The following is a 111,037-nucleotide window of genomic DNA, read 5'->3' on the forward strand; positions in this document are numbered from 1 at the left end:
GAATTGAGGACACCTGGCGGTTGGAGCTAGCCGGATAAAGGACTGGACCGGATCTCGCTCTCTCTCTCTCTCTGGCAGGAGGACGCAACGTGAACAGCAGTCATGACCAGCTGACCTTTTGTTTCGCCTGTTTGTGTACTTCAGCAGCAGCCAAATAAACTCTTTTTTTTCTATTCACGCTCTCGTTTCTGTCGTGCGTTTGTTGTGGCTGAGAGCCAAGCCATGACAGCCGATAATAAAGTTGATCTGTTTTCTTTATTCTTCTCTCTTCCCAGCTCCATCCATCACCATTCTCTGTTCCTGCAGGTCCTGCTTGCTAATCAATGCTCATATGTTTTTACACAATTACAAATAAAGTCAATGTATTGTATGACATGAAGTTGTGCTTCATTCGGAGTCAATAATAAATTAATTCTGCCTTCAACTGCACAATGACTGCACCGACATCCATGTAGCTGCCCCCCAGTAAGATGAACCAAGCAAAGAGGGTCACCATCATGCCCAAGGACATCCAGCTGGCCCGCCGCATCTGCGGAGAGAGGGCTTAGACTGACCTGAGACCAGCACACCCAAACACAACGGCTCTTTTAAGAGCCACCTACAGTTTCACAGAGTTGCAATCCTACGTTATTATAATGATTAAACTGGTTCATGTATCACTTAGTTTACTGAACCGTGATGAATGAAAGAAATTAGTGAGGTAGTGGTTTACTGAAGTTACAGATATATTAATATATGAGTAACAGGTCAGTGTAAACACAAGCTTCTGTCAATTATGGATCATTCAAACTATTTATATAAAAATATGTAATAAAGTTCTAAAACAAGTATTCGGTATATTCCATGATAGCTTTTGGAGAGGGTTGTTTTTAAGTTTACTAAAATCTATCGTTTCAACTGTTTCACTTTATAAAAAGGGAACAGGTGAGTAGAGCATCATTGAGTTTCTTATTCTGTCAGTAAATTATCCAAATGAATGTTTTTCATTATTTTAGTCAACCCTAAACAAATTGATTGTACCTTTTAATAATGACCTTACATGGTCGGCAAAGTTAAATTAACTTCATAAAATCAAATCTGTTCTGAGAAAAAACTAATAAATGTTTAAAGATAGGAACTTGCCATCCCACTGAAAAACAGTCCGTAGACATTTTAAGGCGTAGTTGTAGTTCAGTCCAACGTTTCATTTGGATTCATTTGACAACAGTCAACTATTTTCATAAAGAATATATATATTTTTCAAAGTCAACTTTGTCAATCTTACTCAGTTTGTATTTATAGACAGAGAGATCAAAAAGACGTTTAAATAAAATTATACAATTTACAGATATGTATACAAATATATATATCCTATATACACCATCATGTATAATGATGGTGTATGATGTAGAAGGAAGTGTAGATAACAAGTAAGGCCCAATCCCAAACCACTCCCTCGACCCTACCCCTCCGTGATGGAGTGAACTCCGTCTGTAGCCACACTCGCAGCTCAACGAGGTTGCCTCCTGTCAGATGGAGGGAGTAAACACAGCAGCAAGCTTTGGGACGGCCTCCCCTCTCTCCGGCAGAAACAGGAAATGCCGTAACTGTATGTAACAACGGTTTCAAATCAGCATCTCTTAGACAGAAAATGTAAATTAATAACTCAAATAAAACTCCAAACATCTTTCATTGTGTTATTTTTTGTAAAGCTCTTTTAGTTTTAAACCTGATGTTTATAAGCTTCTTAGTTTTTGAAACAGTCTGTAAATGTACACAACTTTATAATAAAATGCACACATTTACCTTTTTCTAGACTAAACACAGGTATGATCCTAAGTTAAAACATATGAGGTTATCATGAGGTTGTTAACATCGCAGTTTATCAGTGGATGTTTGCTGGAACTACTTGTAAACAGCGTGTTTCCTGACGGACACACACAGCGTTGAGACCGGTCAGGTAGAGACCGGTCTCCAGTCAGCACCGCTGCAGACTCGTTGTTTGAGAGCTTGATAGCCCACTCCCCCTCCACACCGCTCCACACTCGTTGGTTTGGAACAGCCCTCAATATGGCGGATCCTCCGCGTGAACGCGCAAACGGAGGGGTAGGGTGTAGGGGGCGGTTTGGGAATGGGCCTAAATATAGTTACATACAGATCCATGTTACAGCAAAAGATGGAATAACTAAGAAGCACGCAGTATAATAATAATTACATGCAACAATTAAATAACTGCTCAGCATCTCCCAATCTGCTATGTCCTGTTTTCCTCCCCTCTGCATAACACCCCATCACACATACGAAACACAACGCAGAGTCCGAGGGTGTTAAGAGTATTTTTATTTAAATGTCCTCCTCTCTACTGGCCAACACAGGGAGCATATGCTGGGTGTAGAATTTTTCCAGGAGGAGGAGATTTCCATGCCATGCAGGGTCTTTGGGGATGGGGATGATGATCGCCTCCTTCGTGGTCCACACAACAAAGTAGCAGAGACTCCGGTCTGTGATGTGCAGCTGACCTTGGACCTGGTGCCAGTATGGGTGATTCTCCTTGAGAATATATGACCCACCCTCCTCATGAAGACAGAAGGATTGAACTGGACTGAAGAACTGGACTGCCTCCGTGATGGTCATGTTCCTCTGGCTGTGTGGACACTTCACCTCCAGCAGGGCAGATGGCTGCACAAGTCCATCGGGTGATGCTCCCAAAACACCCGACTCACTCACAAAGAGACCAGACTCGATTTGAACACTGTCACTTGATAGGCCTCCACAAAAGCCTTCGGCCTCGTTTACAACCCCCCAGTTGACAGTTGGCGATGTCTCTGGCCAGTGGGTTGTATGTCTCCTCTCGCTGTTGGTAAAGTTGAGACACCGGCTGGACTACTTTTTAAGTGCCAGTCTTCCTCCACTGGCACTCAACATCTGTGGAGCTGATCTGCCACATGGCAAATATTGCCAATGCTGCAGCGTGGCTGCATTTGTACATCCCCCGTGCACAATCACAGACAGCGCTCTGCATCACGCCATCGTCTCCCATGCAGATCTGTAAAAATAAAGTAAGTACCATTTGTTAGCATGCTATAATAGATTGAATGAGCAATAATACAAGGATGGTCCGGATCTGGGGGTGGGAGGGTTTATTTTTCCATAGTTTTGTCCTCTTGTCTGATTGTTGTTATTGTTTGTTTTTTCTGTATTTTTTGTAATTTGTGCTGTATTGGTTGTGATTGTACATTGTATTTTTCTAAATGTGTATGAATACATTTTTGAAAAACATTTGATCAACAATAAAAAAAGGATTTGGTCAGGATCTAGACTCAGTGTGTAGTTTATTAATTAATCAATGCTCTCTACATTAGGAAAACACATACCAGTGTACCAGAGGGAGTCACACACAGCTGTGCCTAGATAACCAAAATACTTGAATCTACACACAGCAAATAAACTCAAATGACACAACGAGAAAAAGGAGATCACACATACAGTATAGTCGATATAAAACTGGCCGCTTCAATCTGAAGAGCAACTAAAACAAAACACGGGAGTGTACCTTGTTCTTGTGAACACTAATGTTATCCACAGCATACACAGAGACCACTAATTTCTTAAGGAGAAAACTAGTTACTAAAACAAAACACGTTAGTGTACCTTGTTAGCTAATGTTAGCTAGCTGACATTAACGTTACACATTGCACTCATATTACTCACCGAAACCTTGTAAAGCTGGTCCCGCTGCTCTTACAGAACCGACTAACTCCCCTTTCGTGTATGTACAGCTCTCAACATGCCCAGACTTGTAGTGATGTTCACCTCGTTTTATACTTTTCGCCTCATTCTGAAAGAAACAGGTGGAATTTGCTAACGTGACGGCCGTCTTTGTGATGGTGACGCGTGTTGTGCGAGACCAGAGACCTGTAGTTCACTGAGCGGTTTCACACAAAAAAATGTGTAACTTCACAGTTTTAGGACACATTTTATTTTTTTGACTTGTAAAATGTTCTTTTAAATTGACAAACATCATATGTGTCATTCGTGGCACAATTCAAACGGGATCAAAAGATAACCTTTCTCTCTCCATTGACTTCAATGTATAATTTTCCGCTTCCGGGGTCCCATGGAGGCTCCCGGAAGGGGAGGGACTTCGCCTCTCTATTAGGAGGGAATTCCGTCTCTTAGCGTTTGTGCACTGTTTTGAAATGCCGCTCCTAAATTACCCTTCTTCGATAAAGCCACGCTCGCATTGCAGATCAGACAGATGGACTTTGAATTGGAATAGATACACAAATAATCATCCTCCCACTCGGAGTGAAAATTATATATTTTGGGCTTTTTTGCTTCTGCCATAATTGCGGTCTTGTGTGTGTGCGGACTGTCACTCCTGTTGACACGGACAACGTCAACGAAATGGAGAGGCGAAGTCACGCCCATCTACTTCCGGACCATGGGTCCCCGGAAGCGAAATATTTACAATGAATTCAATGGAGAGAGAACACGTATCTTTTGATCCCGTTTGAATTGTGCCACGAACTACACATATGATGTTTGTCAATCTTAAACAATCATTTCCATGTCAAAAAAGTCACATTTTGTCGTAAAACTGCTGAAATATAAGACTATGAAAAATACGCTACTACAAAGACTACAAATCCCAAATCCCATTCTGGGTCGCGTAAGTGATGTCACAGGCATGCTCGGTGATTTATAATAAGACTCGTAATTAAAGCGAAGAAGAAGAAGATCTCATAACTGATTTATTCCCTCCAATAAATTATAGATCGCTAAAATAAATTCACTTTTACAAGATGCCTGTGTGCTTTGTACCAGGTTGTAGTCATAAAAGTGATCATACCACTTGCTCCTTCTATCGATTCCCGTCTGATGAAAGGACCAGCAGTCGCTGGATCAGACATATCAGGTAATATCATAGGTAATATACATGTTGTGCATGGAACATAGTCAAGTTAGCTACCTAGCTAGTAGCGACGAGTAGCGAGCACATTAGTTAGCATTACATTACTTAGCCTTGTCATTTTTAGTAGCCTTACCATGAAGTTATTATTTTATTACATGAAGTAAACCAAAATGTTAAACAGTAACCAAACATGATGGTAAGTATTTCGTGAAACTTTTGAAGAGTAGCCTACTGCGCCCTCCACCGGGTGCTAAGGAAGCAGTTCAGGGAGAGTCGAAGGCAGGCATGGAGCTTTGCATGTCATTCTTCTGGACGTGTTTCATTGTGATGACAATCTGTTTGTTGGAAAGACAGTCGTTGTGTGCTTATTGAGAGAAAATTGTTAGAAGAGATAATTATTCAAAGTGTTGTTACTGACCTTTTTCTCTTTTATTTTCTTTACCTCACCTGTAACTGCTGAGACGTTGAGGAACATGCACACTGGACTGACCTGCTCTGGCAACCTGATTTCCACTGTATGTAATAGTATTTGGTTATGGTATATTATTTATATATATCAAAGGCACAATGCACCCCCAGAGACACACATGTATTGAGTGTGATATTTTGCATAGGTCATGTGAAATCATCTTTACATACTAGAAAACTGTAGGAGCGGCAACTTGTTTTGAAATTGAATTTTTAATATCCGATAATAAAGTTGATCTGTTTTCTTTATTCTTCTCTCTTCCCAGCTCCATCCATCACCATTCTCTGTTCCTGCAGGTCCTGCTTGCTAATCAATGCTCATATTTTTTTACACAATTACAAATAAAGTCATTGTATTGTATGACATGAAGTTGTGCTTCATTCGGAGTCAATAATAAATTAATTCTGCCTTCAACTGCGCAATGATTGTGGACTGCACCGACATCCATGTAGCTGCCCCCCAGTAAGATGAACCAAGCAAAGAGGGTCCCCATCATGCCCAAGGACATCCAGCTGGCCCGCCGCATCCGCGGAGAGAGGGCTTAGACTGACCTGAGACCAGCACACCCAAACACAACAGCTCTTTTAAGAGCCACCTACAGTTTCAAAGAGTTGCAATCCTACGTTATTATAATGATTAAACTGGTTCATGTATCACTTAATTTACTGAACCGTGATGAATGAAAGAAATTAGTGAGGTAGTGGTTTACTGAAGTTACAAAGACATTAATATATGAGTAACAGGTCAGTGTAAACACAAGCTTCTGTCAATTATGGATCATTCAAACTATATAAAAATATGTAATAAAGTTCTAAAACAAGTATTCGGTATATTCCTTGATGGCTTTTGGAGAACGTTGTTTTTAAGTTTACTAAAATCTATTGTTTCAACTGTTTCACTTTATAAAAAGGGAACAGGTGAGTAGAGCATCATTGAGTTTCTTATTCTGTCAGTAAATTATCCAAATGAATGTTTTTCATTATTTTAGTCAACCCTAAATAAATTGATTGTACCTTTTAATGATGACCTTACATGGTCGGCAAAGTTAAATTAACTTCAGAAAATCAAATCTGTTCTGAGAAAAAACTAATAAATGTTTAAAGATAGGAACTTGCCATCCCACTGAAAAACAGTCCGTAGAGATTTAAAGACGTAGTTGTAGTTCAGTCCAACGTTTCATTTGGATTCATTTGACAACAGTCAACTATTTTCATAAAGAATATATATATTTTTCAAAGTCAACTTTATTGTCAATCTTACTCAGTTTGAGAGATCAAAAAGACGTTTAAATAAAATTATACAATTTACAGATATGTATACAAATATATATATCCTATATACACCATCATGTATAATGATGGTGTAGAAGGAATGTAGAAGGAAGTGTGGTAGATAACAAGTAAATATAGAGTTACATACAGATCCATGTTGCAGCAAAAGATGGAATAACTAAGAAGCACGCAGTATAATAATAATTACATGCAACAATTAAATAACTGCTCAGCATCTCCACCACAATCCCAATCTGCTGTGTCCTGTTTTCCTCTCCTCTGCATAACACCCCATCACACATACGAAACACAACGCAGAGTCCGAGGGTGTTAAGAGTATGTTTATTGAAATGTCCTCCTCTCTACTGGCCAACACAGGGAGCATATGCTGGGTGTAGAATTGTTCCAGGAGGAGGAGATTTCCATGCCATGCAGGGTCTTTGGAGATGGGGATGATGATCGCCTCCTTCGTGGTCCACACAACAAAGTAGCAGAGACTCCGGTCTGTGATGTGCAGCTGCCCTTGGACCTGGTGCCAGTATGGGTGATTCTCCTTGAGAATATATGACCCACCCTCCTCATGAAGACAGAAGGATTGAACTGGACTGAAGAACTGGACTGCCTCCGTGATGGTCATGTTCCTCTGGCTGTGTGGACACTTCACCTCCAGCAGGGCAGATGGCTGCACAAGTCCATCGGGTGATGCTCCCAAAACACCCGACTCACTCACAAAGAGACCAGACTCGATTCGAACACTGTCACTTGATAGGCCTCCACAAAAGCCTTCGGCCTCGTTTACAACCCCCCAGTTGACAGTTGGCGATGTCTCTGGCCAGTGGGTTGTATGTCTCCTCTCGCTGTTGGTAAAGTTGAGACACTGGCTGGACTACTTTGGAAGTGCCAGGCTTCCTCCACTGGCACTCAACATCTGTGGAGCTGATCTGCCACATGGCAAATATTGCCAATGCTGCAGCGTGGCTGCATTTGTACATCTCCTGTGCACAATCACAGACAGCGCTCTGCATCGCGCCATCGTCTCCCATGCAGATCTGTAAAAATAAAGTAAGTACCATTTGTTAGCATGCTATAATAGATTGAATGAGCAATAATGCAAGGATGGTCCGGATCTGGGGGTAGGAGGGTTTATTTTTCCATAGTTTTGTCCTCTTGTCTGTTGTTATTGTTTGTTTTTTCTGTATTTTTTGTAATTTGTGTTGTATTGGTTGTGATTGTACATTGTATTTTTCTAAATGTGTATGAATACATTTTTGAAAAACATTTGATCAACAATAAAAAAGGATTTGGTCAGGATCTAGACTCAGTGTGTAGTTTATTAATTAATCAATGCTCTCTACATTAGGAAAACACATACCGGTGTACCAGAGGGAGTCACACACAGCTGTGACTAGATAACCAAAATCCTTGAATCGACACACAGCAAATAAACTCAAATGACACAACGAGAAAAAGGAGATAACACATACAGTATAGTCGATATAAAACGAAGTTAGATAAAACGAAGTTCTTAAGGAGAAAACTAGTTGCTAAAACAAAACACGTTAGTGTACCTTGTTAGCTAATGTTAGCTAGCTGACATTAACGTTACACATTGCACTCATATTACTCACCGAAACCTTGTAAAGCCGGTCCCGCATGCTGGCTCTTACAGAACCGACTAACTCCCCTTTCATATAGGTACAGCTCTCAACGTGCCCAGACTTGTAGTGATTTTCACCTCGTAAAATACTTTTATTCTCATTCTGAAAGAATGTGGTGAAATGTGCTAACGTGACGGCCATCTTTATGTTGGTGACGCGTATTGTGCGAGACGAGAGACCTGTAGTTCACTGAGCGGTTTCACACAAAAAAATGTGTAACTTCACAGTTTTACGACACATTTTTTTTTTTTTTGACTTGCAAAATGTTCTTTTAAATTGACAAACATCATATGTGTCATTCGTGGCACAATTCAAACGGGATCAAAAGATAACCTTTCTCTCTCCATTGACTTCAATGTATAATTTCCGCTTCCGGGGTCCCATGGAGGCTTTCGGAAGGGGAGGGACTTCTCTCTAGTGCCCACTGCTCACCAGCCACGCCCCGACACATGGGGTCACGCTGGCCAATCACAAAGCTTTGATGCGTTCAAGTGCATTATTCTGGCACGGGAAGATTATGTTATAGGACATTAACGATAAAACAGAATGTTGTTGTTCTATTTTTAGACACATCTCGCGATCGACTGGGAATCTCCTCGCGATCGACCTGGTTGGGCACCCCTGAGTAAGGCATAGTAATCATAGATAACACCGCAGGGTCCGTTACAGTTTGTTTTCATCTGATTTCAAATAAACAAAGTCTTGGATTTCAGAATATTAAACTTGTTTCGGCAAAATCAGATGATAAATACAGCTTTGAAGCTTTTAACGGCATAATTACAAGCGGAGAACGGAATAACTTGACGTCACAGCAAGCATAACAACAGCCGTTGTTTCTCCTGAGAGTTTTCCCCGGGAAACAAACGCAAAAATACACACACACACTTGCGAGCTTCCCCCAGACCAGTAATCCAAACGAAAGAATCTTCCCTCCGTACTACTTTGATCATTTGCTCCGCTAATTATCAATCAGATCGATCCAGAGAAGAGGAAACTTTAAAGGCCTTTTTCTCAAAATGATGACTCGGTGACAGTCATTATATAATGTGACATATTTTGCTTAATATAGTACAAAAACAATCCTGATATCATTAGAAAGCTAGGAATCTCATCTTTCCAACAGTGTATACAATTCAAAATGTGTCTTCGGATCAATGCGACTGATTTCGATGGAGCAGGTCACTTTGCATTAGATAAAATACAGCAGGCAGACATAACAGGAAGAATATGTACATTTTAATCCAATCAAATAGGACATTGTCACACCATTCAAATGTATCCATGTACATTATAACCAATAACAAAGCTTAGATGTGTTTATTTGTTACGTTGTTTATGTTATGTGTTACGTTGTTCAGTGTGTGTCAGCCGTTAACGATAAACTTGCAAACATGTCAGAAGAACCGGCGCATAAGAAAACAAAATACAGTCAATCAATCTAAGCTGAAATTCAACAACTTGAATGTCACATCCCTGACATCAACAACTCCGGAGCCTGGTCCTTCAACCATAGAACCAGCGCAGCCAGATGAACCCCAGCAGCAGCTCTGCGGCCGCAGAGGCTGTCAAAACCGCCGCCGCCGGCATCGTTGAACCGAAACAGGCTGGTTCCGACTGCATGGAGGTTTGTTGTCAGGACATTGTGACGGGCAAATAAAAGCTTATTTGGGCAAAGAGAAAGGTACTTCAATGCAGAATGGTACAAAAACAGAGAGTGGTTAATTATTTGCAAAACCACTAAACGAGCCTTCTGTGAAATATGCAGATGTGCTGCTGTCAAACGGCTTGTAACTTTCTCCAAATGTGGAGATGACAGCTTTGTAAATACCGAGTTAATAACTGGAACTTTTCACAGAGCTTATTTCAGTCAAACACCAGTCAACATTCAGCTTGTCAAACAAGAGCGTAGCAGGAAAAAAGAAGAGATGGAATGAGCAACTGCGCTGTCATATGTGTGGGCTGGTCTGTATAGTTTAATATACAGGAAAGGAGTGAGCAGATGGTTGAGTTGTCCATTCTTGTTCTGTTTTCTCTGACTATCTTCCTCCTGAAGACCCTCTAGACTTTCATTTGCTCGCGCTACTAAAGAGACACGTTACCATGGAAACAAAACAATGGTGTAGCTGTATTGAAGTCCGAGTGGAAACAGTAACATTTGGTGCGTTATGTTAGAATGAAACAAATCAGATTTAGTCAGAAATCGGAAGAAATATGACCCCGGGAGGAAAACGGGAGTCTCCCGCGAAAATCGGGAGGGTTGGCAAGTAGGCTATGTCACATACACACGCACTTTTGCCCCCCCCCACTTCTGAAATGAATCCGGTGCCGCTGCCTCATATCTGTTCAGAAACTAGACAAAAGTTAAACAAGTACAAACCACAGACTATCTGTGTCATGGTGAATACAGTCGCTGGTTTATTTATGTCTGTATAGGCCGTTGTTGTGTGGACGGTCGGAGCATATACAGCGTTAGCTTAAAACACGCATTTTAAAAGGTTTTTCGCCTACTGTCTGTCTGCAGACTTGTCAAAGCATTACATCATGATTTTTACTAACCGGTATCAGTATGTTGTTACTTCGGCATCATTTTGAAACGTGTATAACAATTAAATCACGGTCAAATATGTTCATCTTGTTGTAGCCCCCTTGCCAGCAATTCTCTCTCTAGTTTAGCATACTCAGCCCGACTCAACCTGGTTGTTGGCCCGGAATGAACCTCGATTTTATGGGGCCTGTTGCGACCTGGCTCAAAAGGCCACAACAAAAAGGAGACACAACATGTCAACGGGTAGAAAAATATGTTTATTAAAGAAAGTAATTCAAATTAGCCAAATTCATGCAACAAAGTGGAGCAACTGAGAAAACCCGTACTTCATACTCAACCAAAACCCAGGTGTCTGCAGGGGAAAGCAGAGCGAGAACAGAGAGGAGCAGAAAGGCTTTAAATAGCTGCAGGACTGAGTTACTGTAATCAATGCAATCACTGGAGGAGCCAATGCAGCACAGACAGAACAGCCACACCCTCTCTACTGATGGACCCACAGGGGCATCACAGCCCCCCTTAAGACGGGGCCCCAAAGGGGTCCACGACAACCCAATATCCTCCTTCTTAACTCCAGCTTTTTTACTTTCCTTCTTAGGACTGGAGGACGCTCCTCCTCCGCCGCTGTCTTCGAACTCTTGCCTTGCGATTTATTTCGTACTGCTTCTTCACCTCCACTGCCTTTATGTCCCACTCCTCCTTTGGCTGGCGTTGAGCCACAGCATAGGCGCTCATCGGCCTCTTGGGCGCGCCGACCTCTATAAATACTATGACTTTTTCATGACATACCATATTATGTTTTCTTGTGACAAACTATACTTTGACTTCTGTGACCTTATGCTTTCACGTGTTAGTTTCCACAATATGACATGTTTATGACTTTCATGACATTCTATATATATATTATGTTTTTTTATGACATTCTACAGGTTGAAGAACAACCTCTATCTTTAAAAGCACGAAGTGTGTGTCGTTTATTTATCAGCTTAAAGCTCACCAAGAAAGCTGTTGGAATACATTCCTCCAACACTCTGTTTCCATAGTAACACACTGACACTGTCTTACTGCTAATGTGTTAGTGTGAAAGCAAAAATAAGTTGATTGGTTGTGTTTAACCAGAGACAACGCTGTATTATGTCCTTAGGGCCAACATATTAACTCTTTTGGCATTTTGTATGCTCATCCTGACTGGTGAATTGAATTTAATGTGAGTTTAACTACTCCTAATGTTGTCAGTTACCTCCTGGATCCCCCTCCAGGGTCCCTCCTAGGGGTCCCTGGGTTACGCTTTGGGAACCGTTCCTCTACCTGTGCAACAACACTTCTACCCCCTTTTTTCAGCTCTTATGCGACACTCAGTCATTAATATTTGTAGCTGATTAAGACCTGAGGTTTTAAATAGCAGTTTGTCTTGATAACAGCTCCCACGAGGTTGTGAAGATGTTGCTCCCTTTTTCTCTCAGTTTGGATATTCACACCTGGCTGCCGAGGTGAGGGAGCTGGCAAAATCGCCAAATAATGATGTGTGGGAGTGACAATGTGTCCATCCCTGGCTGCTGTTCCTTCGACTAATGGTGGCCATGTCCAGCCTCTGATTAATTACTCATCCCTTGGGGTCAGGGAGTCATAGAAGACGATGTAATGTATCATCTGGCTCATGCGTAATGGAGCGTGACCTACTGCGGAGTCTCTCATTAAGAGTGATAAACTCAGACGCTGCATCCAAGGCCTCTTCCCAATTCAGCGAGGCCGGGTATGACACAGGGACGTGTCTACTCAAATAACTGCTGCTTTTTGCCCCCGGTAACCAATTGAGTGTAATCATAATTGCCAGCCTTCACATTGAAATGGATGCAACAATACCAGCTTTCTACATTCTCAAGGACAACAGTCTTATGGCGCTTTTCCACTGCAGCACGTAGCACGGTTTAAGCGTGCTTTTCCACCAGGGGTAGTTCCGGCTCAGGGCTACTTTTTCACCTTTTTTCTGGCACTCCTTAATCGAGGTTCTTACCGGGCCAACAACCGGGCTGAATATGCTAAACTAGTGATGTAAACACTCTCGACTGCTGAATGGTCAGAGAGAATCGCTGGCAATGAGGGCTACAACAATTGGGTGTCGTATTGTCATACTGATATTCAACACGTTCTCACTCCCAACCCGTCACAGGTTGACGGTCGTCAGGGCCCCCCCGTCACCCTATTACGCACAGGGTACCCCTTGAGCGTCAGTTTTCAACGGGCAGGGCATCCCATTGACTTGCATAGAGCTCCCTGAACGTTGGTAATAGACGAGTTGGGATTGCGGCTAAATGCTCTCCGCAGATCCATTCTCACAGCATTTATCAACCTTTTTCTTACTCAATATCAAGCCACACTTATTGTTTTTACTTCTTTATTTTAATTGAATAATGTAGGACTTTTTTGCCCTCAGTTATGGGGAGAGTAGGGGCTCAGAAAACTGAAATCTGTATTGTTTCATCGTTTTTTCCTTCTAATTTTGTATTATTTTCTAAACCACACACTGTTATTTACTCAACAATACCACATCATTATCCTTGTGTTTATTTATTTGTTTGATTAATAAACACAAGGACTGAGGGTCGGAGCAGCTCATAGTAGCCTAGTTGCTTTAGAGAATTTTACACCCGGAAGTAAGAATTCTCTCCGCTTCGCTTGACAAACCCCGTGATAGTCCTCAAGCTCTATGATTGGAGAATGTGCTCCGAGGGTTACGCCGAGCGTCGAACAGCACTTGAAATGGGATGGAACCACGGCAGACTGTCCAAAACTGGATTTGAACGGGTCCACCCCGTTACAATGCTGTTATGTGATGACCTTCAAAGAGAAAAGCAAGCAAACTCGGAATAAAGTATTATTTTATTTTAAAAAAATGTTTTCAGATTTCACATCAACAGGAAGTCCGGTTAACTAAAATGTACGTGCGGAACAATAGGCGCATTCACACCGCAGTACTTTTCCCACAAAGGTTCATGAGAACTTAGTTCATGAGAACTCTTTTGTCGCGTTCACACCAAAAAGAGCCGGTACTAAAATTAGTTCATGAGAACCTTTTTACCCCCTTTTCAGTCCCTGCTAGAGAGCAGGGACTTTCGTGGGAGAAAAAGATTCCTATTTCTGATTGGCTGGGCGGATTGCAAACCACGCCCCGTAAAACTCCCAAAAAGTTTTGTGAAGCCGCCATTTTATTATCCTCGCATTAGCATTATTAGCATTAGCCCAGCGCAGAAACGCAGAGAGACTAATTTATGGCAACACAAAATAAAACATGGGAGCGGTGGAGATGAGGAGGTGTCGGCGTTCTGGCGATTTACTCGGAAGGCTTCAGCTTCTACTGAAGCCAGTCCCCAACTCCGGGGACTTCCGGCCGGGGACTTTGGGCGGCAGTATACGCCGTGAAGTGGTTTGCGGCCTGCCAGTAAACCCAAAGCAGAAGAAGAAGAAGAAGAAGTGACGTCAGCGGCTTCATTTGCCTAATCCACCCCCAGGGACTTATTCCGGTGTGAACGCGATCTGTACTTAGTTCATGAGAACTAAAGAGTTCTCATGAACTAAGTTCTCATGAACCTTTGTGGGAAAAGTACTGCGGTGTGAATACGCCTAATACCCCAACCCATAGATCCGTGGGTGAATAATGTCAATCAACACATTACACACATCCAGGGGCGACGTAAGGGGGTGAAAATTTAGGACGATTCTAAGGGCCCGTGACTGACAGGGGCCCCAATATTTTTAGAACATTAAGGAAAAAAATGTAAGTAACCTTTCATCAATCATCAATAATTAACATTAAAATAATGTCATATTGATAATGTACTCACTAAACTTACGATTCATTTAACTTATTTTCTTCCAAAAGTTAATTATCCAAAGCATCGAACACCCCCCTCTATTTACATGTAATGGTTTGGTCCTGCCTCCAAACGTTGTGCGGGGCCCTTTCTAGCAGAGTGAGAGCATGTGAGCAGGGATGCTAGTACTTACGTGTGTACGATGTCTCAACGACTAACAAAGTCAGGCTTTCAAGAAAGAAAAGAAAGGAGAGAAAGACAAGAGAGAGGGACTAAAGGGCGACAATATGTCACCCAGTCTTTCAAAAGAAAAGGTGGAAAAGGTGAAAAGCTAAACTTAGTCCATTGTAAATAATAATTGTAATGTTTTGCTGACATTAAGTACTGTTAATATCTTCACAGAAAATTCAGAGGTTTTTCATTTCACTCCTCTTTTAGCCGACATTTAATAAATGCAGGTACATTTTTAGCAGCTATTCATACTAAATCAGTTGTCCCTCCCCCTGGTGCCAGGACCAACAGATCCATCTTTAGGCTCCTCAGCACTGACCCCCATAAGGCTTTGCAGTCTTGCCATGCTGTCCATTGAAAGCCAGTTGGCTAGAAAGCTGGACTTCAAGGACTTGATCAGTGACTTTGCCTGTAAGAAGGCTAGGCGCTGGGCTCTTGGTGAGTAAGGCTGAGCCAGGGCTCGTAATAACTGTTAAAGGGCAAGGCTATGGTAACGATATTGGATCACAAGATGCATGATGAGAAAAATACTTTTCATTTCCATTTCCGTTTAGTTGTCCGTTTACACTTTAATACCCGCTTATTTTTTGTAGTTGGTATGTATATTTAATTAAAAAATCTGCTGCTTAGTTATTTTTCTTGTTATAGCATTTTATAAATTATAATATTGGTGTTAATGTTCACTTTATTTTAATTTAAGAGGTCATGTATATTTAAGTTATAGTTATTTTGATGTTTGAATGTTCCATTCGAAAATGTTATTAAAAGGCATGTACACCATAAAAGATTACTATTGAGGTCTATTGTCAGGAATGTTGTTATATCAAATAGTGAATTCTACTGCAGCAGAATGTTGCAGTCTGCACAGTGTTATATTTTCACCGCTCAGTGTCAGTAAATATTGTGCAGTTAGTATTGGACTACAAGATAGATGCAAGCCTCTACAGGTAGAGTTATTTAAAGCATAAATGAGTGGGTTGGGTTCTGGAGGTGTGGTTACAGCATTGTGCTTGGTTGGCGTGGCCTGGGCCTGGTGGTGGGGCCCAATGTGATATCTTTCCATGGGGCCCAAAATCCCTGGCGGCGCCCCTGACCATGGCACACGCATAACTACAGCTGGTCAGCGCATTGATATGTGATGCGGTCACACAGGTGTGCCACAGTCGATCTATATCTGAATTTCCCCAAAAATAAATAGGATTCTCTTAAGAGTTTTTTTTATCTTCTGCTCTTACTGTACTGTATTTTATTTTCGTTTGTTAACCTGCACTATTTGTATTCTTCTGTAACTATAGCCTATGTCTGGTGGTGGGGCCCAATGTGATATCTTTTCATGGGGCCCAAAATCCCTGGTGCCGCCCCTGCACACATCCCTTCACATTTACATTTGAATTTACATTAAAGTATTTCGTGAGGCCTTCTAAAATGTTTTTAAATATAATTAGGGTTGTAGTTGAAGAGTTTGTAAATTATTGCGTTGCCTGGCGATTTAATACATTAATGTAGCCTTTGTTTCTGCTAAAAGAGGTGTCAACCAGCTGGGGCAACAAGAAAATCGGCGAAATCGAGTGTGACTATTAAAAAATAAATAATTATTATATCAATATTGACAATAATAACCGACCGTCGGGGAGCGTTCTCATGGCATCTATTACCAACGCTATGGGAGGTCTATGAAGGTCTATGGGACGCCCTGCCCGTTGAAAACTGACTCTCAAGGGGTACCCTGTGCGTAATACAGTGACGGGGAGGGGCCCTGACCGACCGTCAACATGTGACGGGTTGGGAGTGAGAACATGTTGTGATATTTTGTACAAACTGTGAAGTCCACTGAGACAAATGTAACATTTGTGATATTGGGCTATATAAATAAACATTGATTGATTGATCAACACACTCTCACTCCCTAAGCGTCCAATAACGACGTTTGGTCAGTGTCCGTGGCGTCCAGTTGTGACGCTCCTAGGCTCCTTCAGTGTCATAAAGGGACGCAAATAGCGTTCAACTGATTGCAATGTATTCCCATCTGCGGCGGTATTTGACGCTCAGGGAAGCACGGCATTCGTTTGTGTCGGCTGCCCTTAAAGGCAATGTGAGCGTCCATTCCCATTGGATAACGGAGAATTGTACACCCGGAAGTAAGTATTCCTCTTACTGTCGATTGATTTTACAGTGATATCTGCACTACTCATCGACTAAAAAACACCAGATTATCCTTGTTAATTACACAACATTGATTGGTTTAAATTGTGTGCAATGCTTTTGTATTTTTCCCCTTCGATTCGGAGAAACAAATATTTTTTCTGAGTAAAGGATGGCAGAAAACACTACACTACCCAGAATCCCCAGCTATCGTTTGGACTACACCATGTGCTCTGTTTGACAAACCCCGTGATAGTCCTCAAGCTCTGTGATTGGTGAGTGTGCTCCGAGGGTTACGCCGATTCTCGTACAGCACTTGAAATGGGATGGAACCACGTCAGACTGTCCAAAACTGGATTTCAACGGGTCCACCGCGTCCCCCCCTCCCCCACCCCGTCCCCAGAACTACACATGCTGGCTATTCTGTTTCGCAACATGCTCTCTATCTATGGCACGTCTCTACTGGGAGTTGTAGTTTTAAAAGACGTTTTCGTATTTCCCATAATAAGAAGTTGCCAGTATTAAACTGTGTACATCCCTGGAGGTTTAGGGGATAGGAAACACTCAAATGTAAAACATATAATTAATAAATGGGTGAAAATTGCTTGTGCCCATAAGGGCAGCATTAATATATATATATACACACATGCCAGCTAAGGTCAGAAGAGCTTTATTTAACAGCTGGTCTTATGTTTTTGACCCCTCCTGTTGTTAATAGATAACATTACATTACATTACATTAATTGATAAGCCTGAAACATGCACTTGTCAAGGTTCAGAGGCAAATTTTGCAAATATGGCAGTAGCCATCGATCAGCTTAAGATAAGATATAATTTATTGATCCCAGGTTGGAAACATTTGCGTTACATCAGCATGTGTTACAGTTGTACAGTATGCAGTGGTGTTTATTTGTAAATCATTTAGTATAATCACAGAAATTCTGTGTTTTATATTTAACAATTCTGTGTTCTTTATGTATTGATTGTTCAATACCTGACAAGGCCGGAGATTAAATATCTACATACATCTTATAAGAGTATAATACATGATGTATAATATCAGTTAAAATAAGTGCTTCAACATAGTTAACATTGCTGGAGGTATGCACAAATATTGATAGATGTCTTGTAATGCGCTATTGAGGAACCTGCGACCCAAGTTTTTCATTCAATGCATAACTACACCATAGTTGTGTAGGCCTATATGATATGTCAATAAACCTTAGAAAATCTTGAAATCTTGAAAGGGATGTGCAAAATAGTAATTATATACAGTCTTTAGTGAACTATTAGTAGAGAATAACGAGTAATGAATATACTTTATAGGGATCCTATTAATATCTAATAATAAAAATAATGAAATTCAATAACATGCTTTAACCACTAGGTGTCCCTTTATATCAGCTGTGCACCCGTATGGTGTAAATACAGCCTATCTACCAATTGGATCACATATAAAAGTCAGCCGAATTAGTGTTGATACTGCAAGGAGACGTATTGTGTGAAAAGAAATGTAAGATGTTGTTTAATTGCTGATATATTTATGACCACGTCACGTTTTCAGTTCCTCATGTTTGTCTAGAAGTCTTCTCATCAGGGCTCTATAAATAGAGAACTACGGCAGATATGTAATATTTAATGCAGCCGAACCGTGTATTACAATGGCGTTATGTGATGACTTTCAAAGAGAAAATCAAGCACACTCGGAATAAAGTATTATTGTTTTTTTTTAAATGTTTTCGGTCTGTTTCCGGTATTTGTTAATGACGATGTGCTGTGAGATGTGAGACTGGAATTGCACAGGGGGAAATAACGTATCTTTAGATGCAGATTTTGTTAAACTAATATGTTTGCGCTGTGGATCAACACTATACATTGACGGGGAAGGGGGTAGCAATAAAGATAACCATTAAACCATTAAACAGTTACACAACATAACAGAAATAATATCGATAGCAGCGTCCCTAGCAACCACCTTGGTAACAATGAAAACGTCGCGATTTCCTGAAGTAATCTTCGTAATAATTAGCAAACTAAAGATCATGTACATCCACTGCACACATCATCTGAAATAACAACTCATATTTCTCGCATCAAATGACATCAAAACGCATTTTAATGGCCAAACTAACTTTAAAATAGGCATTTTCCACCGAGAATAAAACGAAGTTCGGCCATGTTTTATTTTTCTGCAGGGAGAAATTTGAAGATCACGTGACATAGACGCCAGCCATTGGAATGAATGGTGAAAAAAAACGGGTTTGTCAAACAGAGCACATGGTGTAGTCCAAACGATAGCTGGGGATTCTGGGTAGTGTAGTGTCTTCTGCCATCCTTTACTCCGAAAAATATTTGTTTCTCCGAATCGAAGGGGAAAAATACAAAAGCATTGCACACAATTTAAACCAATCAATGTTGTGTAATTAACAAGGATAATCTGGTGTTTTTTAGTCGATGAGTAGTGCAGATATCACTGTAAAATCAATCGACAGTAAGGGGAATACTTACTTCCGGGTGTACAATTCTCCGTTATCCAATGGGAATGGACGCTCACATTGCCTTTAAGGGCAGCCGACACAAACGAATGCCGTGCTTCCATGAGCGTCAAATCCCGCCGCAGATGGGAATACATTGCAATCAGTTGAAAGCTATTTGCGTGACTTTATGACGCTGAAGGAGCCTAGGAGCGTCACAACTGGACTCCACGGACACTGACCAAACGTCGTTATTGGACGCTTAGGGAGTGAGAGTGTGTTGGATTGATTGATTGATTGACAACTACAACAAAATGAACATATTTTACCGTGATTTAATTGTAATACACGTTTCAAAATGATGCCGAAGTAACAACATATACAACTGATACCGGTCTACAGACAAGACGGCAGGCAAAAAACCTTTTAAAATGCGTGTTTTCTGAATGGAGATCGGATCGCTCAGGCTAAGCTAACGTTGTATATGCTCCATCCACACTCACAACAACGGCCTACAGACATATAAACCAGCGACTGTATTCGCCATGACACAGACAGTCTGTGTCATGGCGAATACATTGTACTTGTTTAACTTTTGTCTAGTTTCTGAACAGATATGAGGAGCTGTGAGCTCTGAACGGCAGATGTTTTGGTTTTGTGGTTCGCATTGAAGATGACGTCACGGCAGTTTTACGCAGCGTCACTCCGCCCGCCGAATAGCCGATCGCCCCGCCTACACTGCGTTACTATAGTAACTCGCTCGGATCAGTCATTAGCCCGCATGGTTTTTCATACCACTGCTACGCTGACGACACCCAATTAATTCTGTCCTTTCCCCGCTCAGAGACCCAGGTCGTCGCACGCATCTCTGCTTGTCTAGCTGACATCTCTCAGTGGATGTCTGATCATCACCTCAAGCTCAACCTTGACAAGACTGAACTGCTTTTCCTTCCGGGAAAAGATTGTCCCACTCTTGACCTAACAATCAACATTGGCACCTCTGTTGTTTCCCCGACTCAGACTGCAACGAATCTGGGTGTGACCCTAGATAACACTGCAAACATCGCTGCTACAACCCGCTGCTGCAGATACACGCTTTACAACATCAGGAGGATGCGTCCCCAGCTGACCCAGAAAGCGACGCAGGTTCTGGTCCAGGCTCTCGTCATCTCACGCTTAGACTACTGTAACTCCCTCCTGGCTGGTCTACCTGCATGTGCCATCCGACCTCTGCAGCTCATCCAGAATGCAGCGGCTCGCCTGGTCTTCAACCTTCCTAAATTCTCCCACACCACACCGCTCCTCCGCTGCCTTCACTGGCTTCCGATAACTGCTAGAATCCACTTCAAGACAATGGTACTTGCGCACCATGCTGCGAATGGATCTGGCCCTTCCTACATCCAGGACATGGTTAAACCGTACACCCCAGCACGTGCACTCCGCTCTGCATCAACCAAACACGTGGGTTTGCTATCCTGGCTCCAAAATGGTGGAATGAGCTCCCCATTGACATCAGGACAGCAGATAGCTTACACACCTTCCGGCGCAGACTGAAAACTCATCTCTTTCGACTCCACTTCGAGCGATATAACTATTAACAAAGCACTTATATACTAATAAAGGGCTGGCTTATCTAAAGCGAGTTGAGTAGCACTTGAAATGTTTTTGCTCTATGAAGCCTGATGTACTTATATGATTCTGTTTTCTTCAAGTTTGTATTTTGTTGGTCGAACGCACTTATTGTAAGTCGCTTTGGATAAAAGCGTCAGCTAAATGCAATGTAATGTAATGTAACTACCCCAGTTACTAAACTGTAATGGAAACGCAGCTTAAAGTGAGCCTGGCCTGCCAAGACCAAACTAAGCTGTGCTAAGCCGTGCTAGGTCCTGCAGTGGAAAAGTGCCTTTAGAACAGACTGTTTTTGTCTCCAGTGGCCAATTTCCAAATGACAGAAAAATTATGTCAGCACTATATTTGAAGCAACTAAATCACCTGTAGAAACACTGGTACAAATGCTGTATGTGTTGTTTGGTTGGAAGCCAATTATAGCAACGTTTGTCTGTTGAATCACATTACATGTATTGAGTTATTATAGGTCTATATCGTATTTTCATTTGTTTTTGCCATCGATAAACAAATCTGTTTTGTAATAGAAAAACATTATGCGTATTTACTTACTTTAAGAATATCACTGTGTGATTCGTACTTGCTAATGTTTATCTCTATTTACTGGCTTTCACGTCTTTGCTAAGCTTGGGAAAATTCTTTATTAAGATTTGTTGCAATGTTGTTAGTTACACTCTCTGTGCACCAACACTAGACCTTCAACTACTGCTGAACTGAGAACATCCTGATACTGCCTCCCTAAACTTCCAGAATGCTATTTTCATTATCGTCAAGCTTAACCCCACCTTTTTCCTCTCTCTGTGTTTAAATAGGCAACCCAAACCCTATTCTTCGTCTTTCACTCTGCAGACAGTGCTCTCTCTATGACTGACTGAACTTCTTGCAAGAATAAAATACAACAAAGAAAATTGAATGATTCATTCTTTATTCACGTTTGATAAATACATTCCCACAACATTTCATATTTGTACAGTGCTTCAAATGTTCCATTTTATTTCCATGTGTGAAAAGAGGTGGAATCATGTTTAGAGATGAATATTTGTAATACTGTGATATAGCACCAAACAATACTCAAAGATACTGTGATAAATTGTACATTTTATATAATATCACCAATCCCTAGGTTGACATGACAAACTAGCTTTTGCCTATGTATACATCCAGCAGGTACTGGAGCACCATCAGTATTCATTTGGAGTGTTGTTTCTGGCCACCTGGCAGAATTCCAGTATTCCCCAGCTCCTGAGGGAAGTTTCTGGCTCTTTAGCTAAATCCTCCATTATGCTATTCTGCAGTTGCTGTGCTGCTGTGCAGGTAGGGTGAGGAGGGTTTTTACTAGAGGGTTTTCACTGAAAATATAGCTGCCTGCCACACCCAATAATACAATGGTGGACCAAAACAAACGAAAAAAGAGCTGAAAGTCAGCTCATACATCTCCATGGCTTCATCTTTAAAGTGACCTCTTAACATTACCCAGTCATTGGATCCAATTGTATTATGAAAATATTGAAATGGCCGCTTTAAACTTGCTATGGCTATAATTCAATAAAGAAATTTGCCAACAATCGAACAATGCAAACAGGTTATTTATTGTAACTATTTAAAACTATTTTATCCCATTGATTATCTTGAACTGCAATATTATTCGTGACATCACTATGTAACACTCACACTTCTATTAGGCTCCAACACGTGCTAGGCTAGGGACTGGATACGAACATTAAAAAAGAGCATAACAGGGCTGCTTTAAAGATATTCTTATTATGAAACATACCTTTTTATCGCTAACAAATGATATTGACATCCAATACAACCACGCTTTTGTGCCAGTTAATTAGCATATTCTTTTAAGAAAATGGTAACTCTTTCTATGACTCATGGTCTGCCTAGCAGCTGTAAACAAGTCTATAACCGTCATTAGTCATCTTCCTCGGAGACAGAGATTTTAAAAGCTGTCTAAAGTGCTTATTGACACCACATTCTGAAGCTATTTTAGTGGAATTAAATAAGGATCAATTATCTAACACTAGTCATGGTCACAGTTATATTCATTTTTTTGCAATGGTATCTCTATTAATGGAAATGTGTCTTGATACTTCAGAAGATACAAAGGGAACCGGGGGCTATCTCAGCGAAAGACACTGAAATATCTTTCATCTCAGTGTAATGATGTGAGAAAATCTCAGTTTTCCAAAACCTCACTGAAAATGTTCGTTCTTAAGCAATGACAGACTCAACCGTTGGATTACTAAATTCCAGCGAGGGCAAATTATTAATCAAATATCTCTTTCATGTAATCTGAATATCAGCCCCCTCCTATGAAGCTGATTACTATATTTCAGTTTTGTAAAGGCCTGTAAGGGTTTGCATCTGTTTGAACACCAACTCCCTGACACTGTACATTTGTATCGTCTGCGATCAAATTCCTCTTGCCGTCGTCGTTAATCGCAGCGATCTGACCCCAGGAGCACACCACTGCTCATCGCCTGCCATGCCTCCGCTTCTCCCCGCTGAGCTGCGTAGGCGTGACTCAACCGAACTTCCCCCCGCTGGGCAGGGAACAGCCACGAAGCCCCACAGCTACACCCCTGCTGGAATATCATGCATCTGCCCCCCCCTGCGGCTCGCCTCAGCACTAGCACATTTTTCAAAGGCAGAGCCAACACTTGGGGAATATATTACCATCTCATCTCAAGCCCATCTGGAGAAGCAACACCTGGGAAGGCGTTTTCATTGATTCTTTATCTCACGCCGGGGACGGGACGGGACTCCTGCCCTGCAAGACTAATACAGAGTCCCTCCATCATTACGCGTTGTTAATCATCAAAATAAATGTTCCTTCAGCTCCTTTTTGCTGACTCTAGAGGTGAAGGTGACATCCGATATCTTTTTCTATCTTATTTCTTTTATCAGTGTTCTAAAAGCAATGCACAGATTACAAAGGCGCATTAATGAACAACATGCTGCATGGGTTAGTAGGCCTATATGTAAAGACCAAGTGCATTTTCATTATAAATTGATAGCAATCACGGGCAATAAAAGCTGTGAAGCTCCAGCATTTCCTTAAAACTGAAAAGCCCCTTTCTCTCCTCCTGAAGGGTGTTTTGGCAGGACTTTGCTGAGTACATGGTTCACATCGCTTTGACAAAAGAGGAAATTGGTTTCTTCATTATTCTGTTCCACCGAGACACAACAGGTCTCCAACGGACACATATGGTCTTGACTTGACCTTCATAGATATTCAGATGTTGTGCATTCCTAATGAGGGACATGAAACAAAGGGAGAGGGACAGAAATCACCTCCCTTTGTTTTCTTCCTGGAGAGGGAATACATTATCTTCATCAAATACAGATTCCTTTGTAAAGCGTGATGTTAATTACAGGAAAATACATCCACTTGTCACAAAAACTGAAATTAGTTCATTTATTAACCACATGAACTCTGATTGTGTATTGATTACTGCAAATGGAATAAAAAATCCTTGTAATGCATTGTTTTATTTCTCTTCCAGTTATAAAAACGATAGGGAACGATCATGCTGCTCTGTGTGGAGGTAAGATCAAGATTGTTGGAATACTAAATCAGGTGGTAGATGTCAAATTTAGAACATTTTCACTGACGATAAAAGTTGTTCTACATATTTATTCAATTTTCACAACTTCTTTGCCGTCTTGTCTCTTGGTGTTTGTTTATTCACTGTGAACCCATGAGATTTTTTGCGAAGTCTATGTTCAACAAACCCTGTTTCTGATTTAAAAAAAAACATCTTTCTTTGCGGTATTCATCACCAGTTGGAGTGGGACAGAGCTCCAGGAGGTGCTGCTCAGTATGTTTGTCAGGAAGCCGGTCTCCAGGTACCTCTTTTAGATGAAGCTCCACACTGGGAGGAGGTCTTCGTCACAGCCGGGTCATCGCTGTATTCTCGGTTCCCACAACCCACTCATCCAACAGAATGGTACATTTGGGAGATTCTGCACACTCGTATTATATTCTTTAAATGCTTTTTGCAGAAATGTTTTTAAATGATTAATAGCTCAACATGCATTGTTCAGGTACAGTAAATACAAAAGACTGATTTTGGATTTTGAGAGGGCTGGTTGCACAAGAACAAAAAAAAACCCCGATAAATAGTTTAGATTTCTACACACTCATTCCTACATCTTGCAGGGGATGTAGACACTAAATGATTTTATTGTAATTTGAGACAGCAGGGAAGGTTTTTTGGATTGCATCTTTCATAATGAGTAGTTTTTATAGATGCAGGTCATGCAGAGCACAATGGGAATTTAGAGGCGTCAGAAAAACGTTTTATGTTTCTGGAAACATGAGGTTTTCCTAAAATATTGTGGCATATTTGACATCACTGTTTCTTTGAACATCCAAAAGGGCGCATTAGTAACAGTATGATTGTTAGCCTTTAGCCATTATGCTACACTACACATTAGCACCATACAAAATAAGATCTACCAAACTTGTGTTCATGTTTTTAATTGTGCAAATGCATCTTAACATGGAGATGTATAACAAATAAAGATAACCTTCGGGGAATCATCGAGTGGGTACACTCCCAGAAGCAATATGCTCAGTTGGTTCACCATCAATGAGTTGATTTCACTCTCCTTTCCAAATGTAGTTCTGTAAAATTGTAAATTCAACACAAATGTCACTCATTTCAAATCTGCAGAATCTGAATTCCCCATCAAAATATAAAAAGAGAACAATGTTGATCATCAAACATATTATTAAACTAGTGAGGACAAGTGTGAAGCTTATAGGTCGGATTATTTTCTTCTAACTACAAGTGAGAAATGCCATCTTCCCCTTATTACCTCTGCATTTATCACTGGTAGACAGACTGAATGAATATTGACTTTGCCTGGAATAATAGCTTACAGAGCACAAAGTCTGGCTTATTCAAATATTGCTCCCTTGCAAATTCAGACTCATGAGCTCCACTGAATCCTCCTCCCAATAATTGGATTTCCCTCCTCGTCTCCGACCCTCTCTCGTCTGTGGAGTGTTCTTTCCCCTCAGGATCTCCCACCATATGTCGCTCCATCCTCCCTACCTTCAGCATGCTACTTCCCTGCGATGAAATTAATATTTCACAGGCGGCTCCTCAGCCATTTTTCTTGCTGATGAGTTGGAGGAGAATAGAAAGTGTCCTGAGCAGCCACAGAACAATACATATTTGAACATTTCCCTTGGAAGTCCTCCAATCCGACGCTCCTTATGTACACTGTCAGACACGTGCTCTCGTGCCATTTCTCTCTTTCCCCCCGTCTTACTCTGACTCCTTCTCTATCCCTCCCGCCTCATCTGCCACACCATCTGTGCAGCTGTAATAAGTCGGGCTCCTCGTGTGCTCCCTTTCACTCCCTTGCTTCTCTCCCCTCCCGTTTCCCCTATACAGGCACGGCCTCCCTCTGCATGGCTGTTTGACTGACTTGTTTGTATCCCTCCACAACCCCGCAGTCAGGTTCCCTGTGTGCAGAAATGTCTCACACACGCTACAGCCTGCCATTACTCAGCAAGCCCGGTCGGTTAACACAACACTGCCTTCATCGTCGGGTGAAAGCGTGCCACAAGCGTGAATACAATAACCTTTACACGTGCTCTCTCCGGGGCATGTACAAGATGCGTGATCACTCTACTCTGACAAAACATCATCAACCTCTCACAGTGAAGAGTGCACAGCCCGAGATCTAACAATTCAAGTCCTCATCAGCAGCACACTATTGATCTGAGCCAGTCATCACACTGACATACCACTCAGCTGGATAATGGAAAAATCACTGTGAAATATGGTGTGTGATTCTCTTGGCTTTGGGATCAAAGTACAAAAGTGTATTCAAAGACAAACTCCTAGAATGTGATTTGTTTTTCTTCCACTGTGTTAAGCGTCTGGTAAAAACCAGCAGCAGGAGAGGACACTGTGCCACACTGCAAATGGTGATAGGCTTTTGTGGTGTTCTTATTGATTGTTTGCCCACAAGAACGAAATAGCATGACTGGGAGAACAAGGCGTATCATCCAATACAACAAAGAGCTCTGCCGCCTCGCAGTGGCACGTTTGGGTAACAGTTCCTTAATGTTTTGAACGGGAGGAGGGACATCAAATACTGTGCTCATCCTTCTGAGATCTCTGGAAATTATCCACAAAAGGGAACCAAGGGGAAGTTTTTTTCTTACAAGACACAGTTGGGAAAAGATCTGTTACAAATTGACTCAAAATGTGATGACGGATGTAGAGTTGCTTGTGCCCGCACTGTCGATTTGTGAGTATTAAAGGGATCAAATTATCCTCATTATCATTGAATGTTATGTCTCTACATGTGACATGTTTCTGTGCTTTAATGTTCAAAAGCTCTTTATTTTTCTCATACTGCCTGTGCTGCAGCACCTCTTTTCACCCTCTGTCTGAAACCAGAGCCCAGTCTGCTCTGGTTAGCTGGGCTTCTTTGTTGTGATTGGTCAACCGCTTAGAGATGTCCCGCTTCTTAGACTTATCAGGTACAATGATAAGTCATTATCCCCCCCCCCCCCCTTATCAATAGGAGTAAAAACGGAATTTCGGTTTTTGATGGTCATTTGATAAGAACATAAAATGTAAATGGTTGGTTTGTTATGATGGCAGTACACATTGCCTGGAGCTACGGACAAGCTGCCCGCTAGTTTGCTCTCTTGCTAATCCCGCCATGTTTTGATACTGCTAAAAACTCCTGCTCAAGAGTGTGTAGATATATGAACTTGTTAAATGTACTCTTTACTTAGACTATACTACTGCTCGTTTTAGTCGTTACTGTGAAACGATTTATCAGTGAGTCGGTCTACTTTATACCTAAGCTAGCCGCTAAAGGGGTAACATTACACATGGTCACTGACCATCCTTCTACATTGATTTCAATGGAATGTCCTTCTACGAAACTCAAGATACATACATTTATTAAAAAACAAAGCAATAACCTATCCATAGCTGCATTTAACAATATCATAGAAAATATAAGAGCCCACTACAAACCTTGCAAAGGGATACAAAACTTGTGAAATGAATAGGCAAGGTGCAATATTGTTGATACGTTATCTTTTTTTGAGAGATTCATCCTAGTCTAGAGTTCAAGGGTGCAGATACAGAGACATTATCACATTTTCTGTCACTGATCACTTTTCCTTCCATCAAATGGAATTATTAAAATCCCATCCAGAGCAGGAGAATTATATTGCCGCAAATTCTCAAGAGTTATTGATTAAAAAAAGGGCTGATATCTCCGGACTGTGCAGAATCAATATTACTAAGCTGTCTCATCTTTCCGGATAATCCCTCCAGTTTGCCAATCCTTCCAGTTTAGAGGTCAAGGAGTTGGCTCCAAACAATTTAGCTGCTAAACTACAGGCAAACTACGGTCATAATTAGGGAAATACATTACACAGGAACACCGGCATGATCCCTCGATGAGCTATCGATTAGAGCATATTGAGAGGGAGTCGGTGAGAGCGAAGGAAACTTCTCTGGCTCTCTGATTCAGATCAGAGGACAGACGGACAGCCTACCTGCACATCCCAATTGTGGAGTTTCACAGACTGCAGGAGTGTAGGTGGGTGGGGCAGGGATTATCCCGGCAGTGCAGAGCAGGGTTCCTGCAGCAGCGAGTGGGACTCAGGGCCAGCAGGAGGACTCAGTGGATAACGAGCAGTCTTTGTGATGTGTGCTGCAGGCGAGTGAAGACTGAGCCAGGGAACAGTAATGAAGGTCTGGCCTCGGTCTAAAGCTACACAGACATCCAGAGATACAATTAACCTACTTTTGTCCTATGCACCTACTTTTCATAGCTGTTTGATAAGATTTCCCACATTCTGGCAAACAATCCTGCATCCTATTGTCGTCATGGAAATCATGGTCTGCCATAGCCATTTTTTTCTAAGCCAGAGGTCTATCCAGAAAATAATACTTCTAGAGATACCAGTATTCATCATTACGTAACACTCACGCTTCTATTAGCTAGCACTCCAGCACATTGTACGTGATAGGCTAAGGGGTGTGACATCTCTAAGGAGTTGACCAATCACAGAAGAGACGCCTAGCTAACCAATCAGAGCAGACTGGGCTCTGGTTTCAGACAGAGGGTGAAACGAGGTGCTGCAGTACAGGCAGTATGAGAAAAATAAAGACTTGTTTGAACATTAAAGCATGGAGACATGTCACAGAGGCACTAAATACAAATACCAACCTGAAAATAAGCAGAATAAGGTCCCTTTAATAACAGAAAAAGCCTCTTTAGCAAATAGCAGCTATTTATTAACATATCTTAATGTAATCTCTGTAATCTCTTAAATACATTTTCCATAAAGCCTCGTAAATCTAGAATGTGATGCCCTTTCTGAAGAATAAGTTTTGTATGTGTAATCTAGTTTGTATGCAGCAGCAGTTACTGGATGACTGTTGAGGACACCCTGATCTTTACTTCCTCAACATGTTGTCACTGCTGCTCTACAATTCATGGACCGCCCATGGAACTCGCTGCTCAGAATGACATCCTCAGATTTGTGTAATTAAAAACAGGCACACACAGTAGCTTCACCTCGACTAATATTGTAGCTTCACCTCGACGTCACTTAACTGCCGGAGAATTTATGCCACCCTTTACAGCTCCATCTCATTAACTGAACACAACACATTTCTGTTAAAACGTTATGGTAATGTGAAAGTTATCAAAAGGAGCAGGTTCTACTTGGGTTACTGCCGTCAGCGAGGGCTGAACACATAATGACTGCTGCCTGCTGCTTAAACCTCTATAAAAACAGCATTATACACACGGCTGCCACTGTGTGGGTGTAACAGTTATGCATGGAGATACAAAATATAAGATGATAGGGCTTGTAGATGGAGAACTGAAATAGCACATTACTAGTGTGAGATATTTGGGGTTGCACGGACCACTGCACCTATTGGCCTTTTGCCCATTTAAGTTGCAGTCAATCTGTTGTGTGCACTCATGCTAAAGAGTGAGATGCAGTGAAATCCCTGCTTAGGCCTCATATCTTCGCAGCCAAGAGGGATACATTTTCTTCTTTAAGAAGCACATTTCTCATGACTTTTTTTGGAAAACCATTTGAATATCTATATGGACTTAATTTCATGCTTGACCTGCATTTCCCTATTGATGTAAGCAGAAATGCCAAAGACAGAATGATTTGCAGGGAACAATCAGGGATGGCATTAATGTTGACTTTTCTTTTTCTTATTTCAGTGCGTAGGGTTCAGTGCGTAGTGGGATCCAGCGATGAGGGTGAAGATTGCAACCAACTAGCCTTCAGGTGACGTTAAAGTGAGAAAGGCTCATATTAGAGCCAGCGTTTGGTTTGTCCCTTCTGGGCTACTGTAGAAATGTGACTGAAGATAATAAGTGCTAATTCTAAGCTAAAGATAATACAATGACTACGTTCCAGGTGATTATACACTCATATAAACAGTTGTAAATATTTTGTTCTTTTAAATTATTTCTTGTCCCTCTATGTTACAATAAAATATTTTCAGTTCCTTCATAACATTTCAAAATCTTTGACGTTTGAGCTTTGTCTTGAGGACCGGAGTTTAAGGAGAAATAACACGATTACCCACAATGCTCAAGTATACTCTTTAATTGTGGAAATGGGCAGACCAAACATCCTACTGCTAGCCACAGGAAATATATGTTTTATTGTGGTCAGAAGTGTTGTGTTTTGCATCAAACTATCATAAGAAAAACATGGTTCATTTTATGCAATGTTGTATCGAGTGTTGTCTAATAAGCTCTTGGTCGAGGGGTGCGTAGGAAGATACAATCCTGCCAAAGACAGTTATGAATTTGTACACACTGCCAACACTAGATTACCAGCATTGTACTCAGGAAATGCTTGGTTGATTTGTAAATATGTATTAAAAGTGTCTAAAGGAATCCAACATAATAAAGACTGTTGTAAACATCAATGTTTTCACTCTGCATTTTATTGCTCACATGATCTTGTTCACATTCCAACTCTAGTTTGCATGCAAATAAAAAGGCATCAGAGTGAGTTAAGCTGCAGCACAGCAATAAAGTTTATAATTGAATTAGGTGAATAACTGTTGGTAATGTCGGTTCAATATCTGGGACGAATTAATGTTGTAATCCGAGCAGCAGCGAGCAGTAACAGCCTGTCGGAGAGAAATGCCGACATGATCTGCATCTTCTGATGTTTCCAGGGATCATTTACCTCTGAGGATAAATAAAATATTCATCAAAGGAATTCTTAGTTTATGAAAGATCTTATCCAGTTTCCTCCTGATTATATATGATTTTGAAAAATATAAAATCTTGTGAAAGTAAAATATGCACAATTTAGTCTTTCTTTTTCTTTTGAATGTGTGTTTGAAGTTGTCAGTACACAGGAGTGATGTAGTGCAGTGAAATCAGAAATCATTCAAAGTATTCAGAGAGCAAAGAGCTTCGCAAAGGCCAATCTGCTCCAAATTGTAATGGTTGATCTTTGGTTGATCATGCCAAACCATTACACTGGGTTTTATAGAATTCAGGGCCAGTAGATTTTCTGTAATCCTGCTGACAAGCAAAGCAAAACGGAAAACATAACCTCCTTGTCGAGGGTAATACAATCCAACCTCCAGTCAGGTTTTTTTTTGTCACCTCTGATTCACTGGAGCATGACAGTGGCTGAGATGACCAGTGGCAGCAGGAGGCCAGACAACACTCGGCTGCCTCCTGAGGTGAGAGTGGCCCCGTACTGGTCCAGGAGCTGCAGGGCCACGCCATTGGTCCAACCGAAACCAAGCTACACACACAGCAACACAGTGAAGCATGAGCAACACATTCATTTTGTATTTAGACACTTAGAAATAAAACAAATGTTCAATTTGTCTGAAGGAAATGCTAATACAAAATGTAAAGTAGAAAACAACACCCAACAGAGTAGAAGATTGCACAGAAAGAAGATGATAATGACGAAGAAGTGAGGAGGAGTATACGCGTACATGAGCATGCAAATGTAGAAAGAATTAGCAGGGCTCTGCATGAAATGAGACAGACTATAAGCACATTAGTTCTACACCCTCAGCACATCAAAGAAAATACCTGAACTTCATATTCGCCTCCACCACCAGGTTTGCCGTCGCCATTCACATCATACTGTGTTGGGAGGAAGGAAACACATTCTGAGCCAGCTGTGTTATCACTGTGCTACATATCAATATCCACATGCTGTGACACATTTGGAGAAATCCGCCACATTTCACGTGGATGTACAATCAGGCTTGATGGATATTTCAATTGAAGCAATAGATTCCTCAGTGAGTGGTATTTTAACAAGGAAATCTAAAATCTGTTGTTTTATGCTGCATCCAGCAGTCATGTGACGTTACAGTGACATAGTTGGAAAAAGGGGAAAAACTACTCTGCTTTATTTTCTAGACAGGGGGCATGCTGTGGAAGCAGTTGAAAAATATAACCAATTCGTTTCCATTGTATTGCAAACACTTGAACAACCGAAAGGTTAGGCCAAAAAAGAGTGCAGAGGTATTTATTCGCCGAATAATTGCAGCGTAGCGAGCCCGAAGGTGCGGCTGCAGTTAGGAGGAATTGTCTGGCAGGGAGCCTCCTGTACCTGAGGTGCAGAGAGAGAACTTGGAATGGTGGTGCATTTGCTCAAATTGCGCTCCAAAGGCTAAAGAACAAAATCATTCTGCTTCAATGGATGTCAGCTTGGGCTGTTTTTGTTGGATGCTGTCGCCTACGGAGTGATTTGCTTCGAGTGAAAGTTTGACTTCTCACTTGGACAGAGGTGCTCCTGAATATAAACTGCAAAAAAACACCAACACCAGCAGGGTCGAGAGAGCATCATTATAAGTATGATGTACGTCGCCTATTGTGAGCAAGTCTTTTTTGTTGCCGCTGTTGAGATCTTCATATGAAGTGAATACTTAAAACGAAAGTTAATTGAGATCATGGTATGAAGTGAATACTTAAAAAACGAAAGTTAATTATAAATCATACATGATCAATCATATTCTTGTATAAACCCATAATGAGAATGCTTCTTGACGGTTTTTGAATATGAATCTATGCTTACAATTTTTTCTGTTGCTATTTGAGAACTTTGCGTTTTGAAAAGAGGGTGTTGTGAGTTTTCATAGTATGTTTAATACTTAAAAACGAAAGTTAGTTATAATCAAATATAATCAATTATATTCTTGTATAACCCACAATGAAAATGCTTCATATTTTAGGTTTTCTATAGTTACAGTATAAACAAAACAAAGTGGGTTGTTTAGGTTGAGTTTTCTTCCTCTCCTCTGGCAGCAGTCCACAGGGAGGGGCTTCACACTAAGGGGAGAAACATTAAGAGGCCAAAGAGAGTTCATGTCCTTTTCACCCTAACATGAGAGGAGGAGTTTTGTTTTTTTGGGTTTAGGATCCAGTTTTTTTAGCATAAAGAGACTGGTTTTTTGAGAGAGCGCGAGAGAGGGGGGGTGACCCCTGGTAGACTCTCTCCCGGTAGGCTGTGTGCTTCAGAGCTGGGTTAATAGCTCTCGGTAAGGTCTTTCTAGACGGGGTAAATATCTCTCGAATTTATTGGTTGTTGGCTGAGTGGAATGATTTGATGAGAGAAAGTGTGTGAACCTTTATAAATACCGCGACCTGTGGGGAAAACATCTGGTCCCCCGAATTTTGCGGACAGGAATGGGTTTTTGAGTGTTAATCCGCCGTCTGTGTCGGAAAAAGTGTATGAACCTTTATAAATACCGCGACCTGTGGGGAAAACATCTGGTCCCCCGAATTTTGCGGACAGGAATGGGTTTTTGAGTGTTAATCCGCCGTCTGTGTCGGAAAAAGTGTATGAAACTGATGTGAATAAATGGGTGAATGAAAAGTTGAATGCGCTTTTTATTGTCACCGGTCTTTTTACGAGAAAATACCTCTAAATTCTATCGGGAGAATTTTAAAATGTCACAACTGAAATGGGCAGTTGAAATTAAAACATTTTGGTAATAAATGTAAGACTGTGAATTAAAGTTTCATTTGAACATGATCACAGCACGGTTTTTTGTTAGGATGATTATAATGTTGTGAGAGAGAAGGTAAAAACCCTGTATTAGTTTGGACCTATTTTTCTTCAAATAAACTGAATCCCACCTGTTGGATTGGGATCCTTTAAAAGACACCTGTGCTCTCCTCTCCTGCGTCAAAGGTAAGATTGCACCCTGCCACACACACTTAGGTAGGAGCACACTCCATTTACTGATATCAAAATCCTTCGGGATCGCTTAAACAGATTAAAAGAGAGTTGTCTGAATTGAAACAGCAGTTAATTGAACCTGGTTCTTCGGGGGGGTTAGGAAGAGGTGAGATCTTGCTGACGTTGGTGGATCTGAGCCACGCAGCAAACTTACATAGACTCAATAATCTTCGGAAAGGTCAATTAGGAGGTCAGAATAATTTACCGGAATAAATTATCAGGACCTCTCATACTCTAAACACCGCTTAGCAAAATGCTAAGTGAATTTAAGTTGGCCTTTTGTTGTGAAAATAGTATGAGCGAAGCTGTAAAAAAGCTGTTGCCAGCTTGGTTCACACTAGTTAGAATTACTCCATGTTTTTTTCTTATTATGTTTCCTGGGCGTACACAGCTTTCTCAGTCAACATAGCACTTACCGAGGATATTCATTTACAAGACTCACCTTTTCAAACATGGCTTCATACTTCATGTATGCAAGCCAGTTTGTCTTGATCCAACGCTGGGCTAAATCAAATGCTAGCTGTTTAGCATCCTCTGAAGGCAGTTTGGATAAACCTGGAAATACAAGAAAGTTTCCATCATAACACAGACCCAACTAGCTAACTCTCAGCATTAAGGTTAGTTTTCTTGTCATGGCCCTTTTGGCTGGGATTGCATGGTAAACATTTTCATAAAAAGTTCTACAGGACAGTCATTCCGATACAGATTTAAGCAACTAAGAAGTTTTGAGCGCCAGAACTCAAGCTACTCTCTGATCATGCAGACGAGACCAAACTTTGGGATTTTAGCCTTTGCAGACCATTTACATGCACAAATAAATAACACTACAGGAAAGGGAGAACCAATACAAAAATGTATGAGGGCTCCTTTAACATTTCTAGAAAATAGACTTTTTCTCCAAGTGTTCAATGAGAGGGGAAAATGCATAAACCATGTTTGTTAGACTTCAAGAACACAAACAATGAGGCAACATTCACATAATTATAACTTTGGATTGATTAGATGTTTAAGGGAGTGGATGTAAGCAAATTAGACCTTAAACCGCTGTGCTTCTTTAGAAATTATTCTTCAAAAAAAACAGAACTAGTGGAACAATTGGATAAGATTTATTACACATTTCAAGAAGGTTAGCAGCAAATCAATTAACTGCTACCTACCCTCGATGAACATGTGTTGCAAAGGAGGCCATGCATTGGGATAGTCCCACTGCTGCCCAGACTCTCTCAGGGACGTCGGAACTCCATTGGGGAACTGGAGAGCACCGCTGCTCTGTACACACATTGAGAACAACAGCAACCATGAGAGCATGCATAGATTAAACCAGTGCAGTGTGTGCGCCATCTGCTGGAGGACATGAGCAGTTTATAAAGGCATGTGTAATGTCCTACGAGGTGGGCTTCTTAGTAGTCAGGATTCATGGCTGAAAAAACTAAAATGGAAATAAAAAAATAACAAATGTACATAAGTAATTCAGAAAGGTATATTAGGAAATATGAAATCACATTTATTGTTCTTTGAGGGAAACGATCACACCACCATCTTACCATAGCAAAATTATGTTTGCAGTTTGATATGGGCTTATGTATAGTATGTACGGGTTAAAGGGTTGTTTCCCACAAATGGCATATATACATACCTAGAATAGATTTTGGATAACATTTCTACTTTTTGCATGGAAAAGGAAGACATTATTATTTGGTTTGCATGTGCCAAATCTCATATTACCTGATATTAAGAGTACATTCAAACACATCACATGCAGACAGGACACATTAAAATACATTTACATGAAAACACAATGAAGCTACATTAAAAAGGAGCCTCTAGATCTCATAAAATAATCCCTATCACAAACAATGCCATGTCTGGCCCTTGAATTTGAAAGAATGTTGCCTGTATAGTCCTTAAAGTCCTTGAATTTGATGTTTAAAAAGGTGTGAGAACACTTTGATGTAATTATACAGGACTTCTTATATTCAAGGGTTTTAAGTTTCTAACGTCCTGCACCCTTGTGTATTTAAATAGGGAGGACACACAACGAGAAGCACCTTTCAATATAATGAAGTCCATTACACACCATCTTTAATTATAACCTCAGTAAAAACTAAATTACCGCTGCACCTAATAAAGTGGTCCCATAATGTATTTTCCTACTAACACCAATTGGTATCTAGTCACAGTTTTGAATGCATTTGTCAAGATCCTGGATGATAAACCAATGCAAGGGTAGGATGGGAAAGGGTTGCGATGAAGACAACAAGAGAATTGTTCCTGATAAGTCAAAGTCAACTTTAATGTCAATCTTACTCAGTTTGTGTTTACAGACAGAGAGATCGAAATGACGTTACGTTTATCTCAATCGACATAGTCACATACAAAGTCACCGACACAGCGTTGGGTTTTGTTATTTTAGTTCAGGCATTTTTTCCAATGCCAACTTGGTTTTTAGGATTCAAAGTGACAAAAAGAGGGTAGAACAAAAACAAAATATTTTTAGTGGAGCAAAATGTCAAAATGTACTTTCATGAGCTGAAAACACGAACTACAACGTAATAGCAACATGAGAATCACAAGGTAGCCACAAGCTATTATTACCATTCTGCTTTACACTTACCTTGTTTTAAAAATGGGACCATCATTTCAAAATGAACGTCGACTTGAAACCAGTGCTTTAGACCATAAACTTTGTCAGGAAAATGTTTACCGATGTGAGAGAGAAGTGGATCATTTTCTCACAGACTTTTCTATACAATCTGACTTTTTCGGAACCAGTAGAGACTCCCCCCGCAGCGTTCAGTTATTATGCTCCAAATATCTGGAACAAACTCCCAGAAACCTGCAGGTCCGGTGCAACTCTGACTACTTTTAAATCCAGACTGAAGACTTTTCTTTTTGTCGCTGAAACTGAGCCGTTGTGTTCATCAGTAAAGTGGAACTTCTGTGTGAACTATTCATATCTTAAACTGCTCTGTAACTTTTTATTCATGTCTTTTTTCTTTTAATGTTTCTTTTATTATCTTTTACTGATTTTAAATGCCTTTGTCTGAATGTCTTTCATTTTTGTAAAGCACCTTGAATTGCCTTGTGTTGAAAGGTGCTATATAAATAAACTTGCCTTGCCGGCTATTGGCTTTACTTTTCCGAGGTGGATGTTGACGCTAAGGTGACAGCAAATATTTCAGAGACAAATTTCTCTAAATAAGTTAGAATGAAACTAAACATACAGTGGGCCATAGCTGCTGTAGATACCATATGAGATAAGTTGGAAAAAAGTGCATCTTTTGTAATTTGGATGAAACAACCCTTCAGATAAACACTTGGCCAATAACATTATTGATTGTTTATAATATATTTGTGAATATATTTGCGACCACAATGAAGCCAAGAATTACTACCAACCTTTAGATACTGTACTGCCTTCTCTCCCATCTGAGGCCCAGAATAGCACTGGGCCCAAACAGGTGCCAGGTTGGATGGGTAAAACTCAAAGTGTTTGGAGTGTGTCACCAGGTTGAAGTCAAACCAGGCTCCTCTCTCAGCATCCCACAGCAAAGACTCTATGGCCTCCAGTCTGCGGGCGGCTGCCTGGTCATACTGTGCGGCTGAGTCACCATCACCTGTCAGGAAACAGCACATCATTACGCAACAGCAGTTTGGGGCTAAAAGAACTACGCAGGCAAAGAAAAGTTAGTGCCAAGGTCAAATGATGCTCAAGTACTTGCCCAGTATCCTGTGAAATGAAGCAAGAGTCTTCTCAGTGAGGCACAGCAGGGCATTAAGGTCAGTTGGCAGGATTTGGCTGGTTCTGGTGTCCCCCAGGGTGCCGTTGTTCTGCCCATCACGATCTACATACCAGCGGGATGTGAAGTCCCAACCAGACTCTGCACCCGCTTTCAGTTCCATCCACAGCTGCTCCTTGCGGTCTGAAGGCAAGAAAAAAACAGTAGAGCCACAACCAATCAGCATCCAGTGTTGTACTTATTCTGTGTGTCATGTTTGTTAACTGGATGTGGAAAACACTAAATATGCACCTTCTGAAAAACATGTTTGTTTCAGTTTTGCCTTTTTATTTTTTACTACGAGCTTTAGAGAAAATAGAATCTCTTTCAAGACGGAGAAAATAACTAAATGACCATGACTATTTGTTATTATTAAATATATTCTTACATAAAAGGAAAACATTTTCAGGAATCTGTGCACCGCAAACACATTTCGGATGTGTTTTTCTTTAGCATCTTGGAAAACAACTGAGTATTACCCCTTTGAACAGCTTCTCTTAAAACAATGGTTCAGGGTCAATGTGAAATAATGAATGTTTATTCATTAAAACAGGGTACGGATTCATTTTCCGAGTGGATATGTTTGGCACAAATTATCCTTGAATAATTGTTCTGTTGGGGAGAGCTTATAATACTACAGTACACCCTTCAGCAATACCCTTAAGTCCATCTCTCATGGAATAAAACCAAGACCATAGCCCTTCTCGAAAAGATTCATTCAATCAGCAGAATATGAACGACAATAAAGCCTTTACCTTCAGTAAGTCCTTCAGCTAATTCCAGATCATCCGTGTACGATTCAGGCCTTGAAAGAAAACAAAAACAAAGTGAAGTGAAGGCCAACTCTGCATACCAAAGACATCTTACAATTGTTCATTATTTACTCTGGATTTATTCAGGTGTACCTGGGGGAGCCCACCTGCACATGATACCGGTTCAGTACATGCTGAGCCCCGTTCAGCGTCACAGCCACAGAGCGGTTCTGCATCCAGAAGCGGTACTCCTGCTCCAGAGTGGGCAAAGCTCCTCTAAAATAGTCAAATGTGAAGTGAGTACAGACAGGAGCGAAAAACATTTAATTAAACTACATTTCACAGTCTTTGAAGGGATCCAATTATGCTCATTTCCAGGTTTCATATTTGTATTCTGTGCCTCATCTGTGACATGTTTCCATGCTTTAATGTTCAAAAAGCTCTTTCATTTCTTTTTTTGCCTGTGCAGCACCTCTTTTCACCCTCCGTCTGAAACCAGAGCCCAGTCTGCTCTGATTGGTTAGCTGGACGGCTCTGTTGTGATTGGTCAACTGCTTAGTGATGTCCTGCGCCTTAGCAATGTAAGGGAGCGCTAGACAATAGATATCCGAGTGATATCTTGTGATGTCACTATGTTACAGGAGTAAACAAAGGAGTCCAATGGAGGAGGGGGGGATATATAACACTACAGGAAAGAGAAAACCTCAAACAGCATAATAGGACCCCTTTAATAGCATTACGTTGTGTGTGTCTTTCTAAATAAGCATGTTAGGAGAAACAAACTGTAGGCACAGAAAGATAGGAGCACTGAGGTTCTGATGTTTATTATGCCTTTTTCCTTCTGTTTTGGAGGAGATGCAGCTGAAAAATGATAATGTGTGGTGCAGGACATCAGCTCGGCCATATTATCACCTGAGAAACTCTTTATCCATGGTAGCTCGATAGTAGCTGTCCACCATTAGAGTGAGGAATGGAGGCTGGCTGCGCCTTTCATAGTAAATCCGACCACCATTTGGAATGAATCCATATCTGTGAAATTGTGAAATCTGATAATGCACAAATCACGAAATCCCCCCCTGGAGAGTTCCACATCCAAAGTGTACAACTTAGGATGTTATCTGCAGTGCGGTGGACTTCTAAGTGAGAGATGAAACTTGCTTTAAGGCTCACCTGTTGACAAGGTAGAGGAAGTTTTGAATCATCCCGTGTGCCGTGTCTGTCATCTCCGACAGCAGGAGGCCGTTGATGACCCAGTAGGAGTCCCTGTTGGGCACAGAGAGGTGAACATCACTGTCTGCACACGGCACCAAGCTGGGCTTTCAGCAGAGACCCCTGCCTGGGTCTGACCCAGAGAGTCTTTTCTCCCAGACAGCTGAGAGACAGCCTTCATCCTTCACTCACCAGTAGTAGAGCTCCCTGAAGCGCCCACCAGGCACAACAACAGGGTGCGGGGTGTATATCTGCGAGTAGAGCTCGGGGTGATCTTTGACACCTGTGCGGATCTGGAAGAGACATCATTCTTCAGCAGGCTTTAGACTCAAGTGTAAGTGGATGCTTTAACCTCAATATACATAAGGTAAGTCGTCAGGCATATACGCTTTATACGCTTGTGGACTTGCCTTTAAAATGATGGTACTTACCATGGCTGTGTATTGATTTGATGTGCGCTTTCCTCTTTATGTAAACTATTAAGCTACTAAGTATAGTTTTATCTGAACTTTATATAATAACTTGCTTTGTCCAACAAAGAACAAAACCCCCAAGGTATTAATTGTAATTACAGTCTAATAATTCACATCACAGAAACTGAACACGGTATCTAATTTAGTTTAATATATATATATATTAAATTAGTTAAGGTTAGACTTAATTAGGCCAATCAAATAATCGTTTCACTCATCTCACCTTTCTGCCGAGGGACTTCCACAGATTATGGATTTGTGCAGCCCAGTTACGTAGTTGTTGGTCTGCTATTCCTCCTAGAAACTTTGGCCTGTAAATAGAAAACATAAACAATGTCGACTAACCAAAGAAAAGCAATACTGATCTGATCGAGAATCCTCTAATAACTGGTTCTCACTCGGTATGCCAGTCCGGTGGGGTCCATGACTCAAACTCTGTCCCTGGTTTCTCAAAGTAATTACTGAGGAACTCCTGCAGTTTAGCAGGCGGGACGGTGTTGTTTGGAGATTCATTTGAAAGGTTGCGAAAAGCAGACAAAACAACGTCTAGAAAACAAAGTGGGCAACAAAAGGAGTCGCATGAAGAACAAAAATGTTTTCCCTTCTTTTTAAATTCTTTAAAACATCTTAAACTTACCTGGAGTTTCCCTCAGTTTCATGTCAACAAAGTATTTATCATCATCGAACAGTTTGGCGGTCTGCACCTGATGCAAGATGGGCCCGGTGCAGAATATTTCACTGAAATTCATTTATAGTGGGCAATTATTAAACAGACAAGTAAATGGTATATTGACATGCAGTCCTTCAGGGAAGCAATAAAGCCATATCCCTGTCACCTAAGTAAACGGGTGAGGGCAAAGGTCTGCTGATATCTGCTGCAGGGGAACAAGGCCAGATATATGAAAGGTGTGTTTGCTGTGCACGGTGGTTTGAACATTTAAACAATCTAAATAACCTCAGGTGCTCAGCAACAAAAGGCTGCTTTTATCCCACGAACTAAGCAAGTGAAGACAGCTCACTGCTAGTCTGCTTTCCACTGAGCGATTATTCTTTTAGGAAATTCCTACACGATAGACTTTTAAAAGGTATTAAAGTAGTTTCAAATAAGATCCATTACTTTTGGTGGGAAATGCACTTTAAAAAAGATGTAGGGTTGTAAAAATGTTTGAGACTCATTTCAGACGAATCGGATTTACAGCCATAAATCAACCAGATCTTTAGAATCATCAGAAGTTAAAGATCAGGAAGCTGTCTCAACAATCTCTTGAATACAAAAACCTTTCAAGGGAAAACAGCATTTTACCTGTCACATGGAGGCGGAAGAGCAGCATATACACAGGCATAAAGAGCCACAGTTGATAAACAGAGAAACAGCGACTTGTGCATTTTGAGTCACAAACCAAAGTGAAACTGCGCGAGCTGCGGTCTGAGAACTTTCTCCAGACAGTGACACCTGGCTGTGAGAGAGCGACAGGACACTGCAGAGCTCCAAGGAAAACACAACCACAAGATACCTTTCAGTGAGCTTTATTTTCAACATAACTTTCAATTGTTTCCAACAATATTGATAACATCCTTTTTAAACTCAAATCCATTTTAAAATGCTTCACTGAAAAGAAAATGTTCCAATTGAATAACGACCAAATTTCCATCAAATAAATGAAAAAAAGATTAACGCAGGCTTTAAATTCTTCACTTAAATTTGGAGATTTTTTGTTTTAAGTAAGGTTAACTCTACTTCTTGAACGTTTCAGTTGAAAGAAAATACAAAAATCCAAATTTAAGGGCAACTTTTTCAAAACGTTTTTAACCTATAACCGTAACTCTGGATCTTAAGATCATATCTCGTTTTTTGTACGGCCCAAAGCCCCTCCCTCCCCAATTTGTTTTACTGATGCATCAGTTTGAAAGCAGTCCTCTCATTTTCGCTAAAATAAGTGATGGGTTGGCCAAAATGTACACAAAAAGTGTGTTTTTTTGTAAATTTGTTGGGAATCTCAAAAGAGGATAAACCTGTGCATCAGGGCAGCAAGAGCTCGAATTTAAACCACCCCACAAATTTAAAACAATTCCTTAAAGAATGAGACAATTTAGTTACAGAAAACTATCAAATTGAGGCGCCCGATCTGGGGCGAGATGCTCTTGTCTCAGTCTTTAAGGTTCTCAGAGTGGCAGCCACTGGCAGTAATGCAGCATCCAATCAAAAAGTAGCAATACACTAAATCTTGAAGGATTACCAAGTTACGCCCTGGAGGCGTTTGCTTTGCCGTTACTGCCGGTGGGCCACAGAGACAGGCAGCTGCCAAACGCCTGTGCAGTTAGATCCCGGTTCTCTCAACGAATGCGTCATTTACATTTGAATATTGTTTTCAAACAGCCCTCCCCCTAACCCCAAACAGCCAAATTAGATGGGTATGTATTTAAGGGACGACAACGCTGAGAGAACAGGGATCAGTCCTAACCAATGAGAAATAAAAAGGGAATTTTAAACTGAACATCGTCACACTGGTACATTTTAAAAGAGCTTAAATTAAATGTGCAATACTACTTCTCATTGATTAGAACAGTTGGAAAGCATCTCACCATAACAAGGGGAACCCAGTTTGCAAACAGGTGTCCAGATGATCTTAATGCAAAGTAGGTTATGCTGCATAAAAACAAACTAACCAAAAGCCCAAATGTCAAAGCAATAGAGAAATAAGCCATAAACTCAGCAGTCTGAGGTGCTCAGGGTTTTCTTTCGTTCCGACTAACAGTAACATGTCATTCTTCTTGCCCATCCCCCTTTGTTCTGCACCAGTTCCCATTTGGGCATGATGGGCTTTAAAAGCGGTGCAGTCAGTGTATTTCCTGAACGTCTCTCTGTGCGCCAAGTGCAGCTCAACCTGCTCCGGTTGTTTAACGAGGCTTCTTTTCTTTTAGAAAGCCAGCTAACTTGCGATGCACAGAGATTACATTTCTGCTACATTTTAGTCAGATAGTTTGTTTTGATGCATTCGGCTAACATTCGTCAACAAGGGGAAATGAATCCACGGCTCCCTGCTCAACATGTGTGAAGCAATGTAGCCGTGCATGAAGAGCACATAGATCAACGTAACAGATAATACCTCCCCAGAAAACTTATTCTGTTCAAATTCAGCTGCCCTGCAGCGAGTAGTACTACTACTACTACATGATAGAATATGATGTTCTCTTCCAATAACAACTCTCTATAACTGCAGATCTTCAGAGTGTGCTTGAGAGTGTTTCACAAGTTAAGGCTGAGGACAAACAAATAATTCATTACTCGAATGCTCAACAAAGCCATCCGTCTAGACCAAACTCTTGTTAATACTGGTAGCAGGAGAAAAAGGGCGACAATTTAAACAATCTCATTTTAAGTGCTTTGAACAATTGCACTCTCCTTCAAATGTTGAGGCGCTACAAAGATTATCAGTGATGAACTCTGCCTCCTGAAACATTCCATGCACAAGGTCATTTCAATGTTTTAGATTCTAATAAATTCTGCACTTTCTAAAATGATAAATAAATTCACAGGCCAACATTGCAGATCAAACAAACCGGCAGTAAAAAGGAAACAGTCTCCAGTGCTAACAAGAGAGAAAGGGGAGGAAAAGAAAAAAGCTCTTCAGTTTGTAGCCAGCCTTTTGAACTCGTTTTAAAACAATCTTAAAATGAAGGTATATACACAAGGAGTAAAGTGCAGCCAACATGTCCGCTGCACGTCTCGTAGAATTAAGTATGGCCATCCATAGGAAGGTGAAACACAGGGCAAAGAAAAAACAAAAACCAAAAGCGTTCCCTACGATTAAACTCCGCCGAAACAGGAATCCTCATGACTCGTGGTGTTGAGAGGCTGCTCATTCATTTTTAGTGTTCTGACGCTGAAGACGGAGGAAAGGCTCTGGGTCTTTTAGAAGCACAAGCTCCTTCCAAGTGACCGGACAAGTCTGGCTGTCTCTTGGGAAACATCCAGCATCTCTGTCCATGGAACATCCAAGTGTGTCCTCATTTATCAGCCAGACTCAAGTGCAGCTAAGCCAGCTAAAAGATAAATCCGACCGGCTTCCCTCCCACATATCTCCATTCCTTGCAAACGTATGACCCAACCAAAAAACAGTTATGATTTCACCTATGTGTAAATTAGTGTAGCCATTTCTCAATTAGGTGACCGTGAGTGTGTGGCATGAAGTGATCAAGATGAAGGATAATGAGGGGTTATTACTTTAGAACGAGTTGAACTGCTTGTTAAGGCACTTGATACAAATTGGTTAAAACTTTCAAAATAAAACGTGGAGAATGGAGGGTGTCGTATAGCGGTCTGTTGGTGCTGGCTTTGTGTCATTGGTGGATATGAATCTTCACGATGTGCATTGATATTTTTTTTTCTCGACTTGGTCCCATGCTTTCCTCCAGGTGCTCGTGTCTTCAGGGTGTGGTGGAGCAGCTCTGAGCCCTATCAAAAAGGCAAATGAGTTCTTCCGAAACGCGTCCATCAAAATACACATTCCTTATGGTGGCATCCAGAAGAGGAACACAGACAGAAACTGTACATAAAAAAACTAAAACAAGAGAACTCCAAGACGGGGGGGGGGGGGGGGGTGAAAAAAAAGATACAAAAGGGGAATGGAGGATGGACTGATCTGAAAAGAAAGAAGAGTGAAAGAAGGTTAGTTACTTTAATATCTAAAACATGTTTAAATGATTCAGCATGCAGGAATGAAAAGATGGCGTTACAGTTATTCGCACAAAAGGGGGGCGTGGGGGAGAGAAACTCCCTCTGGAGGGAACAGGGATTTACAACACTCTACAGGAGAGGGGAAACCCACAAACTTATAATAGGGCCCCTTTTCACTATTATGTCTTGTGATCGTTCTTGACTTTTTTTTAACAGTTTGTGAATGAAGTGAAACCAAAATATGCCATTTCTAGATGAACTTGAACAGACTTCTTGAAAAGGACTATGTGCCTCCTGCAGCTGCTAGAGATGGAGTGACCGGCTGAAGCACACTTCAGCTCAGACGCCTTGTGTAACACGGGGCTTTAACAAAATAAAGTTCAATAAAGTGCAGCCATATCAGAGCACAGTAAGAACTGCTCATGTTCCTGCGTCTTCTCACAGCAGGAAACACCATCAGGGTAATAACCGTAATAATGCTTCATGTATCTTTAGTTGTGCCTTTGAGTTATAGAAATGACCCGGCATGCCCAGTAGCAGAACACCAGCACAGCAAATTGTAATGTGACCCATTTATCAGTCTAATAAGAAGATCTATTTTCTTGGCCGGTGTGTTCAAATGGATGCATTGCATCAATAATACAGAAAACGGGACCAGAAGAGCAGCTGAATGATCCTGGAAGAGTAGCTATGTGTTGTGTGTATTGTGTCTGTACTCACTGGCTCATGGCTTGATTTCTTCGCCACTCTCGCTGTGGTACTCTGCCACGTATAAGCTCTTGTCGATGATGCCGGGGATGGGCTTGATCTCTGTGCCGAGCTGCTCCTCGATCCCCTTCAGGTTGAAGCGGTCATCGTAGGTGATGAGGTTGATGGCCAGACCCAAGTGTCCAAATCGGCCTGGAGATTAAGAATGTGAAGGTTTCAGTCGTTATTCTCAGCTACAGCAATCATGATTTGTACAAGAGGGAAACACAACCCGTATTGGCTCTTACCAGATCTACCGATGCGATGAAGGTACGTTTCTCCCAGCTTGGGAAAGTCGAAATTGATCACAACATTCACAGCTTGAATGTCAATTCCTCTTGTGAAGAGGTCTGGAGGAAACAAAGAAAGCAGGCAAACCTATATGAACACCATCTGAAGCAATATGTTAAGAATGTGCATAACAGCCAGTTCAATGATATTTTAACCCGTATGACTCGGCTGGAATTCAAAACATGACAACAATAATGGTGTTCCGATTAGTACCAAAATAGCAACCGAAAAACGTGGACAAACCTGTGAAGCAAGTCATTTCAAGCCAACATGTCACAACAAAATAATATGTACGAATGTGTCACCACAATAACACAGTTTCCCTTTCGTTTCTTTTCAGTGTCGCTGTAGCAAAACCTCCCATTACCCAGGCTAACGGCACACTCCAAACTGTTCTTCCACAGGCACCTTGGGCTCCGTGTCAGCCTTAGCCGTGTTCATGCTGGAAACTCATCAAACTGGTTCCATTCTTTCATGATCAGGTGGATCATTCCAGAGCTTTTAAATCTGATGCATTGTTCTGCTATGGCTGTATAGGAATTTGGAACAGCAGCAGCTTGTTTTCAGTATGATACATCCTTCTGGTAAACCCTGTGAGCCAAACAGCTGTTCATGTGCACATTCACACATGCAAAACACTCATTCTGGATGACATGTTCTAAAAAGTACGTTTTTGCAAGGGAGGTTGTGCTCAGCTGTAGCTTGCTAGTTGGATTAGCCTGGTGTCTAGCTGTATGCAGATGTTTACCTGAAGTGCATGTCACAGTAAGCAATACAAATGACATTACATTTTAACTAAGCACTTCCCAAACCCTCCAGCCTTTTTTTGTACAAAGATGCTTTAAAGCTGCTTGTTGAAAGTAAACCGCTTCATTATTTGTACAGTTCTACTTGAACATTTGTAGCACATGGCTCTCCCACTTACCAGTGCAGACAAGATTCCGGCAGAGGCCGTTTCTGAAGTCGTGGAACACACGGTTGCGATGCTCCTGGAGAGCAGAAAAGACATGTCCAGTAAGCCTCACATGTGGTGGGTCTGCAGTGCAACACTTTCATGTTTTTGTGGCGTATTAGCGCCACGTTAGCTCTGTTGTGAACGTCTGTAAACCTTTTCTAAAGTACAAGCTGCCAAACTAGGATGTTATGTGAATCCATTCAAATGTAATAAAAGTCAACCTGAAAGAGTAGAAGACAAATAACAAGGCAGCACAGTCGAAACGCTGTGGTTTGTAGTGCATGTTGTTCAGTTACCCAGTTGTGAACAGGACTGTTTCTCAGAGCTAGCAGTGGCAGCAACGCTCCAAAAATAGAACATTCACATCAAGTCGAGGGACATGCATGTCAACACGATGCGCCACTTTATTGCATGCCAAAAGTTAAAGCAGCAGCTGTCCTGGCATGCACCCATCGCCACCTGTGTGTATTTTGGTCTTAAAGCTGGTCGTGCTGGTATTTCTGAGGCAGTGCTTTGAGCTGACCTGTCTCATCTTGGCATGAATGTAGAAACATGAATAACCGAGCTGGGAGATCTTCTTGGCAAGGAGCTCTACTCGCTGAGAGGAGTTGCAGAAGATTATAGACTGGTTGATCTGGAGCTGCACATTCAAAGAAACAACAGCGGTGAATCCAGGTGTAGTCAATGTTGAAATCAATATGTGTATGAAATGAAAATCAAAAACATGTCCAAATGATGCGTTATTTATGACCGGACAGTTTTTATTACAAGCCTGCAGTCAAGATGGCCTTTAACATCTGTTTTAATAACAGCTTGAGTTTATACAAAGAAAAAGGACACTTACCCTGGAGAACAAGGTGTTAAGGCAATGGACCTTTTGCCTTTCAGTTACATAAGCATAATACTGAGTCACACCCTTCAGTGTAAGCTCCTCCATCAGGTTGATCTCATAGGGTTTCTGCAAGTGTGCGTTCTACAAAGCAGGGGGAGACAGGAGCCGTTATAATCAGGTTGTGCCGCAGATTATGAAGGCTGATTTGCGCTGAGCAATAAGAAATGATAAAGACAAGTTCTCGGATCAAACCGGAGAAATATGTACCATAAACTTCTGCACGCTGAGAGGAAAGGTAGCAGAGTAAAGCAGGATCTGCCTCCGTTTGGCCAGGAAGCCCAGCATCTCCTCCATCATGGACACAAAGTCCTGAGACAGGAGTTTGTCAGCCTGTAGAGCAGAGGAGCATGGGAGATGGAGAAGGGCACGTTGATATCAGTCTATCGGTGCAGAATGCACCGGAAAGTCACCGGTAAATGTAGAACAATAAAAGAACCATAAATAAACACTTCAACTCACTTCATCCAGAACGACCATGTGCACTTGATTGACTTTGGCCACTCCTTTCTTGATGAGGTCCAAAATCCTCCCAGGAGTAGCAATGACCACATGTACTGTAAAATAAATAGAACATTTGGAAAACAAATTAAATAAATATAGCAGACACACGGGGCTTAAACTAAAGACAGACAGAGATGAGTTGGCTCAGGATTTTAAATAAGTATAGCTAAAAAACTAATTGATACGTCATGTTAATCGCACTGGCAATATTCAGCCGTGATGCAGTTTAGAAAGCTGTATCTAATTCTGAGGAATATCTACAAATATTTGGCAATATTCACTCTTGATTGGCTGCAAAAGTTCAATCGTCTTCCAATCAAACATCAACAATATAAAAAAACCACACCACAGTGAAACACGTCCTGACAACAGGGTTTATCTGCATCTGTTTATGTGGCGAGTAAGTACAAAGATGATTGCCTTTAGAGAAACTCAGATTGAAAACATCCAACCAAAGAGGATCGGGACTCTTTACTATCTGCGGGAGATACTGACAGAATCAGATCAGACTTTCCAGACTCAAGACTAAATACTTGAACAGGACTGGCATGCAACAACTTGAACTCAAAATATAAATCCACCTAAAGATATGCCCAATTTGATGTTGCCATTTTTATTTTCAACAGAACAGATTGGGGTTTCGATGTGCTTGTATTTAAATAGTATGTAACAAAACTTATTTGAGATATTAACACAGTAATTGGCATGAACCCAAACAAAGCAACAACATATGTAAACATCAATTGTGCTTACCCGTTTCATCAAGTCTCATGATGTCGTCGCGGAGGTTGGTTCCACCTGTGGTCGCCATTACCTTCACTCCACCCATGTGTTTGCTGACCTGGATACTTATTTGGCTAACTTGCAGAGCCAGTTCTCTGGTGGGTACTATGACCATAGCTGGAATAAAAGCAGAAAACAATCTTGTGAGAAAAGCACTCACACATATTTTAATCATGAAAAAAGCTTTAAAACCATTGAGCTTCACAAAAACCTTGATTATAGTCTTTATTAAAGTTTGACAGAGGTTGATCATTTAATTATTATTTTTGAATATAATCATACAACTAGGTCAGACACTTTTCTTAATTATTGATACATCTTGAACAAATTCAATTTACTCATCAATCAAGTCAGAGAAGACTATTAAATATTCCCAATTGATAGAATAGAACTTCAGATTTTTGCTTGAACAATTAAGAAAGACTTCGGCGAGAATCAAGAGTTTACTTTTTGACTTTAACTGTGGCAGAACATGAGCTGTGTCACCTTGTATGCAGTCCCTCTTCAGGTCAATGCGTTCAAGTAAGGGAATGAGGTAGGCTCCACTCTTCCCTGTGCCGTTCTTGGCTCTGGCCAAGATATCTCTTCCTGACAGTGCGATGGGAATGCTTTCCTCCTGAACAACAAGCAGAAATGACAGATTCATACACAGTTCTACATGTGTTGGTTGGTACAGTCATTGCATTGCCTGTTCTAACTAAATATATTCAATTCAAACTGGATGGAAAGTAAAATAGTAACAGTACTGAGTAACATACTCGTTTAATATTTAGGAGAGTGCATTTACGTAGTCCCGTTCTGCCTCTCTTCTCATACCCTTGTTTCTCTGAGAAGAGAAGAAATTATATTCTAAAAGGAGCTGACACATGGCGTCTCTTCACTTGTACACTTGAGGGGTCAGAGTTTATATGGTGAGGGATTCCATGAGCGATATGCGCCAGCCTGTGCCTTTACCTTGGACTTCTAATAGAACTGCTCGGGTCTTGATAGATTGAGTGGGGAAGTTCATGAGATCTTTCTAGAGAATAACTTTTATCCAATGACCTTTTCCCTCTCTGTCTGTGTCTGTGTATTCTCTTGTTCCGATTAACCCAGCCAAATCTTTTATCGTTTTGTATCTATATCTACGCCGGGATCCGGAGTCGAGTCTGATCCTCTTGCTGTAGTCCTGTGTCTTGGATCCTCTATCCTGAGTTCTGGATAAAGTCGTGGACGTTTTGGTCGTGGCTGAACCTGTCTCTGCGGTCTATTGCACGTCTGTCCGTCCTGGGAGAGGGATCCCTCCTCTGTTGCTCTCCCTGAGGTTTCTCCCATTTTTTCCCCTTAAACTGTGGGTTTTCTCTGGAAGTGTTTCCTTGTACGATGTGAGGGTCTAAGGATAGAGGGTCTAAGGACAGAGGGTGTCGTTTTTTCTCATACTGATATTCTGAACAATCTGTGCTGTTGTATTAGCTGTAAAGTGTCTCTACTGTAGGCTATTTTTATTATATGTACAGCACTTTGGCTCGACCAAAAATCGTTTATAAATGTGCTATATAAATAAAACTTGATTTGATTTGATAACAGTACAGTACACCCTGGCCGGGGTGTAACAGTACACGTACCGAAATGATTCGGTACGGGCCCTTCGGTTCGGTACACGTGTGTACCGAAGTGTACCGAAGTTTACCGAACGAATATAACGTTAAAAATTGAGAACGTGAACAACTTCTTGGAAGTAATCTCAGGTGCTGCGTCGCAGCATTCAGAGTAATTTGCTCACATTGGGTTCAACGCGTCATAGAGCGAGCAAGTCATTTCATTGGACGAGAGGCATACTATGAGAGCTGGTCAGAGGGATGCGTTCAAATTTAGTCAGTAATTTGAGGAACTGTCGAAATGGCGAACGCAGATAAAGTTGAGCTCGAAAATCCTCCAGCATCATTGAAGTCTCCGGTTTGGGAACATTTTGGTTTCGCAGTTACGTTCAAGGATGACGGACAAAGACAGGTGGACCGAACCAAAGCTGTTTGTCGGCATTGTTCAACTAACATTGGTTACGCGGCTGGTTTGAGTGTGCAAGTTTGAGAACATCAAGCTTGCACACTTATTTGAAAAGGCATAGAAAAAAGACTGAAGTGCAAACCCAACTCCCGCTAGCATGTAAGCCTCCACCACTCGCAGAGAGTTCAGACTGAGCCAAAGCTATTACAAACGCCAAATATCCTTATGTTGCCATGTTAGCAAAGCGCTACCTGGCTGTATCTGCTACCTCTGTCCCTAGAGAGGGTGTTCTCCACATCAGGAGACATTGTTAGTGCCAGCAGATCTGCCCTTTCTGCAAGCAATGTGGACAAGTTCATCTTTCTTTAAAAAAACATGAAAATTCAATGACAAGCAAGTCATAATGTCAAGCTGGCTGCTTAGGTACTAGTACAGTACAGTTCAAATACAGATTATTTCAGTTCATCGAAATGCTGCACCTTAATGTTTATTTTGTATTTGAGTGAATACATTATTCACAGTTTAATAATAATAATAAAAACCCAAAAAATATTTTATGTTTTGTGATAATTTGTTCTGCTGTACCGAAAACGTACCGAACCGTGACCTAAAAACCAAACGTTTATGAACCGTTACACCCCTAGTACTGAGGTATTGGTCTATTAATACCCCATGCAGGCTGCTCAGCAACACAAGTTAAACCCTCTTAGTGGGTCTATCTGAATAGGTCAGACGAGGAGAACTCGGGGGATCAAACTCATTAGAATAAATGGTTTGGGAACCATGAAAATACAAAATGTAATGTCATTTCAGCCATCACGATTTTAGTCTGGACCTAAGCAGTGGACTGAGAATTAATGCCATGCCAAGCGTTTGCCTAAAAAAAGGCTTAACTCTTTGAATAAAGGCTTACTTTCTTATGTGCTGCTTCACCAGAGCCTGACTAAGCACCAAACCAAATTCTAAACCCACAGTATCCAGATTTTAAACAAATCCCCACCATTAGGATTACATTTGAAATTGAGACGCAGGAGTTATATCACATAAAAAAAAACTAAAAAGTGATTTACTGATAGACAATAATAAATAAAAGTATTTTGTATCCCTAATTAAGCAAAGGTATCAAAGAGAATATTTTGTCAATATACTAAAATGACTAAGATTTTAATGTGACAAAGCTTATAATAAAAAAGGCACGCCCTCCTTTAAAACACAAACGCACCTTCTTGATTACATCTGAGTCTTGTCTCAATGTACCTGGATTGGAGAGGGCTTTTCCCAGCCCATCTCAAAGATCCCCATTAGCAGCTCCCTCTTTAGGCAGTAATCTTCAAACTCGTTGCCTTTCGTTGCAGTCACATCCTGCCATCATAAAAACAAGCAATAATTAGCATTTGGTTGAAAAGATTTAAACAGAAAGTTACTAAACTAATCAATTATGACCAGCTGATAATGAAAGGAGGTTTTTACTTCCCTAAATAAGTGCACTAAAGTGTTAACCAATTACAGAAATTCCCAATAGAAAATGGCTCTTCAAATACAAATCTATCATGGAAGCACTTGTAAACAAAGAATGTATAGAAACAAACATTGTGAAATAGTTTGTTTTCTTAAATGTAACCAAGTGAAGCATGTTGTGAAGAAAAAAGAAAAAGAAAACACCACTTTCAGATCATAAAGCCCAGACAGGTGGATTCAAGTGAAACACTAAACACGTCAAACACCAACGCGAAAACGGCAACAACTTTAATAAGAGGAAGGCTTTAAGAATGAAAGTATGTTCAAATAAAAAAAGGACACAATATAAATATAAAGGCCCCCCAGATCTTAGTGGATAATGTCCGTTAAAGGTGGGGTAGGTAAGTTTGAGAAACCGGCTCCAGATACACTTTTTGTTATATTCCATGGAATGCTCTTAACATCCCGATAGCAAATAATATCTGAAGTGCTTTGACAAAAAATCCATAAAAAAAATGGAATCTGTGGAAGCCGTAATACTGTAAAAAGTACAACCAATCCGTTTAGCCGGCCCGGCTAAACGGATTGGATTGCCGCCCTGTCTGTCAGCCTTCCATCTCGTGCACGCACAAATGTATCTCGTGCCCTCATTGGACGTGCATTGCAGCAGTACTTCAATGACTCGCCAGCAACAGGCGGCCACTTTCACCAGTCTGCGGACGTCATGTGCGTGTTCATATGTGTTGGAGGAGGTGCTCTGTAAGGAAGTCTGAAGGAAGGGGCGGATTCTTTTCGGCTGTGTACTTTCAAATTTTAGTGCACTCGAGCCGGTTTCTGAAACTTACCTACCCCACCTTTAAGGTATTACAGCGTATTTATGGTTAACAGAAAGTCAATACATGTATTGCTTATTTTTTTCATGTGAAATGTTGTATCATTCGCACCAAAGTAATGGTATGTAAATAACATTCTTATTAAATTAACATAGCCAAGTTTAGCAGGGTTTTCTAGCATGGCTGGCAAAAAAACAAACAATTGCTGACATTTGAATGAAAAATGTATAAATGAGACCTAACTAGAAACATGTCAAAAGCAAAACAGAAGAACTATGTTGTACAAACCGATGTTCTCATCCTCGTGTCTTTTGGGGGCAATTTCAAATTTTTCTTCCAGTCATCTCCAAGCCTATGAAAGATAAAGTTAATTTTAGCATGCAACATAAGATTTGACAGCAATACCTTTGATAACATGCCATATATATATTTCATCACTCACTTGGTTGTAGGGGCTGGTAGGGAATTGCCATTGTTGATTGTGCCTTTCATCTGATTGAGCTGCTGTTGAGGGCCTCCCACACCTCCACCTGGCGCTCCAGCAGTCTTCACTGAACCTCGGAGCTGTCCATTCTGGTTGGACAAGCCCAAAATCATTGGGTTCTCTGTCCTGGCGGTACTCATGTTTGCTATGCTTTCTTCTTCCAGTAGCAATGAGGTATCTATCAGTCTCTAGATGCAGCGAGTCCGCTCTGCTGGGACCACTCAATACTTAAGATTGTCCTTCCCTCTCAAGACTTCAATAATTATCCAAATGTAAATTGTTCAAATCGTGTTTGTCTCAGCAGGTTCCTCAACAGTACAGCACTACTCAAGTGTAAAAAATAACAAATTCCTCTTCTTATTTTTTTTAATTAGGATTTAGCATAGATGGAATTATCTGCCATTGCCATATGGAAAACCATACACCAGAAGGGCTGATCTAGCTTTCAAGTACTGGCAGACTCTTCAGCTAGCCATCTTGTTTAGCTTCACAGAGCCGCTGCGTCCTTTATCAGGTTTCTCCAACCCTGAAACATACGGGACAGAGAGTGTTAGAAACATCTTATCCGACAAAACAATTCCATGATGATAAGCGGCAAATTACAATATGCTGTATTTGGAGGGTATGGAGACATATCAAATCTTTATTCAGCTGAATAACTGGCCGGCCTACATGTCAAAAGTTGACCGACACAGCGGTGATTCGTAATGTTATTTAGTTAACCTTTGCTTGCTTATATGAAAACAACATTGCATTTCGAGGTCAATCCCAACATTAGGTTAACTGTAAAGTAACCCCAACGCTGTCACCTGAAAGTCTTAAGAGGATACATATCTGAACACCGACGAGGAGCAGTTTGTCTGTTAAATACAACCAACTAGATGCTAACGTTAGCCTTCTGCTAGCCGTGGACTTCTGGCTAACTAGCAAACGAAGCAGTAGCTTTGTGCTAATGTTTTGCTAGTTCGGTTAACGACGTTACAATACTGGATTCAGAGTATTGTATGTAACGGTCAGATTATTATAACACCACTCGAAATAACACTTGACACTCTTTCCAAAGAGTACTATTTGACTAAATGAGATGCCCACCATTTACTAATCTCAGTCAGGTAGTTAGCTCAGCCGACTCGTTTTCCGTGCTAGGTCGGCTAGCACGCTAACAAACTGGTGAAACAACATTTACAGTAAACGCCAAATGTACAAGTCACCAAAACATAATGAGAAATAGGATAAAGAACCATGCAAAGTTAGAAATAGTTTAGACGTACATGCAGTTACCTTGGTTAGCTGAAATTACCGGTTCTCTATGCGGTGTTTGTAAGGTGTTCTCAATTTTTTAGCTGACTACGAAATAGGCTTGTCAACTAACTGTCCAAGATGGCTTCCACTCGCTTTTGAACCCGCCCCCATCCACCTAATCAGCTGATTTCATTTATAATCAAGGATTTACCTATGGGGTGAGCTTCCATGATGATACTTTCAGACTAATTTATATTACTAATGTACAAACACTCCACTGCATCCATCGAGCCAGAGCTTTTCTTGGTATTGTGTGCATCCATGTTCTTTTTCCTTCAAATTAATGTCAGCTACATCTTCTGTGTCATGGTTGATGCCACTTTCTAAGAAAAAATCACTCAAAATGTAAAATTGTAATAATTGTTAACATTACCCAATCTTACTCTGATAACTTGCTTGGAGAGGGATTATGCCAAATACTTTCACTAACATTATAGTGTCAAATGCACTTCCACATTACCAAAGCTTTATTGTGCATAATGTACTCTATTTCATTTTTCAAGCTTAATAGGAGATTACATGTCAGGAGAAAAGGGCAAAATAATTGTGTGGCAACCCCACCTCAACCCAAGATGGGATGATGTTTGTACATGTAATTGACCATATTATTTTCATTTATATTGTTTATAGATAAATAACTTGCCGGTATTTTTTTTACAGCCTGGCCTATATTCCACATCATACCATACTAGTTTAAATAGGCCTCAATAAACATATTAACAACATTATTTTTTTCGACCAGGTAATTAGTTTTACATTCAAAAATGTCAATGTCAATAATTAGTTTATTTAGTGATTCACTTAATTACTAGTTGGTTTAGTTTTATAGTGGTTCTGCTGCTCTCAAAAAGTGGCAAGCTGTATTGAATTATGAATGGGACACATAAGAAACTGAGATCAGTATGGGACATTTACTCCATGTTCAGCACTTTAAAGCAATGTTTATTTAACTAGGGCTAACGGACTTCTCAAGAATGCCATGTTTACATTCACATACAGTACAGACTTATAATCTGACGTGTACACCCGGTCTGATCTACAGGCCATGGAGCAGTCGGGGGTTGAGGGCCTCCCTACAGGGTTCCAAAGTGGCTTTCTCCATCTGAATGTATAGCTACAGTAGTAAATAACACTTTCTGCTTTCAATCTAATCACTAATCTAATTATGGATAAATTGAGGCTATTATTTGAGATATAAGTAAAAAAAACATTTAACAACATTGATATCAAGGGCAAAGCTGAATGATGCATGTCTTCTCACACTTACTGCTAGGTTGGCTGGATGTTTATATATACACCATATGTGTTATAAGGTTATAGCCCAACATATGCAAATAAATCTGGTTCTGTATGATTGCCTCTTGTTGCTTGTTGAAAGCTAGGATATAGTGTAGGGTGTGGTTACTTGACATGCATTACTGCTCTTTCATGCTTACTATAGGAAGCCTCATATTTAAAGCGTGACTATTTTCAATCTTTGTTTTTTAACAATCCCACACCCAGCACTAAAAGACATAAAAGCTCATTTAACTACGACAGTGTACGAAATACATTAAGGTGACCAAAACTGACCAACATGGATGTAACAAACACCTTTGCTGTTTATGAGGTAAGAAATGATTTCACATTTTTAAAGTGAATGGTAATTGATATCAAAATGTAAAGTATCTTATCCGCATCGAAGGTCACAATCTTAAATCTAATATAAGATATTAAAATAAAGCATGTGTGTATAATTTCTATGCACTTAAAATAATGGGTGTCATCGTAAGCAACAGTCCATGTCTTAGCTAAATGCAATGTAATGTAATTATGTGATTTAGTCTATTGTTAAATGTCCTTTTAACTACAAATGGACAACTTTCAGTATCCAGAATAACCTTTAATTGTCTGCTGCAGCATCTGACATTTAAAACACTATATTTAAACAACAAACATGTAGCTGCTTGATAAGTTCTACATGTATTTTGAATTGTCTTAACTTTGAGAAGCATATTTTATACGCTACAGTGGCATGAATTACTGAACATTAGAACTGCACCTGAACAGGCGGGTCCGTTACTTTATGTGCATACTCCTTCTTTCCTGTTGATTCACTGCTCGAATAGACAAGGAAGAAATTCACTGTAATACATCATTTGGTATGTGTTTAACATAAAGGAGAGTGCCGGTGTACTTTTAAAAATGTTATGTTTTTTTTATAAAAGCACTCATGTAGGAGGAAAAAATGTTATGGTTAATCACACTAATGCAATTAAAAATAGAGATTATTTATGTTTTCAAATCAAAACCTGTGTGGTGATCCAAATGGCTTGTTATTTGAGTCAAATGTATAAGTCTAATTATTGTAGATTAAATTACATTATAACATTTTGGTAAAACATGTTATATAAGAGCAAACTGTAGTCACTGTGTATTTTAGGCTCAGTAATAACATTGACAGTCATGGCAGCACTGATTCCATTTAAAATTGTATAATTTTGAAATGTAATGTTTTGTTTCTTCTTTTATGAGAAGGAAAACAAATGTATAAGTAAAGAATTATTCCCCTTTTTCTTTAATTCTGAAGTTACAGTAGCACAAAGAACATCCTGCTACTTAATTTCCTGCTATTACATTGAAATACTATTACATTCAAGGTGATGTGTTCAGAGTTGTATGTCAAACTTTGAATGTGTTCGTACAATATCACATTTTATCCATATTTTTCAGAATTCAGAAATTTGAATATAATTGAATATGTTTTTGCTTTTATTTAATTTTATTAGCTGGGATTTGTTTACCAGATATATAACCCACATGGTTGTTACTTAAAGGGAACAAGTTATTGCATTTAATTTGTTAGTATACGTCCCAAATAATATGTCTTATGTCTTAAACATTGCATTACAATGAAGAGGAAGTGAAAAAACCTGGCCTATACTGTGTTTCCTGCCTAATCATTTGACTTAAAAACACGGAATGAAGAAAACCCAAATTAGCGCTATTAAAGCTTATGTAACGGTTCATTCACCCCAACCCAAATGAACGCAGTTACGTTATTCCACAGCACACAAGGTGATTCTCCACCTGTGAAGTTATTATTAAAATAGCATTTCCTCTTTGTATTTGACAGCTGGGAGACAATAAATATTCTGAAAATGACACAGACTACGTTTACGACAACACGCCCATGGTCTGTGATGATGATGATGGGATCGGCCTGCGGGTGTTTCATGCCGTTTTCCAACCCGTGCTGTACAGCCTGATCTTCCTGCTGGGTGTAGCAGGAAATGGCCTGATGATAACCATCCTCCTGCGACGTTGGCGCCGCCTGCGCATCACAGAGATCTACCTGCTGCACCTGGCCCTGTCTGACCTCATGCTCCTTCTCACAATCCCCTTTGTTATAGTTGAGAATGCTGCTGGCTGGCTGTTTGGGGAGTTTCTCTGCAGGCTGATGGGTCTGGTGCAACACCTAAACCTCTACTGTGGGAGTTTCCTTCTGGCTTGCATTGGCTTTGATCGCTATTTGGCCATTGTTCATGCTATTTCCAGCATGCAAAGTCGACGTCCGAGAACAGTGCACCTGACATGCTTTTCATTGTGGCTGCTCTGTTTGGGGTTATCGATACCCAATGCTGCTTTTCTTTCTGTGGGGGGAAACAACACAAACACACTCTCTTGTTCCCATCATCTTCACCTTATCCATGCCAACAACTGGGTTTTGACTAAAAGAGTGTTAGATCATGTTTGCTTTTTCCTTCCTCTCGCTGTCATGAGCTATTGTTACACAGCAGTGGCAGTTACTTTGTGCAACAGTCAGAAAAGCAACGCAAAGCAAAGAGCAATTCGACTGGCTTTACTCGTCACGCTCGTCTTTTTCTTCTGTTGGCTACCATACAATATCACCTTGCTGATCACAACTTTGGGCGACCTGGAGGTTATCAAGTATGAAAACTGTACTTCTTATGACCTAGTTCAGCCGGTGCTTGATGTGACAAAAAGCATCGGCCTCTTACACTGTTGCCTGAACCCGTTCTTGTATGCCTTTGTTGGGGTGCGGTTTCGCAATGAGCTGATAAAGTTACTGTGTCAGATGGGCTGCAGCTGGGTTTGTCTTCCTTTCATGAGAGCTCAGGGTCACAGCCGACCATCCATTTCTGATGGAGGATTAACTAGCAGCAACATCCTCATCTAATCAACTCTGTGTCAGCTGTTACTAAAACAACTTCTGTTCTGCAGAATTTCATTTGTCATTATGTAAAATATCATCACATGTTCTGACAATATAGTACCCACTTTGTTTGTAATAAAAATGTTTTTTTTTTACTCTGTAAAAAAAAAAGAAGAAGGTTATTGTTGTCCGGAATCGGTTTTAACTTTTACTACTGATATTTCCATTGAATAAAAATGTCATATATTATAAATAAACCTTGTCCTGTTGTCAAATGTATAAAGCATTAATAATTGACACAATAACAGAAACTAAAACCACCATATAGATCAGTATTATTCTATTTTTAGACTTCTATTAAAACACTGTTATACAGAACAACTGCAAACAATCACAAATTGCATCTTATATACAGCAAGTATATATATATTATATATATTTATATGTATATACATGTATACACTGTATATCTATACCGTATATACTGTATATGCATACACATATATAGTTCCTTTGCACAACAGTTTGGTAGTTGGAGAAAATAAATCAATGGTATTAAAACAAATAGAAATTTGAGGCACTCCTCTCCTGAAAGCCACTCTGTTCCAACAACAAATACACACATCTTTGAAATATACATATTTTACAGTATTTTAGAAAATGGCTTCAGATTTGTCGTTGAATCGTGTTACAGTGATTTTAAATATTTCATTTAATTTGTAATCCAAAATGATTTAACGTTTTTACAGATCCTCTTTTTGAAATAACTGCAAGAATAACATTAATGAAAATAATTCGACACAATGGGAAGGTGACCTAGTTGACGGCTGTTGTTTTTTTTGTTTTTTTTGTTGATTTTGATACAGTTTATTTGAACTGGATCAGAATGGCATATTGGCCATACCTCCAGGGCCATAGCCAAGGGGACCGTCCAGAGACATTCCCCGCTGTCTGAGAGACTGGGGGCCCATCATACCAGCCTGTGGGTGGTTTGGGGCCATCATGGGACCCTGAGGGGACATAAGAGGACCCTGGGGGCCAAAGGGATCCCCTGGAAGTGACATGCCGCGCTGCTTAGCCTGCATCATCATAATGTTTTGCTGTGCCATCAGATTGTGTGAGTGCTGCTGGGACGACATCATGCCAGGGTAAGGGTTGGATGGATGGTGGAGAAGGCTGTTCGCCATCATGGCTTGCTGATGCTGGAGATGCTGCTGGGGCCCGATGCCTGTCCTTCCCATCATATGTCCAGGAGGGCACATGGGGCCCATGCCACCCGCAGGAACCATCCCTCTAGATCCACCATGAGGAATACCCATGTTATGGCGTATTCCACCATGTGAGGGGTGAGGCGCCAGCTGCTGTTCGGCCATCATATTTTGCAGGTTGGCTAAATGGGGGTTGGATGAATGACCACCGCCATGTGGAGGGCCAGAAGACAGCTGTTTTAGGAGCTGCTGTGAAGTAGCTTGTGGCCCCTGATGTGGATTCTGATGTGGCTCGCTCTTAGGGAAATACTGAAGAGTGCTACTGGGCTTATCAGAAGGAATTATGCGGGAGAGATCAAACTCAGGGATACCCGTGTGACTGGTTCGCATAACATCACTTAGGTCAGCGCCGTCCCCCATGGGCAAAGAGGCGAATGAGTCAGAGGGATGTGAGGGCCGCTGGTGAGGATGACCTTTTCTAAGCAGGTGTAACTGCTGAGGTGACAGAATATCCTCATTAGACTGATGGAAATGATGTGACATTCCTCCGATGGGTGAGTGCATGGGCCCATGAGGTGGTTGGTGGATGCGAGAGAAACCGGCCATCTGGTTCTGAGATAAAGGTGAAACATTGCAGGGCCCCATTCCGTCAGGGGCCCCTCCTCCCATCATGGCCGAATTCATGGCAGGCATGCCCATTGGATTTGGTGAAGAAAGCATAGGTCCGGTGGCGTCATGGGACAGGTGTTGCTGACCTTGGCTTACAATACCCATGGGGCTTTGTGGATCACTGTGGGAGCCAATGGAGCACTGGGAGACAAGCATCTGGGAGGCCTGGCTGTTCCCCATGTTTCCTGGTGATAAAACAAGGCAAGAAATAAAATAAATAATAATATTTAGCAATACGCTGACATTATTTCAACCCATCATACTTAAAGGTGGGGTAGGTAATTTTGGAGAAACCAGCTGGAGTGCGCTAGAATTAGAAAATACACAACCGGAAAAAATCTGCCACTTCCTTCCTTCCAACACACACGAACGCGCACATGACCAATGAGGGCACGAGATAAGTTTGTGCACAGATGGAAGGCTGACAGGCAGGTAGGCCATCCAGTTATTTTAGCCGGGCCGGCTAAAATGATTGGTCGTGCTTTTTACAGTACTACGGCTTCCACAGATGACATTTTTTTATGGACTTTTTGTCAAAGCATTTAAGATATTCATTGCTATCGGGATGTTAAGAGCATTCCATGGAATATAACAAAAAGTGTATCTCGAGCCGGTTTCTCAAACTTACCTACCCCACCTTTAATATAATTAATATACAATTTATGAAATATGAATACGAAGTCTATTCATATTATAAAGTAGCTGTACCATCAAATGATCGTTTTGCAAGCAGATTTTTAAATAGAAAACCAACATCGATCTCAGAATTAACACAGTTATGTCTGAGTCTTTCATTGTTTCTTACCTCCAATGCTGACACCAGATAGAAGAGGTCGATCTGGAAGCATCTCATCATCGGAAGTGGAAATTGTTTTGATTGCATCGTGGTAAAGAGGAGTAGAACTGGGCATGGCATACTTGGACATCTGAGACATGATAAGAGATAAAGGATTCTGAGTTGGGGGGTTATCGGGAGAGGAAGTAAATGGTATGCTAGGATTCATAGAGCCTGGCTGGCTAATGGGTGTCGAGTTGGAACTCCTGGGGGGAAGTGATTGACCTGCAAGGAACATACAAAATAACTGATTAATGTCATAGTAATGCGAGAAACAGCATTAATGATGATTCCGTGTCATGCTGGATTTTAAATGTATACCTGTCTCAGTGGAACTACTTCCTCCATTGCCCACTACCTTCCCACTGGTTGGACCACCTGGACTTGGAAGAGCCGTTTTAGGGGAAGCCCACCCTGGAGAGCCCGCAGCCATAGCAGGGGATTTGAGATGTCCAGGAGAGGCAGATGGAGAGTGCAATCCAAGGTTGGAAGACCCCATTATCTGGGGAGACTTCATGGAAGAAGAGGAAGGAGTCCCAGCGCCAGAGGCAGGGGGAAGATTTGGATGATGCCCCACAGAGGAGATCTGCGAGGGGGACTTCAGTCCTGGAGCGGAGGGGGAGGGTAGGAGAGGAGATGGCTCTTGGTGGAGAGATGGAGACTTGAGCTGATGAGGACGAGGCACTGAAGGAGAGGTCAGGGGGTTAACATTGATTGATAGGTCAGAAGGGTGCCTAGGACCGAGGTCTACCCCCCTGAGGCCTCCACTCATGGGCATATGACTTAGCCGCGATGTACCTCCCATTTGATTATGACCTTGCGGGTCAGGCCCAAACATCTCATGGCCAGGTTGTTGAAGATAAGGCCCATCCCCATGACCTCCGGAGAAGGGACTGTGATTCGGAAACTGAAAGTGGCCGTCAGGTCCTGGAATCATTCCCTTATTTCCCCCTCTTCCGTTCTGTGAAGCCCTGATTCGTGAAAGCTCTCCGGGGATGAACATCTCACTTAAAGGCCCCCGACCTGCAGGACCCCCTCTGAGCTTCTGAGAGAGCATCATCTGCTGTTGCTGCTGAACATTCATCTGTTGGTTCATGTTCATTGGGTGGTTGCCCCCCAGAGGAGAATCCACAAGGTCTCTCATCTGCGGACCCCCTCCAGGAGAGACCATAATCTCCCGTGATCCAGGAAAGTCCATGGGATCACCTCGAGATGAGGGGGGACCCCGGCCCATTCCCAAATTGTGAAATTCTGGGCCCCCAGGATTATCCATTAATCTTTGGGCCAGGGTGCCCTGTTGCTGCTGTTTGATTAATCTTTCAAGTTCAAACCTGGGAAGCCCCTGCATCTGACGTTTCTCCATCAGGCGAAACATTTCCTCGTGCGTTAACAGATGTTCTGTGTCACCTTGCAAGTGTTGAGGAGGCCCCCCAGGGTAGCAGCCCTGAAATGGACCTCCTCCACCACCTATGTTGTTGGGCATATCTTCGAGCCAAATCATCCCTGGCCTAGTGGGCCTTTGAGGTCCTAGACCTTCTACTGACAAAACTCCCCCTTTACTACCAGGAAAACCACCTCCCCCAGGGGGCCCTCTCTGCATCTGTCCCAGGAACCTTGGACCACGGGGTCCTTCTTGGTGCATGTCTATCATTCGTGCATTTCCTCCTCCCATCATGTTGCCAGGACCCCACTGCTGGTCTCCAGGCTTGCTGTGGTAGGGAGGAGGGGGTCCTCTCATCATCACGGGACCTCCATGCATGCCGATCTCATTCACCATTCTAAAGTGCTGTGGATGTGTAGGGGGTTGTACTTCCTGTTGACGTCTCTTCTCATGGTAGTATTCTTCTTGAAGTTTCCTCCACGCTATTTGCTCTGGGGTCAGCCCATCTGGTCCGAGTAAGGGACCCATGTCGAGCCCAGGTGAAGACAGCTGGTGATGGGGGTGTTGCTGTAGGTTGTGATGAGAGTCCATTTGAGGGCTGTCAAGGATTGGTCCAGCAAGGGTCTGTGTTTGGGAAATGATGGACTGGAGGGGTTCTTCATATTTCTTCATCCCTCCCATCGGACCCAAAGCTGATGCTAGCATATTACCACTACTGCAGTTTCCAGAACTATTAGTACCACTGTCACGGCCGTCGAGAATACCACTCCTATCAGTATTGTTGTTATTATTTAGGTTGGAAGAGTTATTACCAGTATTGTTGTTGGGGCCTCCTGGGCCTCCTGGGCCTCCTGGGTCTCCGGGGCATCCACTTGCCCCACTGCGCAGAAGCAGCCTCTCTATGTCTCTCAGCGTCTGCAAAGAGCGCTCCCTGTGTTCCAGCTGTTCTTTTGAAAGACCATCCATGTTCACTGGGCCAATCCTCTGGCCTATATCTCCCAGTAGGTGTGCAGAAAGGATGGAGGGACTTCCGGAGGGGGAAACAGTAGCAAGTGGAAGAGACATACCCCCTGCACCCTCCCCATTGCCGGTTCCTGGGACTGGGCCTGAGGGTGTGGCTGTGACCCCGCCCTCTGACCTTTGGACAACAATGCTGTTATTGCCTGAGCCTTCGCCAGGTCTGGTTTGAGAAGATTCATTGTCGGAGTGACCTGCTGATGTCGGTGTCCCTGCAGGATGCATTGGGCCTCCAATCCCTGCGGAGGCTGGCCGTGGAGTTCCACCTTGGGATTTAGGGGTGCCTGTGGGTGGAGAGCTGCTGGAGTGCACCTTCTCAGATAGGTTAGGAAGCGTCCCTGATGGGTGGCCCTGAGGCAAACAAGGGCAAAAAGAAATAATTACATAATTGCTATGTCTAAAACAGAAGTAATTACAGTTTATAGTACATTATCTAATTGTTAACATGCTTAAACAACACATAGTGAACTTCACTTTCTTAGTACAAGAAGTCACAAGCACTGCTAATAGAAACAGGAACAAAGAGGTATCGGAGACTAAAATAGTCTAACATATTAACTTCCCCACATGCTTTGCATCTGTGGTCTTGAAAAACACTTTTTCTCCCCCATGGTTTAACACAAACATAACATTGTTTCTAATTTGCTACTGACCTGCTCCAACTTGGTGCGTGAAACATTTTGCTGGTGAAACAGAAGGATGGAATCGCTCTGTCCTTTGAATACTGCCTCTGCAGCACTGCAAACACATACAGCAATATTACAAATTAATTTAGCAGATATATATTTTAAAAAATCCATACATGCAGCTTATGATTTGAAATCACCTGCATGTGAGGCCTGCAAATAGTTCTCACCTGTTGGCTAGGTTTGTTGTGAAAACATACACCACTTGCTGCGAAGGTTGAGGCTGCTCTGTCTTCAGCCCGGGTCCCACTCCACATCCCATGACAGGCCGTGCAGCTTCAGCTACGGGCCCTGCGGATAGGCGGTCAGGAAGCCCTGGAACAGGACCTGCCAGTCCACGCTCTCCTGAGAGAAATCAGTAACACAGTGGCTTCAATCAAAGTTTATTTATATAGCCCAATATCACACATTTGACATCTGTCTCAGAGGGCTTTACAGTTTACACAGAACAAGACGCCGTCTGTGCTTACACCCACACATCGGACAAAGGGAGAGCAACAGGGCAGGGATCCCTCTAGGTTTAAATGGCCTACATTGGTATTATGGTTTATATGTAATACCAGTATCACTTTGGCTTCAACATCTTAACACTAGATGGAGCTAAAACACATGTAAAGTCAAATCAGTGGAAATGAGCAGTATGGCAGATGCTGACACTATCTCCCTTTTGAGTTTATGTACAGGAGCTGAAAACAGTTGTGGATAGCTAACGGTTTTCAGAAAAAATGAAAAGAAGAAAGGCATGGGGATTTCTACATGTAATGTTTACATTGACACTATTACTATTGATGACTGTTCTTCAATTTCATTTCAAACCTTTATTTAACCAGGTGAATCCCATTGAGATCATCGTTCTAAATTAAGACAACAGCTATTGGCAATGTGTTTCCTCCTCTGTACAGATGGCTGGACTCACGGTGGGTCGCAGTGTGTGGCTTGTCTTCATCTTCTTCTGTGTCGGGGCCAGAGCACCATTCATCTCCACTATATGGCTGCTTCTTCTCCAGAACACAGCGCCGCTTACTGCGCATCACACCCTCTAGAGGATAAGACACCCACGTCAACAACAACTGTCACAGTATTGACCCTTTAAAAAGGGTATAATCTATATTATTATTATTCACCACTGATGGCCTAAACTCAACCACCACTGTATTATCCAGAGCCCTACTATTATCTCTAATGCAGTTTGCCTTACTCTATGGAAGTTATAGGATCCTGGCTTACAGCTGCATTTCAATCTTTAACCTCTGCTCGTCTCTGTAAACATTTTAATTGTATTTTCGCAACAAATGTCTATACATGCTAATCCCATCTGCACATGCAATGTATTGAGAAGCATGAGCCGAGCGTGCTCACATGGTGTAATTAGGATGTTGTGGATGCACAAGGTGCTGTTGGCCAGAGAGTGCAAACAGCTGCAGGAAATATGTGGCAGCTTTAACATTTCCAGAAGGTAACCTGCAGTAAAGAGGCAACGCCAACTTCTGACAGATAATACAACGTTGAGTTTAAACTCCTATGGGGACTGGAGAGAAAAGCTACTTTGGTAACATCCATATACTGTCACATATTAAGAACATCTCTATAAACAGGACAGTGAAAACCTTTCAGGTTCATTACTCAACATCTTACTGACTGTGGCAGAAAAAGTACCTTCCAATAAACACATCAGATGAGCTTGGGTAACCACAGGCCTAGTAGACGCGTATGAATGTACATTAAGGAAGGAAGGAAGTGTGCAGTGACAATAACAAGGACAGCAGAAGGAAAGCTGCTGCCTTGACACAGAAAGGCAGAGTAAAAAGAGCTGACTTCGTCTTCTGTTGACATTTTTGTTACCAGCGGTTACCGGTTTAAAAGGAAAACTTCACCTTAAAATGACTATTTGAATAACTCCTGTGTAAGGCAGAATTGTTACAGAAAATTGTTTTTTTTCACTTGCCTACAAGGATGAACAATGAAATTCGATAAATAGTGTAAATCCTTGATAAATCTTGATGATTTGAAGTGAACACTTACAGGTTCATGCACAGACTCGAAGAGCATCAGCGAAATCTTGAGACACGTAGTGCACAATAGTAAATGTGTTTCAGATTTTGTGAGCACAAGATTCGATGTGTATCTGGCGTTTAACTGGGCCCCAATATTGTGCTTAATTGTAGGTTCATAATTGTATTTTGTGCCTATACTGTGACATGTTTAAAGGTCCCATGTCATTATTTTCCGGTTATTACCCGTCCCCTTGTGTGTTATGTAGCTTTGTATGCATGTAAACGGTCTGCAGAGTCTGCAAAACGGAGCTCCAACAAGGCGTGTAGGACAGAGAGTGAATACACAGAGATGCTGTATGAGAAACCAATGTGAGTTTGGAACATTGAACAATGTAAATCTATTCTAGTAGACCTCAATGATGGAATTATGATCAGTAGAAATGGCCATGACATGGGACCTTTAAATGCTTTAATGGTCCATAAGCTCTTTATTTTTCTCATACTGCCTGTGTTGCAGCACCTCTTTTCCCCCCCTGTCTGAAACCAAAGCCCAGTCTGATCTGATTGGTTAGCTGGTCGGCTCTGTTGTGATTGGTCAACCGCTTAGAGATGCCTTTAGCCTATCACGTACAATGTGTTGGAGCACTAGCCAATAGAAGCGCAATTGTTACATAGTGATGTCAATGTGTCAAAGGACTTCAATCGAGGCGTTTCAGGCAGGGGGGGGAGTGGGTGGGGGGCCTTTGCAGACCATTACATGCACAAAAACCCATATAATACACTACAGGAAAAGTACCCAAAATAGCAGAGTAGGGCCCCTTTAAGTTTTTTTCTTTTTCTGCTTTCTAGATTCTCCGCTCACTGTGGAGGCATGCGAGAAAAACAACATTTTTATCAAGGATTCAAGGTAGCACAGGGTGAGTAAGGGTTAGGCATTTCTTTCAAGGAGAAACTTATCAGTGTGCTAAGACTATTCATCACTATACAAGTTTCCAGGTTTGGTGGCGTAGTGATTTCAAGGAGAGAGGAAAGAGGCTTACGTTTCATTTAAATGCATTTTGTGTAAAATGTAATAAAAGGGAATGAGAACAAAAGCGGTGTGTGTCTTTGTGTGTGTATGGAGGTCACATGGAGTCCTATTTTCTCACAATTTTTCCCTCTGTCCCTCTTTGTATTAGAACCACACCTGAGTGTGTGTGCACGTCGGTGTGTGTTTAAAGAGATTCCAGTCATGTACAGGAAGCCTTAAAGAGTTTTACAAAAATCTAATTTCCCTCTGCATCAATCACTTACAGAAACACTTAAATAAGCAACACCAATCAAAGATTGTGTGCTGAACCACATGATCAATCATATTTACCAAGACACTCACACAACAAAGCCTCCCCCACCCACTCATTCAATGCTTCTGCTTTATAAACAACCTCTGTAGGCTTACTAAGTTTTGGTGACCTCATGACCCGTCTGAGCACTACAGGAGGCCCAGATGCCTTTTCATTTGGGACACGTCACTGCAGCGCAGGCAGGGCACAAGGTATCAAAAGCCAGGGGGAAATTCTGACGCTTCACTGAAAGGTCGGGGCATTTCAGCAAAACAAGTTACTCTCTCAGTCCTTACATTCACTTCCTGCTGTGGAGGAGGTGAATGCTCGTAATCTGGTATTTCGGGTAAAGATTTAGCTGATAGGAAGGTAGAGGAAGTGAACTGCTGCATACTTAGAACACAGACGCACTGTCTATATGTCCGGGACTCTGACACAGTTGTATGTGCGCATGCCTTACCTCCTTTGGCATCCGTCTCAAGGGCTGGAGGAACTGCACTTCGGGAATCACCAGAGTCCATGGAGACACTCCGCTCCCGCTTGGATTTGGTTTTCAACATCCCTCCGACGCTGCTTACTGATTGGCTGACTGCTTTCAGCCCAGGGTTGCCGGGGGATATCTGGTTGGTTTTGACTCCATGGCTCCCGGCACCAACGCCCTTTGGACCCAAGTGGCCCGCGGCTCCCTGCTGCTGCTGGGCCTGCTGGTTTACACTGGGTATTCGGGATTGGTTGTCACTGGTGACCTGCTTGCCATGATTGGCCAGTTTATTGTCCGGGTGCATTTGATTGGCTGGTGATTGCGGTTGAGGTCTGGTGTGGAGAAAGTGGTTTGTCAGTGGAGCTCACATGGTGAACAGGCGACACTGATGGAGAGAAGAAAAAAAACATCAGTATTTCAGACAAAAAATCTAAAGTTAAGAGAAATTTGAAAAAAATAATTGTGAAAATGTAGCATATCCCATATTTCAAAGGTCCAAGTCAAGGATTACTAACATTTCACTTATTTGACTTGAATCATACATTGTACTCCTTTACTAATCTGGATTGCTACCATTTTTTTTTAACCACAACCTCCTTTTGTGATACAATTTCTCTTCAATGACTAATTTGGGAGCAATACAAAATATGACAACTGTATACGTTTTGTTTTTTTGAATCCCCATATCACGCCCACAGTAAGTGGGTGGGTGACACTCTGGTTCCAGGTTAGGCCTGTTCACTCACCTCATCTCAACCAGGCGCTCAACTGACACTTTTCCATGCTGCTCTCCAGGCTTCACTGACCACACATGGACCTGGAGGACAGGAGGGTAATATCATCAGTGGAGCCAGATAGCAATCTCTACAGTCAGCACTATCTGTCAGTGTGTGTCCTCAGCCCGGGTCAACATCAACTTCATCAGCAGAGACGAGAAGCCAAAAGATTGATAAGACAGCAGGGCCGCTGTGAGGTAACTATTCCTTTAAGGGAACAGAGCACAGACTGAGCTGGTGGAGGGGGGGAGGGACCTGCAGCTCAGAAGTAGCTCAGCAGCGTGTCAGGTCCCTCCCCCTGCCAAACACTTTGCAAACCACAAAAACTCCACCACACATTCCACAACACAGTCTGTAGCAATACCTGTCTCTCCCTCCTCACGCAGACAGACACACACTTTGAGTGTAAGCACTAACAGGCAAAAACTAACAACCTGTTTATTACAGATTTGAGTTTAGACTTCCACCAAAACTTATGAGTTTTTCAACATTTGTTTTTATGTACTTGACTGAGTTTGAATAGCCCAGACGACGAGGCCTTAGATCTTACATATCTACTTGAAGCTGTACTGGTCATTTTGGGGAGTAAAAAACAAAACTAAGCAGGATTCAAGCTCAACATTAACACTTTCCACCACACAAGGCTTCATTCTGGGTTCAAGTCCATAGCTTGCAAGCTGACGCCCTCTCGACACCACCACCTGCCTGTGTCGGTAACCCCAAGCTTCTGATTTTAACCTTTGCAACTTGGGTGTGCTTCTCGGTGCGTCGGAGAATTTGTGTGCAGTCTGCAAACTAGCCGTACACAAGTGTTCTTGCTGCGTCTCCCACTGAAGCTGTCTGTGCACAGAGCGTTAAAACAGCAGGTCTCAACAAGACCATTCCACACCTGTTGCTAGTGAACAATAGTTTGTCCAAACAGCCATCACAGCCTGTTCGAAGATATTTGACTGACATGATGCAGATCTCTTGTAAACATTTCCACTGGTTTCCATTCTTGAACGATGACACGGGGCGTTGTCATCGGTCAGGTGAACTGTGGCTCTCTTACGGCACCATCCGTACCACTCACTCACCTTGACAGGTAATGGTAAACACAATGCTGTAATTAGTCATTAACTAACAGCGGCTCATGTCAGCACAGAAAGGTGCCTTGTTCGTTGGCTTAGGCCTTCATCACTCATTAACTCAAACAGGGACAGTCAGACGTCGCTGCTGTTGACAAAGTGTGACTCACTTGCTTTGTGTAACACAAAGTGGAGGCAGACTAATCACATGGTGAGGCGCTGACCTTCGAGTGGACAGTTTAAAAAAGATAGGCCCGTTTAAAGTGAATACCACTCCTTGCCACGTGAATGGAGCCTATATTTAAGCAATCAGGCACAATGAACATTACAGTGATTTAAAGCAAAAGCCTTTTTCCTTGTTTTGAGTGTTTTCCAGGTTTACATTTTAACAAACCAATCTGGTTTTAATGAATAATTTAACATGTATTAAAGGTTTTGCAGTGACCTTTTGAAATAGTGGCTAGATAAGATGCTGGTGTGACTAGCAATTTTTGGTTAGAGCATTAATGTTAACTGAACCGTTATGCAGCCACAGGTCTCAAACAAAGCAGGTGTCTCTGTTTGTTTGGAGCTGTTTACGCGATTCAAATATCCTTTTCTTTGGAAGAATCTCAAGACCCAATTTGAGTTGCAACATCTGGACATTTCAGCGCATTTCAGATAGCAGAATACTATACAGAATGTTTTACTAGAGTTTATTTTAGATTATGCGGGTAATTTGGAATCACTGACATTTCATTATTATTAGAATATTAATCCAGGGTATAAATGAAGAACTTTAATAAACAAATGAAGGAATCTAAAGGGTACATCTTTCCATTATGATGAATATTTTTCCAACAAAGGTTTGTCACACCTTGACGATACACAGATCAACACCTTGCAAAGTATTATGGAACTCTTCCAAACAACTGGTTGCACCGGTGATGACTTGCGTCTGAACTACTTGTTGTATCGTACATGTTGTATTTTTCTAAATATAGATCTATTTGTGATGATTTGTTGTTCTCTTTGTATATCAGCCTAAGAAAATGATTGCACCTTGATTCAATGCGGTAAAATTAAAATAAATAAATGACAAGGGGGTTTATAGTTGTTATAGGTGTTGGTGAACAGCAGCTATATATGTTTAGCTCTAATTTATTTTTGTATTATAAAGGAGACTTTGACTATTCATACACGTATAAAGAACCAACTCTAAACTTAATCGGTGTCATCCCTATTCATCACATCCTCACCACTTAAGCAAGTCTGAAAAAGATATTTAGCCCTGAAGCTTTAGAAATGATCCGTACTTAATGACGGTGACATTTGAATGATGAATTAAATCAAATCAACTGCTATGCAATTATTCCGAAATGTAATAGAGGTTGGAAAATTGATTAAATTAATGTAATGTCCCTTAAGGGCGAAATTCTCACATTCCTCCCCCCCCACATTTTTCACCAAACCAGTTTGAATAAAAGAAAAAGAAGAATCTTAAATACAATTGATCAGATGAATGTAAAGTGCTGCCAGAAAACAATATTTCTGTTTGTTAAAAACGGTATAATTACTCAAAAAATACGAAAATGCATTTGCATTGCGTTGTTGTTTACGTCTGCTGCTGTTTACGTAATAAATCCTTTAACACGATTGATGGTACATGATTTGACAACTTTCGCTGTTTCTAAACTGTATTATACAGAGGCATGTGTGCACCTAATAGAAAAGATCCAAAAGAATGGGCAAAGTAGCATCAGGAGAAATAGTGTCTCAAGGGGGCAAAGCCTAATATAGTAATTGAAATATAGTATAGAAATAATACTTAAAATAAAATCAGGTTAATTGCTCCACTTAAACATAGCTTGTCGCTAACACAATCCTATTAAAGTCTGCCTAGATGACCACACAACAAGCTGTAATGTAATCAACCTGATGGTAATTTTGGAGCCAGCAAAAGGTGATGCTGTGCTCAATACTCAATCACAAACCCCTAAAACTAGAGATAAAGAAGATTGTTAGCTATTATGCCCAAAATGAAATAAACAGACTTTAAAATGTAGAGTTCATGTCTACAGAAGAGGATTAGGGCCACATGAATTTTTTTTTGGGAGGATTTGAAAAAATACAAAAAATAATTCATGTGGCCCTAATCCTCTTCCGTAGATGTAAGATCAAATTGCTCATATTTAAAAAGCTGCTGCTGAAGAAAATGGGTTTTCAGGCCCTATAAAGTAGCCTCTGTATGCTCCATAGGAGTCTGTATTGTGCAGCAGTTTTACATGACACAGCCTTAATATAGAAACTAGATACCAGCTTATTGACATTTCTAGAAAGACTTACACCAACAGTGAATTGAATATTTCAAAACCCTAGAGATATTTAATCAATCACTATCAAATAGGCAGAAAACCAGTTATCGACTTACTAAAACAGAAGCATCATGCATGCCACAGGAAGTGTTTTCATGACAATGTATTACTGCCAATGTTCCTGACATGGCACAATGTCACAATCAAGTCCAACTGACACCTCTTGATGATGTGGAGGAATTCTTCTAGATCAACAAGTCAGCCTGAGTCCATGAGACGTGGAGCCAGCTGAGAAACTGGAAACAAAACTATGAGGCCTGGAATTATAATGTTCATGCCCTGATGAACATTTAATTGTTTTACTTTGTGAGATACTTATCAATCATTTAATGCTACATGTCCCAAGTCTAACAAGCAGAGACCAGCGGGGCACACGTTAACACAAAGGTTAGCCGTTATCCAATAAACAAATGTGTTTCTGCATAAAATGTTCTCCTTTCTCTTTTGACATTTTCAAAAGTTGTTTGGGAAACAAATTCAATTTAACAGTTGGACTTTGTCCAGTTGCATCCAATCGCTGCCCCAAACAAATTAGGGGAATAATTGAATGATGTTTCAAATCCATAGCACATGGTTTTTACCTATAGAGCCAAGTCATTAGGGCCATGATGATTAGTAAATATCCACACAAAAGCAGGCAAACAAACACTGCTACAACCCTTTAACATCAGCAGAAACAAACTTCCCTGTTCTCAGTCGGGCTTGAAGGTTTGATTAACTATATCTTGCCAAAACTAATGTGTTTAATGTGGAACTTACATATATTTGTTAATTCAATGACTATCCAGGAATTTAAAGAAAGTTCATGGGGGATTTGATTTCCAGGTTTCAGTGTGAATACCAGGAAAACATCGCAGCAACTACAATACAGGTCAGAATGTATAACCGCTGTGTGTGTATGTCAGTGTGCCTACGGTAAGAGGTCGAGCTCCTGTTTAGTCCCAGTGGGTCACACAGTGCTCTGTATTTTTAGAGCAAGCTGGTATTAATAGACCCTGAGATCCTAGGGAAGTGGGGGGCCAACAGCGAGAACAAAATACGAAGCCAGGTCCAAAACACAGATGCCACAGTGCTGCTCGGTGGGCCGACCCACCAGTAAACACTAAGACCAAAGTACTGCTGAATGAATAATGTGGATGACTCTGCGGCACGCTGTTACACAGAGAAACACAGATGAGATGTTTGTTGCCATCGGCTCGTTAACAAACCACATTTGCACAGGGCGCCAGCCCAATAGCCTGAGAGAAGGAAAATAAGTTAGATGTTCTAGCTTGGGAAAAGGCCACGGATAACACAACATGGATGACTGTTAACGAAATAAATGCTCTGTGAAGGACTATTTTGCAGATAGAATGTGTCCTTGCAGAGTCAACCAAGTCCTTCAGTTTTCAACGATACAGTACCTTCTTTGCTGAGACAGCAAGGTTTTTCTGTAGCCTGCCAAAACTTAACATTACCAGTGGAAACAATATGCTGGTGTTTCCAGACTTACTTTTAAAAACTTCATAGACACAGCAGCACTGTCATCTTTCTTAATTAAAGGAAGCCATGCTCTGGACCATTTGACCCCGTCAGCCATGACTCCAGCCTGTTGCGAGTTTGCAGTGTTGCGCAACTGTCTTCCAGTAATAACACACGCTGGTAAGGCCAGGAAACACATGTACATCAATATTCAATCAATATCGTGATATGAGACTAGATATCGCATTCGATTTCAGACACCGTATTATGGTACAACTGTTGACTTTTCTTGATTTTAAAAAGGACCCATTTCAGTAAAAGGTTATAGAGTCATGTGCTGAATTTACAAGACTGTTTAAACTGTTTTATTATTTGCCAAAAGCAGATTTATTATTATATCCACATTAATGATGATTATTTATCAAAACATTTTACTATATATATTTGTTGAAAACACCAATGATCAACCCTACAATATTTCTGTAATAGCGGTATTTGGTTCAAAATATTGTGATATTTGATTTTCTCCATATCTCCATGCCCTGCAGCTACCCTGAACCCATCCCTAAAACAGGCACCAGAACATAGAGATTAAAACATATATTATATATGTTCAAAGCATTGTATTATAACCTGAGGCAGATCACATTATTGATAAGTGTAACTATGTAACAAAATGATTTTAAAGTGAAGCCCTATAATAACAAAGCATTTTCAGAATACAATTTGTTTTTCAATATTTCAACAAGATTCTCATTTAAAATATTCAAACAATTATTGTATTAAAATCCAATAAAATCCCCCCCCCCCCAAATGTAGAAATAATTGATTGAAGTCACATGAAATTGAAGCTATTGAAAAAATGCATGGCTCTTTTCCCAAAAAACACTACAATTGTATTAAAATGTTTAAATGATTTAGTCCAAAATCACATCAAAAAGAGTCGTGTCCTACTTGTCCAGTGTAGATATACAATGCTGCATTAATTTAAAGTCACTGAGTGACGTGAAATAGAAACTACTGAAAATAAACAAGACTTTTCAATAAAGAAACCGCTGAATTTGTATTTGTTGTGTGTACCACAAAACATTCAATCTTCTTTACTCAAGTGCTGCCTCAAAATATCAGTATACAGCTCTGGTTTTTCACAACATGTTAAAAAAGAGCACACAACACACCTCTGATGGGGGTTTTCCTCGCCTGCTTTTATGTTACAAACATGTAATGTGGGTTATGTGGCGGATGTAATGGCTCCCTTCATGTCCACACAAAGGTTTCAAACAAGCCTACAATTGTAATCCCTATCACCACTTACCACTGAGTGAGACATGCTGTTTATTTCAGTGTCAGCTTCTGCTGGGAAAGCGACCTGCATACATTCTTTTAAACGTCAATTAACCTTTAGTGGGCCGTTACAAATTCCATGAAATGTGATGCGACACGGATGTAGAGAATTTAGAATTAACCACGCTGCAGCATGACAACGTTAAAGCGAGATTACAGTTTGGTTGGGATGCACCGTGATAGATAGCATTCAAATAAGAGGTACAATCAACAAATGGTGTCATTTTTCAAGACTGACTTAACAATTAATTTTAGTAACTGGTTTGGATGCTTATACTTTAGAAATGACAAGAACTACAGTTTGCCGCACTAGTGTAGCTTCACATAGATCAACCAATTGAACCCACAATTCTTGATCAAGGCTAAGGTAGCTCAAGAACATGACTACAACTGAGAAAAGGACTCTTTCTCTAAAGAAACAAAACAAAGCTACATCTAGAGTACTGTCACTATCTACTCACCTGCCTATAAAAAAGAAAATTGGTCCTTAAAAATAAATAATACAATAACAAAGAAAAGTGAGAATTGTCTGAATATAGAGAAAAGTCAGCTAATAAACTTCAAGCACCACAACTACCACTTTTACCACACATCTATAGTGATCTGCTGAATTTGCTGCACTACTTTTATGAGGAAAAACACAAAATGGTTCCGTCAGCTAGCGTTCTCTTGTAAGAGCCCACAGCTGCTTTGCAAGCCATGCGATTTTAGAAAAATCAACAAGGATGCTGACAGCGAGCTCTGCTAGGTTTTAAGATGTTGAATCAGCCAGCAAACACCCTGCCAACTTTCACTCATGGAAAATCAACTGACACCAATAATGTGTAACAGATTCCAAGTGGCAGCCATCAGTACATTTTGAGTGATTATTGGTGCCAGTGGCCAATACATTACAAGCTTCAGACTCTGTTTGATGAATGCAGATTGTACATGCTTCGGTTAGTTACAAAACAAAGGGTGAAAAGAAATATTTCCTTCATGGGTTTGACGCTATGTGACTACAGTAAGGTCACGTTATGGAAAGCACCAAACTAGCATATATGATAACATAGCAATGGATTGCAGATCATTACATTCGGAGACTAGACACCATCTTGAGGAAATGATTGGATGTTGATGGGAATATCTCTAACACAGGCAATAGTTTAAAAACTCAATGTTGAAGTACAGTAGAGAGAGAACTATGCTTGTATGCCGTCAGAGAATGTACGCAAGGAGAGGACCCGACTGGAACTTGTTCAAAAGTCTTGCAGAAGAGAAAAAAACTGCAGTACTGCATATTTGGCATTTTTTGGGCAGAGCACTGTAGCGCTGTGAAGAGTTTAACAAGCAGGGAAACCCTGTTCATAGATAATTGACCGCATTCGACCCTATAGCCATATCTATTTCTCGGTTTTTATAGTCCTCCTTGCTATAACTTTTTTTCCCCTCTTCACTCCCCCGTTCCTTCAATCACACGCTTGTTCTCGTCTCCCAACATGCACTTTGTTTTTCAGCAGCGTGGTGCTGTAGGAATGTATCAGTCTACGAGCATAACAAGGGGTTACTGCAGGTCAACATCCATTTAAATGAACTTCTGAACGATTCAGTTGTGACCTTTCATCTTAAACCTTTAATAAAAGAGAGTTAATCCACACACTATGTACAAGTCTGCACTCACTATTATCAATCTCACAGTACTTGTTGGACTGCAGTGCATTGTGGGACAGTGCACAGGTGACAGCCAGCAAGAAAAAAAATGCAGCACACTAGGGGGGTTGTGGCAGGTTGCTGTGGCAACAAAACATGTCACAGGGCTGAGTAAATATAGGCTAACCAGAAGGCGCCGTGCAGAGAGAAGGGCCTGCAACAGAGGAAAGGCTGCAGCAACAAAAAAAAGGAAAAGTGTGACATTTGTAAAGATCTCAAAGCATCGCTGTCTTTTGATGTAACGGGCCTCACTGAACAGTCATGACAAAAGAGATGACCTCAGATATACCTTCTTTTACTACACCAAGAAAAGAACATTACAAAAATGTAAGACAAGCACAAAAAGAGAGAGAAGATATGAACTGATTCAACAAAATAACCTCTGATTTGTATATGCTATCATCTGGGTGGATATTGGAAAGCTTTGTAACTGTGTTCAGGACTAGCTGAAGTAGGGAACGCATGGAAGTGTGGGCCATTTACACAGGATTTGTTAGCCTTTCCAGACAAACACAGATAAAGACTTCCTTGATAGGCTGGAAATGAAGTGGTAAGAAGACTCTAGGCACTTAGTCCTTGCTTTTGCCTCAGCTCGGGAACAGGGAAGTACTGGGCTCGTTTTGTACAGAGGGTCAAGGGTTGTATCCTTTCCAACACATTCTGGGAAAAAAGCCAACTAGAGCAAGGAAAAAGACCAAACTGCAGCCTCAGAACAGACAGAAAGAAGGCATTACGGCACAGAAGCAGTGGGCTGATGGACAGAAGCCATTCGCTGTCAAAATGAACACACACCTACCAGTCTGCTCAAGAGAGGACGCCAAGTCTGTGAAATCTAGTACAATGTCTTGGTCTTTCACTTAGGCCAAACATCATCATCATTAAAAATGTGTGTAGGAATGCACTCCTCCACCATACAATATGTAGGTTTGGGGGAAATGTTTCCAACTGAGCCTTATTCAGATTTGGCCAAACATATTTAAAAGAGTATCTGTTGTTTCCCCAAGGCAGCATTAGGGGTATACAACATCCTCTTCCCAAAGCAACATTCAACTTCATTTAAAAACAGCGGCCAAAATGTGAGCCTAAACATGATCTGACCATAACTAAAATAAGTTTCCCGAACATTTAACAAATTGGGCGGGAAACATCAACGTTGACACAAGTTGCATCTAGCTTGAAAGGCCCTACTATGAGTTATAACTGAATAAAAAGTGGTGAAGATAATATAATAATTGTAAGTGTCCAGCGCTGAAGCAAGCACGCATGCTGTGAGATATTTGAGATCGAGAAGAGATGAAAGGAAGCTAAGGAAAGAGGAAAAGTCACCTGGATTAAAAATAAGTATACTTACTGCAAATGATGAAAACAAGGTTGAAAATGACCTTCAGATAGTCAAAGTGTTAGCACATGTTTGGCCTTTGCTGGCTAATGTACAGTATGTCCTTACAGTCACCTTGTAAAGTAATCAACTGTAATTGGAAAGTGGTGTCCTTTTCTTAAAACGTTTTTTGTTGGTTATAATATTGAGTGGGTTTAAGAATATGAAATGTTCGATGTCAAGATTAAGTAATGGTCTGATCGTTAAACCACAGGACAGGAAAGCTAAAGAAAGTAAAGGTGGTGATAGGCACAGCATACGGATGTAGAATCCCAGTCATAGTTTGATAGTGCATTCCTCTGTAATGATTTTAATACAAACTGCCTAGGGGAAATAATGGTATCCACTGTTAAATGGGCTTTATTATGCTCATTTCCAGGTTCACATATGTATGTTGTGCCTCTACTGTGACATCAAAAAGGTACTCTTTTCACCCTCTGTCTGAAACCAGAGATCAGTCCGCTCTGATTGGTTAGCTGGCTCTGTTGCGATTGGTCAAGCGCTTAGATATGTCCCGCCCCTTAGCCTATCACATACAATGTGTTGGGGCGCTATCTAGCCAGTGTTATGTAGTGATGTCATTATGTTAAGGAAGTAAACAAAATATTCCAATCAAGGCTTTCAGTCAGGGGGACTCTCTGGAGGGGAACTATGGGATTTTAGCCTTTGCAGACCATTTACAGTACATTCATAAAGTCCTATGTAACAGACTACAGGAAAGGGAAAACCCAAAAAGCATTATAAGGCCCCTTAAAAGAAAACACAGAGCTCCATGAGACCCACACAAAGATATAATTCCATGTGCTTTTAAAGAACAGGCAGTACCTGTGAAGAGTTAAGCATTCGCAAACAAGGAAGTAACTGAACAACAACAGAACGTGTCAGTTCCTTTGTTACAAGCATTAAACCTGCTAAAGGCAATATGCTTTGGCAAAGGGTTACATTCAGGAGGGTTGCACAATATAGTGTGTTTTTATTGTCATAGCTGTTGGGGAATAATTTGCCCTGCATGTCCTCCTTCGCCCTCTGACCAACCTTGAGCAGCCATTGTCTCTCATAAGGAGACACACACACACGATAAGTATTCACCTTATCCACATTTTAATTTTAATTGTTGCCTTCTTTAAAGTTATTAATAATTCAAGATTAATAATTAAATCGAATGGGGTACATAAGATAAAATAACTTTGACTTGATGATTGTGTTCACAACATTAAACCTGTCCTCTAATCTCTACTAGAATAAGATAAGTGTGCATGTTTGGGTGTTTTATCACTCCTGTAGTGTACCTAATCTTGTTATCCTTTTCATGACAGAGCTGGGAAAATGGTGTATTGATTAGATTCTGATCCGTGCCAGTCCAATTTTGACTGACTTTAGTTCTAATGTTAAGTTGAATTTGACTTCAACCTATAAAGTAATTATTTAAATTAACTCTTTTAAATAATTTCATTTCTCATGATGATGGATTAGTGTTCCACATTTTTTCTTCACTTAAAGTTCTGCCCTGCTACGGTCCGGCTGAGTGCAGTCACAGAGATGCTAAAGGCTGCTCTACATGCAATGACATTAATGGTCTGATCTGAATGGACACCATTTCCTGCTCCCAGAGAGAATGACACTCCTCAAACTGCCTCCCCTCCTCCAAAGACTCAGGAGGCACATGAACATTAAGGCCCGGACACACCAATCTGACAACAAAGAACTGACACAGACGGACCCCGACTGTTGCGTCGCCTCGCATCTCTGCGTTTTGGCCATGTTTCGCACTGGAACACACCGCAAAGACTTCAGCCAAGAACCACGTACGAACTGCGCATGCGTGAGTGGCAATAACTCTCCTTACCAGCAGGCGGCGGTAGTGTGTATTCGTCATTCAAAAGAGGCAACAACCGGAAGACAGACTGCGTGATAACCGAGAGAAGAAGAACAGACTGCATAACATAAACAAACAACAAATAGCGTGTGCGTTCCATTTTCACTCTACAACGAGAAGCTCATGGGGCTTTCCCGAACCTGTGTCGAGAGCTGGAGTTAAATTAAACAGTTTGTTTGGGTCCCTCACTTCCGTTTCGCTTCTCATGCACTGATTCGCTAGCTGAACAGCCAATCAGAGTGATTTCTTTTGCCGACTGCCTTTGGCCGACTGCCCACCGATTAATCGGCGGGTTTTCGGCCGAAAAGGCGTTGGCCCGGCTGAAAAGACCCGACGGTGCGGGACACACCAATCTGAGTAGGGCGTCGAGGGGGAAACGGACACGGAGGGGGCCGCAGAGGTCCCTCTGGCCCCGCTGGTGTTTCCCGTGGAGGATTTCCTCCTCGAACAGTCGAGGGACGAGACCCTTCAGCACGCCTTCGACCAGGTGGTGAGTATTGATGGCTCCCAGCTACACCCAAACGCAGCACTCACCCACATTTTATGGTGGTTAGGGACAGGCTGTATCGTGTGAGCCGTGACCAGGGCCGTATCCAGGATTCCCTAAATACCGAGGTCCAAACATGCTAGGGGGGTTTGGGGGTTTGGGGGTTTGGGGGTTTGGGGGTATACCCACCCCCCCCCCCCCCCGAGTTATTTGGGGGGGTAGTTAGCATCTAGTTAGGTGCTTTTTAAGTCCTGTGGGGGGTCACAAATTGGAAAATATATTGATTTCAAACCATGTCAGTGGGCTGCAGCATCAATTATATTTGAAAGTGTAATGCATAAGAATCAGTTGATTGTTACTATTAATGATCTGGACATGCAGAAGAGGCTAAAATGATCACAAGACATTGTCAACATTCATTTTCCATGTCTCTCTCCTTTCCATAACCTGCAGCCTCTCTTCCATCTTCTTTGGTCTCTCTGTCTTCTTCCTCTACTCTTTCTCTTTGTTCAATCTCTCCCTCGTTGTTCACTTTTTGCTTCTTCTCACTTGTCGCTCCTGCCAGTGAATTAAAAGCAATTCAGCAATTTAGTTCATTTCACTTGTTTGTTTGCATTCTTTTTTCTAATTTAAAACAGTTATGTTTGATTCTCAAAAGAGAACAAAGATGTAAGAAAATTGTGTTTTATACAATTGTATGTTATTATGACATTATAACTGCAATAGATGTATGTTGTTTTAAAATTATGCCTATTGTCTATATTGTAAATGAAGACTATTGTTATAGATACATAGAAAGATGTATAGATAGATGGATAGATGGATAGATAGATACATATATAGATGAATAGATAGATGGATAGATAGATGGATAGATAAATGGATATATAGATAGGGTTAGTAAGCCTACATTCTTATGTGTGACTGTACCTGCAGTTCCTCCCTGACTTCCATCACTTTCTCTCTCTCTCTTTCTCTCTGCCTGTCGTGTCTCTTCCTTACCAAAGCTGAGCTTCGACTGACGTAGTCTTTTCATTATATCTGAGTCAGTGTAAAAAGAAAACAATACAATGTTATATCTTCAATGTTTTACTCAAATTGAAATGAAAGAAAAGCATTACAACGTTTGTTAAAAGATAATCCTTCTGACATTGGATGCATGTAATTAACTGTAGCTCTCTAGCTAGTTTTTTCACGCAATTTAAACCAAAGTATAGCCTGTCTGCAATATAAGTTAGTGTGCATGTTGTCGGACGTCCACTGACTAACGTACAGCGTTCACACAGGATCTGCTGGTCCTATGATGTCCTGTGAGGAACAGAAACACAAGCAGCCCGCTGGACTCGAAATATTCACTAGCTCTCACTTGCTCCAAACAAATATTAAAAGATTGGTATCAAAGGACACATAGATTGATAGATATGCAGTTATTAATAACATAAATTAAAAAAATGTAACTTTAAAAAACGAAAAATATTCCCCTTTCCCTCAAACTTTGCGTGACCCCCCTGGGGCCCCCTGTCGGCCCTCCGGGGGGTCGGGCCCCCACTTTGAAAAACACTGACCTAGGGTACGACAAATCACTACACCAGATAATGGCCCGATTTTATTGGCCGGGCATTCGCGCAGATGTGAAGCGGTGATGTGCATCTTGCCGTGAATGTCAGCTGGTTAACCCGCCGGCCACCCCCAGAGCGCCTTTGCGCCCGTTACCATTGATTGAGGTGCCTTTTGAGAGAGTTGGTATGGACCTCATTGGGCCATTAGACCGGAGTGCACAGGGATATCGCTTTGTACTAGTCCTAGTGGATTATACAACGCGATATCCAGAGGCAGTGCCGCTGCGTAATATCTCTGCAAAGAGCAGGCACTGTTTCACATTATCTCCCGAGTTGGGATCCTGAAAGAGATCCTGACTGCCCAGGGCACACAGTTTATGTCACGCACACTACGCGAGCTGTATGAACTATTGCGCGTCCATTCAATCCGGACTAGTGTTTACCATCCGCAGACCGACGGCCTGGTGGAACGGTTTAATAAAACACTAAAGAACATGGTTCGTAAGTTCGTTCACGAAGATAGTCGTAATTGGGATAAATGGCTAGATCCTCTGTTGTTTGCAGTGCGGGAGGTGCCCCAGTCCTCCACGGGATTTTCTCCCTTTGAGCTGTTATTTGGCAGGAAGCCCCGGGGTGTTTTGGACCTAGTTAAGGAAAACTGGGAGGAGGGTCCAAGCACCAGTAAAAACTAAATACAGTACGTTATGGACCTGCGAGCAAAACTCCACTCACTGGGGCAGATATCACGGGAGAATTTGCTCCAGGCTCAGGAACGTCAGCAGCGCCTGTACAACAGAGGGTCGAAACTGAGACAATTTTCACCGGGAGATAAAGTGCTTGTATTACTCCCATCCTCTAGCTCTAAACTACTCGCCAAGTGGCAAGGACCCTTCGTGGTCACACGACGAGTGGGGGACGTAGATTATGAGGTGGTGCGTTCTGACAGGGGGGGAGCAACACAGATTGACCACCTTAACCTCCTGAAAGCATGGAGGGAGGTGGTGTCTGTTTCTCTGGCCACCACGGTGATTGAGAGAGATGAGTTGGGACCGGAGGTCATTAAAAGCAACAAATTAGCCCCGGTCTGTTGTGGCGACAATCTCTCACCGGGCCAGAGAGCAGACGTTGCTTCGTTGCAAAGGCAGTTTGCCGACGTGTTCTCCCCGCTGCCAGGGCACACCTCTCTCATACACCACCGCATAGAAACGCCCCCGGGCGTGGCCATTCCTTCACGGCCCTATCGGCTGCCTGAACACAAGAGGAAAATTGTTCAGGCGGAGCTTGCGGCCGGCGGGATCCCGGCCTGAGTCGGGCGGTGGGGGTATGTGGCAGTGGGCTGTGGTTAGGGCGCCGGCTGCTGGAGTGAAGGGAGTGGCTCGGCCGGAGGCCAGACAGCTGATCGGAATCAGGTAATCAGTCACTGAATAAAAGTATGTGGTAACCTGGTTCCGGTCTGTCTTGCAGTAGGCGGGATCCTGGAAGGTCGACAAAGGACCTGTGAAGGATCCCACACGGGTAACGTTTTGCAACCCGTGGACTGTACTTTGTTTTGGTGCTAATGAAGCCTGTGTTCAACCCTGCTCTTTCTGTCCCTCTTTTAACCCTGTGTGAGCGGAGAGGCTCACAGTCACCTTAAGTGGAGGAATGCAAACCTATTTTCAAATGTAAGGTTTTGATTTTGTTTGACATTTCTCAGTAATGACACCCTCAGACACCCAATATCATCCATGCTATGCAATCAGTAATACGTCAGATGTTAAGGGGATGAGGCTTTTCCTCCCAAATCAGATATGCTTTGTTCTTCAACAAATGTATCAATTTCCTGCATAATATATGTTTCTCAATTGTTTTTTGTAAGCTGCACACAGGTGATACTGAGTCTTCTCGATTCATAGATTATAAACTATACCATGCTTAAATAGACTCCCAGGTTATTATTTCATATCTAACATATGTAAGAAAAGGGAGGGAAGATTCAACTATATTGGGTAATTTATGTCTCAAACCTATGTTTTATGGAAGAGAAAAAGTATTTCTGATAAACTAATATTTTATCAAACGGTAAATGGTAAATTAATATACATTTAGAATAATTGAGAAGGGGTTATATCCACAGGGACAAGCTCGCCTTTTACTTAAAATAACATGTCTCTGCTTTGGACTGATTCTTGCATGTTACTGTAAATGACTAACACAAACCTTCAAAATGATAATGTGCATGTGTCAGGAAGGCTCCCAAATAATTCTGAGGGGCCTATCCTATTTTTGTAATTAAATGATAATTTACTTTGAGTTGTCATCACTCAGAAAATATCCCTATCAGGTGTTGTGCCGATAACTAGGACAGCTCTCAAGGCCAAGGGTCAGAGAGAAAGGGTCACACTCTCCGGGTGCAGAGAGCACCCCCCAGCCTCGTGCAAGGAAGCACGAGGTTGTTCGAGATGAGAGGATGCTTCTCTTCAACTTTCTGCTAAGAGGGGTTCTTCTCTTCAACTTTCTGCTTGGTGGGCTCAAGCAGACGACCCTGCAGGACGAGGGCTTCAGAGGATTATATAATCAGGGGTGCACATAACTGGTACGCAGGTACGCATGCGCGGCAAAAATCTGAATTGCGTAACGTCACTTGTGTCACTATGCGCACCTCAAAACATCTAAACAAAACACATATTTCGTCTACACGTGTTTCTTGTCAACAGTCAATGGAGTAAACTACGAGACATCTAAAAAAAAACAAAGACATTAAGCAGCTACGTTGTTGTTTCGCTCCCTCTCGGACTTTCTGTGACTGACTGAACTGGAGCTGGCCGAGCCGCGCAGGACATAACCGACAGACCTGTGAAGCTTACAGGAGGCAGAGGCTTAGAACACCGGACAACAGAGTTGGTGCCGTGTGCACAGACAGGGTTAACGTCGGTATGAACAACAGAATTGTGCCAAAACTCCGCCAACTGGCTGCAGTGGGAGACTCCCCTGAGCACACTCTGTGCCCCGTGCACACACTGGAGAACTGCGCAAAATCAGCTGATCACAAGGTTCACGCTCTGTGGTCAAGCTGCTGCAGTTCTATTTACAACAAAGTGGAGTAAAACACACAGCTGAAAACTTCCTCAGGGTGTTAATGGAAGAGTTTGAAATCAGACAGAGGTGGAAGAAGTACTCAGATATTGTACTTGAGTAAAAGTAGAAGTACCAGAATGTTACTCTGTTACAATAAAAGTCCTGCATTCAAAATGTTACTCAAGTCCAATTAGAAAAGTATTATTATCAAAATATAGTTAAAGTACCAAGTAGCCAAATATGGCGCTCTGATGAAGAAGAGTTTGAGCCAATTAGCACCTCAGTGCTAATCTACAGTATCAGGATGCCTTTACACACCAGACACTCTGTGTCATAAAGGGAGGAGGAGAAGGAGTCAGGAAGACTGACGGACATGTTCTTCCAGCATTGAATTGAATAACCAGATGTTTAAAGATGTACAATCAATGATTGTTTCTCTATTTCCAATGACCAGACATGTGTGGTGATAAATATATTTTGTCAGATCAGATTACACTTTCGCACTAAACAAAATAAGTAAATACATATCTTCAGGTTATAAGGTATTGAATAATAAGGTATTTCTAATATCATTGTTAATATCCTTAATTGTCCAGCAATCAGGCTTAACAACACTACTCTTTAATGTATTGTCCATGCACAGAAAGACCTAAAATGAAGTTTCAAGTACTGGATTAATTTATTTTGGCCCAAAGAAATATGTATAATAATTCATATAACAATTATGTAGCATATTTGAGCCTCAAATTAGAGAAGTATAATTTAAAGAAATTGATATTCTATATTCAACATTAGATAAACACAGAATAACCCTTTCCAAGTACCATAAGTAGATGCTCAGGTAAGTATGGCTAATAGGAATAATTAATTGAGTTAATTTGGTACAGATTAGTGGTAGCATTTACAAATGTATTAATTCAAGTTTTAAGAATGTTTAATCCTTTCTTTCCAGGTTTTTACAAAAGTCTTTGAATATTTGCCTAACTTTTCCTTTTCAGATTGTTACAATATACTACAAATGTCTGACTTTTCCTTTTCAGACTTTGAACAATGTACTTGACTAAAATGAATGTATTGATTTGACTAAGACTAAAGTCCTTAATTGGATCTCTTATGATCCCGAGTTGTAAATGCTTTTGACTAGTGATTGCCTTGAAGTAAATCTTTAAGCTGCAAGCTGGTTTTGATGTTATCGTTTGATAAAGGAGATTAACTAATGGTTAAATGTTAAAACATATGTTTAAAATAAATGTTTTTGTTACTATGTATCTGTGATTTTATATGTGTTCATTATTATGCTATTGCTATTGACAAAAGATGCTCCAAACACTGACGAAAGATGATTTTCTATTGTGATTGGCTGTCTCAATCATTGTGATTTAATGTTTCAATCTTATTATATTGTTATTAATGTGATTGTTATTAATGTGATTGTTATTGATGTTGTGTAATTCCACACTCAAATCTGAAGATTCTCATTGATTTAAGTATTGAACAAATAGGTAATCAAAATTGATAAAAAGAGAAGAACTGTTGGGGAATCATTTGCCCTGCTGTCCTCCTTCGCCCTCTGACGCAGATGACCAACCTTGAGCAGCCGCTATCTCCCATAAGGAGGGGCTGCCCTAGCATATTGTTGATGTTACCAGTTTATGACCGGGCCACTCTCCATCAGAGATAGTTATTGTTGTGGGACACCTGGAACACATCCTTCTCGGGGTGTAGATGACCCCGAGCCATAAGCGACAACTGTGATTCAGTGTCCTCAGCTGTTTAGTCTATCTATTGAATAATGTTGATTATTACACTCTGAACTAGTTAAAACCTGGAGCTACAGGAGGGTGCTTCAGAATTGATTGTGGCATCTCAACCGTGTGGTCAACTCGTGGCCCGTGACATGTCTTGTGAATTCTCCGGCCGAAGCTCCAAATAAACCGTCAGAGTTTGCCATCAAAGCTCCAGCTCTCCTCGTGTCTCTCTGAGTCCTGACTCCAATTGTTCAGACGTTTCCCCCACAATAGCGATGCCATATTGCATGATACACACACGTTGCGAAAGATGTTAGTTGAAAGTTCTTCCCTTATTGGTGCCCGATTGGTTCAATGTTCAAATTCTTTAAAAATGCCCTTTTTTAACAAACTATTTGTTGTTTTTGTAGAAGAAAGGTAGAACTCGGTAAGTAACTAATTATATTGTTATCGCAATATCCAACAATGTAATCTTATATCACACATTTTCCTCATAGAGCGGCAAAAACCAAACTACAGTAAAATAGTAACATTAAGAAACTGATACAGTTTCATATAATAATAAATAATAATTCATTTATTTTATATAGGCGCCTTTCAAGGCTCTCAAGGTCGCCGTACAAACACATAAAAAACAAGATACACAATACCTAACACCAGCATAAGAGACATAAACAAGACAATGCAGTATATAACAAATCAAATAAATAAAACAGAGGATGTGTGATGGATAATGATCAGGGTGGATATGCGAGTGTGAAGAGATATGTTTTGAGGCGTGATTTGAAAATGGGGAGAGAGTCAGTGTTGCGGATGTTAGGTGGGAGGGAGTTCCAGAGGCGGGGTGCAGAGCGGCTGAAGGCTCTAGACCCCATGGTGGTTAAACGGAAGGGGGGTGCAGTGAGGCTGAGGGAAGCAGAAGATCTGAGTGTGCGGATGGGTGTGTTGATGTGCAGGAGGTCGGAGAGGTACAGAGGAGTGAGGTTATGGATGGCCTTAAAGGCGAGGAGCAGAATCTTAAAAACGATACGGGATTTGACGGGGAGCCAGTGAAGCTGCTGAAGAACAGGAGAGATGTGGTTAATGGAGGGGGTTCTGGTGATGATGCGGGCGGCAGAGTTCTGAACCAGTTGAAGTCTGTGGATGGATTTGAGAGGGAGACCAAAGAGAAGGGAGTTGCAGTAGTACATCTATACTGCACAATCATTTAATACAGCCTCAACTGTAATGCAGCTTTGACTTGATCATTCTTAGTGTTTGCAATAATTGCATAAACGTTTTACAGGCAGAGATTCAGTATTTTCTTATGCATTGGGCACTTTAAATGCTAGCTCATGAGATGTTCTACCTCCTCACCAAGACTGTTTTGTGTTTTATCTCAAATATGAAAAATGTGACAGCAACTCTCAGTTCCCATAAATATGTCTTTCACAGCGCAGGCTTAAGCTAGCCTAGTTCACCCACTCTGTTTGTAATATTGTAACCTATGATGATATGTTTGATCTAATCACACCTGAGGCCTCATGGGAAAGCAGCAGCGTGGGCTCGACGGGTTAACAAGCGTGTGATCACACCTAGTCGGTTTTGTATGTGGAAAAGTTTACTTTGAAGCGTTTCTCTGTTTGAGTCATCCAACTTAACAGACAAGTTTCAATTCACATGTAAATAAAAGTCGAACAGTATTACAAGTATCTAATGTATTTGGGTATTCGGACAATTGAAGACTCAAATACACTTAGCTGTCCATCTTTCTAAATGAAACATTCATTTGTGTTTACATCAGCTTTGAACACATGATCTTAATAGGAGCATCCGTTGTGACTCAATATGTTACATAAAGCTTTCCAAGCACAAGTAAGTGCTGACAAACAGAGGTGAATAACACATGTCCTCTTACACCCATGTAACAGGGTACAGTATCCAAGGGCTAAATCTTGTCTTTGGTTCATATTACATTCTCACTTCTAGCAGCAGTGCAGTTTGCTTGTAAAGGGACCTGCGTGCTCACGAGGTCTCAATGCAGTTATTTGGCACACACACAAGTTAAAATGGCATTGTTCTCACCTGACCGAACAAACACATTTTAAAGCGCCTGAATACACCGCACGGTAAATATATTCCTGTAGTTTGAAATGGTTGAGGACCGGCATCAAATCAAAATCAAATCAAGTTTTATTTATATAGCACATTTATAAACGATTTTTGGTCGAGCCAAAGTGCTGTACATATAATAAAAATAGCCTACAGTAGAGACACTTTACAGCATCAGAGTGGACAGAGAACAGAGTGGACAGAGAACATTTGTCTACAAGACTGCATGCAAAAATATGCAAAAGATAAGCACAGGGAAAGGCACTGAGACTGGGGCATTAATGTAAACCATAATGCATTCAAATGTTTGGTCTAAATACTTTCTAGTGAGGGATTAGACTGGGGCCTTGCAGCCAAGTGTCTTAGTGTATTCTGTCGTGTGGAAACGTTCTCAATATCACATTATTCTTTCATAGCTCACCTTAGCAGTGCTCCCTGTAACTCACCCCAAAGTTCTCAGATCACCTAGCCAGATAAGAAACACTTTGTCAGCAGCGCACCAAAACTGTCTCCGCTCGCACTGAGGCAGGCTGTGTGGACATGTAGTGGCTGTCACATGATTATTCATTCATAAACAACTCTAGATCAAACACAAAGACGCAAGAAATAGACTGTGCATTCACACATTGGATATGTCAATCAACAACAGGCTGAAATGTTGCTCTACTGTACAGTTACAGAAACATTATCCTTCATGTTGTTACAAGAGGACTGCCTAGATAACAATCGTTCATCACCAGTTTTATCCAAGCTAAATATACAGCAGTGTACACAATTGATTAATAAAATATTAGTTTTTAATGAGCCAAGTTATGCATGGACTAAAAAGAAAATCGTGGTCTATTAGACCCTGTTAAAGTTTCAATTATTATCCCCTAAAAAGCTCATTTCAAGGGCCTCGAGACATAGAAAGACAAAATAAAACTTGCATGAAGGCCTACAGGTATAGCATACTTAACCAGATCTTTAAGATGCTATGATCCCAGAGATATCTCACTTCTAGTAGAAAGCATTGCACAGTGTACCGTAGCCCTGAAAGACAATTCGGATCAAGTTGCAAACTCTGTTAGGTGCTATATATAGCTCACCAGGATATTGCAGATACACAAACAGCATGAAGCGTTTGTGTGTGTGTGTGTGTGTGTGTGTGTGTGTGTGTGTGTGTGTGTGTGTGTGTGTGTGTGTGTGTGTGTGTGTGTGTGTGTGTGTGTGTGTGTGTGTGTGTGTGTGTGTGTGTGTGTGTGTGTGTGTGTGTGTGTGTGTGTGTGTGTGTGTGTACACACACACACACACACAGTAGCAGCAGAGAAAGCCTGTAGTATCTCTCTGAGAACAGGTTCAAGTGGAGCATTATCACACTATATTCAACAGGCTGAACTGAGCAGGGTCATGGGTTCTCATAAGGTTACCGCACACACACAAGAACAAATGGGTGTGTGAGAAAGACCAGGCTATATAAATGAATGTAGATATATAATTATAATAAATACAATTCTAATAAAGGCAAAGGCTATTCAAACATATACATTTCAATGATTGAATTTAACCAGCATAGCGTTTTAGTCGTCAGGCATAGACTTAGCTTGACGTCCAGCTGCTTGAATGTGTGTTTCTGAATCACAGCGAGGCAGGAAATGCCCATTAAAATAACATATTTGGATATATGTGTCTACATTAAAGCTATCGTTGACTACATTCACAGTTTAAGAGAAGTATAGTGTGAAGCAGCGGCAGTATTAACAGCATGTTGCTGGTCTCAACATGCTCACGCAGAGTCTGTGTTGAAGTGACAGGTAACGTTATCGTTACGCAGTCTGTCCCCTCACTGAACACCATTTAGCTGCTTAGCACAAAACCATACAAATGCTGCTTTTGCTGCATCTGTCAGATTAGCTGCCTGACAAGCTAATAGTGCTCCTTGACACATGCATGGATTCACATGCTCGTATCTGAACGTAGAGTTGAGCAAGCACCGCATCCTCGTTAGGAGAATTTAAGGACACATGCCCCTGAAGTGAACCCCGGCGCTCATGAGTGGGGACTTGCTGCGCCAGCCAGGTCCACGGGCTAACTTAGCATGCTAATTCATGTCTTCGCTAGGCTACTTGCATGTAAACTGACGTCGCCGTAGCACACATCTGCAGCAGGCGAACCAACGCTAGCTAACGGGATTTGAACTTTGCTAGCGTGCCGAAGACTTCATAAAAAAGGGGAGAAAGTTAGTCGAGTCCAAACGTAAAGAAGACAGCTGTGAAATAGACGAACAGCTAGCATACCAAGGCAGTGACACTGTTTTGAAATGCTCAGTACAGTACCTGGCGTGTGAGATCACAAGAGGCCGATGTCAGGACTGACGGCCAGTCGACATTCCCCGGAGTGGCCACCGCCGCCGCCACCGCTTGCTCCGTCCGCCGTAACACTGCGCAAGATGGTCCCTGTCCCGGTGCTTGATAAGAGCTGGTGCCGTTTGACGGGAGGTTAACACGGTGATAAACAACACGGCGTGTCTAGGTTGAAGTTTCGGTTGAAATCAGGGGACGCGTCACCTTGCAGCGGTTCATGACTCCCACTATTCAAGATGTAGAAGGGCAGGACGTTGCATTTCTCTGCGAGTCCATATCACTCCCAGCCTCTGACAATAATTAGTGTGGCCACACGGGCATCCGTATGTCACTGTAGGAGACTGATCTGTCATGCTGGACTCCTGTGATGGCTGCTGGGAGCCTCATTTGCATTATGGTTCAATGAATATCTATGTCATTCCCTTCAAAATATGATTATTTATTTATATATATATGTATTATAAATATATTTAGAGGATATATGTCAGCACCTTGAAATAAAAAAAATGTTTACATAGGCTACTAGAAATAATGTTTTTTTTATTTGGGGGAATCCGTCCAAAAAATAGTAAGCTACATTGAAGTGCGTTATTTGGCTTCATGAGAAAAATCTGATCCAGCAAATTACCATTTCCATCTCACCACATCACATCACATTTCAAATGTGCACCTTTAGCATAGTTTTTAAATCCAAAGAAAATCAGAAACTCTAAACTGGGTTTAAGTGCTTCAGGTTTGGGGGGAACCATTTACACCAGTTACTGAGAGTGAAGATCCAGTTGTTGCACTAAACCTGCTCCTTTTTTCAGCTGTATACTCCCTCTGGTGGTATGGGTTGTGAAAGTAACAGCATACCTTCAAGTTAACTTTAGGTATAGGCCCTTTCTGATGGGAGTAAGTCATGTTTCATACAAAGTATTACAGGAACGCACACCTGCAGCAATTCAAGGACACTTAGTGGGCTATATCAGGAGCAGCTTAAGGCAACCATGGCTTCCAATGTTTGCAACCACTTACTGAAGTGATTGCCCTAATCAAGCAAACATGGAGCATTGTTTAGACGCAGAGCAGGTCTCATATGCTTTTCTTGTCAAGATGATGCAAGGATTAGACCTGCAACAGTTGCTTTTATACCACCTCTAAAATGTATACCAACCTCATTGAAGGGATTTTTTCATCTTGTTTGCTGAAGGGATGAATAAGAAACTGAACTGAACTGAAGGGATGAATAAGAAACCATTTGTTATTATAAGGCATCATAAGACCAGTTTAATATCAGGGAAGGACATATCAACTACAAGTCATAAATCATTGAGGAGGGAGCTGCCATGATTTATACAGAGAGGGAGAGGAATATAACACAAATCTGCAGTGGATACGGGTGGGAATGGAGCAGTGAAAATAATCACAAACCACAGAGGTGACGTGCTGAGACTCCCTACCTGCAGGCAGTCGTGCAGGAGACCGACCACTGTCTTCACGACCTTCTCCTTCCAGACAAGGACTGGCTGGCATTAATCAGCCGAGGAAGACACCTGTTGACATCAGACATTTTTAATCATTGAGTAATTAAATAGAGATTTTAATAATGCCATTGGGTAGGGTTGTGCATGATATGCCAGATCAGAATGAATCTGAGATAAGCCTTTTTTCCCTTTTTGTTTGAATGACTAAATTAAAGGATAAAGATGGTGATTGGACAGAGGCATCTTGTTTTTTTTCCTTGTTCTCTTTCCCTTTTATTTGTGATTGTAAAGACACACTGATTGCCAAACAAACAGCCTCTCCGGCCAAATAGAGCAGCCTGAGGATATTTAAATGTGAATAAAACAGCCCGCAGACAGACTATGCTGCATTTGTATTTTATGATGAAAATGCAAATCTGAAATATCTTTTAGGTTAACCCATTTTTCTCTGCTCAATTAGGTGAGGAAATGAGAGGAGGATTTTGGAACCAGGTATTTGGAGAGAAGGAAAATGATACATTGGAGGAAGGTCAAGTGAACATAAGAAAGAAGCAGTGGGGAACGAGAGAACCGGAGTGGAGGGAGATAGAGAGGATGAGAAAGTGAAACTATGTTGTCATGGAAACTGGCATGGATCTGAAGAGCAAAACAAGAATGTAAATTGGTTTACCCTCAGGGAATGTGATGACGCTACGGGGAAGAAATAAGCAGGGAGATGTTTTTGAGAGAGGGCTTTCCATGAAGAGATTGAAAATCAGAAATAAATGTATTTTAATATGATGTTGACAAATCATTACATTTAAAGTGCATACAATATCTGCATAGATGGATATGGGGTATTTGGGAGTATCAGCCCTTATCTATTTAGGCTGAGCAATCCCTTACAAATGATCAATTCAAAATGGAATTAGTGTTGTCAATTAGTAGGCGAGATATGATTGAAGCTTCTTGTCTTCCAGCTTTGTAAGTTAATGTTTAAACCTTTTTACAATTCCACATGTCCACTTACATCGTTTTTTATAATGTATATTGTTTTGAATTGTTGTTCACTGTCAACATCTGTACATGTATATTTCTGTATGTATGACGTTTTTTTTTGTTGCAAAATGTATTTTGCTAAAAGAACGAAGTGCAGTGGTGGTGCAGAGGTCACTGTGTGAATTAATAACATGGGTAAACAGTCTGTGGCTTTGCTCCTGGGACCCAGCCCATTGAAAATGTCCACTGTAGTGGACATTTTGTTAACATGCATCTCCTTTAACTCTTTTGAGCTACTCTATCAATCCCTGATGTACTGTACAGAGGTCATCCTGGTCTTTCCAGTGATATGTCATTGGTTAAAATTGCATGCTGGGAAGTTCCTCTTTCTTTTCATCCAAAATGGCTGACATACCAAAAACAAAATGTTGTAGAAGCAGGAGGTCAAATATTGTTGAATAATTGTGATTTTTACCATGAAAATCATATATGTTCTTGTTTATTAACATGTGAGGAACTATATAATTACTTCTGAAAGCAATTAAATAATTCAAGTTTTCAAATAACAGGCCTTTTATAAATGTCCATTCTAGTGGACGTCAGGACTATCTTCATGGACTTTATGACTCAATATTGTTGCAGGAGACGGAACTGAAGCAGACATTTTCTGCACCAGATAGTTCAGGGAGATTCAGATTTTGAACTCTCAGATGATGAGAGATATGAGGATTTCACACCTGGGATAGAAGAGGGTCAAGAAGAAGGGGGGGAAAGATGCAGGAGGCTCCATGAGCCCACAGATACAGACAGAGAGACAGGACGAGCTGGAAAGACATGGCCCTCTGGGCCAAGAGTAGCACGTATGTCTTATTGTTGTTTTTATTTTAAGTGGAGCCATGAAAAATGAGAGTTGCCTCAGGAATGCCAGCTTTGTTTCTATGAGCATGGTCAAATGGAGACCACATCCATAAAACTAGTCAAGATGACCCTACAGCCCATGCTGACTGGAGTCCAATGAGGTACTTTTCCCATTACGTTGACTACAAAGTCTTTGAAGATCTGGAAAGATTCACCAAAAACCAAACTAGTTTTTTAGTGACCAAATAAATAGCAATGTTCAGATCAATTACTTATTTATGTTTTAAATAAAGGTGAATTAATTATTGTATTAATATCACTCTATAACCATAATACGTTAAATAGTCTATCTGTTAATTTTGGCTGTCTTTTCAAACTAATGGACATACTGTAACATTTTAAAATAAAATAAAATAAATAGGTAGGAAATCACAAAAAGGAAATTGGAAGACACTTTTTTTCCTCGGGTCCCAGACATTTATTGTTTGGGTTGACATGTATCGATTGAGGTGTATTTTAGCCCTCTCACACTTTTCATTTCCCCATGACGGGATTCAAGCCTAAATGTCTGCTTTCCATCCTCACAAAGCCACCTGTCAGCAGCTGTTGAGAAGCCTGCGTAGAGCTGTTATGTTGGAGGAAAAGTTTTCTGTACCTCATCATTATCCCCCCCTCTCACATATGTGCTTTTTCACACCGCCGAAGCCCTTTGCCGACACTTTGCTCGCAAAACATTCCTCTTTTTCAGCCCATTGCAGAAATCCCATCATTAGATTTCAGCCGGCCAGAGCTGATAGGAATGTTGCCAAGAAACGAATGGTTTCCGTGGTGACAAACACTACCACTGCCATTGTGTGTAGCAATGTAGGAAGTCAAGACCCTCACCTGCAATCTGTACCAGCGATTCCAGAGTGGAAACAGAGTACATCTGAGGATGCCGTATATTCAACAGAAAATAGCTTGTGCTTTAACCTGTGTGTTCTGGTACAAAAGTATCATACATGTTCACGTTTGTTTGTCCAAATTGTACGTTTCACTATACATCTCAACAAAAACATTTGCAGAAAAGGTTGTCAGCCTATCTATGCCTACAACACATAACATGCTAAGTACAGAAAGGATAAAACACACAGGTGCTTGTAAAATACAGGAGTCAATCAACTGGAAGAACATATAATTTAAAAAAATCATCTTGACAAAAATACTGTAATAGTTGTGAAAAATGTATTCAGATTCTTTACTAGAGTAAAACTACTAATACCACCGTACTGTTAAAATCCTAATTTTCAAGTATAAGCACTGCATCGAGAGTGGTACTTAAATCAAAGTATTTAACTATACGGAAAATGTACTCAAAGTACAAGGAGTAAAAGTACTCATTGCAGAAAAACTTAATTCCATTTCAATTTCTGTTAACCCATGGTTTTAGTCACTTAAATATAATTTTAAGGTTTAAAGTTAAGGTTTAATCTATACCAAATAATCCTATTTTTAAAATGTTTCCGAAGGTTTGTTTGTGAATATGTGATTTTATAAAGTAACTAGTAAACAAATCTGTAAAATAAATGTCGTGGAGTAAAAATGACAACATTTGCTTCCAGTATAAATAACTATGAAATGAAAATACTCATACCTCGAATGAGTACTGAAGAACAGTGCTTGAGTAAATGTACAAAATAAAGAGACAATGATGCATCAGTGGCTGACATCGATACCCAGCGTGGATAACCTAATGTGCAGATGTGTTTGTGTGTTCAGTAAGAGCGTAATTGTAATTGGGGGATGTGGTTGCCGTGGCAGCTGGTTCAGGATGCGCAGGAGCTGTATCTCAAACAGGTGGTTTCCCCAGATGGGCAGAGTCAGCAACAATCATGTTCTCCTCTTGCCCTTACTTTAAAAAATAATGCAGGTCTTTGATGGAGGGCAGCCAGGAGACGCAGAAAAGGAGAAACTGCTCAGAAAAGAAGAGACGGATGCTGAGTTTTTTTTATAAGGATTTGGACAATTTGCTGCAAAGTGTTTAAGCTGTTGACAGGAAAAGCATCCTTCAGTCAAACTGTATCTGAGTGTCATAATGTAGTTCATTTACTCTTAGTGAAGTATTTTTGATTACCAGAGGGAGACGAGGATTTGGTGGAGGTCATTCTAATCTCCACAGACTTGTTTGTGTTATCGAGGTTGTTGGCACACCTGAATACCCATGTGGCCAATTCTCTGCAGTAGACGGCCAGCTTGGTTTCTTGGATGAGTTCCGGATTGGAGGTGATTTAAGGTAATGGGTAGATCAGGTTTAGTGATTATCACACTGGATGCAGATTGTTCCTTAAAACACCATAACACAGGCTTTTCATTTAGTCTCCCTCATTGGGATTAGACGGAATGGTTTTACATAAATACTCCAACTAACGCTGGGGAAAAAGGGATCTGACTAAGAAACCATGTATAAACACAAACAAATCTTACATAAATCATACATTTTGATACATGTAAAAAGAAAACATGTATCTATATAATATAGGAACAATTAAATAATCCAATTATTAACAAACAGAAAAATGTTGTTGGAGCAGAAACAACCATTTGCCCTCAACTGTCTTCATCTGGACAAAGGACTCATGATTCATTAAAGAGACAGTGAGGTACTTCAACTGGAAGCTTATACTTAGCTGCAGCTCTAAAGTGACTTAGTTGAACACAGAAGTCTAGCCCAGGATTTAGACAGTATCCAGGTATACATAAATGGAGACGGTTTATATGGTTTGAATAGTTTTGGATAATTCCTATGCAAATGCTATTCAGGAAATCTGTGTAATGTAATCAGCGTAAAGTGTCCATTTTGGGTCTTTTCATACTTGACAACATGTGAAAACAATGTATATATATTCTAATATCCAAGAGCAGATTTTGTTTTGGAAATCCACAGAAACCATTGCCAAGCTGTGGCTTAGTGGCCTATTTTTTACTACTGATTTTACTGCAATGGTAAACAGCACAAAAGGGTCAGTCTACAGCGGGATTATAAATAGCTATACAGCAAGTTAAACATCATAGAACTGTATTTAAGTGGATTTAAAGTATACACTTTGCAGTCGTGTCATTTGTGAAGCAATTTAAAAGATCGTTTGAAACAGCTGTACAGTATTTGGAACACGACAATAACATTCAGTGAGGGTGTTTCAACGTTATATTCTGTAATTATCCAACTGCTTATTAGAAAGTAATCTGCATGACACATTTGGAAATGAAATGGCTATAATAATCATCCACTTAGAAGTTTCCTATGTACACAAGTTCCAACAGCAGCCAATAGATGGCAGTACAGTTACTCCGATGAATTCACTGTATGAATGATCAGTCATTCCTCTTGGTGAAAGCTTTGCCAAACACACACACACACATATGACTCAGAGAAAGCAGAAGGAGAAGAAGAAGTTAGATTTCAAGATCATTTATATCAGACTCCAGATGACTAAAAAAGATTGTGTATGAACTTCCTTTTGGGTGTTGTGTTGGCATAGCACTACCAATAAACTCATGCACAATCCAACTACAAACAAGTGTTTAGTAACTGGACTAATGCACAACATTTATTTCTTGGATAGAATGTATTGCCTGTCCAAAAACTAGTGTTGTATTGAAAGTGAAAAGAGCGATTTAAAGTTGTACCTACCAACAGTATAAACATGTTCTTTAATGTACCATCAAAACCAACGATTAATCAGTTTATGACAGGCTTTAAATGGATGTAGGTGTAATTATTTCATTCAAAGAAGACTTCACTCACAAGATACCATTTGCAAACCAATAGTTCACATTATGTAAACTTGAATTCTCGAAGAAAACCTTTTCTTCTTGAATGCTCCACGGTGATCAAAGAATCAAAAACAGGAGAAAGTTCTGAATGAATTGAAGTGAATCTGGGCTTGATTATATACTGCATACTCACACTTGAGAAATGTCTGTGTGAGTATTTTAGAAATGAATATTACTTTGATATTGCGTTGCTGTTGTTAAATACTGCCCCCATTCACTTGAATTCATCAAGACTTTTATCCGTTGTCTAGACATGCAAGAAAAATAAAGTTTTCCACAAGAATCCAAGGTAACACAAAGTGTGTAACTGATGAACAAATTGTTGTATTTTGGGTGACGTATTCCTTTAGCAAATCACACTGATAAGCAATGTTTTATGTCACTCCAATTCAAACTAGTGTGATACTACATGTAAGAAGCCTACAAATCAAAATATCGCTTTACAATAAGGTGTAACATCCGACCGGTTGCTACTGTGTGTATTTACATTTGTGAGGGTAATGGGAGACACACAGTGCAGGTCATGCCTATGAAGTTTAATGGGGCCACATGAGGTGAGGTCCTGCACTATTTGTGAATTGAAGCTTGACCCTAAAGAGGTTATGGGGACTGGAGGTGTTGCTGTGACCTTTGGTAAAGCTCTGAATGCCTGGGCCTGGCTGCGCGGCGCTCACAAACACAGGACGTGCACTTGGCCGCGTCTCCCTTTGAAACATTGAGAGCTCCAAACAATCTGGATCCTATTAAATCCCTTTGTGTCTCTCCCATTCTCCCCTCCTGGTTGTGCTGTCTGTTTTACTATGTGTTATTCATATTCATTCCATTACGACCCCTCCTCCCATCCTCCCCTTCGCCTCAAGCGTCCCACAATGCATTTCGTTGAAACTGCTGGGCAGATGTTTTTCATGCTGCCGAGCCATATGAATCCCGGGCACAGAATTTGTTAGACGTTTGGACATTGGACATAAAGCTGGGGAATAATCCCTAAAATTGAGTAATGAACATGCTCATGTGAGATTTCTTTGGTACTATAAAACAAAGCAGAGCCGTAAAAGAGACAACCATCTTATTCTAATGATCCCGGCAGAAAGCGTTGCCCTGAGCCACATGACAGAGCAGCTGGCTGAGAACGGCCTCATCTGGAACTGCCATCAGCCGCTTGTTAAATGCAGTGTGCGAGTGGGGCGGGAACATGGCAGCATGCGGTCTCAGCCAATCCATAACCAGACACTGGGAACTGTGCGCACAAGCTGCAGGTCACAGAGCAGTTTGTTTTGTGTGTGTGTGTGTGTGTGTGTGTGTGTGTGTGTGTGTGTGTGTGTGTGTGTGTGTGTGTGTGTGTGTGTGTGTGTGTGTGTGTGTGTGTGTGTGTGTGTGTGTGTATGTGGGCTACATGCTGGACCAGACCATGATATAGAATCTGCTCTCCTCTCCTCTCCTCTCGCTCTGAATCCTGTCTAGGTAATTGATCCCAGACTGGACATTTGAGTTGCCAGCAGCGATTCATATCGTTTTTATCTTTTAGACAAGCCCTCTACTGCTTCCAGATGGGGAAGGCACTCCGGGGTCCAAGTTTGTTTTTGAAGAAAAAAAAAGAATGTAATGCTTTAATGTTTTTACCTTACAAAATCCATGCAGCAAGAGGTAAAATGCATACAGACCGTCACTGATTTGTGGCCCTCTGTAAAAACTCAGAGGCCGTGTAGAGTTTGTTTATCTTCTTGGTGTTTGTTTACGTGGCTACTGTGTGTGGTAATGGAAGCATGCTGGTGATAAGTAAGTGGTTTTGGAAAAGGTATAATTGTGCCTCATGTGTGTGCAAAAATAAATCTCACAATATCCACATCTTCTCTTTTATTTCCCATTGTTATGGAACATTAAACATAAAAGTAAGAAGCTGCTGTTTCTGAAAATTGTTCTGCTCAACCCCCAGTCCTCCAGTGTGCATATTTGTACTGCAAAAAGCCCTTAACACCACACTACAAAATGTAACCTCTCGTACAGTACATGGCGTTGTAATAAAGTGTGTAATCACGCTGGGAAAAACTCTCCATTCTCCCTTTAAAAGATTTTAAAAATAGTTTATTTTCTAACTATGACAACACAAGTCTCGTTCTACTCATAACATCCATAGGGTCCAAATAATGAGAGGAGTAGCTAAATGAATGACCTTTTTACAGTCACCTTTCCCACCCAAAAAGCTCCCGTGACCTCCTTCACATAAACGGCAGAAACCACTTGAATGAGCAAGTATCCATTTTAGAAGCTTGTAAAGTAGCTGAAGGGAACAGAAGGACTGCAGGAATAGATGGTGGGTTTTAACCTTTCGTCTTACATGGAAACATCTGTTACAATGAGGCATTTGGGATTACAACAAACCGTCCGGCAGAGTCGTGAGGCTATTTACTTTTAAGTGTAGTAAATAATAAGGAAGCTAGGGACTATATTCATGATCATCAGCTCTGAAAATGTTGTAATCATCCATGTAGCTTCATTTAATGTTATGTTATTAATCAGCTACCTATAAAAGTAGCCTTTTAATTGGTATCCCTACGGTGGCCAACAAGTGCAAACGCATTACGATGACCCAAAACAATTAAAGTCAGGAGAAACGCGCTGCACTTGTGCAAATATAAAAACCCAAATATGCCAAAAAACATGTTAATGAAGAAATTAACTAAATGTAATTAAAAGAAAAAAACATCTCCACCAACTTGACAACACATGAGCCTTTCTCCTAATTTAAATGCTTTGGCCGTATTTGCACTTGTCGACCACCATACAGCACCATAAACATCGTGCCGCTGTTAGCGTGTTATCAAAACCTACAATTAAAACTATTATATGTTTTCATTTTGAATCAATCTGATTGATGCAAAAATAATATAATATATAATACAGGACAACCTCCTGTTGTCCTGTATTATATATTATTATATATATATGAAGCTTGAATGGCAAAACTATTTTTTTGTTCCCTTTATTGCAAAAAGATGATTTCATAAGTGTTACTTCACAGTTATAGCATCAGCTGCATTACATGAACACCAGTTGTATTTGTTCAGACCTGAGCCAACAGGCGGGTGGAGTAATACACACACATTGGCAGCTAGGAGTTATGATGTGACTTAATAATGAGATCATTGGTTCCATTAGGTCACTATAGATTGTAGATATATTTATTACTCTAAGGTTTCAAAACGTTCTAGCCTGAAAACATTTTGTAAGGAGCAGTGATTTATATGAAAGTTTTCCTGTGATTTTTTGGGGGATAATTAATGGTCTTCTTCATCCATTTAAGAAATTGGAAGTTATAAATTATATTTTTGATACATTTTAACATTTTTATATAAAATATAACCAATTCCAGCTGCATATTAAGCAATCTACTTTTGTGACCAAGGCTGAGAAACGTTTCCTTAAGAACTATCAGATTTCTGCCACTTGTAATCAGCATACATATAGTGCCAGCCAGCCTCCTGCACGTTCACACCCCCGCTTACACAAATTAGTGGTGTGCTCGTAAATTACACACAGAACTTTTTTTTTTCAGAAGACGAAGGAGTTCAACCATGTTTGACAACTCCATTACAACAGTGGAAACAAAATAGTAATTTCACTGTCGTGTTTCAAAGCATTTTTGAAGCAAATGTTTGGTTTTAGGCAAACGTCTCAACATTTAAATTGCCGACATGCCACAGTGTTGGCTTCTGTTGAGGGAGTCTAGTAATTTACTGTCTTACAGCTGGTGATAAATTGGATAATAATACAAAGCGTTCCCGAAATGCTGTAGTATAAACAGTTTGAACAAAAAAAACAGCTTCAAAATGACATATGTCGTCTGACACAGAAGAAAAAATTAAGTTAGCATCTGTCAAAAGCTATTCAAAAACCCGCATTTCTGCATGAGTTAGCCCATTTACCATGCATCTTGTACAATTCATCACTTTTGAAAGTATTGAGAATTTTCCAGGTATTGCCATTAGTTCGATTCATTTCAGATAACAATAAAACACATTATGTTTCAGTTTTTTCCATGCATTGTTGGACAGTCATGCTAACAGACTAAAGACGGCAGATGCCATCATTTGTATCACTTAAAAAAAAAAAGAAGATTTGCACAGTAAATATAATTACATTTATTTAACAGACAATTTAGTTTAAAAGGGAACTAGACTAAGTGCATTAAGCTTACGAGCTACAAGAATAAAATGTGACTTTAAATTGTCAGTTTATTCTAAGTATTGAGCGACATTCTAGTCTGTTTACTGTCACTATTGTCAATCTAAATCCTTTCGGATTGTCACGATTGAATAGAGTGACAAAAAGTTTAACAAACAAGATGTATGTTGATAAGTGAGCTTTATGCAAGTAGGCTAATTTGTTTTACCTTCAGACTTTAACCAGCCTTTATACCATGCTAAGCTAACAAGCTGCCAGCTGTAGACACAGGGTTTACTAAAGTAGGTGTATACCCCCAAAAGATGAACTATTCCTTTAAAATCTTCAACCACAGTGGTATGATCCTTTAAACTAACTTTAAATCATGGCCACCAGTGGTAAGCAAAAGTAAGCAAAATTACTGACTTACTTTTCCCAATTCAAATAGTTACAGAACATGCTCTAAGACCGTTTACCTAAAGAGGAATATGTTTAAAATGTCTAACGTTTTTACTTGTTGAATCAGCAAATGTGTCACTGTTGGCCTACTCTTCATGTTGGCTCTATTGGCCTTATAAAACACGCGTAAAACCCCCCAATGTAATTTTCATTGAGAAAACCCATTGTGTTAACCTCACTCTCTCAATCCAATGATGACTTTCTGATTTTAATTAGTTAAACCACAGAAATAAGCGCAACCGAAAAAGCTTAGGCTCGGGATTACTGCATATTCTTCTTGTTCTCTGCCCTCAGCTGCCATGGGAGCCTTTGGAGAACAAAGGGGCCTATGACAGGCCACCTGCTCAGAGAGGATTGTGGGTATGAGCTACTGTACACTAAACAGCTGAACCAGGAGCAGTATGAGGGTCCCGTGGGGAGAAAGGCTGCAGAAGGGGGCGGTGCTGGAGGGGGTTGTGGGTTGGCTAGGCTGGTCCAGACGAGGCGGTCTTGTAGGAAATGGTTGCAGGGGTCACGGCTGTATGTGGCATATCTGCTCTCCAGATCCTGATGGACAGTGGTCAAGTCTGCGCTCAGTACATAAATACTCCATGCTACATTAGCCGCCAAAGCCTTTCCACATGTTGTTTGCAGAAGGCCTCTATGGTGCTTAAACTCCAATCCCCATCTGGCTCTTTCCAGGTCAGCTCTTCCAGGACTTCACACACGTTCCCTGACATGGACCTGCTTTCTGCTTCACAGGACCGGAGAGTGCCAGGCCCTCTGTACTCCTGTGGTTTACATACCCAACCTAGCATGTCGCAAGCTCTTAGACCAGCACACTGTAAAAAATGACCACCGTCAGACACTGCTTCACATAACACTGAGTCTTAACATTGTTTCCTTCTGAAAGCAAAATAAAATGTCTTTCAGCGGACAGCTGTTCGATCCAATGTGGCTTCTCCTGTTACAGAACTCTTTGAGTGTAAACACTGGCAGAATAAGCAGATCTCAAGAGAACTACACTTGATTTGAGTAAATCGTTTACACAAGTTGATTTTAATTGTGAACAGGTTAAATAATCTTACCCCAATGACAGATTGGTCTTCTTGTTTTCAGGACAAACAAGATGTCAACACTCAACATGAAACTAAAGACGTTGCTCTTTAAGTTCTTTGCTTTGGAAGTGATCCACTTTAGTTTGGCTCCAAGAGAAAATGTCCTTTGAAAACAGTCAAGCTTGTCCTATCAATATCATATTCTGAAATATTTCAAAGCCTTTATTAGTTTGTGTCAATAATGCATATGTAGGCCTATGTGTTTATTATTCAATGTGTATTACCTTGGATGTAACAGAATTATACTTGTATGAAGACAATTGATTTCTATCAGTCATTGGTGTTGTATGTATATTCATTAAAACGTCTATTGCTTCACATACTTGGGTACACAACAGTATGTTGTATCTGTTATGAATATTCCTGTGTGGGTAGATCAAGAGAAATGCAAAAAAAAAAGGCAAATTCTTGTCAATAAAGGTATTCTAATTTGTAGATGGTAATCATTGTGCTTTACTCAACTGGTAAACGGATGTTCTCTCTGGGCAGAGCAAGGCTATGTTTTCCCATGTGTCCAGTCTTTATGCAGTGTGAGCTGAGCTGTGTGATTTTGTTTTGTTTGTTTATTTGACTGTACAGCACTTTGGTCTGGAGGTTTTAAAGTGCTTTATAAATAAAGCTGTATTGTATTATATGCTAAGCTAAGCTAAGCAGACAAATATGAGAGGTATATCTTCTCAACACTTGGGAAGGCAATGATTGAATGTATTTCCCAAAATGTTCAACTATTGCATTAAGTACATAGATGTGTGATGCTGTAAAATCATTAGTAAGAAAAAAAGTGAGTTTGCGGCTGCAGGACTGCAGAGGTAATCTGTAACTTTTCTGTAAAACAATATGTTCTGCCTGTGTTCTCCTGGGGCTCAGTTGAGGAGAGGGGCCCCTTCCTGCTGCCCTTGTCCCAAGGCCAGTCAGCTATGGCTGGGCTCTGCTCTGTGATTCAGGTAGAGGCCCGACAGGGAGCTCTGTGCCCAGGAGGCCAGCATGGCGACGTCTGAGGCTATGAGACGATGGAAATGGAGGTCACGGGGGTGGGCCTCTGTGCTTTACGAGCACAAGCCTCTGCACAACCTTGCTTACCTCCGCTTTGCCTGCCTGGTAGATAAATGATGATAGAGAAGAAATATACGGTAGGCTGGCTAATAAATGTTCCCCTGTCTGCAGGAATAGTACAACAGCCTCCGCAATGTGTGGTCCCTGACACAACTGTCAACTGAAGAAAAAGCAGAGAGGAGGAGGAAACCCCACAGCTGCAGCCTGCTGGAGATGGATGAGACTCGGGTCGGAGGATAGCTACACTTACAAGTAAGAAGAAGTCAACAATGTTGGATGCTGTACAACTCTGATAAAACCTGAGTTGCAAAAATCAACACAGTGGCTGTTTAGCACTGTGAATCTCACTCTCATTAAATGATAAGTGGAAACACACATCCTTACTGTAAGCCAAGACTATTTCCCTCAACCAGAGATTGAATCATCTGCTGTTAAGCTTTAGTAACACATTCCAGTACAGGTGGTCCTCTGTAAGGAAAGGTTAGCTTTGCTTTCAACAATGCCAGCTAATGGCTGATCTAATCATAGGGTACGCTCACGGAACCCACCTGTTTTGCCAGTTTTGCTCTCAAATAAAGTGCAGCGCTGCCAAGTGCTCACAGTTGGGGCGGGTGGCACATGTTGGGGTGGCACTAATGTGTTACCCAGATCCCTGTACAGTCCCCGCTATCTGGGTCTGATTATGTTCTCTCATCTGCTGCCAAGATTAAACAAATTCCACTGGATCCACTCAATGGGGTGCTGCACCTGAGAGCTTTTACAAGGCTGAAAGGGAAAAGATAAGATGCAACGCTCCTTTGTCACCAACCCCCAACCACCCCCACCAGCATCCTAAACATTTTGTTATTCAACCACTTACATTTTCCAGTCGCCTGGTCTTCTTCCTATCCTTATTTTCTTTAAGTTGCAAGCAGCCAGGCAACAAATCAGGCAAGCAGCCAGCAGATGTGGCAGGCCATTGTGTGCAGGACTGCAGCACTTTGAAAAGGATGTGCTTCACCGGTAAAGAATTTGGTCAGCTCTTACTCCAACAGAACAGGACTTGCTGGTCCCATTAATGACAGATCCAACTCTCTCTCTCCTTTGTCATTGCTCTGACTTTATGGCCCAGAGCAGCGACTGCAAGACGGGGCTGTCAAGGTTGTGTCAGCGGCCTGGCTGCAGGGGCATGTTATTAAAGTTTCAATGTGCACAAAATGAAAACACTATTTTGAGGATAATTGTATTTGCTTGTGTAAGGTCTAATTTAGTTAAGAACAATAAAGTGTTTCTGATGGATATTTGGCAGACTGTAGGGCCTATGCGGAGATGCCAATGCTGGCCTTCACAGTTAATAAATGTTATGCTATTGTATACCCTGGGGTTCTGGCCAGTGGGGCGCAAAAAAACTGCCTTCCAACAAGTCGATTGTTGTGCCCAAAATAAAATTCAAAGTTTGATAACTAATACTTTTCTGCAAGAAAAAAAAAACTACCACAATTTGAACTACCATACAGTACTATGATGTTCTGTTTCAGAGCATCAATATAGCACTATTGCACTACACAACTAACCAGGCTTTTATGTTAGTGCATGTACCGTAAGCGGAACACCAACATATGGGAAAGACAGCTGGCTCTGTCAGCAATTTTGCCTTTGTTTGCGCTGTTCTCACTGTCAGCACCGCTAGCTGCCAGCACCATTAGCTATTAGCCGTCGGTTTGGAGGAGATCCCTTATTCATTCAGTTATGTTCTTAATTTGGAATCAACATTGTCTCCTAACTCTCTACTGTCTTCCTCTCTTGTTGCTGCTCATCTGCAACATTTGAATCTTTCATACAGTACAAAATCTTCAGGTCATTATATTCGATTGGCTATAGGCTACTTAATCAAACATGATTGTGCAATGTGCTAGCTTTCCAGTGTTTCCCTAACACATCTTTTGACTTTATTTCCAGTTTACTCAGCCCTCAGAAACCATGTTGTTTTATATCGCATTTTTATTACATCTGTCTGTCTTCCAGCAACCTTCTAAATATAGTCCTAACCCCCCCCAGAGCTACATGCTAAGTCCTCACTAATTAAAGCCTTCTCCTCCGTCTGGGGCTGCCTCCAGTCAGAGCAGGTTTATGGGCTGTTTGCAGGGCAGCACAGCTCAGCCTTAGCTTCTAATGTTGCAGCTAGCAGGTCCAAACATCAGCCAGAGGCTCCAGTTTTTACTGGTGGCTGATTCGCGGCACCACTAATGATGCCCAAGGTTTGTCCTGACTTATACTTGTCTAAACAGAACCTTCTTTGGTACAAGAGATACTTGGGTGAGTGTCAGACTTAAGGATTCGAAAACCATACATGAATTATGCCAAAACCCATACATTTTGAGCCTCTAGAGTCTAGGTGCACTGTTTCAATTATTCACATGTCTACACAACACAATGGGTCATGAGAACTGTATAGTTATGTTGAAAACCAGCATTTGTATATTCTGGCTGCATGCCTCTGAAAGTGTAAATAATAACTTGTGTTTGTTGTGAGGTAGCCTCCGCACCGATATTCCACCATTGCCGGGCCCTGGTTTTCATTTCAATTTGAAGGTGATGGAATTTCTAAAAAGGCTATCTCCACCGGTTTATTCAATAATATATGAAGCAATAGCATCACCCTGACACCCTACACCTTTTCACTCGCAGGTCTAGCCATTAGCCCAGCCATGAGCTGACAAGCTGGAGAGACAGGCATAACGGAGCAACACTGAGGAGGTGGATGCTTTTATGAATAATTTAAAGTGAATCCAGTGTAGTTTGAAGAATTCTCCCTGTCAGTCCTTCAGCCTCGCTCAGTCACTCTCAGCGTGTAGAGGAGTCCGGACTGGAGAGGAGACTTTTACCTCTGCGATAGGCTTCAAATAACCCTCCTGTATAAGCTTTGTGGCACCACAGAGAATCTGAGGATGATTCTTTATTGCGGCCTGCTCCTCTCCTTGGCTCTTCCGCTACAAGGTAAAAGATCATTGTGCTTTAGCTTAGAGAACAAAGGGTTGGGAGACAAGTTGGGGCGAGTAGAGTTTCTTCTCTTTATCACAAACTGCTGCCATTATTATGTCAAATTGCTAAGCAGAGCCAGAGATAAAATGTGAACCATCAAGAAGGCCAGAGGCAGATAAACATACAAGTGTGTTTAATTATGAGTTGCTCATCCTCAAGAGCTGACTCAGTCCATTCCCAGCAAACTGTGAGGTCTTGTAAAACTTTTCTAAGGACGCTTACTAATAAGAATACATTTCTGTCAATACTGTGCTTGTTGGGACTGTTTTTGACATTGTGTATAAAACACAATTCCCTACTGTAATAGTAACTGACTTTGGGCATCTTGTGTTACAGCTCTGGAGATACTTGACCCCGAGGAGGTGGAATATATTCGCACCAATGCTACAGCAACAGTTGGAGACTCAGTCACTCTGGACTGTGGGTCCACCATGCCCACCATCTTCATCTGGGGCTTCACCAAACCGGGTACTGATAATAACGTAGCAGTGGCTTACAACTATGGGCAAGGCCCAAAGCTCCAGGCTCAGTCCAGCAGCCTGGGACACATGCTGGTGCCCGTCAACACTTCGGCTTTAGTCATAGAGGAGCTCCAGAGGGATGCTGAGGGGATGTACACCTGCCAGGCTTTGTACGATACAGACGAAGGGACCAGGATAACGTTCTACTTCACCAGACTGGATGTGGACGATGACTGATGACAAGTCTCTACTGTAGGCTGCATTCATGTTTATTTCACTGTGTGTATCTCCTGCTTTAAAGAGTTACATTCAGTAACTTCAGTTCATTTTGTTCTCATTTGTTCAGGATATGAGATATCTGTCTCTGAAATGTCTTTCCACCACCACAATACAATAATTAGGAATGGAATTTCACCAATGAGAATTGACATTTAAGGGGAAATACCAAATTAAAAATAATTAACCAATAACCGCCCACCTTATCACCTGAATCTCCTCCAACGGCACCATTGTGTTATTTTAAACCAATCATCTTGCAGAGGGGTTGTGTCCACTCATTTGCATTTAAAGTTAGAGACACAGAATCAGCACTTTTGGAACTGGGCTGTAACATAGGGGTATGAGGCATGCTACGATGCATGATATGTGTGGTATTTCCAGCCAACCACTTCAGAGACATGATTTGTATATCTGAGACCAATAATATAGTGTTGAAAAAAGAGTATAATAGGAGACCTTTAAGTTAATTTGTATTTTATTTCACTAATCCTAAACTTTTCGGTGAGAAAATGAATAACAGTGAATTCACGCAGAGGCAGAGAGAAAGAAAAAAGTATTAGTTGTATAAGACGGTGAAAGAAACATTTTGAAGTCCAAGGAAAAAAGCCTGTGTTTGCAAGTGTGTATACCATAAACAACAAACAAAGCATTGCTGTTGCATTATGGGAAGTAAAGGATCCACCGTTTATGTAGTTTGACATATAAGGAGGGACTAAAGACTAGCATATGATAGTCTCTGCATATGATAGTCTCTGCTGTATTCTGTTTTTAATTTGAATATATCTGTGAACTTTTCCCAACTGCACTGGGCGTCCAACATTAAATCCTTGGAAATCATATAAATTCAATAAAATTGGCTCTTCATGTGTCGTAAAAAAAAGTTCCTTGGCTGTGCACACTTTTATTG

At 41.1% G+C, this 111,037-nt stretch overlaps 4 protein-coding genes across 14 annotated transcripts; 1 reads left to right on the plus strand and 3 right to left on the minus strand.

Annotated features, from left to right (window-relative positions):
* Nucleotides 1-30,743: 30,743 nt before the first annotated feature.
* Nucleotides 30,744-42,050, minus strand: treh (trehalase (brush-border membrane glycoprotein)). 4 transcript variants are annotated; one of them, XM_034223026.1, is made up of 16 exons: nt 41,903-42,014; nt 41,237-41,337; nt 40,998-41,145; nt 40,823-40,910; nt 40,319-40,419; nt 40,088-40,180; nt 39,830-39,946; nt 39,071-39,193; nt 38,921-38,970; nt 38,109-38,309; nt 37,786-38,003; nt 35,544-35,655; nt 34,829-34,941; nt 32,226-32,279; nt 31,782-31,926; nt 30,744-31,355 (listed from the first exon to the last, which is right to left on the minus strand). In XM_034223026.1, the coding sequence occupies exons 1-15, from the start codon at nt 41,983-41,985 to the stop codon at nt 31,789-31,791; spliced, it is 1,740 nt and encodes a 579-aa protein (XP_034078917.1). In that variant the 5' UTR covers nt 41,986-42,014; the 3' UTR covers nt 30,744-31,355; nt 31,782-31,788. The 4 variants fall into 4 exon arrangements, with proteins under 4 accessions (XP_034078917.1, XP_034078916.1, XP_034078918.1 ...); XM_034223025.1 differs by having other exon boundaries at nt 30,744-31,926; XM_034223027.1 differs by lacking the exon at nt 39,830-39,946 and having other exon boundaries at nt 30,744-31,926.
* Nucleotides 42,051-42,110: 60 nt separating this feature from the next.
* On the minus strand, nt 42,111-55,617 carry ddx6 (DEAD (Asp-Glu-Ala-Asp) box helicase 6). 2 transcript variants are annotated; one of them, XM_034223034.1, is made up of 14 exons: nt 55,486-55,617; nt 54,163-54,730; nt 54,009-54,072; nt 52,687-52,791; nt 49,933-50,062; nt 49,417-49,563; nt 48,622-48,716; nt 48,370-48,492; nt 48,115-48,243; nt 47,794-47,910; nt 47,241-47,304; nt 46,273-46,374; nt 45,998-46,177; nt 42,111-45,242 (listed from the first exon to the last, which is right to left on the minus strand). In XM_034223034.1, exons 2-13 carry the CDS (start codon nt 54,342-54,344, stop codon nt 46,002-46,004), a joined length of 1,434 nt encoding a protein of 477 aa, XP_034078925.1. In that variant the 5' UTR covers nt 54,345-54,730; nt 55,486-55,617; the 3' UTR covers nt 42,111-45,242; nt 45,998-46,001. The 2 variants fall into 2 exon arrangements, with proteins under 2 accessions (XP_034078925.1, XP_034078924.1); XM_034223033.1 differs by lacking the exon at nt 42,111-45,242 and having other exon boundaries at nt 46,002-46,177; nt 55,476-55,589.
* A 1,279-nt stretch (nt 55,618-56,896) lies between these two features.
* On the plus strand, nt 56,897-59,754 carry LOC117550605 (C-X-C chemokine receptor type 5). The gene is made up of 2 exons (XM_034223041.1): nt 56,897-57,115; nt 58,622-59,754. Exons 1-2 carry the CDS (start codon nt 57,083-57,085, stop codon nt 59,684-59,686), a joined length of 1,098 nt encoding a protein of 365 aa, XP_034078932.1. The 5' UTR covers nt 56,897-57,082; the 3' UTR covers nt 59,687-59,754.
* On the minus strand, nt 58,243-92,797 carry bcl9l (bcl9 like). Of its 7 annotated transcripts, XM_034223007.1 has the most exons (10): nt 92,458-92,796; nt 90,564-90,607; nt 70,002-70,072; nt 69,235-69,640; nt 66,375-66,497; nt 65,629-65,803; nt 65,426-65,510; nt 62,696-65,123; nt 62,345-62,599; nt 60,544-61,724 (listed from the first exon to the last, which is right to left on the minus strand). In XM_034223007.1, exons 4-10 carry the CDS (start codon nt 69,557-69,559, stop codon nt 60,544-60,546), a joined length of 4,572 nt encoding a protein of 1,523 aa, XP_034078898.1. In that variant the 5' UTR covers nt 69,560-69,640; nt 70,002-70,072; nt 90,564-90,607; nt 92,458-92,796. The 7 variants fall into 7 exon arrangements, with proteins under 7 accessions (XP_034078902.1, XP_034078898.1, XP_034078896.1 ...); XM_034223005.1 differs by lacking the exon at nt 90,564-90,607; XM_034223008.1 differs by lacking the exons at nt 90,564-90,607; nt 92,458-92,796 and adding an exon at nt 82,618-82,636.
* Between the last annotated feature and the right edge of the window lie 18,240 nt (nt 92,798-111,037).

This window comes from Gymnodraco acuticeps, unplaced genomic scaffold, assembly GCF_902827175.1.
Source record: "Gymnodraco acuticeps unplaced genomic scaffold, fGymAcu1.1, whole genome shotgun sequence".
Taxonomy (NCBI): Eukaryota; Metazoa; Chordata; class Actinopteri; order Perciformes; family Bathydraconidae; genus Gymnodraco; species Gymnodraco acuticeps.

Bases quoted from the DNA above. Each gene is read 5' to 3' on its own strand.
- treh (XM_034223026.1), bottom strand. From the start codon at position 41,985: ATGCACAAGTCGCTGTTTCTCTGTTTATCAACTGTGGCTCTTTATGCC. The intron at 41,146-41,236 runs GTAAGTTTAAGA...TTTGTTTTCTAG, and splicing joins GAAACTGAGGGAAACTCCAG to ACGTTGTTTTGTCTGCTTTT. The intron at 40,911-40,997 runs GTGAGAACCAGT...TTCTATTTACAG, and splicing joins CCACCGGACTGGCATACCGA to GCCAAAGTTTCTAGGAGGAA.
- ddx6 (XM_034223034.1), bottom strand. From the start codon at position 54,344: ATGAGTACCGCCAGGACAGAGAACCCAATGATTTTGGGCTTGTCCAAC. The intron at 54,073-54,162 runs GTGAGTGATGAA...TATCTTTCATAG, and splicing joins CTACCAGCCCCTACAACCAA to GCTTGGAGATGACTGGAAGA. The intron at 47,305-47,793 runs GTCAGCTCAAAG...TCTGCTCTCCAG, and splicing joins TTCATGCCAAGATGAGACAG to GAGCATCGCAACCGTGTGTT.
- LOC117550605 (XM_034223041.1), top strand. From the start codon at position 57,083: ATGGATGTAACAAACACCTTTGCTGTTTATGAG. The intron at 57,116-58,621 runs GTAAGAAATGAT...TGTATTTGACAG, and splicing joins ACACCTTTGCTGTTTATGAG to CTGGGAGACAATAAATATTC.
- bcl9l (XM_034223011.1), bottom strand. From the start codon at position 69,559: ATGCACCCGGACAATAAACTGGCCAATCATGGCAAGCAGGTCACCAGT. The intron at 65,804-66,374 runs GTGAGTCCAGCC...GATTTCTCTCAG, and splicing joins GCCACACACTGCGACCCACC to GAGAGCGTGGACTGGCAGGT. The intron at 65,511-65,628 runs GTGAGAACTATT...ATGTGTTTGCAG, and splicing joins ACAACAAACCTAGCCAACAG to TGCTGCAGAGGCAGTATTCA.